At 41.7% G+C, this 144,179-nt stretch overlaps 3 protein-coding genes across 5 annotated transcripts in view; all 3 read left to right on the top strand.

Moving 5' to 3' along the window:
* Positions 1-62,314: 62,314 nt before the first annotated feature.
* FCAMR (Fc fragment of IgA and IgM receptor) lies at positions 62,315-75,338 on the top strand. Its single transcript, XM_043999982.1, has 6 exons — positions 62,315-62,368; positions 68,349-68,409; positions 68,966-69,301; positions 71,350-72,574; positions 73,629-73,744; positions 75,096-75,338. The coding sequence occupies exons 1-6, from the start codon at positions 62,330-62,332 to the stop codon at positions 75,200-75,202; spliced, it is 1,884 nt and encodes a 627-aa protein (XP_043855917.1). The 5' UTR covers positions 62,315-62,329; the 3' UTR covers positions 75,203-75,338.
* A 12,538-nt stretch (positions 75,339-87,876) lies between these two features.
* PIGR (polymeric immunoglobulin receptor) lies at positions 87,877-120,722 on the top strand. 2 transcript variants are annotated; one of them, XM_044000120.1, is made up of 11 exons: positions 87,877-87,997; positions 103,334-103,410; positions 105,341-105,685; positions 107,945-108,604; positions 109,759-110,085; positions 112,006-112,320; positions 115,128-115,230; positions 115,913-116,034; positions 117,585-117,710; positions 118,099-118,157; positions 119,333-120,722. In XM_044000120.1, exons 2-11 carry the CDS (start codon positions 103,371-103,373, stop codon positions 119,429-119,431), a joined length of 2,196 nt encoding a protein of 731 aa, XP_043856055.1. In that variant the 5' UTR covers positions 87,877-87,997; positions 103,334-103,370; the 3' UTR covers positions 119,432-120,722. The 2 variants fall into 2 exon arrangements, with proteins under 2 accessions (XP_043856055.1, XP_043856056.1); XM_044000121.1 differs by lacking the exon at positions 87,877-87,997 and adding an exon at positions 100,329-100,340.
* A 15,094-nt stretch (positions 120,723-135,816) lies between these two features.
* The window catches only part of FCMR (Fc fragment of IgM receptor), a 15,849-nt gene continuing 7,486 nt past the window's right edge, over positions 135,817-144,179 (top strand). Inside the window, exons 1-3 of one of the 2 annotated variants that reach the window (XM_043962489.1) lie at positions 135,817-135,960; positions 140,643-140,981; positions 143,120-143,458. In XM_043962489.1, coding sequence (XP_043818424.1) covers positions 135,885-135,960; positions 140,643-140,981; positions 143,120-143,458 — 754 coding nt within the window. In that variant the 5' untranslated portion in view covers positions 135,817-135,884. The remainder of the gene's footprint in view (positions 135,961-140,642; positions 140,982-143,119; positions 143,459-144,179) is intronic. The other variant, XM_043962490.1, reaches the window with a different exon arrangement.

Genomic DNA, 144,179 nt, shown 5'->3' with positions numbered 1-144,179 from the left:
AGTAAGTTTCTGAGACCAGATTTGAACTCAGGAAAATGAGTCTTTCTGACTCCAGGCCCAGCACTTTATTCCCTATTGCCCCTAATAAATTTATCTGTTTGTGTGTATATACACATGTGTGTCTATGTCTATGTCTGTGTATATACATATATGTGTATGTGTTTGTATAGGTAGATCTATAGAAAGAGTATGTGCTCTCTCTGTTTATGTGTGTGTTTGTATGTATATCTATACACACACACACAAATATATATGATAAATTGGAGGTAATCTCATATAGAAGAAACTGAGATGAAAAAAGATGGGATGGTTACTTGAAGCAGCTGAAGTCTGGAAAGTTTTTCTTTCTCCTTTAGAATGGAGGAGGGTTGAGAATTTTTACAGGCTAAAGGAAAGAAACCAGTGAAGAGTGAGAGATTGAAGTTGCAAGAGAGAGATTAGAACAATATCTTAAAGGAGGTGGGAGTATGAATGGAGGTAGAAGGGTTAACTTGGAAAGAAGGAGAGACATCTGTGGATAGAAGGAAAGGAGAAAAAATTCTGAAGTGAAGAAGAGAGAAGTTGAGGCCTTCTCAGTAAAGTAGGTGTTCATCTTTCATTTTCAAGGAGGATCAATGACATCACAGTGATGTCTTGACTTGTGCCATGAATTGGATTTAAGTGAGGCAGAGTTGTGTAAAATTGTCAGCCTTACTCTCTCTGCTTGAGTTATCAAAGTCTAGTGACAGGAGACTTTTATGGTGGAGCCAAGATGGAAGAGGAAAGGCAATGAGCTCCTGAACTCATGACACAATCGCTCCAAAAAGCATCCAAATAACACCATAGGAAAATGCCCAGAGCAGCAAAACTCACAGAAGAATGTGCTGAAATCATCTTCTAACCAAGAACAGCTTGGAAGGTCAGAAGGAGGGAGCTGCGATGCTGATACAGGAGTCGGGCCCAACCCCACAGTCACCCTGACACAGATCCAGTCCCAGGAAGGCCTCACCAGAAAAGCAGACCCCCAGAGCCCCTGAATCAGCTGAAGCACCAGTGTTGTCTAGAACTAAGCTCACAGTCTGGTGAGTGGGCTGAGCCCTGTGCAGAAGGGAGACTAAAGGGGTCTTTGCTGGTGCTAAGGCAGATCTTGGATTTTATACCCCTGCTGAGAACCAGGAGTGTCGAGTAGCAGTGGACCAGGTTGGGGAGGGGCAAAGGCTTGTCGGAAGTAACAACCACAACACACAAAGCTGATTGATTAGCAAGTTGGTCTGGGGTCATCTAAGGACCAGGGAACAGGCTGGGCGAGTGAAGAACCTGATTCTCCTTAAATCATACCACCTGGGACTTCTTAAGCTTGGGATGCTGCAGCCTGGAAACAGTGCCCCACTTTAAGGAGCTAAAAGTCTAGTAAAAGAAAGGCAAGATGAGCCAACACAGAAAGGTGAGGACTATAGAAAGTTTCTTCAGTAACAAGGAAGACCAAGGGACACCCTCAAAGGAAGATGTCAACATCAGGGCCCCTATATCTAAAGCTTCCAAGAAAAATACAAATTGGTCTCAGGCCATAGAGGTGCTCAAAAAGGACTTTGAAGATAAAGTGAGAGAGGTAGAGGAAAAAATGGAAAGGGAAATGAGGGTGATACAGGAAAGACATGAGAAAAAAGTCAACAGCTTGAAAAGTCAAATTGGCCAAATGGAAAAGGAGGTACAAAATCTCTCTGATGAAAATAATTGCCTAAGAATTAGGATTGAACAAATGGAAGCCAGTGACTTTATGAGAAACCAAGACACAATAAAGCAAATCCAAATGAATAAAAAAATAGAGGGCAATGTGAAATATCTTTTGGGGAAAACTGCTGACCTGGAAAATAGGTCCAGGAGAGATAATTTGAAAATTATTGGTCTACCTGAAAACCATGATCAAGGAAAGAGCTTAGACATCATCTTCTAAGATATTCTCAGGGAAAATTGCCCTGAAATTCTAGAAGCAGAAGCTAAAATAGAAATTGAAAGAATTCACCGATCACCTCCAGAAAGAGATCCCAAAAGGAAAACTCTTAGGATTATTATAGCCAAATTCCAGAGCTCTCAGGTCAAGGAGGAATTATTGCCAGCTGCCAAAAAGAAAGAATTCAAGTACTGTGGAGCCCCAGTCATGATAGCACAAGATCTAGCAGCTTCTACATTAAAGGACTGGAGGGCATGGAATGTGATTTTCCAGAGGGCAAAGGAAATGGGGTTACAACCAAGAATCACCTATCCAGGAAAACTCATCATAATCTTTCAGAGGAAAAAATGGGACTTTAATGAAAAAAGAGGACTTTCAGATATTTGTGATGAAAAGACCTGAACTGAATGGCAAATTTGACTTTCAAATACAAGACCCTAGAGAACTATAAAAAATTGGAGTTGGGGGACATGCCTGAGGTTGTACAGTGGGTGACTGTTTTGTGTCTGAGGCCGGGTTTTGGCTAGGATCCCCCTGGGTTCAGGGGTGATACTTTGTCTACAGTGTCACCTAGCTGCCCCATGATGATATCCTTTGGGTTAAATTGAGGGGTGAGGGGAATGCACTGGGGGAGGGGGAAGGGCAGAAGTGAACTTCTACATGAAAGAAACAGGAAAAGGCTTATGTAGTGGTGGAAGAGATGGGAGAGGAGCAGGGCAGTAAATGAATTTTACACTCATCAGAAAAGGCTCAAAGACCTTAAACTCATCAGAGTTGCCTCAAGGAGGGACTAACACACACACATACACACACACACACACACACACACAACTAGGTGGAGTAATCTATTTAATCTGGGCAGTAAATGAGCCTAACACTCATTAAAATTGGCTCAAAGACCTCAATCTCATTAGAATTGGCTCAAGGAGGGAATAGTGTACACACTCAATTGGGTGAAGTAATCTCTCTAACCCTGCAGGAAAATAGGAGGGGAAGGGGATAAAGAGAGAGGGGCAAAAGAAGGAAGGGCAGAGTGGGGGAGGGACAGACAGAAGCAAATCCCTTTTGAAGAGAGTGATAGGATGAAAGAAGATGGATAATAGAATAAATATCATGGGGAAAGGAATAGGATGGAAGGGAAACAGTTAACAATACTAATCATGAAAAAGAGAAAAGGGGGGGAAATTGTACAAAAAATATTTATAGCAACTCTTGGTGGAGGCTAAGAATTGAGAATCAAGGGAATGTCCATCAATTGAGGAATGATGGAAAAAGCTGTGTTATAGGATTGTAGTGGCATGGTCTTGTGCTACAGGAAATGACAAACAGGATGATCCCAAAAGAACCTGGAAAGACTAATGGACATTGATGTATAGTGAAGTGAGCAGAGCTGGGAGGACATTGTGCATAGTGACAGCAGTATTGTTCAATGAGCAATTGTGAATGACTTAACTACTCTCAGCAGTGCAATGATCCAAGACAATCCCAAGGAACTAATGAGGAAGCTTACTATGCACCCCTATAGAAAGAACTGATAAAAAGAACACTTGTGGATTGTACATATATAACCTAACTGTGATCTTGTGGAGAGGGGAGGAAAGGGAGGGAGGGAGGGAGGGAGAAAAATTTGGAACTCTAAATCTTATGAAAATGAATGTTGAAAACTACCCTTACATGTAACTGGAAAATAAAAAATAAATGTTTGTTGCTGAAAAAAAAAGTCTAGTGACAGGATAAAAGTCAAGAAGACTGGTAATGGACCAGGATGCAATGGATGACCCTGGCATCTTCAATGCCTGATCAAGCTCTGGGTGCTCCATTCCATCTGGTTCAGCCATCTTCATGGCCATTGGAAAAAATTGTTTTTATCTACCCATTCCATCAGGGAAAGTCTTTACATGTTTAGGGCAGACATCTTCCTAACTCATCAATGTGTCTGAGGCCTGTCAGATACCCTCAACCTGGTTTAGCTCATCTACAGAGATGGTTTACCAAGGAGTGGCCACTGCTCCTGCTATAGCTTCTTGGAGCCTCGTGTGAGATTTGGCTGAAGGAGGACCCCAAAAGTGGATGAGCAGCCCTGAAAAGGGCTCAACAAGCACTCATACAAGAGGAACTAGTCCTCCCTGAACAACCCCTATACCCCAAAGTAAATGTACTTGCCTACTAAGAGTAAGTAGTATAAATGGAGGAGTGAGGAAAAGTATAGATTAGGGGCTTGAGAAGAAACATTTTAGAATGAATAGTTGTTGTGGAAAATGTGAAAGGGATTCATGAAGAAGAATAAAAGGATTTCAGGACAGCACAAGAGCCCATTTATGATTAGACACCTCTCTTTTATTCAACGTCCATCATTTTTCATTTACAATTGGGCTCAGCTTTACAGGGTAAATTGTTTTGGGTAGTAATTAATTGGGTTGTAATCCTTTGTGTTTTGGAATAGCCTTTTCCATTCTTTTATCTGACTATCATGGCTGAAGTAATCTAGATAGATAGATAGATAGATAGATAGATAGATAGATAGATAGATAGATAGATAGATAGATAGATAGGTAGATAGATAGGTAGATAGAATAGGTATAGTAGACATACCCATGTATATATATTTCAGCCTATATATAAGATATATGTGTGTATATGTATATGTATTTGTACATGTATATATGGATATAGATATGTCTGTAAATAAATAGGTATAGATGTAGATATAGATATAGGTATTCTGGATCTTCCAATCTCCTCCAGACTGGAAGAACAACAGGAACTACCACTTAAGGGTCTGACCCCACTGGCAATTTGCACAGAAGCTTTGACCTACCTCATCTCCAACCTGGATCAGTTCTCCCCCTCTTATATAGCTTGCTGCCCCCACTCCCTTGCTCCCACAGGCTCACTGTACTAGTGCCGGACTTAGTGTGGACATCTGATTGGTGTTAGCCTTACTGTAGCCAAGAACTCCCAGAAATCAAGCAATCCACTAGTTTCAGCTTCCCCAGTAGCAGGGACAACAGACATGTACCATCACCCACTGATACCACAAATTTATAATAAATCCAATCAGTCTCATTACAGGACTTTCCTCAAGCAACTCTTGTGGGAATAGGAATGGAGGAAACCTATGCCTGCTAGCTGAGGCTAGTATTGGTTAGGGAATGGTACCTAGCAAACTTAAGGGAAACAAGAAATTCTAAGGATGCTGGTGAGACTGTTGTTGGACCCCTGGGGTCCCAGCCAGATATGAAGGCAGCTTAGGGCTGATGAATTGGGAGAAAGGAACTGAAGGTCTTGCCAAGTCAGTAGAAGTGAGAGAGTGGGAGAGGTTGATGATGCAGAGGTTGTTGTTAGGGAAGGGAATTTCATAATTCTGGGTTTTGGAAGTGCAGCAGCATCAAGGGACGATGAAGTCAAAGATGTGGGAATGATGGTGGGCAGCTAATGTGGAGTGGAGGTGGAGATCATAGATGTTGAATATCAGAGTGTTGGAAGTATTATTAGCATGAATGTTGTAGGCACTGTGGATGATGGCACAGGATTTTCCCTAAGGAACTAAGTCATCTGCAGCAGGGCAGAACTGGAATAACAACAGAAACAAAACAACAACAACAACAACAACTGACAAAGGATTGTAGACCTAGGGATGGAAGGGACCTTTGAGGTCATCTAGTCCAAAACCTTCACTTAACAGTCTGAGTAATCAGAAATTCAGAAAGGTGAAGCATCTTGTCCAAAGTCATACACAACTGGCAGAGCTAGGATTTGAACCCTCTAACGGTAGATACTATTATTATCATCTCATTTTACAAATGAGGAAACTGAAGTGAAGGGACTTGCCCAGAGTCACACAGCCAGCACTAGTTTGAGGCAGGATTTAAATTCAGGTCTTACTGACTCCATGCCCAAGTCTTCTTACTCCAAATCCAATATTCTTTCAATTTTATCACACTACCCCCCAATCTATATGGTACTTTTAGGTTTATAAAGTCCTTTATATACATTATCTCTTTGGTTCTCACAACAACTCTTTGGGAAGGAGTTATTATTCTTATTTTGCAGGTGAGAAAACTGAGGCTGAGAAAGATTAAGTGACTTATGTCAGAGTTACAGAGCTATTAAATCTGAGCCAGATCTTCTGTGTTCCAAGTTTATCCTAAGCTACCTCTCAAGAGAGTTTGGATTAATTGTCTCTATGTTTTGGTTTTGGTTTTTATAAAAGGAAATGCATATCCTTTGTGCTCTAGAGATTTCTTTTCTTCATATATGTTATCTGTGTCTCTATAATTCTGTCTCTGGCTTCTACTGTGTCTCTGTGCCTATCTTCTGTTTCTGTATTCCTCTCTAACTGCTACCATTTCCATATCTGACTGTTCTCTCTAGCCTCCATGAACTAGCTTTTGCCACCTGCATTTCCCCCTTTCCCTCAGCCCATTTTCTTGGTTTCTGTGGATGCCAAGTAGCATCCTTTAACATTTTTCTGGAATAATATAGCTGGCTTAGTAACAAGCCCCTTCCTTAAAGCTCGTGCTCTGCCTCATCCCTGATACTTTTGTTTGCTTACTATTGTGATGGGCAAAACTAAATGTGTGTGGTCACCCTACCTGTCCCCTATGTGGGGAAAGCTAACTAGGACAACAGTTTAAAAGTTCAGGTATTAAACATTTATTAAAATATATTAGGGGTTAACAAAGAGAGAACAAGTGTCTCTGAAAGAATAAGAAAACCTAAACCCTCCAGGAGAATCAGAGCTGCCAACCCCCATGAGGTTGCAACCACCAACTGACAAAACCAACTGCCTTACACATTGCTTCAAAGCTGATGGGTTGAGGGTGGTCTCATGCTTACTCAGCAGGGGGCCCCTGATAATAATATTCTCACACTATGAATACAGGAACTAATACCTAAGCTTCCTCTTGTTGCTTTTCTTTGTCCTTTATACTCAAAGAGGACCATGACATTGGGGTGCTGTCATGACTTGCAGTGAACTGGATTTAAGTGAGGCAGAGCTCTGCAAGGTCACCAACCTCACTCTTTCCTCCAGAGCCATCTGGATCCAGTGGCAAGATTTATATTAGCACAGCTGAAGATGGCCCCAGAAGTTTTAAGGCAATTGGGGTTAAGTGATTTGCCCAGGGTCACACAGCTAATAAGTATCTGAGGTGAGATTTGAACTCAGGTTCTCTTGACTCCAGGGCCAATGTTCTATTCACTATGCCACTTAACTTCCCCCACCCCTAAGCTTCTGAAATTTTTAAGATAAGATGGACCTCCTGGATGGAGTCGAGAATGAAGGAGTATAGACCAAGGCAATTCTCAACAGTAGACATTGGTATATTGAATAGATAGGTGGGATGATTTCCTTGGTTCTTTGGTACTGTTTTCCTTCTCCTAATCTGGCTTTCTAGGCTCGTATAGGATCTAGAGTTTGGAGCGACCTGAAAGATTATCTATCTCTCCCCTGCCCCTTTTATAAGGGAGGAAACTTAATCTCTTTTGCCTAATATATCTTCCTGTTTGTCCCCATCTTGCTTCTCACATACTTTCAGATTTCTTGGCCCAGGGTCCTTTGCCTGGTGCCTAGATTTCACTCCTTACTTCACCCATGAATAATCTGTTGGTGAACCCAAGGTTTCATTGGCTCCAACTACTTGCCTTGCATTTCTTGTCTTTCTATGGCCTATATTGGGCTTAAAGCACTATGTATTTTTCTTTCATAAATGTCCTTTCCTACCCACTCCCACTTCTATCTAGATGGTTAGGTGGATAGAGTACTGATCCTGGAGTCAGGAAGATTTGAATTTAAATCCTGTTATGTGACCCTAGACAAGTCACTTAACCTCATTTTGCTTGTATGGCAAAAGAACAGAAAGGGGCAGTAATTTGCCACAGTCACATAGGCCCAGCTGGGATTCCAACCATGATCTTCTGACTTCAACTTTAGTGCTTTCCATTATACCACTGAATATAGTCAGTCCTGAATGAAGCTGAGCTAGAGAGACCACAGAATTAGAAGTGATCATTGGATTTTTAGAGTTAGAAGAGGATTTATTGTTGTTTGGTCATTCATAGCATCCTACTCTTCACGATCCCATGGGTTTTCTCAGCAAAGACACTGGAATGACTTGCCATTTCTTTCTCCAGTGTGTACCAATTTTACAGATGACAATGAAGCAAACAGGGCTAAGTGACTTGCCCAGCGTCACATAGCTAATAAATATCTGAGGATGTATTTGAACTCCTCTTGCTGAGTCCAAGTCCAGTTCTCTTATCTACTGCATTCCTAGTTGTCCATAAGGGGACTTAAAAATCATCTTTTACAGCTCCCTCACTTTATAGATAAGGAAGTGGAAGCTGAGAGTAGCTAAGTGACTTAAATGCCCAAGGTCATACAGGTGGTAAGTATGCGATTTGGATCTAGGTTTTTGATTATAAATTCCATGCTTGTCTTACTATCCCCTGGCCTGAACATTCTACACATTAGGGCTCAAAGTTTGATTGCCAGAAAGGTAATGCTGGGAGCCTGGGGATGGGATTCTTATTTCCTGGGCTGGCATTAGGGCCCCACACATTCCATTCTTACACAGTGGTTAAATCTGGGTTTGGGTGGAGTTGGGGGAGGGGAACCCTCAACCACCACCCTCCTTATGTGGTTGTTTAAGCCCCAGACTGGTTTGAACTTGTCAGCTCAGAGCCCAGCAATATTCCCAACCCTGCCCAGCTCTGAGAGAAGCCAACCCAGCCCACATTCCTGAGCTGACAGTCAGCCTGAGTATTGTTCTTGAGAGAGAAGGAAGAAGGAGGCTGGCCAGAGAAGCCCTTCCCCCATTCCTTCACTCTAGGTTGGCAGCTACTTAATTTCTTCACTTGTGTGAACACTTATCATTACCCTTTTCTGTTTTCTGGCTCTTGGCAGGATTTGGGGATGGTGTACCAGGGGTAGGAGCTAAGAGCTATGGATGAGCAGTTCTGAGATTGGAGGCAGGGGAAGGTGTTAGACATCACCAGCATAGGAGTCTTGAGACTGCTCACTTCAGACTTAGATAACCATGCTTTGTGAGGTACCCAGATTTCTATCATTCAAAGAGTTGAGGGAATCTCTCATCCCACAACCAAGCAGAGGCCAAGGAGAATAAGAATCAATCAAAGGAACCTGAGATGTTTAGCCTGGAGAAATGAAAACTCTGGGAAGCCATGATAGTGGCTCTCAAATATTTGAGAACAAGAACCATTGGATGGAAGTTGCAAAGAGGCAAATTTAAATTAAGTTCAAGAACAATTTTCCTAACAATTAAAGCTGAAATGGGCTACCTCTAGTGGTAGCAGGTCCCCCATCACTAAGGGCTAGTTGACCTTTTCTTAGGAGCAGCATATTAGTGGTTAGAATTTTGATCTTTGAGTCTAGAAGACCTTTCTTTGATTTCTGCCTCAAGCACCTACTAGCTGTGTGAACCTAAATACAGGTTATCTCTCTTAACCTCAGTTTCCTCATCTGTAAAATGAGAAGGTTGGGTTTGATAACCTTTAAGAACTCTTCCAGTTCTCTGTGTAGGATTCTGTGATATTATCTTTAGGGAAAATCCTGTTCAGATGTGGCAGGACTTACTTGGCTTCCAATATCCCTTCCAACTCTAAGGCACTATAATTCTATGATGCCTTAATTTTGATCTTTATAACTAAAGCTCTGTCAAAAGGTTGGGTGGTCTAGCAGGTATATTACAGAGAAAAGAAAGGAATGTGGAAATTAGATGCTAAGCCCCTTGGAGTATCAGTGGTTTGGGGTCAGGGTGGGGTTGGGGCCAAAATACTGAGTGTGGTAGAACTGAGTTTTAATTAGCCTGTAACATGGACCTAGGCTTTCAGACATGTCAGAAAGAAATCAGTACCCAGTATAGGGCTGTGACCCAGGAACAATGGAGGCAGATAGGGTCCACCTGAAGCTCTTAAAGACTCTTGGCTCCACTTTTCCCTCCTCTCCCAACCTCAACTTAGCCTTGAGTCTGAGAAGACCTAATTTGAGAAAAGTCAGGGCCCTCTGGACTGGAGTCCCACACCTTCTCGTTGTTCACTGGATTAAGATGAAAGCTTTTCTAACCAGGGCTAGAAACTTTGAGGAAAAGGGATAGCATTTATTAAAAACCAACTCTGTGCTAAGTATTTTATAAATATTTCATTTTATCTTCACAACAACCCTCTCATTTTACAGATGAGGAAATTGAGGCAAATGAGGTTAAGTGACTTTCCCAAGGTCACACACTTATTTAATGACCAAGGCTGCATGTGCCAACTGGGTGCTTTGAGGATTAAATCAAGATGTTCTAATGTGCTTTTCTGTGCCAAAAAGTTTCTTTTTTTCTAATTCTTTCCTCTCCACCATCTACTTTCTCTTTAGCCTTCTGTCCTACCCATGCCTCCTACTCTCCCATAAAGTTTGAGTCTTCTCAGAGGTAGTAGTTCCTGAATTGTGAAATTTCAGGCATTAGCAGAGCCTTCTCAAACAACTGATGATGATGACTAACATTTTGCAGTGCATTAAGGTTTGTAAAATGCTACATATGAAATGGTATGGTGTAGGTTAAAGCTGACCAGTAAAATACCTAATTTCTTGGCTTCAGATTGTAAAAATCACACACACACACACACACACACACACACACACTTTTAATTACCAAATCTGACAGGCTTTTCTGGATCAAACACAAACTTTTCTGTTTGGTATTTAAAGCCCTTTGAAGTCCGACTCCAACCCATCTTTCAAACCTTACTACAGATTCCTCTCCTTTATATACTCTATTGTTTCTCCAAATTGGTCTTCTTGCTGTTCTTCACACATAGTATTTAATCTCTAATCACTGTCCCTTTGAATAGGTTATGCACCATACCTGGAATGCACTCACTCCTCATAAGTAATTAACATTTTTGGTTCCCTTTAAGATTTAGCTCACTTACCACCTCCATACTAGGACTTTCCTAGTATTGGCAGTTATTTTCAATTGTTAGCGCCTCCCCTTCAAAATTCTCTGTTTCTCTATCTCTCTGTCTCTGTCTGTCTCTGTCTGTCTCTGTCTGTCTCTGACTCTCTGTCTCTCCCCCCACCCCTCTGTGTGTGTGTGTGTGTGTGTGTGTGTGTGTGTGTGTGTGTTGGAGAATTAGCCTTAGAATTAGGAAGACCCAGATTTAAAGCTCTGTCTCTGACATACACTCACATCTGATCATAGACAAATCAGTTAACTTCTCAGTGGCCAAGACAACCCTTTAAGACTAGAAGAGACAGAGGAGTTGCTACTGATCAGCACTGGTGGAGGGTGTTTCTATACCAGGAGTTCCTTACGCTGATAAAAATCACATTTGGGCCAAATGCATGCATATGAGCACACAGGTATAATGGGAAGCTGCTCAGAATTACATTTGACTTAAACTATCCATTCCCTTCTTAGGAGAGATTACAGGAAAGTGTGAGAAGGGTTGAAAAGAAGAAGGTGACAGAACCATGTATAGAGTAGATTGGAGTCTGGATTGGAATCCTTTGGTTAGCCAAGCAATGGACCTGGACTCTGGGACCTCCAAATGAAGACAAAGGAGCTCTGCAAGTATTCCCTTCCAACAAGGGAAAATTTTCTTTCTTCCTTTCTTTCTTTCTTTCTTTCTTTCTTTCTTTCTTTCTTTCTTTCTTTCTTTCTTTCTTTCTTTCTTTCTTTCTTTCTTTCTTTCTTTCTTTCTTTCTTTTTGCAGGGCAATGAGCGTTAAGTGATTTGCCCAGGGTCACACAGCCAGTAAGTGTCAAGTGTCTGAGGCCGGATTTGAACTCAGGTCCTCCTGAATCCAGGGCCAGTGCTTTATCCACTGCACCACTTAGCTGCCCCCAACAAGGGAAAGTTTTGCCCAAGAAATTACTTGACTGGGACACCACCAGATGAGGACTATTGAAGAGAAAAAGGGGGCATTCGGGCCAAGAGAATTGCAGTAGCTAGGTTTGGTCTGCTGGAAGCTAGCAAGAAATAGAAGGGCAGGGGCAGCTAAGTGGCACAGTGGATAAAGCACTGGCCCTGGATTCAGGAAGACCTGAGTTCAAATTTGGCCTCAGATACTTGACACTTTCTAGCTGTGTGACCCTGGGCAAGTCACTTAACCCTCAATGCCCCACAACCCCCCCCCACACTCCAAAAAAGATATAAGGGCAACAAGCTCTACTTAGCAGAGGCCTAAGGGACCATAAAAGGGAATCTTAAAAGTGACCTAAAGAGACTCAATAGGATATATCTACTGAAGAATCATACAAGAGAGGTGCAGTCGAAAATATGACCACAAGATCCCCAATTTGGAGCTGAAAGAGACTTCAGAAGACATAAACTCCAACCCTTTCATTTTGGTGAGGTAAAGAAGTTAAGTGACTTGCCCAAAGTCACACAGCTAGTGACTGAGACTGGATTTGAATTCAGGTCTTCCTCATTTTAGGACCTGGGCTCTATATACAACACCACCTAGCTGGAACTACTATACTATAAGTACTTACATGCGTTTAAATTGACTTCCCCAATTCAATGTAAATTTCTTGACGTCCATGATTTTTGTGGTTGTCCTTTGTAGAACAGACACTTTGGATCCCCAGTGCTTGGTATAGATCCTAGTGCATGATAAATGCTTAATAAATATTGACTGATTGATTGCTTGCTTTCAAGTTCTGAAGGAACGGCAAATCTGTGAAGCTGGGAAATGATTGTTTTTTGTACTTGGGGTCAAGTTTTGGTTTGACTCTGTTACCTAAAGATATAGAATCTTCAGACTTTAATCAAGGAGTTTTATTTCAAATTTCCCTAGTGCTACTGTTTCAGGAGAGATTCTGATCAGAAGCAATGAGGGGTTCAGTATTCAAGGAAGCAATTAACTTTATAAAGAAGCAACTCAAGCAAGCAACACAAAGATACATAGCTCAGCTTCCCCATCTTCATTCTTTGTTGGGGGTGGGGGTGGTGGTGGTATTATACTCCTCAGGGTAATCATAAATGGCTGCTATCCCAATCCCATGATAGTTTACCCAAAGGACCTTCCCCCACTCCCAACTATGCATCATCTTCCTTAGTTTCTTACTGGCTGGTGCTTGTTGGGATGTGTCTTTGTCTAACTGAGCCATTTTATAATTTGTGGTCCTCTCCATTCTTTGTTTAGTCATGAACTCTTCCCCATCTAAAAAGTAATTTCTTCCTTGTTCCTATAATTTGCTTATGTTATGTCTTATGTCTAAGTCATTTGGAGTTTATTTTGCTATGTGGCGTGAGGTGTTGGCATATACCCAATTCCTGGCAAACTGCTTTCTATATTTTCCAGAAATTTTTGTGAAATTCTGAATTCTTACCCTAGTAACCAGGGTCTTTGGTTTCTCAAATACTGTTCTGTTGTTTGTTTGTTTAGTTTTTACGTGGTATACCTAATCCATTCTATTTGTCTACTTCTCTATTTTTAACCAGTTCCAAACCATTTTACTAATTATTACTTTGTAGGATAGTTTGAGATTGGTACTTAACCCCCTTCCTTGCCACTTCTTTCATTATTATCCTTGAGATTCTTGACCTTTTGTTCCTCTAGAAGAAATTATATTTAAAGAAGCATAAGCCCTATGAAAACAAAATCACATAAAATTATAGAAATTGAAGATAATCAGTTTGACTGTCAATTCTCACAAACTAAATATTCTATACTTAGAGTTAAATTGTGAATGCAAGAAGAACCGGGTCATATGGCAATCAATTTTTGTCTTGATTGCATTATTCTCAACTTTGAAAATAGATTAAATATTAAGGCTTACATTTTTCAACTAATAAATACTTTTAAAAACCCATTTGGTTTTTATTTCAAGGTATTTTTTATTTAAAAATGTATTGGGTTATTTTCTAATTCTCGATGCCTTGTCTCCAAATGCTTAGAAAGCTCTTCTGGCTCCATGATTTTGTTGTACAAAACATTTTGTGATCTAGGCAAATCTCCTCTGATCTTGATCAAATAATGAACCAATCTCTACTTTGCTGCTGCTAACACCTAATCTTTTCTTCTTTTCTGGCAGATAAGCAAGAAGTTGACTCATTGTTATTTTTGTGAACACATCAAGCAAGGACCATTGCATTTTTCCTTAAACATTTAAAAATAATATACAATAGATGAATTGTTGTTGTTTGCCCCTTATTCTTGAAGAGGACTGTGACATTGGGGGTGATGTCATGAATTGGATTTATTGCATTGAATTGGATTTAAGTGAGGGAGGGTTGTGCAAGGTCACCAAACTCACACTCTCCTCCAGAGCCATTTGGGTCCAGTGGCAAGCTATACATCAGGATGACTGGAGATGGGCCTGGATATGTTAAGAAAATTGGGTTAAATGATTTGCCCAAGGTCACAAAGCTAGTAAGTGAGGTAAGATTTGAACTCAGGTCCTCCAATTTCAAGGTTAATGCTCCATCCACTTCACCACCTAGATGCCCCGCCCCCCCCCAACTTTGTTGTCTAGACAGATCTCTGATCCTGACCAAATAATAAATCTATTGGTGCTTTGTTCCTCACAACACCTGCAAGAGCCCTTTAAGGGAGAGGGTACTTCCTTGGCTGCAGGTAGAACCTGGGAAAACCTCTTAAACAAAACTTAGGAAAAGCTACTCAATGTACAAAGTAGGTATTAGGTAAAGAACAAGTATGTCCACCATGATAAAAGAAATGCTTATAACAGAAAAGACTCATAAGTATGTGTAAAAACATAAAGCAATAATCCATCATCTTTATTACACTCTCCCAGGAAGTAAAAATAACTTTGAGTTCCCCAAATGGATATTTCTCTTTCTTTGACCTGCTTGCCTGAGGAACTTGTAAGGTTCACGTCTCTTAGTTAGTCAGGAAATGGCTTTGGTTTTCTTGAACCTTTCATCTGCAGTAGCCTGCTGGCAAGGGCTTTCACCTTGGAGAGCTGGGGTAGTGACAGATAACACTTCCATCTTGGCAGCTGGCACTGGCCCAAGAACTCCTGACCTCCTCATACTCGTGAGGTTATTGCCATTGTTGGAAATTTCCATTTTTCAGGTTCACTGTTTGGTAACCTGGGCTCAGTAAAAGAAACATTCCAGAAGAATCAGCCCGGGACTTGAGTCAGGCTCAGTATCACCTAGGTAAGCATCTGTTTTTAACCACCATGTGTATGTAATTGCTATTACTGCTGGGATGACAGGGGAGGGGAGAGAAACCCCTTTTTGTCCCCTTCTCTGCTTGTTGTAAGTCCAAGGGAGAGGCTGTCTGAATCCTAAGTGATTCAAAAGAGAGGAAGACTGGAGCTTTTCTACCCTACTGAAGATACAGGATAAATGGCCAATCGTTTTTTGGGGACAGGGCAATGAGGGTTAAGTGACTTGCCCAAGGTCACACAGCTAGCAAGTGTCAAGTGTCTGAGGCCGGATTTGAATTCAGGTCCCCCTGAATCCAGGGTCGGTGCTTTGCCCACTGCACCACCTAGCTTCCTCCTAATTGTCAATCATCTTTGACATAATCCCCTCTAGTTACAGGGCCTGAGGGACCAATCAGGAGCCACTTATTGTATGTATTCCTTAAAAAAGTGACCAGAGCACATATCTCACTGGAAGGGGCCTAAGGACATACCAGCCTCCTTAGGAAGTGCTCTGGTCTAACTACTGATATTCCTGTATTTATTATGTCCCTACTGAAGAGCTCTCTGGTTTATATCTTGCTAATATCAATCTCTGTTAGACTATAAGCTCTGCTACTAAAGAAAAAAAGGGGGCATTTCCTATAGACAGCATGATCCTCTAGAGGCAGAGTCCTATAAATGGAAAGACTGCTGAATTTAGAGTTATGGAACTGGGGTTTGAATCTTGGTTCTGTCACTTACCAGCTGTGTGACCTTGGGGAAATAATTTAACCTCTCAGTTTTAATTTTCTCATCTGTATAATGAGGGTATGGACTCAATGACTTTTGAAATCCCTTTTGTGCTTCAATCTATTTTCAGATACCATCAGTTCTCTCTCTGTAGATGGATTGCAATTTTAGTAAGTCCTTCAGATTGATATTGGATCATTGATTGCATTGCTGAAAATAACGAAGTCCTTCACAGCAGATCATCTTACACTATTGCTGTTATTTTGTACATTCACTCTGCTTCAGTTCATGTGGGTCTTTCCAGGCTTTTCTGAGAGCATGGTGCTTATCATATATTTTTTTTTGGTTTCCTATAAAGTAACTAACAAAAAGAATTATGTTTCAATATGTATTCAAATGCCATCAGTTCTCTCTCTGTAGATGGACTGCATTTTTATAAGACCTTCAGAGTTGTCTTGGACCACTGTATTGCTGAAAATAACCGAGTCATTCACAGCAGATCATTGAGATCCCTTTTGACTCCAAATCTATAAACCTATTTGTAGAAGACATTGCACTGATTACATCAAGTATCCAAATTCTATCAGGATGCTTCAATGAGATCTATACCTGTTCAAAAGAGATTGGCCTAAAAATCTACATAGATATCAATTGGATTAAGAATGTCCATTATTGGGACAGCTATGTGGCACAGTGGATAAAGCATGGGTCCTGGATTCAGGAGGACCTGAGTTCAAATCCGGCCTCAGACACTTGACACTAGCTGTGTGACCCTGGGCAAGTCACTTAACCCTCATTGCCCTACCCACCCCCCAACAAAGAAAGAAAGAAAGGAAAAGAAAAAGAAAGAAAGAAAGCAAAATTTCCAAATTTATACTCACATCTTACACTCAGACATTTCTCTAACATAAGATATATTTTGAAGTAGAGTTTACAGGAATCTCGAATGGTAAAATGTCACAATATGATAAAACATAGTTATATAACTCAGGGTAAGATAAAAGTTAACATTTTGCTTCATCAATCCTGAACAATGTTCATGTAAATTTCAGGCATGCCCTGGGAGAATGTTTCTTGCTCCCATGAAATTCCTTTGTAGCCAGGTAATTAATACTGCTGTACTTTAATCAGAGACCTCTTCACCACTCCAAAGGTTCTTAACCTTTTTGGTGTTGTGGACCCCTTTGGCAGCCTGATGCACCCTTTCTCAGAATAACATTTTTAAGTATATAAAAATGCATAAGGTTTACACAGAAAATGAATTATATTGAATTAGCTATCAATTTAATATATATTAAAAAGTTCATGAGTCTCTGTCCTTGAGAACCTATGTGCAGGCTAAGAACCCCTGTCCTTATTCCCTTCATGGCATTGGGAAACAGGCTACTCCTCTTAGGAGAAACAATTAAGGGCACCTTGCCATTGAAAGAGTCTGTTGGACCATCTAGAGAGAGGGGAGCAGGGTATTGTTTTGGAGTTTATAGAGAAAGATTGATAAGGTTTCTCTTTCATATTAGACCAGTGGTTTCATACTAGCATACTTCTTAAATGCTTTCTTAATATTTCTATAAATGGCACTGGAGGGAATTAGTAAGAGGAAGTTTTTCTGCTTCAACAATGGGCAATCCATTGAGTTAGTCCCCCAGTACCTTTATCCTGGACAGGCCCTAAAAATATCTAATAATATGGACCCACAACTGAATAGAAAGAAGGGAGTGGACAGAATTGGATCTTGGAAAAATATTGGCAGTATCAGGAATTCAGAACTGCTCCCTGTTACAAAATCCCATTTTAAAAAAATACCAACATCCTCCCAACAAAGCTCATTGACTGCAATTCATGGAACATCATAATTGCTAACCCATCTAGGATGCGAATGGCCCAAAGCTTAATGGAGGGACATAATGATGGGCATAGTGGCATATGGCAATGGGCATGATGGGCATGACTGGATTGTGTCACTGGATCGTATATCTTTCATGTCTCTCTTTGACTCTTGCCAAATTGTCTCATATCCTACTTATTTATATGTGAGTCCCACTTTCCCCAATATATCATCAATTTTTTTGATGGCAGAACTGTACTCTTTCCAACTTTTGTAAAACGAACAACTAGCATATTTGATAATTTTTTTTAATTAAGTGAAATGGAATTTCTTCTCTGAATTTCTAAAGCACTTAAAGTTTTCCCCTTTATCCAGCCACTTCTTTTAGCCTGTCTTGCTTTATTAGTTAACTTTTCCATGCAAATACACATGGCCTCCCCACCTGTGAGGAAGGGAAGCATGTCTTCCATTCCTGTTTTGGGACACTCCAAATATAATACATAGAGCAATGCATGCCTATTAAATGGATGAATAGAGGTTAGGATGAGAGGGAAATTCTACCTGGGGCAAAGAAAGAGACTTTTAAATATCTGGGGATCTAGAAGAAAGGCTCAGACTCAGAGAAAGAGTGCTTTCTGAGACGTCAGTTGAGAGAGCCTGGACCAAGTTTTAAAAAAACAAACAAACAAACCAACCTTCAATTTGGGAATCTGTGCAAATGCTCAACCTCAGTGAAAAAACCACTAGGAGAGTGCCCTAGTTTAGACTCTCAATCCACAAAGCTTTATATATAGTAAATAATTAGGAAACATTTGTTGCATCTTTTCTAAAGGCTTGGAGAGCTTAAACGGGTGGCAATGTGGTACAGTAGGAAGTATATTCTACTTAAAGTCTCAAATGAACTCATTTGGGCTCAAAAGCCAGCTCTGATATTTCTTGGCTGGGAAAGTGACTTCACTCAAGCGTCTGTTTCTTTGACAGCAAAATTTGTCTGCGTGTGTGGTGGGGGAGGGGGGCTGTATCTCTCAATTGATGTACACAGAATGTAGTCAGACATGAGGTTTTAAAGTGTAAACAAGATACATTTATGCCCCATCCCTTTGTGAAGTACAAAAACTTCTCTGATTAGATCAAGAAGAGAACAGCATGATTGGCTGAGCAAGAAGTTAGCCATACCTTTGGGGGCTCTAAATGACTGGGTCCTGAACAAGACTGAATGTCTGAGGGTTGGAGGCAACTGTGAAGGAGACTCTTGAACTTTCACCACAGGACAGTAAGAGGGAAGAGATATTATCTTCCTCCACCCCATATATCATATTATGAGAGCTATTGCAAAACTTCTTTGGGGGGGGCGGGGCAAGGAGGGCTAAGTGACTTGCCTAAGGTCACACAGCTAGTATAGTAAGCATAAAGTGTCTGAGGTCAGATTTCAGCTCAGGTCCTTCTGAATCCAGGGCCATTGTTTTATCCACTGCGCCACCTAGCTGCCCCATATTGCACAGCTTCTTAATCTGTGAGTCGAGACCCCATATGGGGTCGAGTAACTGAATGTGGGCATCATGAAAAATTTGGCAACAGTAAAAGGTTATGTGTAGCTATTTCGTATACCTATATACCCAGGGTACCATATAAATTTCTCAGAAAAAGCGGATACGAATGGAAAAAGTTTAAGAAGCCCTGAGCTATTGGACCAGTAGGAGACACTGCATATAGGAGAGAGAAGAGACTCATACTCCAGACATAGATATAGAGAGTCATCTGAGGGAGTAAGCAACTTCAAGTGGTGAAATTCCCTTGAAATTCAGAGTAAGGCTGTGGAAGGGAATAGATGATGGAATCCCAACATAGGGAATCGGAGGATACAGGAGACTTCCTGCAATACCAGGGGTTCTGTATCCTCTGTTTGTGCCTCACTACTATTGTCCCCTAAGTTCGAGCCTACTCCTCCCATGGATTCTGTATTACTTGTGGGAGAGTATGCCTAGGTTTATGGGAAGAATTTTTATGCCTACTGTTCTTACCATAAATTCCTTTGCTAAAATCTATTTGTGTCTATTGTCCAATTGTTAATGGGAAGTACACTGGTGGGGCTCATGAACTATAATTTTAGGGGTGTCTCCCCACAGAAAGGATACATCCTTACACCTGAGGTATCAGTTGTCTCTCTGGGAACCCAACCTAAAAGTGCAATATAGAAGAGTAGCTCAGTGGGAATATATACTTTCATTCTCTGCCTCACAGAGTTTTAAGAAAACACTTTGCAAACCTTAAAGAACTACAGAAATTTGAATTGCTGTTATTATTATAATAATACTCCCCTTAAGTCCTTAAGTACCTCTGAACTACTGGTGGTTCAGTGGAGAGAGCACTAGAGTTAGAATCAAAACACTGCTCCTTGATCCCCATCCCCCTCCATCTCTGCTTAGTGAAACATCTCACTAGTAACATTCACTCAGGCTGATCTTTATCAGAAAGAGGATCATTGATTTACAGCTAGAAGGAAACTTAGAAGTCATTTGGTTTAAACCTCAAATTTTACCAGATAAGGAAACTAAAACCCGGAAAAGTTCATTGATTTAACTAAGATACATTTAACTAGATACATAGGTAATGAGTAGACCCAGGATTTGAACAAGGTGGAAAGCATGTGCCAGTGGAAAGAATGATGGAATCAGCATCCAAGGACCTGAGTTCAAATTTTGGCTTTGCTCACTATTTGTGTGACTCTGGGTGAGCCATTTAACCTTCTTGGGTCTCAGATCTTCATCTGTGAAATGAGAAAATTGGATTTAATGATCTTTTAGGTCCCTTCTAGCTCAAAATCTCTGCTCCTGTGATCAAGAGCAGCCTGACTGAATGTGGCTGGTGAGATGCTTCGCTAAGCAGAACTGGAGAGGAATGGGGATGGGGTGCAGTGGGAGTTGGACTACAGTCTCCCAAAGCATCTGTGTGTGGGAGGCAAAGACAGGAGCCAGAAGCAGTGTTCATGACTCTTCCCTCCCTTCCCCATGGAAGGGGCTTTCACATTCCACTGGCTGAGACAACTCATCTCTGCTCAGCAGCAGGGGATGTGGGAACATGGGAATGAGTAAATGTGAGGGTGGAGTTGGCATCTGGGCTGGGCTGAGTTAGCTTTGGAGTCAGCTATTCTTAGAATGCATACCTGTTAGTTAGCAAGCATTGCCTGATGAATAGAGAACTCTTTACTATACTCAAGCAGAGGAATGCCTCAGAGAGTGAAACTATACTGTGGTCCCACAGCCACTATCAGAGATGGGATTTTAACATGGGGTTTCCTGATTCTAGGCCCAGCACTCTACCCACCACTCTTTCAAGTATAGGTTGAATTAGTGGAGGGGATGAACAGTGAACAATTGATGGGAGTGGAGTTGAATCATTCTAAGAAGTCTTCCCAAAGGAGGTGAGGTTTGAAGTGAAATCCAATCCAATCCAACAAGAGAAGTCAACAAGCAATTATTAAGTGCCAGACACTGTGCTAAAGCAATGAGGAAACATAGAAAGGCAAAAATGGTCCCTGCCTTCAAGAAGCTCACAGTCGAATGGGGGAGACAACATGTAGACAATGATTTACAAAAAAGTTACCTACAGAACAAACTGGAGATGAACACAGAAGGAAGGCACTAACATTAAGGGGGAACTTAGGAAAGGCTTCTTTCAGAAGGTGGAACCTAAGCTGAGACTTGATGAAGTCAGCAGGCAGAGATGAGGAGGGAGAGAATTTCAGATGTGAGGGACAGCCAGTTAAAATGCAGTCAGGATATGGAATGTCTTGTTCGAGGAACATGGAGGAAGCCAGTGTCACTGGATCCCAGAGTACATGGAAGGTAGTAAGATTACTATGGAAGAATACTGGAAAGAAGCCAGACTGTGAAGGACTTTATATTTGGATTTTATATTTGATCCTGGTGGTCATAGGGAGCCACGAGAGTTTATTGAATAGGGGAGTATCACAGAGCTATGCTTTAGGAGGATCACTTTGGTAGCTGAGGGGAGGATGAGGAGAGGTAATTTATTAAGTGCCTACCATGTGTAAGGCATTGAGTTGTGGCTACTATTCATGAGTATGGAAAAGACCTTAGAGATCTCATCCAGTTTGATTTTCTCATTTGACAAAAGAAACAGAGGAAGTGGCTTGCCCAAAGTTAAACAACTAATTAGTGGCAGAATCAGTGGGGGATTCTAGGTCTCCTCACTCCCATTTCAATGTCCTTTCTACATTCATGGAATTAAAACGTCACATTTACATAGCACTTTCTTACTGCCTCGCTTTTCCTTTCCTTTCCTTTCCTTTTTCTTCCTTTCTTTTTTTTTTTTTACATAGCACTTTCTTATCATAAACCATATAATATACCTTATATCATTTGATCCTTACAGTAACCATGTGAGGTAGGTAGTACAAATGGTAGTACTTTTGCTTTACAGATGAGGAAACTGAGGCTGAGATGGGCCAACAGAAAGAAATGTGCTTTAATAGCAAGAGCATTGGCCTTGGCAACGGGAGACCTGGGTTAGTATCCCAGCACTGGCCATTGGAAAATTGTTTCATTTCCCTCAGGTTCAGTTTTTCTCATCTCTAGAATTAGACCAATGATGCTTTCCCCCCTTTTTACCTCACAGTTGAAAGTGCTCTTCATACCTGAATTCTTGTTGTTGTTCAAAGCCACCCTGTGGGTAAATAGAGGGTGTGGAACCTGCCTGATATAGAGTGAAGAGCATTGGATTAAGAGTCTTGAATCACTGCTCCTGGTTTTTCTTGTCTGACCTTAAGGAAGTCACTCCTTCCAGGGTCTCCTTTCCTCATCTGCCATGTGAGAGGACTGGACTAGATGATTTTCCAGCCTAAAATCCCATGAAATCTATGGACCCAGGTCTCTGCCCCCAGGTCCAGAGAAGGGGATTTGGCATTTGGGTGAGGAGAAGGGCATGAGCAGAGGTGGAGAAGTTGGAACGATCAAGTTACACGTGAGCCAGTGTAATCAGATTGGCTCAGCTAGAACGAAGGGCCTGCACCAGGGACTGCTGAAAGATGGGGGAAAGGTGAGGTGTAGATCAGGGTAGCACCCTCGAAAGGGAATGGAAGGGTTAGGACAGGTTCCTTCTAGTTAGAGGTAAACAATATTTTAAAAGCAGGTAATTTGTGATGCATTGGAGGAGAAGAGTAGACTGGTAGAGAGGAGGTGGAGGCAGAGTTAATGACAGGAAAACTTGGAGTTTCCCTGTCACTCAACCTCTTAAGAGTGGGGGACCGTGGATAAAGCACCGACCCTGGATTCAGGAGGACCTGAGTTCAAATCTGGCCTTAGAAACTTGACACATACTAGCTGTGTGACTCTGGGCAAGTCACTTAACCCTCATTGTCCACCAAAAAACAAAAACCAAAACCAAAACAAAACAACAAAACCATAAGGGGCAGCTAGATGGCATAGTGGATAGAGCACTGGCCCTGGAGTCAGGAGGACCTGAGTTCATCTGGCCTCAGACACTTAATACTTACTAGCTGTGTGACCGTAGGCAAGTCACTTAACCCCAATTGCCTCACAAAAAAAAGGAAAAAAAAGAGCGGGGGACACTTCTCATCTGTTCATGATATAATTATTCATGCTCTCCAACCTCCATTTGACCCTAGTGGCTGTCACCTCTCCTAGATTCCCTTTCATATTCTCTCCAGAGAATGTCTCTAACCTTGTTTGTTCTCCTCAACCTCCTTACTCTATGCCCACCAATTCTCTCTCAGAAGGCTTTGGATTCTACTTTAATGAGAAGATTATGGTCATCTATGTCCACTCCCTCACCCCCCTTTCTCATTTCTCACTGTCTTTATCCAGCGTTTCCTTCTTTTCTCCTCCAGTCTCAGAGGAAGGGGAGTCCCTCTCATTGACATATGGCTTTGATTTCACCCCTCTGTGATGTGCAATGTTGTTCCATGGATCATAATCCTCTCTGTCTGTCTGTCTGTCTCTCTCTCTGTCTCTGTGTGTGTCTCTCTCTGTCTCTCTCTCTTTCTCTCTCTGTCTCTCTCTCTCCCCTCCCTCTTTCTCCCTTGCCATCTTATACACATCCACAAACATCCACACACGCACATACACATATCTGTTTCTCTAATCTCTGTCTGTCTCTTCTGTGTTCATCTTTTCCTAGCTCTATTTCTCCTCTCTCTCTCTCTCTCTCTCTCTCTCTCTCTCTCTCTCTCTCTCTCTCTCTCTGACACATCTTTGTCTTTTTCTCTCTCAATCTCTGTCTCTTTGTTTCTGACTCTGACTCTCTTTCTCCTCTGTCCCCATCTATCTGTCTCTCTCTGTCTCTGCCTCCATCTGTTTGTGTCTCTCCTCCCACTCCCTCCCCTCTCTCACACACACTCATCTCTAATCCCTTTCTCTCTGTCTTCCTTTTCAATCTGTCTCTCTTTTTCTGTTTCTTACTATCTCTTTATCTCTCCACAATTTCTCAGTTTTTCTCTGTCTCTCCAATATCTCCTTTTTTACCAACTGTCCCAGAACTCTATGATCAGTTTTACTCCATTCAAAAATCTCCAGCTTATCGATGCTACTAAGTGCAGCTCCAGTGCTCCTGCCTCCACGAAGCCTTCTTTGCAGCTAGAAACTATATCTTCCTCCATTGATCACCCAGCACTCTGCTCTCTTCTTTCTCACTAAGAATCATATCAGTGATACATCATCGCGTGTTTATTCTTATCTTTCCAACCCTCTTTTAGTCTCCTGTAAATGGGATTTCCCTGAGATCATGGTATTTTTGATTTACGTAGCATCACTAAGGAATTTTTGGTGTTAACATAATGTTGAGGTTTAGGTGAACTAAAAAATCTCATGGGGGTGGGGGTGAATCAGGCAGCTAGGTGGCATAGAGGATAAAGTACCAGCCCTGGATTCAGGAAGACCTGAGTTCAAATCTGGCCTCAGACACTTGACACTTACTAGCTGTGTGACCCTGGGCAAGTCACTTAACCCTCATTACCCTGCAAAAAAAATCCCACAAAACCAAAGAAAAATAACAAAAAAAAAATCTCATGGGTGGGAGTACTCCCTCCACTGGAGATGATGACAACCCCCATTTATCCAATGTGATTATTGCCTATGTAAGTCTATAAAAGATACACCCAAAGAACCTTTGCCTCAAAGGGCCAATTGCATGAGATTTTCTTTTCATTGGTGGAGACTGATTTCTTAATGCCCTGTACCTACACGAGTGGTGGACAGGGTTGGTAAGAGTGGGAGAATGGAGCGATACTGGGCTCTCCTGACTTCCAGCCTCAAGGGAGAAGATGTATAAAAACCTCTCTTCGGATCACTGAAGGGAGATAGGATCTCTAGGATGAAAGGGGCTCCAGAGGAGTTGTCTGTCATTATCACATCCCTATCTACAACTTGATATACTAGAGACTTTGAGGAATTTTCCCTTGGGAGAGATCTAGGACTTTTTTCTTCCTGGTTGAACTGAGTTAGTTCACTCTCAAAGGGAGAGCTCATAATTCTCTGGTCTGGTATGTATTCTCATATGCAGACTTCCTCTGATTTCAGTTTGGCATCTGCTTGGACAAATGGGCTCATTTTCTATTTACTATGTGTGTTCCATGTGGAAGTGGCATTTGGTGGGAATAGGAACACACTGCCTTAGATATTTTCTTTGGCAACATATCCCCACTAAGGAATTGTTTCTCCATTAAGGAAAAGTAAACAGAAGTTTAGCTTGAACCTAAAAATTACATTTCCTGGACAAACAATATTTAATAGATATAATTCTAGTCTGTTATTCCCTCTTTTGGAAAAGAGTAGAGTGGCTGACCTCTGGTCCTAATCTCCAGCTTTTTCTCTTGACAGGAATCAAAGTTCCCTTGGAGAAAGGTGGGGGGAGTTGACACTAGAGATAGCTATTGTTTCTTTTTTGCGAGCCACCTCCATGTGGATGTATATAACCTATATGGATAAAACCAAAACATCTCCCACTCATTTCTTTACACAAGGTACTAGATTTTGTTTTACTATCTTGAGGGAACCAATGTAGACCTCAGAGTATCCAACCACTCTCTCATTCTTGTTACATGAATGGCCTCCCACACTTTTCTGCTTACACATGTCCTTGACAATATTTTTATGATGCTTCTGAGGTGGTGTATTGGATAGAGTACATGCTATAGAATTAGGAAGACTTGCTTCAGACATTTATTAGCTGGTAACCCTGGGTAAGTCACTTAATCTCTCTTAGCCTTGATTTTCTCATCTGTAAAATAGGGATAATAATTGCACCCACCTGACAGGATTGTTGTGAAAATTAAATGAAATAACATATATTAAGAGTTTTGTTGTTCAGTCATTTTTCAGTCATGTCCAACTCTCTATGATCCCATTTGGGATTTCCTTGCCCAGTGTCACACAACTAGTAAGTGTCAAGTGTCTGAGGTCGGATTTGAACTCATGTTCTCCTGAATCCAGGGCCAATGCTCTATCCACTGAGCCACCTAGCTGCCCCCTCTAATTTATTTTTATAGAGGAAACTGAAACAAACAAGGTTAAGTGACTTGCCTACAATCATATAGATAGTACATATATGAAACCAGATTTGAACTCAGGAAGCTGAATCTTCAGGCCCAGCTCTTTATCCACTGCCTCAGCTAGGTGCCCTAGAAAGTATTTTACAAACCATAAATTCCTATCCCTTTTCTTCTCCTTCTCTGTCTTCTTCTTCTCCTCCTTCTTTTCCTTCTTCTCCTTCTTTTCCTTCTTCTTCTTCTTCTTCTTCTTCTTCTTCTTCCTCCTCTTCTACTTCCTCCTCTTCTACTTCTTATTATTATCATTCTTCTTCTTATTATTATTCCTCAAAAATCCTCATTGGTAATATACTGAAGCCCAATTACCCCTATCTTTCCATTTTCCTTCTGGTCACTTGAAAATTTTATTCTCTTGAGATCATAGCATTTCATGATTTATAGTCACATAGTATCACCAGGAGTAAATTGGTGTTAACATGATGGTCTTTTGCAGCAATGTAATCTTGGGGTCAAAAATTTCCTAAATGTGAGGCAATGTGGTATAGTGAGTAGATAACTGGCCTTGAATTCAGGAAGACCTAGTTTCAAGTCCCATCCATGACACATAATGGTGGTGTGATTTTGCACCAGTTACTTTATCTCTCAGTATTTTAAGCAATTCTTGGTTTTATCTACAAATGGTCTTTGGGTTTTATACCAAATTCTCAGTAGTTTGGGGTTGGGTTTGTTTATTTTTTCACTTCAACTGGTTTCCTCTATTTTATGATTCAATTATTGCTCATAATTTGCCATCTCCTATAACATTTTGCAAACGAGTTTGCATTTGCAACTGGTATTGCCCATATCTATCTGATCATTAAAGAGACTAGATGTCCAAGGCAGTTTCTGGGCTCTCTTGGCCCACTTGTTGTGGCAACAATTTTGTATCAGTTTGCATTTCTAAAAAATCCTGATGTAGTCATTTATTTTTGCCTATTTTCCTGTCTCTAGAGTTGACAGCTTCCATAAAGAGGTTGGAGGAGTTGCTGCAATCTTACATAGTATCTTCTTATCTTTGTCTTTTTTTCTGTTAGTTTTTTCTCTGAACCGCTGATGATCTGACTACACAGACAGCTGATCAGAAATGATTACTACAGCAGTGACCAGGTGTTTCCTGTCTATTAAGATACAATCAGTTTCACTGGTTGGGGCTGTCATTAAATTCTCTTTGGGTCCCAGGCTTATAATCTTCCTCTTGAAGAAAGTGTTTATGACATGCAGCCATGAGATTTCTGAATAATATACAAAACTTTGGCCTCTGTAATTTCTCCATCCTGAATCATATTTTCAAACAGCTTTTTAAAAAAAAAACCCAACTATCTTCTCCTATCCTTTTCTTCTACCAAAATCATTGAGTATCAAGGCATATATTAATATGATCTGGCAGATTTTGTCAAGTTCTCTGTGGAGTTTCTCTGATTCCCCATTCTCTGCAATAGCTAATGGCTCATAAACTCCAATTATCATAATTGTGGTCTGTCTGTTTATAATAATACAGCACTCAAGATAGCTAGTATTTATATGCTTCTTTAAGATTGGCAAAGCATTTTACAAAAGCTGTCTCATTTGAGTCTCCCAACAACACTGTAAGGCAAATGCTACTTTTGTCTCCATGTTACAGATGAATGAAGGAAGGAGGTGGGGTGGGATAAGTGTTTATATATTGCCTACTATATGCCAGGTTGTATATGAAGCTTTACAACTATATAATTTAATGAGGAAACAGAGACTGAGAGAGGTTAAATGAATTAGCCAAGGTTACCTAGCTAGTAAAGTGTCTGTGGGAGGATTTGAACTTGACTCTAAATTCAGCCCTCTATCCACTGAGCTACAATTAATACTTTGAAATAAAATAACAACAGGAAAAGACTGCCTTTCCCAGAATGCTGTGGGCCAGAAGCCTATAGCAGAAAGGACCCAAGCAGGGGCCATTGGAAGGAGAGGAAAGCTATACAGAAGAAAGAATATAGAGAGGCTGTTGCTAGGTGGACACAGAGAATTAGCTGTTACATTTGGACTAAAGTGGGAGAGACAGGAAGCAGGCAGTAATGATGAAGTGCTCAAGACAAGCTACAGAGGACAGGGCTGGAATGATGGTGCCACAAGAGGCAATGAACACATGGAAAAGATGGTAGGTGAAGATATGGAGCCTATACTTGCCACAAGACCAGTTCACTCAGGATGCTGGAACTTTCCCCTAGACTTTCCTTATTGGTGGCATCAGGTTCTGGGGAACTGAGACTACATCATTCTGGAGGGAGGGTGTTAAGGTAAGACACATTTCCTATGGCTTCACTAAGGGGATCATGAAGGGCATAAGTCCCTTCTATGTTCATTACTGCCTGAATAAGTCTTATATGTGGAAGAGATAAGAGCCCAGTCCCTTGAGTACCACAATATGTTCTTCCTGGTCCCAATTCACATGGAAGTTTGGTGAGCCTGCTTTTGTTCGTGGTAATGGAGGGGACCTTCCCCAAACTTCAGATCCCATGAAATTATCCTCTGATCACTTCCTTTCAGCATCTTCCAAGCATTGTCAGAAAGATCTTTAACTTGGCTACTGAGCTGGGAATGAGTGTACATACAAAAGATTTGAGTGAATGATCACTCTCTTTCCCCTAGTAACTTTTGAGTAACAGAGGAAGGAAGGAAATAAGCATTTATATAGTGCCAGACATTGTGCTAAGTGCTTTACAAATATTATTTCATTTGATCCTCACAACCACCATGGGAAGTAGGTGACATTATGATCCCCATTTTACAGATGAAGAAACTGAGGCAGAAAGACATCAAACAACTTGCCCGGGTATTAAAATACTTGAACAGTTAACAAGTATCTGAGGCTAGATTTGAATTCAAGTCTTTCTGAGTCCCAGTCCTGTTCTCTATCCACTGTACCATCTAGCCATTGGGAGTTTCTGGGTAAGGGAAGGGCCACAGGCCTTATCTTCCAACTGGCTGCCATGTGTCAGTAAACATTTAATGCCTCTGTTCCTGTTGTTTCTTCTTTCCTTATCTTACCTTACCAAATGAGTATGCTGAGATGGGAGGACCAAGATGACCACTGAGACCAAGAGATCCATCAGAGCTATCTGAAGTACCCACTGACAACAAGGGTCCCCAGAACCAGTGGGAGCAGCATTTGAGTCCAATGAGGAACCATTGCAGCTGTCAGGTGACTATATTACCCAGGCCTGCAGTGGACTAACCTGTCAGCTGAGAAGCTGCATCCCATAAGAAGCTAGCCCAGCTGAGCAAGGGAGTATCTGATCCATCAGGGACACCACACCCAGAAGAAAAGTTGATGGGAACTTCTAGAAAGGAGAAAAGAACTCCCCAGGCTAGAAGTCACGAGGTACCCTTCAGACCCATATGTTCCCTACAAATTGAGCCCATTCTCCCCAAGGACCAAATGTTTGCAGAAGGAAGCATGCATTCCCAATTTGGGGGATGTTTTCTAACTTCTGTCCTGGCTCTGCCTTCTTAGTAAATGTCCTGTTGGAAAAGCAAATTGATTGATATCAACCAATATCAATTTATATTGGGGAGAGCAAGCTGGAGGGGGCTTGTGAATAATAGTATGAGAAACTCCCAGGCCCTTAGGGATACCCCCAGATCCCTGAGGAGAGAAGAAAACTGTCCTTTGGGAACCTAACTTGTCCGTGCCAGTGGAGTTTTGGAGACCAAACCCAGAACATTGATTGGAAATCTTAGGGTTTTTGTTTTGTTTTGTTTTGTTTTTGCAAGAGTGGAATCTAATACCTTGAGGAGAGAGGAGAATGGTTTGGATTACATTTTGTTTTATTTTTCTGGAGGAAGAATCTGGGTGGGGATCATAGTTGTGGTTTAATTCTTGATAAGCCTTCAAGATTCTATGTAAATTTAGAGAGCTGATTTCTTGCAGTTCTGGGCCACAGGTTATATATTTATAGCAATTATGTCAACAGGTATATGGTTCAGTTCCTCCTGTAGTGTGTCACCTGGTTGATTGTTAGACAAAGAGCTCTCATCCAGAGTGCCAAAAATTAAATACATATTTCCAGTTGTGAGACTTTTAGCACCCTCTTCCTTCATTTCCCCCCTTCTGCTGTCACTGTGGAAGGTGTGAGGACCATTTTATATTTTTGTCTGTTTCATGAACCTAAAAAAATTCAATGACCCCCAAACCCCAATATTAGTTGGCTAACTCTTTGGTGATCAATTACTACACATTTAGCTAGGCTGTTGCATAGTCTGGATTTGAATCCACCCCAGCTTGGAGCACTCACTTTCTTGGACTGGATTCAAGTGCCAAGGCTTAGTTCTACACCATGACAGATAGAAATAGTATATTTATGAAAGTTTATTCACTTATTACACATTCTAATTGACATTACTATCTGAGGCAGCTAGGTGGAATAGTGGCTTGGGGAATGGACTTTAAGGCAGGGAAGACCTGATTTCAAATCCTGCCCAGGGTACCCACTAGCTATGTGGTCCACTTAACTTCTTCAGGCTCAGATTAATTATCTATAAAATGAGGATCATAATGGCACCTGACTTACAGGGTTATTGTAATGATACGAGATACTATAGCTAAAGCACTTTGCGAACCTTAAAGCATCATATAAATATTAGATATTATTATATTTTTGTAAGCTCTTTAAAAGTAGGAACTATGTTTTACTTATCTTCCTTTCCTTCCTAGCACCTAGCACAGTGCATTTTATACACAGAACAGAAAACTGACCATTTAAAAAAAATACAATTAATTTTCTTTCTGGTTTGTTAGAATCTGATTTCATAACCTATCCTTTCCCCTTTTACATTTTCAGTCTCTCTGACTCTGTCTCTGTCTCTGTTTCTGTCTCTCTCTCTCCATATATATATATATATATATATACACACATACATATACACATATATATACATATACACATATATACATATATACACATATACATATATATACATATATTCCTTTCCATTGGCCTGTAACTATGATCATGTCTCTCTGTCCTAGACAAACCTTCCCTCAATACTCTTCAAACTAATTTCCCATCTTTATATATATTTGTGTTTTGGCCCCTCTGACAGCCTGGTGTGGACCTCTCTCAGAATAATATTTTTAAATGTATAAAACTGAACTGGGAGAACATAGTGTACGGTAACAACAATATTTAAATGATGATCAGCTGTGAAAGACTAAACTGTTCTCCCTTTTTTTTCTTTACCAGGCAATAAGGGTTAAGTGACTTGCCCAGGGTCACACAGCTAGCAAGTGTCAAGTGTCTGGGGCCAGATTTGAACTCAGGTCCTCCTGAATCCAGGGCTGGTGCTTTATCCACTGCATCACCTAGTTGGCCCTGACTTAACTATTCTAATCAATAAAATGATGCGTGACAATCCTCAAGAACTTAGGATGAAAAATGCTCTCCACCTCCAGAGAGAACTGATGAGCTCTGAGAGTAGATTGAAGCCTACTTTTTTTCACTTTATTTTTCTTGATTTTGTAAAACTTCACTTGTATAATTGATATTATATTGCTTGTCTTCTCAATGGATGAGGGAGGAACTGAAAGGAGGGTGAGAATTTGGAATTCAAAATTTAAATAAATGAATGTTAAATACATAAAACAAAATATATTGAATAACATAGTAAACCAATTATATTGAAATAAAGATATAAAGATATATTTTCCCCATCCAGGTTTATAGGCACCCCTCCCCAGAATCCATCCATAGATCCCTTTGAAAGGGTCCAAGGACATCAGGTTGAGAACCTCTACTTCAACTTCTTGCCAACAACCTGTTCTCTATCCTTTCTGTTCTTTCTAAGGTCACAAATTGGCTCCTAAGTACCAAATCCAATTGCCTTCCTTGAGGCCTCAATTTCATGGACAACTCATGTATTTGACACCATTGGTGTTTAGAGCATGGACCAAGCATGTTGTCATACCTGGGGCTTTCTTTCCTTTTTCACCAACACACCTAGCCAACAGTTTAAGTACATCTACACTCAATACTCTTAAACATTCTTCCTTTGTGAAACTCTCTGAGATTAAATAGCAGCTTATTTTGAAAAGGTCCAAGGATTTTAGTAAACTTCAATTTCAATATAAATCAATAGTATGATTTAGCAGCTGGAAAGTTCTAATTCAATCTTTTTTTTTTTTTTGGTGAGGCAATTGGGGTTAAGTGACTTGCCCAGGGTCACATAGCTAGTAAATGTTAAGTGTCTGAGGCTGGATTTGAACTCAGGTCCTCCTGAATCCAGGGCTGGTGCTTTATCCACTGTGCCACCTAGCTGCCCCTTTAATTCAATCTTAAAATGAATTAAGAGAAGCATAATAGAGCTAGGAGGTTAGTACAGTGGACACAGAGATTGTTGGGCTTAGAGTCAGGAGGTCCTGAGTTCAAATCCTGCCTCAGACACATATTAGCCATATGTCCCTAGGCAAGTCACTTAACCTCTGTTTGCCTTAGTTTCCTCAGTTGCAAAATAAGAATAATAAAAGCACCAAATTCATAAGGCTGTCATGAGGATCAAATGAGATAATATTTGTAAAGTGCGTAGCACAGTATCTGGCACATAGTAGATGCTATACAAATGTTTACCTCAGGGAGCTGAGCTATCCCGCTGTATTTGGCCCTGGTTATGCCATGTATATTCAGTTCTGTACAACACATTTTAGGGTGGAATTGATAAGCTTCCATGTAAGTATTCAGAGGGTAGCCATGACAGTGAGATACCTCAAGATCATGGCAAAAAAAGGATCAGTTGAAGAAACCAGATTGTTTAACATGGTTGTTGTTGTTCAGTTGGGTTTGACTCTGTGACCCCATTTGGGGTTTTCTTGGCCAAGATGCTGGAGTGGTTTACCATTTCCTTCTCCAGCTCATTTAACAGATGAGGAAACTGAGGCAAACAGGGTAAAGTGACTTGCCCAGAGTCACACAGCTAGTGAGTGTCTAAAACCAGATTTGAACTCAGGAAGATGAATCTTCCTTACTCTAGGCTTGACACTCTATACAATATGGTGCCACATGGCTGCCCCCATTTAGCATGGAAGAGAGAAGATTTAATGGGAACAAGACTATTTAAGCATTTTAAGGGCTCTCATAAGAAAGAAAGAAAAGACTTTGGCTTGGCCCCAGAAAGCAAATTTAAGAGTGTCAGTCAGAAATTACATAGAGGAAAATTCTGGTTTGATGTAAAGAAACATCTTCCAAACAATTAGAGAGTGGGCTGCCTTGAGAGGTAGTGAGCTCAACCTCACTGGAGGGCTTCAAGCAAAGATCAGATAAGTATATGTTAGCTATATCACAGAGGTTACTCTTATTCAGATACTGGTTGGATTGTACTTCTGTGGCCTTTGGGGTCTGTTCCACTCTGAGATTCCATGATTCTGCACTTAGGTCTTATCTCCTATACTAATTGTAATATTAATAATGAGTGGTATCCACACCAACTCAAGTGACAATACTTTGTCAAGGAAGCATTGAACAAATGTCTGAATCAAGACAACTCATTTACAAAGAAGGGGTGATAGCAATGCTGAATTGGCATGTTGCTACCAAGAAACTACAGAGATCTTATTTATTTTTCCCTTTGTGGGGCAATGAGGGCTAAGCGAATTGCCCAGAGTCACATAGCTAGAAAGTATCAAGTGTCTGAGGTCAAATCTGAATTCAGGTCCTCCTGAATCCAGGGCTGGTGCTTTATCCACTTTGCCACCTAGCAGAGATCTTATTCTTAAGGAGCCCAGACTTATTGATTGATGTGCACTTAGAAAGGAAAAGATATAAACTATGTAACTTATCACTGTAGGTTGCAAACTTCTAGCACCAATCAAACATCTAGAAAGAGATGATGAAATGACTTGAATGATATGCCAGGAAAACTAGCAGATGACAAATACTTGTACTACAAATATATACCTCAGGGGCAGCTAGTTGGCACAGTGTATAAAACGCTGGCCCTGGATTCAGGAAGACCTGAGTTCAAATCCGGCCTCAGATACTTGACACTTACTAGCTGTGTGACCTGGGGCAAGTCACTTAGCCCTCATTGCCTGCAAAAAATAAATAAATAAATAAATATATATATATATATATATATATATATATATATATATATATATATATATATATATATATATAAACTCCAACGCATCCTTGAGAATTTAATTAACTAGAGCATTAGTATCGATGAAATTATCAGTTGTTATCACCCATTCATAACATTGTACCCACTAAAATGTAAAAAAACCACTTTTAATAGATATTGCCATAGCTCAAGTCAAAACTTCCAAATTGTGTGGAAAGAAAAAATTTTAAAATAGGGAGAGAGCCAGCAAAAGAAATCAAAGCCATGTGGGAAGAGCCAGATACAAGTACTCATCATCCCATTGCCAAGTCAGCATTTGTTAAGCATTTCCTATGTGCCAGGCACTTCACTAAGCACTAGGGATACAAATGCAAGGAGAGAGAAGGATAGTTCCTCCCCCCCACCCCCCACCAAAGGAGCTTCCATTCTAATGGCAAAAGATAACACACAAAAGAAAAGCTGAAAAGTGTTGGCAGGAGGTGGGGGCAGCAGGGAGTAAGGAGTGTGTGAGGAGAATGCACCTATGAAGGAGGCATAGTAGAGAAAGTCCAAAGAAAAATGAAGACATGGATGGCCTATGTCCCTTTCTTAAAGTGGAGATTCAGGGAAGAACCAGCCTTTCTAAGGAAAGGGCCTCAGGGATGGAGTATACTTCAGTGTGAAATCCAGAGGTGGAGTTATACTCTTGGCTACTGGAGTTGTCCTAAATATGTTCTAAGTGAGTCTAGAGAAGACAATCTCTGCATCTCAGAGCATTCATTCTATTAGAAAAAGTCAGTCCTCTATATGTACAAAAAATGTTTATGGCAGCCCTTTTCTGGTGCAAAGAATCTGAAATTGAGAAGATGCCCATCAGTTGGGGAATGGCTGAACAAATTGTGGGATGAGATTATGATGGAACACTAATGTGCTGTAAGAAATGATGAACAGGATGCTTTCAGAAAAACCTAGAAAGACTTACATGAGCTGATGCAAAGTGAAAAGTACTTTATGCAAAATAACAGCAATAGTGCAAGATGATCTGCTGGGAAGCACATGGTTACTTTCAGCAAGGCAATGATCCAATATGACCTTGAAGGACTAATGAAAATTGCAATCCATCTACAGAGAAAGAACTGATGGTATCTGAAAACAGATTGAAACACATTTTTTTCTTTGACAATTCCTTAATCTGAAGTTTTGTTTTTTAACTGTTTTCTCTCACAACCTAGCTAATGTTGGGATGTTTTCCATGACTACTCATGTACAACTTATATTGAATTGCTTGAGTTCTTGGAGGTGGGGGTGGGAAGGGAGGGAGGAAGAGAAGTTGGAACACAAAATTTTAAAAAATTGATGTAAAAATTTGTTTTGTGTTTTGGAAAATAAAATTCTAAACAGAAAAAAGTAAAAGAAAAGAAAACAATAAATGTACACTAACAACAACAACAACAACAACAAAACCCATGAAAAACCCCAAAGTAACAGCAATATTGCAAGATGATCAGCTGTGAATGATTTAGCTATTCTCAGCAATGCAATGATCCAAGACAACTCTGAAGGACTTATGGAAAATGCAATCCATCTCCAAAGAAAGAACTGATGTTTGAATACAGATTAAAGCATGTTTTAAAAGTTTCTTTTTCTTCTTTTTTTTTTGTCTGTTTTCTTTCACAACTTGACTAATGTGCAAATATTTTGCATGACTACACATGTATAACTTATACTGAATTTCTTACGTTCTTAAGAGTGGGGGATGGGCAAGGAGGGAAGAAGATAATTTGGAGCACAATTTAAAAAATGGATGTTAAAATTGTTTTTACATGTAATTGGGGGGAAAATACAATTCAATAAAGACTTAAAGAGAGAGAGAAAAAGAAAAAGTCAGTCCTTTTGTCTCTGCTCAATAAACCTAAAAGATTATCAGGCTAGTACCTTATCCCAGGGCTGGTTCTACTAAGTTCCATTGAACATAAAGATGAGAATTTTTAAAATACTAATAAAATAAAATCTTAATACATATCAATCAAATTAAATGTAAAAGAATAATAGCAAGATAGCAAATTTTCTCATCTGTAAAATGAGCTGGAGAAGGCAATAGCAAACCACTTCAGTATCTTTGCCAAGAAAACCACCAATGGAGTCACAAAGAGTTGGACAAAACTGAAATGACTCAAAAACAACAACAACAACAAAGTAAATGTTCCCAGGACCATTATTATCTGGGCTCCATAAAAAATGAGAATAATCTATTGAAATTTATCATAATAATTAGCTGGCATTGATATAGAATTTAAGGTTTATAAAGTGCGGTAGATGCTATTATTATCTTTATTTTACAGATGAGAAAACAGAGGCAAATATAGGGTAAGCAACTTTCCCAGGGTCACATGGCTAGTATGTGTCTGAGACTAGATTTGAACTCAGGTCTTCCTGATTCCATGCCCAATTCTTTATCCACTGTGCGACCCAACATTATCTCACATTTCTATTATATTTATGACAATCCTGTGAGTTTCTTTAGGGTAGGGACTGTGTTTTATCCATATTTGTCCTGCACAGCCCCTAACCCTGAGTGGTTTGCATGTGTTGGTCAAATTAAGTTGAATTAATTTACTCCTTCATTGTACTTTTGCTAGTTTTATATATTTTTAGTGGGGTTTTTTTTTGGTGGGGAGTTTTATATTTTTTTTATCCTTGTGTAGCCAAATGGTAGGGTAGGGGGAGGTGGTAGTGGTAAGAGATTATTCTTCCCACATTTTACAAGGGAACTCTGAGGTATAGAGAGAAAAAGTCATCTTTCTTGAAATTCCATTGTCAGTTCCTGCTGATAAGAACCTAGAACCATTAAGTTCTCTTTATTTTACCATTGTTGGATAAATAGATGGACATATTTACACTCTATTTGGAGCTCCTGAATTTCTGGTGGGTTCTTTATGGCTCTAGGTTGTCTGGAGGTAAAGTTGGGGGGGGGGCAGGATTTTTGGAAGGTGCTTTCCATCTGTTAGCATCCACTCCTTATTACTTTTTAATTTCCAAGAACCTCTCCTAGAGGGAGTCCAGTAAGGTATCTCTCTGACCACAAGAGGGGAGTACAGCCCCACAGTTGAAAAAGGTGTCTCAGATGCAGAACATGAAGAAAAAAAACAAACATTGTTCAAAGTCAAGTCATACTCTCATTTATTCCAAGGGTAGGTTTCCACCTACTGTCAGACTGAAGGAACGATTGACTTAGGATTCAATGGGCATTGTAGTACAAGTCGAAGTGCCACCACTGTCATCTTATGCATGCCCTGTAATGAGCTGGGGCCACCCCAAGTCATCTTGGACACTTAGATGAGAATTTATCCTGGGGATCAAAAGGAGATTACTGAGCAAAATAGTGCTCAGGACAGGGCTCATCTCTCCCTCTATTTTTCTAGAATCACATGCAGCTCTTTGAAATAATAAAGAGGGTTACATGATTCCAGGCTATGTGAGTACTATAATGAGTACCAGTGTGGAATGCAGTTCATTTTCCAGGTCACACCTGTCATAGTATGTTGCACACAAGGCAATTTTTAAAAAATCCTTTCTTCATATTCACAGAGAAAAGTGGAATAAGCTACCTGGGGGTAGTGAGTTCTATGTCACTAGATGCTAGATGACCAAATGGAGGCTGAATTACCATTTGTTGGAAGATGATGTAGAGGGATTCTTGTTCAGCTGCAAGTTGGATTAGAATGAATTGTAAAGGAATTGTGAAAATACTCTGCATCACCTTCCCACTAAAAAAAAAGTATTTCAGTGTACTGCCTTAGTGGGGTAGGGCTGCTGTTGGTGTTGGTGTTGTTGAGAATGAATGAAAAAAAGTAAAGTGCATAGAATTTAAAGTTGACACCATTTATATTTTTACATCATTGTGTTACTGTAACACAAGCTGTGTGATATATTATTATTATATAATTATATTTAAATCATAATATAAAATTACAAAGTATAAATATATGTAATTATAAGTATATCACATCTAATATATTATCTACAATATGCTATTGTATTAATATTGATATATTAATAATAGAGTAGTATATTAAATGATATTAACATTGTTGTAATGTATTAATATTATGATATGTTAATAAGATATAGTAGATATTTTTAATAGAATGCTCTTTTCACTCCCTCAGCCAACTCAGATGTTGGGATTCCATGAGTAGATAAGCCACAACAGGAATTCTGGTATGGAAGAAGTAGGGAACTTAGAAAGAGACCACAAGGCTGGTTTCAGAAAGGGAGTTAGTGGGGCTAGAATTGGATAGGGGGCTGCCTTTTTTCACAATAAACATTTTTATTTAAAGTTTTGAGTTCCAAATTCTATCCCTCCATCCTTCTTTCCCTTCCTCTCCTCCTTTCTCCCTGTGGTGGTAGGCAATCAGATATAAGTTATATATGTGCAATTACATAAAACATTACCGTATTAGTCATTTTGTATAAGAAAAAAATGAAAGAAAGTGAAAAATAGCATGCTTCAGTCTGTGTTCAATCAATATCAGTTCCTTCTTTGGAGGTGGATAGTATGCTTTGTCATTAGTCCTTTGGGATTGTCTTGTATCATTGTGTTGCTGAGAATAGTTGTTATTCACAGTTCTTCATCAAACAATATTGCTGTCACTGTGCACAATGTTCTGCTCTTTCTGCTCTTTTCACTATACATCAGTTCATATAAGTCTTTCCAGGTTTTTTCTGAAATCGTCCTGCTTGTCATTTCTTATAGCACAATAATATTCCCTCACCATCATATATCACAGCTTGTTTAGCTATTCCCCAATTGATGGGCATTCCTTTGATTTCCAATTCTTAGCCACCACAAAAAAAAAGCTGCTAGAAATATTTTTGTACAAATAGGTCTTTTTCTCTTTTTTGAGATATCTTTGGGGTAATTTTGTGAGATTTTAACTTTATAGGAGAAAAGTAAGACAGTGAGTATCAGGAAGCTCATATTTAAGCCATTGAAAGTATATTGAAGAAGTTGGTGAAGCCTGGATGGAGCAATTAAAAATCAGCAGGAAAAAGATGATTTCAAAAAGCTAAGTCAGAGCTGTGTGAAGAAATTGTTGCTGGATGGAGCAATCGGCTAATAGAAGGCTTTAGCTATGAAATTCCTAATCAGTTGAAGAGAACCTGGAGCTCATTGGACAAGAGATTCAATGTTATCTATTGCCATTCAGTGACATTTAGAGGTTGAGAGGAGTCAAGTCTTTTAGAAGTATCAGTTGCTCTCTCTGCTTCTCTCTCTGCTTTGAGAGGGAAAAACAGAAAAAGGAAAAACAGGTTTTGGAGATGCTTTGCTATATAAAAAGAGATGCTGAGATTTAAATAGACAGTGCAGAATCCTGATAAGTAAAAGTTGCAGGGGCCTGACCCTCAGTAATGTGCTCAGAGAGGACCAAAGTGGTAAGCTTCAAAGGGCTTAAAGGAATTGCTATCTAAATTAGGAGGTAACATTTCATCATTGAATGCCATTGAATGCCATTGAATGTCATTGAATGTCATTGAATGAGTGATTGTCAGTTGAAAGAGCTTCTAAATGTTTCATTTATCCTAGAAGAAAAGAGAAGAAAATTTGCCCAGCTGGATAAAGATGAAGAATAGAAGGGGAGCAGTTAGCAGAGAAGTGCCTTTGTTTAATGCAGATGTCCATGAATGGACCAATGACATCAAAGTTTATAGTCTAAAGTTATGAGTTACTACCCAAACTCATGGGTTTTCTTCATTCATGTATTTATTTCTCTGCCAGGCTTCTCTAAATTTATGCTCACTCTCCCCGACAGATACTGAGTGATTTGTAGGAAAGCAATGCATTTATTATTCCAGCATTTCCTTTAACATATGAATACCTGTGATAGTATTATTCCTTTTGCCATATTGGTGAACAAATTGTTTTATTTAAGATCTAAATGTGTCATCATTATGTCTGGTTTATGTAAATGGAAGTGCTCTGGCAGGGGTTCTAAATCTATAGAGATGAATGTGGGGTGGGGGGAAGTATAGTCTCCCCACAATAGTATTTCCCCCATAGTTTTGAGAGAGTTTGAATATCACCATATGGTAGTGGTCCTTCTCTGAGAATCTAAACCTTCCAGTGTGAGGGAAGGTTATAGGTGTTGAAAATTAAACATAGTTTTTGTCTGCTTGTCTCCTACCAAAAAAAATTAATAAACAGAATAGAGAAATTAATTTTATAATATCTCCTACAAAAACACAGATCTGAGAACATGTCTCCTACAGGACAAAACCAGATCAAATCAGAGAAATTATTTTCATAATTTCTCCTACAGAAAAAAGCAGATCAGAGACAAACAGGAAAAACATAACACCATCTTATTTTGTCCCAAGAAGAAATATAAGCATGATCATGCAGAGACCCTTCCAAAGAAGGGAGCTCAAAGACTCTCTCTTTCTAAAGGTTTTTAAGGTTTCTTTGCTCACTCTTTACAGAATAACTTCATTAGCATGATACCAATTAACCTAAAGCAAATACTATAACAGGTAGCTTAAAGACACAAGAAGGGTTTACCAAGGACAAGGATGCCTAGATATTTGCTAAGGAGAACAATAAGATCTATTTACTCTCTTAGGGAAAGAAAATAGTGAATGGGGACTTATTAGTTGAAGTTTAGTCAAAAGGGGCATTTTTATTTGTTTACTCTCTTGGGGAAAGAAGTTAGTAAATAGGGACTTATCTGCTAGCTATCTGGGTTCAACCTGAAGTTAGTTTGAATCCTGCCTCAGACATTAGCTGTGTGACTCTGGGCAAGTTACTTAACTTTTCTGTGTCTCAGTGTCTCCATCTTTAAAATGGGGATAATAATAGTAAGTACTTCACTAGGTCCTTGTGAGGATCAAATGAGCTAACATACGTAAAGTTCTTTGCAAACCTTAAAATGTTATATAAATGCTAGCTATTATTATATGTATAATGAGACTAGAAATGTAGCTTTAAGTCAGATAGTGAAGAGCTTTAAACATCAAATTGAAGAGTTTATATTTGATCGTAGAGGCAAGGAAGTCATTGGAGTTCATTGAGTAGAGGAGTCACATAGATTTTCACTTAAGCAAAAATCACTTTGACAGCCATGCAGATGATGGAAAAATAGTTGAGGCAGAGAGCCCAATTAAGACTGTAATGTTTGGAATGATGCCACCTGCTGGAGACTTACTGTAGGGAAGCTCTGCCCATAAGGAAAAGGCGCCTGAGGGCAAGACATGTGGCTTTTCTTTAGCGACAGGAAGTGAAGTTTTTGTGTGGGAGGAAGAGGGGGGAGGTTGGTGTTCTCGGGCTCTTTTGTGAGGACTCTGGTGGAGAGAGGAGCTAGAAATGAGCTCTTCCTTTGATAGATAGATGAATCTAGGCCTTTCTCTCTCTCTTCACCAAATTCTTATCCTCCTTAATAAATACTTAAAAGTCTAAATTCTTGCTAAAGCTTATAATTTCTTGGCGACCACTCATTAGAGATTTTATATAGTATAACTAGAATTTTAGCCCCTTACAATCTTTCCATTTCTATCTTCACAATATTTCTGTCATCCAACCCCTTCTCACTACTGACACTTCCACCACCTAAGTTCAGGCCATCATCACCCTTTATCTGGGTTATTTAAATAGTGTCTTGTAAGGGGCTAAAATTCTAGCTATACTATCTAAAATCTATAATGAGTGGTCGCCAAGAAATTATAAGATTTAGCAAGAATTTAGACTTTTAAGTATTTATTAAGGAGAATAAGAATTTGGTGAAGAGAGAAAGGCCTAGATTCATCTATCTATCAAAAGGAGAGCACATTTTTAGCTCCACTCTTCACCAGAGTCCTCACAAAAGAGCCCGAGAATGCCAGCCTTCCCCCTCTTCCTCCCACACAAAAACATCACTTCCTGTCGCCAAAGAAAAGCCACATGTCTTGCCCTCAGGTGCCTTCTTCTCATGGCGGAGCTTCCCTACAGTAAGTCTCCAACAGGTGGCATCATTCCAATCATTACAAGATTTAGCAAGTCTATACATTCTCTCTCTCTCAATTTCCTTGGTTCAATTATCCTAATAACAGATGAATCTGAAAGCTACATATTCAGCCCTCACCTCTCTCCTGAGCTTCAGTCTCTTGTTACCAATTGCCTGCTGGACATTTGCAATTTCCCAAAGACAACTGAAATTCAAGATGTCTAAAACCACCAACATCACTACAACAAGCTCCACCTCCTCTTCCTCCTCCTCCTCCTCCTCTTCTTTCTTCCCATCCTCCCCCTCCTCCCACTTCCTCTTTCTCATTGTCCTCTTCCTATGTTTGCCTCAGGGTCAAGTTGCTATCCTACTATTTAATTCATTAAAATATACTGCTTTATGCATGATAAACTGGTGAGTAAAATAATTTCTTTTGAAATTTATTAGATGTATTGGGATGCCAGCTCATCTTCTGTAGATTCACTAAAAGCATCTTCAAGACAATATCAGTAAGTGCTAAATTTTTACATCCTGTAGGTTCTACCATTTTCTTTGCATCATTTGCATTAACGGAGAAGTCCAAAATCCTTAGATATAAACTTTCTGAGAATTCTGTTGGTGACCTTATCCTGAATTATCATCACAAACCCTTCCACTTCTACGAATAAACTGTATGCCTCAATCATTTTTTGGATGATTCTTTGTAGCCATATTGTTGATTGAATTCACATGAATATCACCCAGGGAAGGTCTTTTGATTAATGACCCCATTTTGGATTTTCTTGACAAAGATACTGGAGTGGTTTTGCCATTTCCTTCTCCAGCTCATAAAAGAGGTTAAGTGACTTGCTCTGGGTCACACACCTCCTAAGTGTCTGAGGCTAGATTTTAACTTAGGTCTTCCTGACTCTAGGCCCAGTGCTCTAACCACTTTGCTATGTGAGTTCAAATCTGCCTTCAGAGACTTGTTATTTGACTCTGGGTAAGGCATTTAACCTCTGACTGCCTTATATTCCTGAAATAGGAATCATAGCAGTACCGTACAAGGTTGTTGTAAGGATCAATTAAGATAATATCTGTAAATTCTTGGCATATAGTAGGTGCTTCATAAATGCTTGGCGGGGCAGCTAGGTGGTGCAGTGGATAAAGCACCAGCCCTGGATTCAGGAGGACCTGAGTTCAAATCTGGCATCAGACACTTTACACTTACTAGCTGTGTGACCCTGGGCAAGTCACTTAATCCTCATTGCCCTGCAAAAAAATAAATAAACAAATAAACAAACAAATAGATAGATAAATACATAAATGAATGAATGAATAAATAAATAAATGAATAGATAAATAAATGAATGAATAGATAGATAGATAGATAAATGCTTGGCACATAGTAAGTATTTCATAAATTCTTGTTCTCTTCTCCCTTTTCCCCATGTGTTTTACCTGGAGAATACCAAGGAATTTGTAATTATCATCTTCATCTACTGGTTCCATTTGACCTGCAGATTTAAGGTCAATCAATGCCTTTAGTCTTTATCTTTTCTTGGCATACATTAAGAATAATAAACTTATATAGAGTCCAAATGACATTTGAGATCATGAGAGGAAGATTCCATTCCACAACTTCCAAAATAAGTTATCTAACGTGTTTTTTGGCAGAGCCAAAAAACTCACCCAAGTACATCAAGTGATTAATCCATTGTTTCAATATGACTCTTTCTTTAGATTGGAAGCCATATTCAGAGTTATTTAGGAAAAATAAAAATGAGTTTAAAACTAGGCAGGGACATGAGGAGCTTAAACTCTCTCCCTGAAAGGTGCCACATTTTATGTCAATGGTTTTTGACAGTATTGTGTTGATATATAATTTAAATAGAGAATAGACCTCCATAGGAACAGCAAACACTCTAGTGTTCTCACTGAGCTTTGAGATTTTGCATATATTTGTAGAATGTAAATAATACATGAACATAGAATGAAGTGAAAAACTTTGCAGTAATCAATAAGAGCAATAAAAATACAACTCAGTTCGTTGAATATTTGTCAAATTGCTGTTGTTCTTTATACCCCCACCCTGACTTTTTGGCACACCCCTTTGATTCCTTGGTCAATATATGGTTTTCTTGTAAATGTTTATAGATTTTTAAAGTGATATCAGCTGTATAAAATATACAAAGGCATAATTGGAGGGGGTCACCAATGTTCTCTTATTTTGGTGGTAGCTATGGGATGTCTTTCGTTGAGAAAGATGGGTTCAGAATAATGTCTGAGTCATAGCCTGTAAAGCATTTGCTGTCACTGTGAAGCATTTGAAAAGATCATTGTGCATTTGATCTGGCTCTGCTGTTTTCCAGGCTTTCAGTGAAGCTAGTTCCAGTCACCTACTTTGATATAACTATTCTGCTGTTCATTATATTTTTTGTACACAAGGTTTCTGTTGTGTTTGATCTGACTTTTGTTTTCATTGTGTTAGCCTTCTTGTATCCATACAGGATACCAGAAATTTTCCTACTACCTTATGAGTTCTCTGATTTCTTTGCTTCTCAAGCCTCGGATATAATGTTTTTGATTGATATTGAATTTTTCATTTTATTCTTTGTTCTAGTTTGACTCACTCTGTTGCCTTGAGCTTTTTAGCTTTCCTTTCAATTACTCATAAGGAGAGTCCAGAATTTCTGATAAACTGTTGTTTTCCAGATTCCATTCCACATGTTTCTTTTTTTGTTTCCGTTAAATGGGCAATGTGACACTCAAGTTTTCTACAGCCTGTATCAGCTAGTTATTGAGGTATTGCCTATTGACAGTTGATTCTAGTGGCTTTCCACACATTTTCGTCAGTTGCTTGGCCTGTTCCCATAGATAACCCCAAGCCAACTTGCTAATTAGCCAGACAGCAAAACTCTGTGTGCTGTGGTTGTTAGCTATGACAAGCCTGCACCCCTCCCTGAGCTGGGCCACCGCTACTCAAGCCTACTTCCTGGTTCCCAGCAGGGGTGAAAAACCCAAGTTCTGCCTCAGCACCAGCAGAGAGACCCCTGTAATCTGAGCCAACCGCTCAGCCCTCTCAACAGACAGTAAGCTTAGCTCCAGATGACACTGATGCTGCAGCTGATTCAGAGGCTCTGGGGGTCTCTTTCTCTGGCTTGGCCTGCCTGGGACAAATCTGTATCAGCATGACTGTGGGGTTGGGCTCCATGCCTGTCCTGGCACAGCAGCTGCCTCCTGCAGAACTTCTAAGCCATCTTTCTCCTCTCCACACATTTTCAATAGTTCTCTCAAGTCTGCTGCAGTGGCATTTGATGCATATCTTTATGAGTATTCCTTGATAGTTCTATCTTTCTTCCTAATTAACCACATATATATTATCATGTACAAATCCTGAAATGTTTTTATGCTTTCTGGAAAACATTGTGGTAAAATATGACTGGTCCTGATGACTGGAGCAATTACCATCTTTTAAAAATCACTTTGTCCTGGGGGCAGCTAGGTGGCGCAGTGGATAAAGCACCGGCCTTGGATTCAGGAGGACCTGAGTTCAAATCCGGCATCAGACACTTGACACTTACTAGCTGTGTGATCCTAGGCAAGTCACTTAACCCTCATTGCCCCACCAAAAACAAACAAACAAACAAAAACCAACAACAACAAAAAACCACTTTGTCCTGATTTAATTGGTTGGCTAGTTAGATTCACACCATCAAACTCAAAAAAGGTTAGTCAGCCCTCCAGTCTAAATATGTCTATCTCCTCTTTAAATGAGATAATATTTGTAAAGTGCTTAGCACAGTGCCTAACACATAGTAGGTGCTTAATCAATGTTTATTCCCTTCCTTTTTTTTTATTATCTTTTTTTTTTTTTTTTTTTTAGTGAGGCAATTGGGGTTAAGTGACTTGCCCAGGGTCACACAGCCAGCAAGTGTTAAGTGTCTGAGGCCAGATTTGAACTCAGGTCCTCCTGAATCCAGGGCCGGTGCTCTATCCACTGTGCCACCTAGCTGCCCCTATTCCCTTCCTTTTAATTCCCTTCCCTTTATTCCTTTCCACCTTCCTCTTAGATATCAATGGTTATTTTGGTTTTGGTTTTGGTTTTTTGTGGGGCGATGGGAGTTAAGTGACTTGCCCAGGGTCACACAGCTAGTAAGTGTCAAGTGTCTGAGGCTAGATTTGAACTCATGTAGTCCTGAATCCAGGGCCAGTACTCTATCTACTGTGCCACCTAGCTGCCCCCTCAATGGTTATTTTGGTTTGGTTTTGTTAATAGATAGGATTTCTGGAGTTTGTATTAAGTGAAGATTCTCGATGATTTCAGAGACTTCAACTTTTCCCTCTTCATATTTTAGTACCTTCTCATTCTCAGCTTTTAACTAACCCTATGTGGGAATGAGCGATGAAGTTATTTCTCATGCCTTTTCTGCATTGGTCTTCAGTACATTATTGGAGCTAAGGTTACCATTGACAAAAAGCAGTATGAAGCCATTGCCTATACCTAGTAAGATCTATTTCCAGTTTTGTTATGACATGGTACTGGCTCATAAATAAAGCATTCATTTCTTAAGTCACTTAATATGCACTTGACTCACTTGAGAAGTCTGAGCCATTTGTACTTTGAAGCATTTCCAGCAGGGGGCAGACTGTACTTCTTATTTATTCTGATGGATCTTACCCTTTAGCAGTAACAGGAGTTGATTTGCCCAGGGTCACACAGAGAGTAAGTGTCTAAGACCAGATTTGAACTCTGATCCTCCCGACTCTGGGGCCAGTGCTCTATCCACTGCACCATCTAGCTGCTCCTCTCTGACTATTTCTTAAATTCTCAGGAATAGTTTCACTGATCAGCATACTAAGCCAAATTGGACAGCATTTTAGCTTTCCTGCCAAGCCTTCACAGGTGCCTTAGCAGTCTTAAGGTACTATCTATCTATCTATCTATCTATCTATCTATCTATCTATCTATCTATCTATCTATCTATCTATCTATCTATCTACCTATCTACCTACCTATCTACCTATCTACCTACCTATCTACCTATCTATCTATCTATCTATCTATCTATCTATCTATCTATCTATCTATCTATCTATCTACCTATCTATCTACCTACCTATCTATCTATCTATCTATCTATCTATCTATCTATCTATCTATCTATCTATCTATCTATCTATCCATCCATCCATCTATTTCTTGTATGGATATAGTTATATATATATATACGGTTTCCCTCGTTAGAATATAAACTCTCTGAGGGGAGGAATTGTTTTTGCCTTTTTTGTATTCCCAGCAATTAATATAGTGCCTAGAACATAATAAATACTAATCATATGCTTGCTTTCTCCCTGCCTGGCAGGTTCCTGCTAGATACCACCCTGTCTTTCTTTTCCTGTTCCGCTGGGTTCAGCCTCTCCACGGCGTGGACAATAGCTTGGGCTTTGAAATTTTATTCTTATTCTTTTTGTCTCTTTCAATAACATTTAGATAGAAATGGTCCAGCACAAAGCAGTAATTATTCTTTCACATTCAATATTTCTATGGATTATCGCACAGGTTATCATTCTTGTTATTCTCAGAATTATTATGTCCCTACCTTCCCCTTCCACTCATCTATAATAGGGGTGACCTTGGGGCCTCGGCCACTGTCTAGGGGACAGGAAAAAGAGACACAAATATGGTGGCAAAAACATTAGCTTCAGAAGGCCTGGCTTCTATCCTGTGCCTGACAATTAGCAGCTATGGGACTAAGGGATAGTCATTCCAGAGGGACCAGGTTTCAGTCTTCTCTATAAAAGGATCCGGGCTAGATGATTTCTGAAGTTCTTTCAGCTTGAACATGTTTTGATTCTTAGCAGTCCTCTCTTCAGAGCAGCTGTGACTCTTCCTATTATCCTTATCTAGACCAGGCCTTCCCCCCCCCCTTTTTTTTTTTAGTGAGGCAATTGGGGTTAAGTGACTTGCCCAGGGTCACACAGCTAGTTAAGTGTTAAGCTAGTTAAGTGTTAAGCGTCTGAGGCCGGATTTGAACTCAGGTACTCCTGACTCCAGGGCCGGTGCTCTATCCACCTTTCCCCTTTTTCTTAACTCTAGGGGGAGCTGAAAGAACAGGAATGGAGTAAAAATTAAACTCCCAATTCTGATTTCTTATCATACCTAAGATGTTCACTAGGAGCTCAGGTTGGGCTTGACTGAAAGATTGCCAGGGGTGATGAAATTCTCACTGCTCTTCTTCCTTGCCCCTTGCCTCTCCACCAGACACAAATGATCCGAATCACAGAATCTTGGAGTTGTGAAGGCTCTCATGGATCTAATCCACAACTGACAGGAACAAACACCTAGAAAGACCAGTGAAACCCTCTTCATGAATTCTTCAGAATGGGAAGCCGTGGACAGTGGAAGCTTATCTGATCCATCCTCCTGCCTCTGGACAGGTCTGCTATTAATTAATCCAAGCACATTATAATGTATGGAAATAAAAGCAAAGGATTTGGGGACAGTGGATGGGGCTTGGAGGCCTTCACTCTCTATAGAAAACTACATGGATTCTAAAAGAGTCAGCAGATCCCTTGGTCCTGCCCTACCTACCTAGAGAAATTCCACACCTGCTCTCTCTACTTTCTACCTCTGTGGTATATTCATCCTTCACAGCACTTCTGACGAGTGGTCATCTAGTCACTTGTCATCTAGTTTTGATAGATAGATGATAGATAGACAGATGATACAGATAGATGATAGATAAACAAATAGATAGATAGAACATTTATTAAGAACTATCCAAATGGCAAGAATTGTGCTAGTACAGGGGATTGAATACAAATAAGCAATGATCTCTACCCTCAAGTAGTTTGCATTGTAATGGGGGAGTAAACACATATAGGGGTAGTGAAGAGAGAGGCAGGGAGAGGAAGGGTAATGGGGCAAGTGAGGAGAAGGAGGTGGAGCCTGGAGAGAGATGAGTTGAGAGTAAGGCAGAAGTCCTTCCCAAAATGGTGGTCCTTGAGAGAGGGCCCAAAGAAGAAGGGGCCTGTCCAAGATAGGTAATTTTTACATGTGTTCATGTTGTGGTTTGCTGTGGCTAAAGAATCAATACCCCATGGTAGTGATGTGGCAAGGGAAGAGAAGGAAGTAGGGTTCAGAAAGTGCTGATGGGAATATTGACCCAAGACCAGAAATTCTTCCTTCAAAGCGCCTTTCTGTCATTCCTTTCTTGCCATTCTCTTTATGATCACCTCTAAGACCGTATCACCTATATTATTGAAACTATCCTTAAGTAATTTCCCTGCCTTTACTAACCAGTCTTCCATTTCCTCTTGCACACTGCTGCCAGATTAATCGTCTTAAAGTACTGAAGCCATCATGCCATTCTCCTGCTCAGAAACTATTTACGATTCCCTATTACCTACAGGTTCCAATTTAAACACCTCAATTTGATATTCCTCCATAACCTGCCCCCCACATCCTTTTTCCACTATTCCTATGCTTCAAATTCCCTTTTCTATTGTGATAAAACTGGATTTTATTACATTTATTGTATTTTGTATACAATGAAAAGATAAACTTATCATATATATCATACATAAAATTTGAGCTTTGTGTTACTCTTTGAAAGGGCTAAGGGTTTAAAATAGATATCAAAGTACACCTTTATGAAGCATTGTACTGATGCCTTATTTTTTGTGTTTGTGTGGTTTCTTTGCTAGGCAATGAGGGTTAAGTGACTTGCCTAGGGTCACGTAGCTAGTAAGTATCACGTGTCTGAGGCTGGATTTGAACTCAGGTCCTCCTGAATCCAGGGCCTGTGCTTTATCCACTGCACCACTTAGCTGCCCTCTTGTACTAATGCTTTATTATGATTGTTTAAAATGCTTCTGGGGCAGTAACAGATTGAGTCTCCAGTACAAGAACCAATCATGATAGATATGAAGAGATCTGTCACCAGAAGGTGGCTGGAGCATGGATTCTTTAGTCATAGCAAACCATGATATGAACACACATAAAAAACAACTCCTCTCTTGGGCAACCACCTTCTTCTTCTATAGGAAGTGGTGGAAAAGGAGGCAGAAGGTACTAATAATCCCACTGTTTTGTCCATCCACAACATTCATTTAACTCTTGGGATGCTAAATACAAGATCTTTTTGTCCAATGACATATATAAGTTGACATGTTATTATAAGAACCGAATCACATTGAATTAGCACTCTCATGACAAATAGAACTAGAAGACAAAAGGAAGTTGCAGCTCTGTCAAAGTATAATTCTACTTCCCCTTTGAGATATGAATAAATGAATTGGCAGTGGAGATGGTTTTATTGAGCACCCAAAGGAAGTAAGAGCTGTCCTTTCATGGGACACTAGATCATCTTATCTGGAAGTTCTCCTGAGGAGCACAAGCAAAAAGAGAACTATGACTGTAGCCTTTGTGTCAACAATTATTGCAGAATGTGAGAAACTGAGAAATTTTGTGAAGAAATGGAGAAGATCCTTTAAGCCAATTCAGTGTATACTTTGATATTTGGTGACTCCACTGAGGAGGACTTTAAAAGGAATGGAAAACAGTACTGGACTACTCGGGAGTCTTTCTTTTGCCTAGAAATAACATCTACTTTCTTCAAGAAGTCAGATAATGTTGCACATGGCAAGTGGGGCAGCTAGGTGGTACCATAGTGCAGAGAGTGATAGGTGTGGAGTCAGGAAGACCTGAGTTCAAATCCAGCCTCAGATACTTCCGAGCTATGTATTGCTGGTCAAGTAATTTAACCTCTGTTTGCCTTAGTTTCCTTGACTGTAAAAGAACTGCACTACTTCCCTGGGTTGTTGTGAGAATCAAATAAGATAATAATTGTAAAGCACAGTGCCACACAGATAGTAAGTTATATACATATACATATAGACATACATACACATACACATACATATATATACTAGTATTACCACATATGTACTAATAAACACAGATAAAACAAAGCAAGTGAAATGGACTATATCTTTTGATGGATAGGAAACCACTAGTTACTGATGTAGAAGTCATCAAAATCAACCAATCAATCAATGAGTATTGATTATGTGCCTACTATGTGCTTGGCAATGGGAAAACAAGTACAAAAAATAAACAATCTCTACTCACAGGGCATGCAAACAGAAGAGACAACAAGTAGATATACAAATATATATGGCATAAAACATGAATAAATAGAAATATATACAAAGTAGTTAAATACAAGATCATTTAGGAGCTGGGGGATCAGGACAGACTTCATGCAGAAAATGGTGCTTAAGCTGATTCTTAAGATAACTCTATGAAGCAGAAGTAAGAAGGAAGTATGGTCTAGGTATATGGGCTAGCCAGTGAAAAGGCATGGAAACTGCAAATGGAGAGAGAAGGCTTTAAAAAACACAAAAAAACTTGCTCAGTGCCAGAGGAACCTAGAAAGATAAGCTGGAGCCAGACCATATAGGGCTTTACAAAGCAAATAGAAAATTTTATATGTATATTCTAAGGGTAGTATGAAGCCACTGGAGTTAAGAATCAGCTGTGTGTAATTAAACCCTAAACAAATTAAAGCAAAGGTCAGAATCTGTGCCAGATGAGAAGGTATAAAGATAACAAGAATATACTGCATGTAATTACTATAGCTTCAACCTTACCTCTAAGTTTTTGTTATGGAAAAATGGGAAATAGAAAAATATAAAGAAATTGACCTTACTTATCAACACTTCTCAAAGAAATTTCACTAACATAAAAGAAGAGACCAAAAAAGCTTAAAAACCAATCAAAAAATGCTTGATCTCCTTCCCAGGTATATATGGGCAGCCATAGACAGTACCATTTTACACAAAAACTCATCTGTAAAACACTTTGGAGGAGAACAGCAAAGGAAAAACAGTGAAGACAAATGAGAAATGAAACAGATTTGTCGGTGTCTATAATAATCTATTTTTATCATCAATTACAGTGGAACCATCCCATTTAGACTAAAAAACCCAGTAGCCAATGTCCTCTATAAGGAAGTAGAAATAACACTGTAAGAAGAAGAAATTTGGAATTTCTGAATTTTGACATTTCTGCTCGCTAGATCAGAGTCAGTGCTCACAAAGAAGGTCCATGATACACCATATCATGGTTACACCGTATCAGATATACTGAAGGGTTAGAGAAGGGAAGATACAAAATGATCAGGGTGGGGGTGGCACACATGTGCCATTATTATTACTTTGTAAGTGATTAAGCATATGCCAAATTTCTCATCTTTATAAAATAGTGAAGAGAGGGGTCTTCTCACATTTTGAAGACATCTTTGATGAAAATATGAGAAGAAAAGAGGCTGGCTTTCACAAATTTTATACAGTAAACAATATTTTGGCAAGTGTGCGATTGACCAAAAGGTACAAAGAACACAATTATTTTGCTATGCTGTTTATTGATTTTTTTAAAAAAGCATTTGACCCTGTAGAGCAACTCAGAGCAACCCCTTAGGGACTCTCTTCTGATATAGACATAACTATATTAAGATCAGAAAATATTCCTAGATAAATGCAACTCAGAGATGATTCTTTTCAAGCATCCTTTGATTATTCATGCTAAATGAGGCTCAAAAGAGGAAGATGTATGCTTGTGATAGATAGTACTGTATAGGGTTCAAATGGAAGACAAATTCTTTGTAAGTGGTGAGGTCCTCCAGAAACTCCTGGTTAAATCAATAAGCATTTATTAAGTACCTACTATGTGCCAGCCACTAGGCTAAGTGCTGAGGTTGTTTTTTGTTATTGTTTGTCCTTCATTCTTGAAGAGCACTATATCATTTGGGATATCATGATTTGCAGTGAATTGGATTTAAGTGAAGGAGGGCTGTGCAAGGTCACCAGCCTCTCTCTCTCTCTTCCAGAGTCATCTGGGTCTAGTGGCAAGATAGACATCAGGACAACTGGAGATGGCCCCAGGTGTTTTTAAGGCCATTGGGGTTAAGTGACTTGCCTGGGGTCACACAACTAGCAAGTATCTGAGGTGAGATTTGAACTCAGATCCTCCCAGCTTCAGAGACAGTGCTCTATTCACTGCAACAGCTAGCTTCCCCTAGTGCTGAGATACAAAGAAAGGCAAATATTGTGCTGGTTGTATCAAGCCCAAAGATATTTACTCAATAAAAACTAAGATGACTATTAGGTGATTGACCTAAAACACCAAATGGGAAAAAAAACCCAAATTGATGAAAAATGGTCCCTATAAGACTACAACTTTCAGCTGGTTGGTCAGTCCATTGAGTTTGTACATCATTAATATATGTGTGTATGTATGTATGTGTTTATGTATATATATATATATACATATATATACACACACATATATATATATATATACACACACACACACACACACTTGTGTGTGTGTGTGTGTGTGTGTGTGTGTAGGACAGGCACTGAAGATGAACATCAGATTAGGCCCATAATTGTAGAGGAGGAAGAGAATGATCTGAACCACATCTGGAAAAATTAACAGTATTTTCAACATTCCCAAGATGTTTCCTATTATAAAATTCAGTTTTTTAAACATTAGTGTTTCCCCAGGGATGCTTTGTGGTTGAGAGTCTTGGAATACCAGTCGTTTCCAAAGAATGAAGTCAAGCAATATGCCCAAGATTACACAGATAAGAAGTGGCAATGACAGGATTTGAATGAAAGTCCCCTGAAATGTTTCGTTCTCTTTACTACATCATTTGTCTTCCTGTGTGCCCTTAGCTGAGTTGCTTGAGACTCAGTTCTCTTCTATGTTCAATGACTTTGAAGGTCCCTTGTGATTTTAAAATCCATTCCCATGATATAAGGTTATTTTGATGAGCCAGGGTCTTTGAAAGAGAGTTGACCAGTTTGGATCATAGGCATATGTGGAGGATGGACTGGGCATTCTGGCACACTCAGTGCATAACTATGATTAGGAGAACTCTATAAATTGTGGGGGTTTTCCCAAGGTAGGAATAAAGCATCACTAATGTTAAGGGGGATCTTAACTTGATTACAAAATGAGAACTTTAGTAAGCACAACAAACACTATTAGGAATGTGACAGCATTTATGACAAGGAGACAGGCAGTCAATACCTCTGACCAATTAGGCCAAGGTGACAAAGGTAAATACATCTTTAAAGGAAATGACACAAATAAAAGTAATTTTTTTTAGTTATTCACTTAGCACAAAGGAGGGCTTTAGAGTCTTGGGCTAAGGGATTTCTCCATGGCTCTTGTCTAACTCAAAAATTTTTATCAATAGCTTGAATAAAGCCATAGAAAGTAGGTTATTGGGTTCGTGGATAACCCAGAACCAGAAGGGATAACTAATATAGTAGGTGAAAGAATCAGGTATTTAAAAATCCTTAATAAACCGGAATAATTGTCCAGAATTAATGAGCTGACATTTCATAGGGCTACATATAAACCTGCATTATTTCAAAAAATCAATGTTACAAGTACCGTACAGCTGTATAAGAAGACTTAGCTGGCTCATTGTTAAGGCCTGGGAGGACCTAGCCAACAAAAGACAGACAGACAGACGGAGAGAGAGAGGGAGAGAGAGAGGGAGAGAGACAGAGACAGAGACAGACAGACAGACAGAGACAGAAACAGACAGACAGAGACAGAGACAAAGAGACAGAGAAACAGATAGAGGGACAGACAGAAAAACAGGGAGAGAGAGAGAGAGAGAGACAAGGAAGGAAAGAAGGGATGGAGGAGAGAGGCTGGCCACAGGGGTAGAGGGTACTTGCAGTGTATTAAGTCTATGGGTGAAATGTACTTTCAAAATGAAGATGGCATGGTAGAGAAAGTTCAAAGAGTGACAGGAAGCTTAGGAGAAATATAAGAGCTATGTTCAACTATTTTAAGTGCTGCCACGTGGAAGAGGGATTGCACTTGTTCTCTTTGGCCCCTCAGAAGGCAGAACTACAAAGCTATGAGGAAGCAGATTTTGGTTTACTATAAACAAGAACTTTCTTAACAATTAAAGTTGTCCAGCAATGAAATGGGCTATCTGGGGAGGTAGAAAGGTGGATGTATTCAGAAAGAAGATGGACAAATACTGGTCAGGATGCTGTTAAAAGGGTTCCCTCATTGAGTGGGAGGTTGGACTAGATGAACTCTAAGTCTCCACCCCAATCTAAGATTTTATTATTCTTTGGAGTGAAAATATAGTTTAATAAACAGATGGTTGGGCAGCAGTTGGCCCAAATCAAAGAATAGGATTCTATAGGATTTTGAAATTAACCTTGCTAATTCTAGTTGACTTTCAGGATCATCTAGCCTACTTCTTTTCACAAGCATTTTTTCTCTCAAGAATAAAGGCAAAGGGGCAGCTAGGTGGTGCAGTGGATAGAGGACTGACCCTGGAGTCAGGAGTACCTGAGTTCAAATCTGGCCTCAGACACTTGACACTTACTAGCTGTGTGACCCTGGGCAAGTCACTTAACCCCCATTGCCCCACAAAAAAACCAAAACAAAACAAAAAAAAGAATGAAGGCAGAGATGAGAAGAGTATTTCAATTGGCCAGTTGTCATAAAGATAAACAATAGAGACAGAACATCTTGTATAATTGTTTGAGTAATATCTGGGGAAGAGTGATGAGGGACTGATGCTTTCAAGCATCATGGGAGTGAGGGGGGGAGGGATGTGCTTTATTGACGATAAAATCTAAGATTTCTGAGAAGCTGGAATTGTGCCAATCATTGTCAGGGCAAGCTCATTCCCCATATCTATTAGTCAGCTAGATGGGCTGATAGATTTGCTATAGCTTGTGCAGTACACGTCTCCTCCACCTGGTGGAGGAGAGCTAGGGAGCAACAGCTAAGCCTGTGGAATGCAGGTCAATTGACTTCTTACTTCCTTAGAACTCTTTGAATAGGAGGTAGAGAAACCTGTCTACATGGGGATAAGGATCTCTGCCAGTATCTTGACTGCTGAACTGGAGTTAATTTTTGCCAAAGGTAAGTTGAGGATTCATGAGCATGAATAAGCAGCCTTTACTGAGAAATAGGGTTCCCAGAACGAAGCCAACTTATTGTTTCAGTACACCTTCCCCCACCACATCCAGCAAATGTGTGCTGTGATCTGCTTCTATAAGAAAAGACAAGGAAATCCTGCAACCAAATCCATGTGCCCCTTTTCATCTCTGATATGGAGTTATCCAAGACTGGCTGGGGCCCTAGATGGTTGGACTCCATTGCCAGCACCACTCTACATGTGCTGTGTGACCTGGAATGCTTCACATATTATCTCTTGTGATTAGAGAGAAGCCCCTGAGATCTACCCATGTTTGTAGTGTCAGATGTCAGGATCTAACAAATGAGAATTGCACCATCAAACAAAACAGAAGATGATAAACTCTTAAGTGAGATACAAGAAAAGTACCCTGCCGGTTCACAAGAAGAAAGGATAGTTTCCAAGGAACTGATAAACTAATCTCTGATCAGGCAAGGCATGGGTCAAAAGGTGCACAATGGTTAATGATGACGTCTTCTTCCTAGATAACCAACTATTGCTTAATTTTTAAAAAAATTATTAGTTATTAAATGAATGAATGAATGATTATTAGACACACATGACTTTTATTAAATTTCTCTGACTCTTTGGCATACCCTTTACTAGACTATAAGCAGTGTGAGGACAGAAACGTTGTCTTTTCTCAATTTTTTTGGTCACCCTCGGCTCTTAAAACAGCCCTCTGCCCATGAGGATTTAATTATTTCTTTTACTAGAATTTTTATAGGCTCCTTGAATGCCTTAACAGCCTTCATAAATTTCTCTATCTTTAGCTAGACTGGTCTTTGGAAAGTAGGAAGCTTATTAGACAACGTTCATAAATTTCTATGGCCAACAAGAACTCCATCATCTGGTTGTTCAGCCTTTTGTTACAAAACCTCCAAATTTAGCTTGAATAACAAGCACAAAAATCTATCATTAGGTTTACATTCAAAGTTGTTCCAGTTTGGTAGGATGTAGGGGAAGTTTTGTGAAATTCTTCAACAACAGTAGTTCCTCAAAGTGCAGACCACACATCTTTTGGGGTCCCAAGACATTGCTAGGGGTTGGTGAGGTCAAAATTATTTTCATTAAAATGCTATTCTTCCCCTTTCCAACTATATATCTGTATGAGGCCAGATCTTCAACCAAAATATATCACAACCAATTGAATGCAGAAGCAGGAGAATCTAACTATCTTCTGAAAAAATATGTAACAGTATCACTTTTCTCACTAATTTCTTTTTCTGTCTTGGAAAAGTTACTTTTCATTAAAATTTTATTTATGTTAATATGTAGTGAGTTTATTTTGTTATTTTTAAGTGAATTAATTAATATCTTTAAATGTATCAGTTTTAATTTCTAATATATTAAATATTGATATAACCCACATAAACAGAAGATTTGGGGGTCCTTAATAATTTTTAGGAGTATAAAGGAGTTTTGAGAGCAAAAAGCTTAATACCAGAACCTTCTACTCTTAGGATTTCATCATGCAGTTCTCAGCTTCAGTTTCTTTTAGTCCTCTCTGCTGGCGAAAGACTGCCTGCCACCCCCAAAGTCGAAATCATGGTCATCTTGGAGGTCTTAAAACTCGTGAGGAAAAAGAAAGAATTTATTCCTTTGCTCACATTTGTGGATATTGCTGGATGTGGAGCAGCTTACATGTCCGTGTATTCCCTTTTGAAATCTGATGTGATTGTTGACAGATGGAACAATCCAGAACCATGGAATAATGTGAATCCTTCCCAGCCTCAAAAGCTGGTCACAATTAAGCAAAAGTGGGAACCTGTTGAGGAGCTGCAGGCTGTCAAAAACTTTGCTAAATGAAGAGTCCTACCAAGCAGAAACATCTCTGTGCACACTAGGCTACTGAAACCAGCATGCAGAAGTGCTTCTGCTACATTTTTAGGGGCTTCCTGCATTTTGGGGCAAACTGAGGATATCCATCCGCACATTCCAAAAATAAAATTTTCATATTTGCTGAAAAAAAAATATTTCATCATGGCAGGTGATGGGGATGGGTGTAAGGGAGGTGACACTGGGTTCTTAAAGACCTGGCCAATGGAGCACTGCATGTGGATAATCCTACCAAAATGGAAAAGTTTTGAGTATAAGCCAAACAATAGATTATTTGTCTGTTAACCAAGAACTAGACAAGTTAAATGTGGAGAACTTCATCTCCAGAAGGCTGGCCACAAAAGGTGAAGTTGTTTGGGCCACATTAATTCATGAACATTATCTACTAAAGATACCTGCTTTCTAAGGGCCTTCTAACTCTTTTTTTTTTTTTTTTTGGTGGGGCAATGAAAGTTAAGTGACTTGCCCTGGGTCACATGGCTAGTAAGTGTCAAGTGTCTGAGGCTGGATTTAAACTCAGGTCCTGAATTCACTGAGCCACCTAGCTTTCCCCTAGTCTAACTCAATATAGAGAATCTCATCATAAGTGGTCTATTTGATGAGAAATACTATGGCTATGCCAACCTACATTTAAAATAAAGAAAAATACAAATGACTTCTGTTTCCATATCAAAGCTGGCACTCTGGTAGAGAGAAAGGCAGAATCAAAGAATCTTTAATCCCATTTGATAAATACTAGGGGGCAGTAGGTGATACAGTAGAGAGAATGCTGGGCCTTGAGTCATAAAGACTCATCTTCCTGAGTTCAAATCTGGCCACAAACACTTACTAGCTGTGTGGCCCTGAGCAAGTCACTTAACCTTGTTTGCCTCAGTTTCTTCATCTGTGAAATGAGCTGGAGAAGAAAATGGCAAATCACTCCAGTATCTCTGACAAGAAAACCCCAAATGGGGTCATAAAGAGTCAGATATGACTGAAAAATGACTGAACAACAATTAACTATTAACCTGCATGTTGGTAATCTAAATGTGAGATCTTTCCCCAGTGATCATAGCAATCTTGACATTCTCTCTGCAAGCAAAATCAGAAGCAGAGAGATGTAAGTTCAGAAAAGAAATTTGGCTGGTTATGTATCTTGAAGGACTAGTCCATGTGATCCATTGCTTTCCATGTGATGATAAAAGGCCCAGACATTCTAACTATAAATGAAATCAGAAGCAGAGTGATTAATGGCTAAAAATGAAGGTGGGCTGATCATATAGAGTGAAGGATGTTCCACTGGCATGCATCTGATATCTAGCATTCTAGACACTGTAGGTAGCATACCACATAGAATGCTGGACTTGGAGTCAGGAAAGTCTGAATTCAAGTCCAGCCTCAAATACTTAAGAGCTGTGTGATCCTGGACAAGTCAATTAACCATCATTTGTCTCCACTTCCTCATCTATAAAATGGGGATAATAAGAGAAATTACAAAAAAGTTGGATACAACTGAAAAACAAGTAAAAACCTCACAGAATTGTTTGTTGTAGGAATCATAGGGCATAACATGTATGAAGAACTTTGCAAACTTTAAAACACTATATAAATGTTAGCTATTGTTATTATTATTATTATAGTATTATTATTATTAAATGAAATCAGAAGCAGAATTATGTATGATTAGAAAAGATGGTGGGCTTATCATATAAAGAAGGATAATCAATAGAGAGCTAACATACTCCACTGGTCATCCTGCAGTGTCAAGTGATCTAGAGGAATGGACCCAACACACTGGATCTGCACACAATCCCCTGTAGAGGATTTATACAAGGAATCTCAATGGAGAAAGAAGTCTAAATGCTATCATTCCTTTCCCACCAGGCAGAGCACTCAGATTAATGAGACCCCAACTCCATCATCATATCAAAATTTGTGAAATGTGTTTTGATGCCACAATGTCTTCTATTTGCTGACCAACACATCTTGGGGCCCCTTGCCGCTGGTATGCACTCTGGGAGAATAGATTCAGAAACAGACCTAATAAAATCAATCCATTGCATGTTTTTAAAAGTATGTGTTGTTTTCAAAGGAAAATAGAGGCATTGTCTTCCTTTTTGTGTAATCACCCAACTCTAATCATTTCTGTTTATGCAAACCAGATGTCTCTGTATCTCATTGTAGCATGCCCCCCTCTTGGATAGGAGCTCACATCCAGCTGCTTGTGCACACATTTTAATACTAGTCTCTTCCCCATCTATTTGTCCTAGATATAGCTTGTTTTTGTTGTGTTTTGTTTTTGCTATTTAACATATGCATTTTATTTTATTTTTATTAAAGTATTTTATTAATTTTCCAGTTACATATAAGGATAATTTTCAATATTTGTTTTCACAGGATTTTTAGTTCCAAATTTTCCCCCACCCTCCCTTCCTTCCCTTCTCCCCAAGATGGAAAGCAGTCTGATATAGGTTGTATATGTACAATCACATTAAACATATTTCTACATTAGTCATCTTCTGAAAGAAGAATCAGAGCACAAGGGGAAACTCTCAAAAAAGAAGGTGAAAAAACAGTCCAAAAGTAGAAACAGTATGGTTCAATCTGGATTCATAATTCACAGTTCTTTTTTTCTGGATGTTGAGGACATTTTCTATCATGAGTTCTTTGAAACTGTTTTGGATCATTGCACTGCTGAGAAGAGCCAAATCTATCCCCACTATTCATCACACAATGTTGCTGTTACTGTGTACAATGTTCTCCTGGTTCTTCTCCTCTCAGTCAGCATCAGTTCATGTAAGTCCTTCCAGGTTTCTCTGAACTCCTCCTGTTCATCATTTCTTACAGCACAGTAGTATTCCATTATATTCATATACCACAACTTGTTTAGCCATTCCCCTATTGATGGGCATTCCTTTGATTTCCAATTCTTTGCCACCACAAAGAGAGCTGCTATAAGTATATTTGTACACATAGGCCCCTTTCCTTCTTCTGTGATCTCTTTGGGATACAGACCTAGCAGTGGTACCACTGGGTCAAAGGGTATGAACAGTCCCATAGCCCTTTGTGAATAGTTCCAAAGATTGTTTTTGTTTATGTGGGTTTGCTTATGGTCTTCCCCTATTAGACTATGAGCTCCTTGAGGCAGAGACTGTCTTTTGCCTTTCTTTATATCCCCAGCACTTTTCAGGGTCCATCATGTAGTAGGTGTTTAATAAATGCTTAATAACTGACTGACAGACAAGGAAGTATGAGCAGCAGGTCAGACATGGTCAGTGGCAATTTGTCTAGAGAAGAGGCCAAGTTGTCTCCCTAGGATGGGACAATAGGTACAGTTTGACACAGATGATACTGCTGGACCTGGAGTCAGGAAGACCTGGGTTCAAAACCCGCCTCTGACACTAACTGGCTGTGTGACCCTGGGCAAGTCACTTAACCTCTCCAGGGCTCAGTTTCCTCAGTTGACTTTGTTTGGGGGTGGTGGGGCAATGAGGGTTAAGTGACTTGCCCAGGGTCACACAGCTAGTAAGTGTCAAGTGTCCGAGGCCAGATTTGAACTCAGGTCCTCCTGAATCCAGGGCTGGTGCTTTATCCACTGTGCCACCTAACTGTGTCCCAATTAACTTCTAATATCCCTTATAGTTCTAAATATGTTATTTTGTTGTTCAGTTGTTTTTCAGTTGTGTCTGACTCTTCAGGACCCCATTTGGGGTTTTCTTAACAAAGATACTGGAGTGGTTTGCCATTTCCTTCTCCAGCTCATTTTATAGATGAGGAAACTGAAGCAAACAAGGTTAAGTAACTTGCCCAGCATCATACAGCTAGGAAGTGTCCAAGGCTGGATTTGAATCCATGAAGATGAGTCTTTCTGATTCCAAGTCCGTGGCTCTCTCCACTGAACCACCTTTATGATGGACAGTCAAATGACAGGGGAATTCCTCTCCGGGATCTTAAAGTTTTCCCTCTTTCAATGCCCATATTGTTGAATCACTCTTCTGGTTGGGGAAGGGGGAGGGAGGGATCGCCTTCCTGGCCAGGAAAGCCTTAAATGCCAAACTGTGAACAGTCTCTCCCTCTGGATCAGAGAGATAGAATCTGGGTGAGTGGGAGGGAAAGACTTACTGTTCCTGGATGCATTCTAGTGGCTGCCATCACCACACCTATTAAAACTCAGTTCCATCTCAAGATTTGAGGAAGAAGGACCAGAATATATCAAGATACCTGGGTTTCCAAGGAGGTAAGAGATAGATACAGGTGTTCCTGATTCCCGACCTGAGATGGAGGAAAATGCCCTGATTCAGCCCAGAGAGCAAGGGGTAAGTGATGGCCACTCAGATGGTTTCCTTCCCAGATATTTTGGTCCACGGGCAAGAATGTTGACATACAGCAGTGTCCAGATAGTGTGGGATCATGACTTTCCCAGATCAGGCCAGCAAATCCCCTTGAGATCAGTCCTCAGGGCAGAGGTTTCAGGGGTTCAAGCCATCTCTTACTCCTATTCTTTCCCCTCACAATAACAGAGTTCTGCCAAAGGTCTTTGGGATAGAGGGATGGAGAGACAGAGGGAAGCAGAATCAGATATTCAGTGGAAAGGGTGAAAGATTTTGAATTTGAGGTTCTGGGTTCAATTCCTCACTTCCACTTAATTACTATCTCTGAGAGACTGGGCAAGTCATTAAACTGTTCTGGGGCCTCGGTTTCCTCATAAATACAATTAGATAGTGTGGTGGGCCAGATAGCTTCTGACATCTCTTCTAGCTCTAAATGTATGGTTCTAATCCCATGGATCTGGAGGGTACAAGAAGGTGCAGGTAGAGCCTCAGAATAACATCATTTGGAAAGACTTTCCAAAATGGTGTTATGGAAAGGACCTCAGTTTCTTCATATGTAAAACAGGGATAATAGTACTTATATCATCTATCTCCCAGGACAGCTAGATAGTGCTAGAACAGTGTCTTGCTCATACTTCAGTATCCCAAAGGGCCTATAATAGAAGTTGGCAACTACAGCCTTCAGTCAGGAAGACCTGAGTTGAAATTCAGCCTCAGACAATTACTAGCTGTGTGGCCCCGGGCAAGTCACTTCGCTCTGCCTCAGTTTCCTCATCTGTCAAATGAACTAGAGAAGGAATTGGCAAATCACTCCAGTATCTTTGCCAAGAAAACCTCAAATGGGATCGTGAAGAGTTGGACGTGACTGAAAGGATTGAACAACAATAGTTGAAGTTCTCTGTGGATGCAGGCTTATTTGTATCTTATATAAACCTATACCTATTTATAAATATAATATCTTCCCCATTAGAATGTAAATTACTTGAGAGCAGGGACTCTTCAATTATTCTTCATAACTGCAGAAGGGCTTAGCACAGTGCTTGGCACATAGTAAGGATGCAACTGTTCTACTCTTTAGTTACTGGTTTTAATGAGGTTTTTGTGGATGAAAATTCATCATCTTGGGGTCAACCTGAGGAAAGTGCTTTGTAGACCATAAAGCTCTAGAAATGTAAGTTATTTTCTTCTTCTCCTTCTCTTTCTCCTCTTCCTCCACTGCCTCTACTTCCTCCTTGTCATCTCTAACAAATACTAATAACTATAGGTTAGGGCACAGATTATATTACTAAAGACACTATTGGGGGAATGTGCACAGAGAGGTTGGATGAGGCCAATCCCTTTACTGTAAAGATGATTTCCTGTGCCCAGGCAGATCACCTGGGGGTGGGGGGGGCGGGGTAAGGCTCTCACATTTCCAACAATTCTTTACCTCCCAATGAAGAGCTTTAAACCTTGAGTATCTTCTTAGTCAGGGGTCCCCTTTCACCAAGAGAAACATGTTCCTGAAGGCCATTGCCACCCTATTTCTCTGGCAGAAAGTGTATCTGGAGGCATTCCCTCAGAGAGTTTTATCCTCCTGGACTCCACTCAAACCTGATAATTCTCAACAAGGGCTTTTGATCTCATAGTGCATCAAGCTTCCTCATTGCCCTGCCACAGGATCTCATTGCTCTCATTAAACTGAGAGATTGCTCCCAATTTGGACTTTGGAGAGTAAAAGGGCAATATAGTAAAGACACTCTGGCCCCAGCATGTGACAAGTCAGCCCTGATTGTCATAGAGAGATTAGCTGGGGTAACTGGCGGCTGGGGGTGTTGCACGGTGCGGAAGGATCCTCAAGGAATCCAGCCCCAGCCCTGGCCTTTGACGTCAGTGCAATAAGCAGCTAGGAAATCTGCTGAGCCAGACAGAACTCGAAGTGGAGAAGAGTGTAGGGTTGGAGGGAAATAGGTTGGCCCTCTAATGCTTCTCCGCTTCCATTTGAATATTGCTCAACCTGTCTTTGTCAGTACCCATGTATTATAAGTAGCACATAGACCGAGGGATATAAAGAACTTATGGTGAGCTTGATGACCTTCCTACACCTAGCCTCCCTCAGGGGTTCAAAGAGAAGGGTCGAGACAAGGAAGGGGTGGTGAGTTATGTCAGAGGACCACTCTTCAAAGTTGGCTTTTTTCTCTTCTCCCAATGTCCCTTCCTATTCCTCTTCTCTTCTCTTTCTTTCCTTCCTTCTTTCTCTCTTTCTCTTTTTCTTTCTCCTTGCTTCCTTCCTTTCTCTTTGTTTGTTTCTTCCTTCCTTCCTTCCTTCTTTCCTTTCTTTCTTTTTCTTTCTTGCTCTTGTTCTCTGTACTTCCTGTCTCCTTTGCTTATGCATTAGGTCCATCAAGAATACATATCCTGACCCCTAGCTTGTGATGGCCCTCAGACCTACAGAGAATGCCAACCCTGGTCTAGGCTGAAATAGACAGGTATTCTTCTAGAGGTTCTCCAGGCTTTTTTGTATTTCCCTATCACTTCTGTTTACTGCCTTTGGTTTAAATCATAAAGGGTCATTCAACATTGTGTTCCCAGTTCTCTTTAAATATTTATTGGGAGAACTAGAGTTGATTCAATTCGAAAAACATTAACTTAGAGACATAAAATCATAGTATGGAACCTTAGAAGTAATTAAGGCCAACCTCCTTATTTTATAATTGAGGAAACTGAGTCACAGAGAGGTTAAATGACTTGTCCCAGATCATCATTTTCTTATGTCTTGGAGATGAGCTTGGGGTCTTAATCTTATTTCATTGGTATCTTTTAATTTTATATTACCTTCAATTCCAAATATATCCCCAACCCCTCCCCTCCCCATAAAGAAAGAGGTGAAAAAACAGTTCCTCCAAAGCAACCAACATATCAGCTGTTTTGGAGAGTAAAGCAATACACCACACCTAGAGTGCCCCACCTCTGAAAAGAAGAGAGGGCAGTACATTTTTCCAATTCTTATCTAGTGCCAAGTTTGGTGACCTTGGATTTTTAAAAGCTGTGCTAATGAAAGGTGAACTCTGGCAAGCTCTACCCAGTTGTACTTCTACCCCCACAAGTATTTCTTGACGTCCTGCATACTCAACATAGTCCTGGACTCTGCAGGGACTCAAGGAAGTTTAAGATCGGGTCTCTACACTTAAGGACATTACAATCTCTATACATGAAAAGAACAAACAATAAAAAGAATCTGAGATGCTGGGTTTGAATGTTGTAGAAAGTCAGAGGAAGGGGATATCAATGTGGCTGGAACTAGACAGGAGATGCTGCAGGGAGAGGGTGGACATAACTCCTTCAGCATCCAAAGCCATAAGGAAGGAATCAAACGGGACCTGAACCCAGCAAATAGTGTGATATCTGCTTGGCCCAGGTCCCATTTTAACCTCATATGGCACAATGGCTAAGTAGAACTTGGTAAAGGCAAAATAGAAAGTTTCTCCCCAAGAGAATGAATTCCCCTCATCTAGGAGGAAATGGGTCTGACCTAGAGGGTTAGTGGGGGGAGAGGGGAAGTGTCTGGAAACATGAAAGAGTCAGCATATGCCTTCTGGATATAGAAACTGGGAGAGTATGGGAAGTCAGAAGTTCAGTGACAGCAGAGAGATTATTAATGATAATTAGGACACCAGAAAACAACTCAAGAAATATCTATTATATGCCTACATTGTGCTAGGTGCCTGGATGCAGACAAGGATGGAGTCCCTGCTCAAGGACCTTACACTCTGTGGGTAGGGGAGATAAAAACATGTAGACAGATAAATAACTATAAAGTATGTAGAAAGTAAATCCAAAGTAATTGTTGGGGAAAGAGGTAGGTGGCTCTAATATCTGTGGAAGGTCAACAAAGACCTTTCCTAGGATATAGAACCTGAGGTGAGCCTTGAAGGAAGGGAAGAGAAGAGGGAAGGTATAAAGTTTTATGAGGCATCTCCTATGTTCCAGGCACTGTGCTAAGTGCTTTACAAATATTATCTAATTTGAGTCTTACAACCACCCTGGGAGATAGGTGCTTTTATTGTCCTTATTTGGCAGGTGAAGAGACTAAGGAGGTTAAATGACTTGCCCAGGGTTACATAGCTAGAAAGTGTCTGAGGCTGGATTTGAACTCACGTCCAGTGGTCTATCCATTGCTCCACCTAGCTGCCAAGAGGTGGAATTGACTGAGATGGGAGAATATTATAGACAGGAGGGACATGGTGTCAGGTGATGAAATATCACAGGAAATAGCAGGTAGGTCAGTTTGGCTGTAACATAGAGTACATGAGTACATGTTTGCTGTTTGCTGTTGTTGTCCAACTCTTCATAACCCAATTTGGGATTTTCTTGGCAGAAATACTGGAGTGGTTTGCCATTTCCTTCTCCAGCTCATTTGACAGATGAGGAGACTGAGGCAAACAGGGTTAAGTGACTTATCCAGAGTCACACAGCGAGTAAGTGTTTGAGGCCAGATTTCAACTGAAGAAGAGGAATCTTCCTGGCTCCAGGCCTGGTTGGAAAGATAAACTGGATTCATGTTATGAAGGGATTTAAATGCCAAGCAGAGACATTTGCATTTTATCCTAGAGAAAATGGGAACCACTGAAGTTCTTGAGCAGAGGAATGACAGGTCAGATCTGTGCTTTAGGTAAATCAATTTGGCTGCTGTGTGAAAGAAGGACTGGAGAGGGCACAGAAGCAGGTAGAGCAATGCAGATGCATTACAATAGTGCAGGTGACCAAATGAGATAATGGTTGTAAAACACTTGGCAGTGTGACTGGCACATAGCAGGTGCTTAATAAATGCCTTGTCCCTTTCCCCTTACAGGTGAGCTGTGATGAGAGTGATGGGAGAGAAGGGGGCAGACGATGTTCTGAAAAGATAATTATCTTTCTGAGAGGGCTGTTCCCATTAGTTTCTTACTCCTATCAGTAGGTCAGTCGGCCAGTCAGTTTTTCAAGCAACATTTACTAAACACTGATTATGTGCTAAGCTGTGCTAAGCACAGGAGATTTAAAGGCAAAACACATCATTTCTACCCTTAAAAAGATCATGTTCTGGGGGCAGCTAGGTGGCTCAGTGGATAAAGCACTGGTCCTGGATTCAGGAGGACCTGAGTTCAAATCCAGACTCAGACACTTGACACTTACTAGCTGTGTGAGCCTGGGCAAATCACTTAACCTCCGTTGCTCTGCCCCCCCCCCCAAAAAAAAACCTCATGTTCTGATAGGAGAGACATGTAAATAAGTAGGTACTAACAAGGCATGTACACACAAATATATTTATGTGTGTGTATACAGAGAGACAGAGAAAGAAAGAAAGAAAGACATACAGAAAGATACAGAGACAGAGAAGGGGAGAAAGAGAAACAGATGGAGAGAAAGACATAGACAGAGGGAGAGAAGAAGAGAGGAGAAAGAGACAAAGAGATGGAAAATAGAAAATAACATATGACAGAGGGAAGGCACACTGAGGGTCGGTGGATACTTGATATGAATCTTAAGGAAAGCCAAAGACACAAAAAGGCAGAGAGAGAGAGAGAGAGAGAGAGAGAGAGAGAGAGAGAGAGAGAGTAGTTCAGGCTTGGGGAACAATTAGAGCAAAGGCATAAGGAAAGGAGGATGGGAAGGAACTTTTACCATCATCTAGCCAAGAGTTCTTGACTTTTTTTTAGCATCATGGACTCCTTGGGCAATCTGGTGAAACCTGTGGAGCCCTTTTTGGAATGACGTACAAAATATATAAAACAAAACACAGAGGATTACAAAAGAAACCAATTGTACCTGAAATACAGTTGTGAAAATGCAGTTGTTTTAATATAAGTTCACAGACTCCAAGTTAAGAACCCCTGATCTATTCCAACTCCATTATTTTATAGATGAGCAAAGCCCAAATTCATTCATCTGCCTCTTCTTGGGTCACATGTGCCCGCTCACATTTCCTTTGCAATGGTTTTTGCAGGGTACCTATCTCAGGGCAGGATGGAAAATGATTCCCTTCTTCGCCTTATGTTTGCTTCAAGGTGAGTAAAAGGGGTGACTCCTAGAATCCTAAAATATTCAGATTGACAAGCAAGCAAGCCCTGTGCTTCCATGCCCCACACTGTCTGTACCCAAAGCCAACCTGCCAAGCTCAAGAGGTTTCTGATGAGCACCCCAATTTTAGTCAACTCCTGGCATAGTCATAGCTTTTTCTCTGTCGTAAAGCCAGGTGGCTCCTAGCCTGTGGACATTAGAAGTGAACAAAGATCCAGGCTCGAGGCGGATAGGCATATCCCTCCCCTCCTGAGTGTTGTGAGCCACTGTCTTCAAAGGAGAAATTCACATTATAACCAACTTCTGTATGATCCATTTTGGAAGAGTTTTAGGCCCTTCTCTCTTCCTCTGGTTAAAATAGACCTTCACAAATTTGTTTTGACTATGCACATCTGTTACAAGAGTTCCTTTTTCTTTTCTTTTCCCCCAGTGGAGGTGTGTATGGGAGGAAGAGGAACGGCTTAAAATTGTAATTTAATTTTAAAACATTTTTATTTAAAAAAATAGAACTCATCTACTCCCCACCCCCATCTCTTCCAACAGATACTAGTGCTTTTAAAGGTCCAAGACTGGTCGGAGTCCCTGGGGGAACGGTCACTATCGAGTGCCATTACACCCCTACACCTGTCAACAAGCACCAGAGGAAATATTGGTGTCGCCTGTACCCCCCTCAGAGGGTCTGCCACACCGTCATCTCCACCAACCTCTTCATCAGTCGGCAGTACCAGGGCCGAGTGACCCTTTCGGACTTCCCCAGACAGGGCCTGTTTGTAGTGACCTTGACCCAGGTGGTACCTGAAGATGCAGGGCACTATCGCTGTGGCATCGGACCTAGAACAGATAAGCTCTTCATCAGCATGAATCTGACCGTCTCTACAGGTACAGGCTTATGCTTCCTAGTGAAAACAGGCAGAATTCAGTGGGGAAAGCGCTGGGGTTAGAAACAGCAATTAGACTCAAATGCTGATACTACCTCTGTGAGTGTGCCCGAGGCACTTCATCCCTGTGAGCCCTACTTTCCTCGTTCACAAAATGAGGAGATCGGCCTGTAAACTCTCTATGGTCCCTTCCAGCTCTGCTTCTGTGATATAGAGCGCAGTTAATTCCATTGCAACAATACCATAAATATGACAGACATTCTTCTTGAAATGTGGCCTATAAAAGCTTAAATTAGGCGAGTGGGCAGAGAAGAGATTCTATTGGTCAGGAAATCCTCCTCCTTTTCAGAATCTCCCCTCCTCTTACCTGGGGAATTCTCCTGGGTTTCTCCAGCAACTGTGTTCTGATTGGCCAGATTCTCTGCTCTTTAACAATTAGAATATGGAGATGTTCCCCAGGAACAGGGAGGAGGGGGCCCAACACCTCCACGAGCCACGTGACAGCAACGTATGACTTTACACCTCTTTTGTTTACAAAGTATTAACCAGGGTGGGTGGGATGACGTTGTATGGGCTGTACCTGCAGAAAGGAGGGAAGGCTTAAGAAGGAGTGAAGAGGGGCAGCTAGGTGGCGCAGTGGATAGAGCACTGGCCCTGGAGTCAGGAGTACCTGGGTTCAAATTCCGCCTCAGACACTTAACACTTACTAGCTGTGTGACCCTGGGCAAGTCACTTAATCCCCATTGCCCCGCAAAAAAAAAAAAAAGGAGTGAAGAGGGGTGTGAGGTGTCCTTAAGACCCCCGGTTAAGGTGAGGCAGTGGCATCTGGGGGATAGTGAGTGCCTAAAGTGGGTGTGTAGTGAAGCAGGAAGGATCTAAGTGGTGTATTAGGTGAGGCTTCTGAGAATACAATGCCAGGAAAAAATTAGTCCTTCCAGATGAACTTGTAGGCTTCTTTTGACCAGACAATGGGAGCTCTATAACCCAATACGTTTCTTTTTTTTGGTCTCCTCTGGCAATGCTCCCCTCCAGTAAACTGACTCAGCTGAGGTGCTTGGCATATCTATTTTTCTGTTCTTTTAAAATTTTTAATTATCCACTTCTCTGATATATATGTATATAGATACAGAGAGAGATATATCCATATATCCACATACATGTACACACACACACACACACACACACACATACACACACACACACTATGCCTGACGTGGAATGGGAGATCAGGTCTTCCTGACTTCAAATCCAGTGCTTTCTCCATTTTATGCTGCCTTCTCTCAGATTGGCATCATGGAATCTGAGATTCAGCAGTGGCAATTTAGTCCAACCCATACACCAAAGACAGCTATAGGTGGTACAGGGCAGAGCACTGGACTCACCATGACACTATAAGTAAACATCATAGTCTTCACAGATCAGGAAACCAAGACTCAGTGACTGGTCCATGGTCACACACCAGTAAACGTCAGAACCTGGGCACAAGCTCAGGTGTTTGAACTCCAAGCCCAACTTTCTTTTCCCTACACCCCAGTTTCCTCTTGAGTCTCTCGGTTATTCATAATGTGAGTAGTAGTTTTCTTTCATCTAGAGCTTTCTTTCCAACAGCTAAAAGCTGCTGACCTAAGGAAATGGGAATTTTGAAGGAGTGGTTGGGGGAAGAAAGGGGGATAGTGTTGAAGAGAAGGGTGTTTCTTGGACAGGGAGGCCTGAACTGTTGGCTCTGGGAAGCCAGAGAATAGTATATGGGCAGTGCATAATTGGGAATAAAGGGAACCCTGGAAAATGGGACCAAGGAATAGAAAGAGGAGATGGCTGCCCACTTCCTACTTTTGTCTTGGTCTGCCCTCAACTAGAGATAGTATTGCTGTTTCCTTAGATTTGTATTTTAACCAACATGCCTTTTTATGTAAGTAATCCTTAGCTTGATTGTGACCAGTTTAACAACTTCCAGACAAATTAATGTAGCGTCTTTACAAATGCAAATACAAACATTGTCATTAATTAACCTATGTTCTTTCCCAACATTTAAAACCAACCATTCTTTAGATTCTGCTATGCTCACAATTCCCCCAAGCATCATCCCCATGACAGCTCTGGCTACCAGAGGCCAGATGATGGAAACTCTTGGTACATCAACTTCATTTATAGGTAGACAGGAACTTAACACAACCCTACTTGCAGAGGGATGGGAGACAAGAACCAGCAGAAAAGATACCACTCCAGCTGAAGTCACCCAGGCACCAAGAACTACTGGAGCAACAACTACAGTTACAGGTGGATGGGACCTTGACACAACCCTACTTGCAGAGGGATGGGAGACAAGAACCAGCAGAAGAGACACCACTGCAACAGACATCACCCGGGCACCAGAAAGAACCAGAGAAACAGCCCCAGTTATAGGTGGGCAGGTTCCAAAAACTATCAAAACAACAGCTTCAGCTCCAGGCAGTCAGGTCTTTGATGTAACCCTGGTTATAAAAGGACAGGGGGTAGGAATTTGCAGAGGAGACATAACTGCAACCAGAGTCACCAAGGCCTCAGGGACTATTGCAACAATCACCTCAGCTGTGGGTACACAAAGTCCAGGAACTCTTGAAGAAACAACTCCAGCTGCTGGCAGACAGGACCTTGACACAAGTCTGGTGGCAAAAGGACAGGGGGCAGAAATTAGTAGAGATCTAACCCTGACTCGAGTCACTCAGCAACCAGCACAAGCTTCAAGCAAAAGTATACAGGCTCCAGGAGTAGTTAGATTAACAATGTCAAGTACTGCTGACTGGCTTCTGGAAACCACAAGAGCTGCAGATCCAGTTCTAGGACAGATTTCCGGAGCCAAAGTAACATCAAACTTAAGGGAAGGAGATTTGGTCTTGGGAACTAGGGCTGTGACAAAGACAATTGTAGGAACCGTTAAAGAAAGGCGATCGACCATCAGGACCACAAATAGGCTAACTAAGGAAACTGTGAACACTAGGATGCCTCAGATTACCACCAGAAACATCCCGGGAACCGTCAGATCTTTAACAATGGCCAAAGATGTTCTCAGAGAAGTAACTCCAGGTACAGATCAGTACACTCAGGGGATCATCAGAGCTACAACCCCAGATGAAGATGTAGGTGCTTGGTTCTCAAGAACCATTAGAAAACGGAAAACTTCAGCTTTAGGAGGAACAACTACTATTGGTAGAGAGAGTCATTCCGAGGAACCACTGCGAAGAATCCCAGGAGCAACGCTCCTGATTCCTCCCAGCAACAAGCCCTTCCTGGATAAGTAAGAGCCTATACCTGTCTTTCCTCCAGAGGTACCACTCTGGTCACTCTGGCACCTTAGGGCAGTTTTCTGGGTCCTTCTTCATCTTTGCCCACTTATCCTAAAATTGGACTTAGAATTGATGAGAAGTCCACTGGATTTATTATCCTTTTCTTCTCCCCTTTTCTCAGTCCACTAACTTAGAGATAAGGACAACAGAAATGACAATGTTTCACCTCTGTCACTTCCTCCCCCCACCCCTTCAGATGCCTCAGTTGAGAGATTATCTGTGCCAGAAAACTTCCTTCTTTTTCCTTCTTTCCTACTTTCTTTTCTTCTTTCTTTCTTTTTTCCTTCCTTCCTTTCTTTTTTTCTTTCTTTTTTTCCTTGCTTTCCCTCTCTTTCTCCCTCCTTTTTTCTGCCTTCTTTTCTTCCTACCTTCCTTTCCTTCAACCTTCCTTCCCTTCTTCCTTCCTTCTTTCCTTCCCTCATACATTCCTTCCTTTCTTTCCTTCCTCCCTTCCTTTCTCATAGTTTAATTAGAGAGTTGGATCATAAAATGAGAGAGCCAAAGGGGACCAGTGAAAATATTTAATCCAAAGCCCTTATTTTGGAGTTATAGACAGAGACCCAGAGAGGTATAGTATGTTGCCCAAGGTCACACACTTAGTAATTTTATGTCTGAGAAAGGACAAGAACATATCTTGAGTTCCTAATCCAGTAATGTTTCTGATACATAACACAACTTTTCTTCCAGGCTGTGGCTGGACCACCTTGTGTCCATAGAGGTCCTCACACAGCATGGTATGGGAGAAAGAGCCCTAGGCTGTCTCTTGAGAAGCCTGAGTTACTCTAGTCCTGGCTCTGTGACTTAAAGCTATGTGACCTTAGGCAATTGACTTTACCCCTCAGTGCCTTAGTTTCTTCCTTTGTAAAATGAAGGAGTTGGGCTAGATTGTCTACAAGATCTTTTCCACCTCTAAGTTCTAGGATGCTCTGATTATAAGCAAGGTCCTTCTTGGATTCTCCCCATTTCCTACCCTTCCTCAGCCCTTCCTCCTCCTTTCTTCCCCAGTTCATCTCTAGATCAGAGGCGTGTCTCCCAGATCTTGATCATTTTATCTACAGTGTTGCTCCCATTTGTTCTCCTGGTTCTGCTGCTCCTGCTAAGGAAGCTTCGAAAGAGGATCTGTAAGTCAGTGGGTTCCAGGGTGTGGGGAATGGCAATTCTTTATATCCTTTTTTGATGCTACAAGGGGTGCAGTTATGTCTAGTGGTAGGGTAATAGACTGGGTGGATGAGTTAGGGTAGGAGACCAGAGATCTAGACAAAGCACTGCCCTTATACTTTCTGTATGCCTCTAGACAAGTTACTTCCCTATCCGGGTCTCAGTTTATCTATATAATGAGCACAATCATCCCAGTCCCTGCTTCTCAGGACTAACAATGCTAAAGATGAAGATCTTTGGAAGATCATAAGAATCTTAAGATTTAGAGCTTGAAGGAAATTTAGAAATCATCTACTCCGAGTTCCTCATTTTACAGGTGAGGAAACTGGAAATAAGAGGGGAATTTGCTTTCCAAGGTTATACAGGTAAGAGGTCACAGAGCTGGGATTCGGACTTCAGCCTGCCAACTCTATTGGCAAGTTTGTGCTCACAAAAATGACTTGAAGGTCCTTCCCCCTACTTCTTTGCAGAGTTGGAGGGGGTGGTCTATGAGTGTGAAACACTGTACAGATTGTCAGACATTTCCAGGGTAATGATAGATTTGCTCATTTTTTTTCTCTTATTTTTCTTTTAAAAAAGGATTTATTTGTTATAAGGGATGGCTCCTCTGGGAGAAGGATATGGGGGTAATTTAGGCAATGTAAAAACAAAATTCATCTATAACATTTTTTAAAAGGTGTCCTGGGGCAGCTAGGTGGCACAGTGGATAGAGCACTGGCCCTGGAGTCAGGAGTACCTGAGTTCAAATCCGGCCTCAGACACTTAACACTTACTAGCTGTGTGACCCTGGGCAAGTCACTTAACCCCAATTGCCTCACTTAAAAAAAAAAAAAGGTGTCCTAAAGGAATTGCTAACTGGAAGCTGGCATGCCCTCCAAGTCACCCACACACACACACACATTCCCAAGTATATGCCTAATAGAGGAAGAGGGACAGAAAGAGAAGTCTCGCCAAGAGATGAATCAGCCAAAGACTATACATTCTGTGTGCTTGGCCTGAAATTGTTATAAACTAGGTCTCTGCCAGTCCAGGGTCCAGAGCTAAGTGTTAGTGAGCAAAGGGTTATATAGTGACTTGGGCTGGGACTGAGGCTGGTGGGAGGGGCCTAGGGTGAGGGAGGGGGGTGTCCTGAGTCCACATGCTATAGATTCCATAGTCCTAACCCTCCGCTCAAGCATTCCTTGCTGTGGGGGCCCAAACGGTTGCTTGGCGAATGATTCTTTGAGAACAAAGTATATCTTTAGGGGAAGAGATATAAGGAGAAGGAACTTTCCCATCCCAGTCACCCTCATAAAGTTTTCTGTGTCTATGCAGCTCTCCAGACACAGAAGATGCCCAGGCTTTCCCTAATCCAGCTGACCAACTTTCAAGATTTTCCTGAGAAGCTGAGCCGGGAAACACTACAGCCCCGGGAAGCCTAACTCCTCCACAGTCGTCCCTGTGGAAGGTGATTGGGGATCGACCCTCCTATCTGTGCCAGTCTGAGACTCTCAGAGGGAGACCTGGGACTCTCACTGTCTCCAGGGAACACAAGGACCAGGAGCTCCTGGCTGTGGATTCTACACCACCTCTTCCCTATAGTTAGGAGAGGAGGACGAAAGAGCCAGGTGAGGTCACGAGGGCTTAATTATTTTTAAATGTAGGAGGATGTTAAAAGGAAGGATGCTTCTTAGTCATTCTCCAGGATGGAAGAACAGATGAAGAGATTTGGAATTCCAGTGCGACTCCAGGAAGGACTTTCAGATTAAGAAGAATTACTGATTCCTGGGAGAAGTTACGAGGAATCTCCATCCCCAAAAAGACTTAACAATTGCGATATCTTCTTCCTCCAAATCCCCCAATTACTTTGTAATTCTCATGTGTTTTTTTTTTACTTCCAAATTTGTACTGTAGTTATTTGTATGTGTACTTTGCCTATCACTCCCAAAAGATAGATTAGAAATTCCTTCAGGCTGTCTTCTTCATCTTTGTATCACCCATAGTGCCCCAAGTATACAGTAGGTTCTCAATAAATGCATTTGTTGAATTGCATTGAATTGACTAGATCAATCTGGTATAGGATGAATTATCTCTGGGTATTCTAACTCACTGATTTCCTCCTTTTCTCGACTCCTCCAATAGTACGTGATGAAATGATCTCTGAGTATTCCAATCTTCACTGATTTCCCCCCTTTTCTCAACTTCTTCAATAGTCCTCAAACTTATGTCAGTAAAAATTTTTGAGCCTACTCCCCCATATGGGTATAATTATTTATTTCCAAATTAATGTGCATACTTCTATACTAGTAATTATGTGCATTCTAAAATTTACCAAAAAATTAAAAATTTAAAAGTATGAGATGAAGATGAATCAATATTTAGTCCTAGAGTCAATAGGGAGTTCCTAAAATTTATTAAGGGAGGAAGGAGAAATGTGTGGCATGATCAGACCTGCACTTTAGGAAAATCACTTTGACAGTTGTGCCTCATCTGGTCTGAGAATGGAAGAAGCTTGGGGGAGGGGAGAGCAGCTAAGCCAATAGCCCCAGTTGGGAGGTGATGACTGTCTGAAAAAGGGTAGTAATGGAGTGAGTTGAGAAAAGAAATAGATGGAACAGATGTATCTTACACAATACCTTTTACATAATAATTGTTCAATAAATGCTGTTGATTGGCTAATTCATTGATGGATGCAATGCCTGGAGGCAGGGAGATGGAATCAATGCTCCCAGGAGGGTGCTTCCCTGACCCCAGGTGGATTTCTGCCCTTTTGCCTGGGAGTCCCTAAATCTGACCCCAGAGGTAAATTGAGGTAGGATCTGGATAAAGGAAAAGGATTCCCTTTTCTTTAGCTTCCCCTTCCCCTCTCCTTCTTTTCCCTAGCCTCATCACTTCAGTGATTATTGGGCAGACAAAGCCCACTGATCTTCAGCCATGGTAGTCCAGGCTTAATTGGAGTCCCTGAGCTAAGTAAACTGAGCTCAGTGGTCCATCAAGCCAGCCTGGATATTTTGTCCTGGTCATAATTTTCTGGGATTTTCCTAAAAAGAAAAATCCCTGATTGAGTTGATTGGGAGGCAGGGGGATTTTTGTGGGAGAATCTCAGGATGCAAAGATTCCCCCTTCACAATGAGCCTGTTGTCCACTAATAAAGCTTTAACATCAGGGACAAATTAAGGGAGCTGGAAATAGCTCTTGTAGGTCAAAAAAGAAGGCATTAAAAAGGAAAGTATGTCTGGATTCTGTACACAGTTGTCTGACATCATGTCTGATAGAGAAACATTGCCTTCCCCTCGATCCTGCTGTAGTCATGGATCCCAGTCTGCTTTTTCTTCTTTTCTGATATATTGGTAAGTTGTTGAGAGTTCATGTAGATAAGCTGTCCTAGGGCAAGATTTCTTACCCTTTTTATGTTCTGGGCCCCTGGGATAGTCTCTTGAAGCTTACAGACTTCTCATAATAATGTTTTTTTAATATATAAAATATATGCATAGGACTAAACATGTGCTAAGTATTTTTTTTAAATATAAGACATGTCAGTAAAGTGCCATGCACATGATTAATACTCAGTCCATTGCTTTGGGATGTCATGTTTTTTCCCATCTAAGTTCAAGGATCCCCAAGGATCTCTCTCCTAGAACTGGAGGTTCATGGGGAAAGGAAGACTTCTTTCTAGTAGCCAGGGATCTAAAGACAAACGCTCCTAGGGCACTTGGTCCTGTTGGCGACCTTACATCTTCATCCACAACAGGAAATCTGGATTAAGTCCCTTTTCTATGTGGCACTGAAGCAGACACTATGCCAAGAGAATGAAGGGAGGCATAAACACACAGTCCAAAGTCAATAAAGGACAGTCATTTCATCCTGCCTGGTGGAAGCGGTGGATTGAGAGAACTGAAATGGCAAGTAACAAATAATAAGCCAGATACATTATCAAGGCACCTCATGCCTCTCCAGAATGATTTCACAAACATTCTTATTTCATTTGATGCACATAATGGGTTTTCAAGGTACAAAGGAGAAAGAGCAGGTGTTATCACTCTCATTTAACAGATAAAGAAACAGATTCCTAGGAAGGCTAAGTCACAGTTTAATTAGTGCCAGAACTGAAACTAGAACCTGGAACACCTGATTCCTACCTAGTCGGGTGTTCTTTGATACTGCACTGCTAGTGGCCCTGAACTCCTCTCTTCTGCCTCTGTCAAATGCCACCCACACTTCAAAGTCCTGTTCAAATCCAACCCTATCTCTCTGCCATCTCCAGCCCAAAGTGACTTCTTACCTTCCTTGGAACTCCCATGGCTTTTCTTTTCTTATCATTCATCTGACTCTTGCCACCCCTTGCCTAGTATTTATTCCAAGCTGTTTAGCCGAATGTGTCTTGTATAGAAGATCAAAACTAAGGGACTGTTCTACTGAGGAATAGATAAACAAATTAGAGTATATTAATTTCATGGAACAGGTGCCATAAGAAATGATGGAAGGAAACTGGAGAGACAATCTCTTAAATATTGCAGTGAGGTGAGTAGAACCAGAAGAATGATTTATAGAGCAACAATAGAAAAATAGAGAAAAACACCTTGGACAGACTTAAGAACTCCAGTCAATGCAATGAGCAACCACGGGTCCAGGGGACTGAAGATGGAGCCCACACTCTTGCCAGAGAGTCCATGGGCTCTGCTATAAGCTAACTGTGTCACCTTGAGTTTTTCCTTTCTTTAGGCTTCATTTTCCTCATTTATATAGGAAAAAAATGTAGTAGGAAAAAAATAATATCTAAGGTCCCTTTCAGCTCTGTCACATGACTATTTTAAGTGACTTGCCTAAGGTTAAGTAGTAAATTATTTGGGAAGCTGGGACTCAAAACTAGGTCTGTTCATAATCATTTCCTTAAACTAAGTTCTCTGTCCCAGATACTCCAACCATACAATCCCCCATACTACCATTTACTCCCTCACCAATTGGCCCCCATCCAAAAAAAAAAAAAAGAAGATTTAATTATTTAAATTTCTGTTCTGTTAACTTGCCAAAGTCTCTGATGTGGGGAAGACCATTGTATCAAATGTGCATCCCAATCCAATTTGCCTCTTCTCTTTCTGCATACTTCTGTACCTTCTCTGCCTTTGCAATATCTGCCTCAGCCAAAGAGAATTAACATGCAACTGTGCTATAAAACCACTGCATGTCCAAGTAGAATTGAATTTTAGGGATTGTTCATTCTTCTTAATTCTCTTTAGTAGCTATGATAAATGCATATAACTTAGAAATAAGTGCACAGTAGCTAGGTGACACAGTAGATAAAGCATTGGCCCTGGATTCAGGAGGACCTGAGTTCAAATAAGGCCTCAGACACTTGACACTTACTAGCTGTGTGAACCTGGGCAAGTCACTTAACCCTCATTGCCCCAAGCAAAAAAAAAACAAAAAAACTGCACAGTGTCTGGCACGTAGTATTTGCTTAATAAATTATCTATCTATAAATCTATGTATATGTATCCCTCCATCTCTATCTTTCTATCCTACTTCCTAATAATTAGGCAGTATCTAAAAGTAGGATGAGCTGTCAAGAGAGGTACTGGGCTACCCTTCTTTTTGTGTAACACAGAGAACAAGAGAACTTTGAGGGTGAGAAGGCAACTGAGGCATGGTGGAAAAGATGGGAGAGCCAGAAGTAGTCAGAAGAGAGTAAGAAGGGCCAAGACCAACCATGCTTCATCCTCTCCTTTCTCTTCTTCTGTACCTTCCTTCTCTCCTTTTTCCAGCTCTCTCTCCCTTTTTAAATGATTTTTTTTTTTGCAGGGCAATGGGGTTTAAGTGACTTGCCCAGGGTCACACAGCTAGTAAGTGTCTGAGGCTGGGTTTGAACTCAGGCCCTCCTGAATCCAAGGCTAGTGCCTTATCCATTGCACCACCTAGCTGCCCCCTCTCTCTCCCTTTTTAAAAAAATAATAAACATTTTTATTTAAAGTTTTGAGCTCCAAATTCTATCCCTCTTTCTCTATCTCTCCTCCCCCGTCCCTGAAGGTGGTAAGCAATCAGATGTGGGTTATACATGTGCAATTATGTAAAACATTACCATATTAGTCATTTTGTATAAGAAAACTTGAATGAAAGAAAGTGAAAAATAGCATGCTTCAGTCTGTGTTCAAGTTCTTTCTTTGGAGGTGGATAGTAAGCTTCATCATTAGTCTTTTGGGATTGTCTTGGATCATTGTATTGCTGAGAGTAGTTAAGTCATTCATAGTTCTTCATCAAACAATACTTCCAGCTCTCTTTTATGGGTTATTTCCTGCCACTGGGGTGTAAGTTCCTTGAGAGTGTTTGCTTATATTTGTATTCCCAGTACTTAGCCCAGTGCCTGAAAAAGAATATGTTCTGAATACATGCTTGTTGAGTTTACCCAATGATTCTATTCTACAGATGGAAGAAACCGAGATGGGGGGAGAGGGGTGGGTGTAAATTCTGGAATAAAGTCCAGAGCTTCTTTGGTCTCTATCTTTTTCTCAGCTGACCCAAGTGACCCAGATTGACATAGTGATATCCTCCCTTCCAGATGAACACAATTTTTCTCTTAGGGGCAGGAGAATGATGCCATGTTCCACCCTGGGACTTGGAGCCAGGTGGGATGGAGCTAGCCACCAGTCCGACATGGCCATGCAGTAGTTGCATAGGCACTAGGGTTGATGAGTGACTGAGCTTGGACCAGAATGTCTCTCTTGATCTCCCGACCCCAATTGGGAATTTTATCTGGGTTGCAATCACTGAATGTATTATGACCTGCTTACTCATACCTCAGGAACCTTTCTTCCCTTTTGCATATATTTAATTTCTGCCTGGGCATAAATGCTCTTGTCAGGGAGCAAAGTGTCAAACAAAGGTCTCTCTTTTCCCCTGGTGTTGCAATCCCAAGACTTCCTGCCTGGACAACTCTGAGAGTTTCAAGAGAGAAAACCATCCAGACTCACAAGAAATCTTTCCTGGATTTACCTTGGCTCTCTTTTCATTGGGAGAATGGCCTGGGGTCCAGAGACTGCTCCCATATGCCTATAGTCACTTGGGGGGGGGGATGGAAAAATCATACTGTGATCTTTGATTCAAGTCAAGAGAATAGGGTGCCCCGCACATATCATGCTGATAATAGTAATAGGGTTTATGATGCACTTTAAGGTTTGCAAAAGGCTTTGCATGGCTTATCTTATTCCATCCTCATAACAACTTTGGAAGTTGAAACTATTTACATATTCATTTTACAAATGAGGAAACTGAGACTGATCCTTGGGAAGTGAATGCTGTTATTATCCCCTTTTACAGATGAAGAAATTTAGGCTGAGTGCTTCGGTGACTTGCTAAGGGTCACAAAGGTGGTAAACATCCAAAGAAGAATTTGAACTGAGGCCTCCCTAATGGCAAGTCCAGTGCTCTACCCCCAGGGCAATAGTGGCTTGTCTTAGGCTAGTACCCAGAAAAATCTGGGCTCCCTGCTAGCCTTCTGTGGGAACATAGGCTGGTGGTCTAAACCAGAAGGAATCACAAAGGGGAGTGGAAGGGAGGGGGGCTTCTTTTTCAGCACCTATGAATCTGAGGTTTCAGACAAGGCTGAGAGCAGGAACAAGGAAACACTTCAAGTCCTTGGTAAGACCCCAAAGACTTGTGGGACCGGGCTGGGCACTTGTCATCTGACACCCCTTCTGTTTACTTTGGGTGTCAATTGTAAAGTGGCTTCCTTTTTCCCTTCAAAGATTAAGGATGAAGTGGGGGAAGGGGAAGAAGGACAGGTGTGGGGGTTGGGTTTAGGGACTTTGGTCAGGGTGGGCCAAATGCTGCTGGGGACACCGCTGTACCACTTGAAATCAAGAAGAAAGCTTTTTCTGACCCTAATGAATGGGTCCAGAAATGAATAGGAGTATGGTACTCCCTACCTACTGCCAGCCCATTGATTCTACTTTGGGACAATCCTAACTGTGACTTACACATATAACAGCCACATAATAAGCATTTGTGGATTGAACCGAACTAAATTGAATTAGCAAATTTTCTCTTATATTTGGCAGCTAAGTGGTACAGTAGATAGAGTTCTGGGCCTGTGTCAGGATGACCTGAGTTCAAATCCATCCTCAGACACTTACTAGCTGTGTAGCCTTGGTCAAGTCACTTAACCCTGTTTGCCTCGGTTTCCTCATCTGTAAAATGAGCTGGAGAAGCAAATGGCGACCACTCCAGTAACTCTGTGAAGAAAACCCCAAATGGGGTCACAAAGAGTCAGACACAATTGAAACTACTGAGTAACAACAACAACAACAACAAATGTGTCTGCAACCTCTACCCAATGGCCCTAGTTTCACATTAAGGACTTTTAAATACTGACAGTTATCGTGCTCCTCACCACAAACCATCTTTTCTCGTTTCTATAGATATATCCAGGTTCTGTAAGGAGAGATCCTGATCCTTCCATGGGGATTTGCATCCTCTGGACATCTAATCACCATCCTCTGGATACGTTCTGAACACGATGCTTCAGTTGTGGCTTACCCAGGCCATAGTAAAACAACCCAATCTATCGCCTCCTTCACCATTGAGAATGTTCTTTTATTAATGCAGCCTACAATGGATCACACAAGCCATTTGGCTGCCCCACATCTCTATTGATATGTATAGGGCTGGTAATCTTTGAAAACCTCAGGATGGTTTTTCCCATGTGCTAAGTAAGGTCTGCAAGCAGCTAGGAAGCACAGTGGATAGCATGTGGGACCTGGGGTCAGGAAGAGTCATCTTCCTGAGTTCAAATCTGGCCTCAGACACTTAGCTGTGTGACCCTGGGCAAGTCATTCAACACTGTTTATCTCAGTTTCCTCATATGTAAAATGTGCTAGAGAAGGAAATGACAAATCACTCCAGTGTCTTTGCCAAGAAAACCCCAAATGGGGTAACAAAGAGTTGGACACAACTGAACAACAACAAAAATGCAAGGTCTAAGCAGATGTCCCTAATCCTATACCTCTGTGGTTAATTTTTGCCTGAAATCTAGGACTTTATATATTTATCCCCTCCTACGATTTATATAGTTCACACCATAAGATTAAAGATTTAGATTTGGGGGGCAGTTAGGTGGTGCAGTGGATAAAGCACTGGCCCTGGATTCAGGAGTACCTGAGTTCAAATCCGGCCTCAGACACTTGACACTTACTAGCTGTGTGACCCTGGGCAACTCACTTAACTCCCATAGTCTTGCAAAAAAATAAATCAGAGATTTAGATCTGGAAGGGACCTTGGATATCATCTGGTCTAATGCCCAAATTTTACAGATGAGGAAACTGAGAGCCAGAGAAGTTCAGTGACTTTTCTCAAGATCACACAGAAATGCCAAAAGGCAGAGCTGTGATTCAAAGCCAGGCTCCCTGACTTTGGCTGCAGAGGTCCTTTTGATCCCTCTCAATTTGGCTCATGCTTCTAGCTTGTCAAAGTCTTTAAGAATTCTCAATCTGTCATCCATATGTTTGCAATATTATTTTTACTACCTACCCCACAAGGCTGTTGTCAGGAAGACATTTACCTTGTAAATGGGGCAAAGAGAAATTGAAACCCAAGCCTATAACTATTATTTCAGATGTAGAAGAAAGAAATTACATAACAAGACTGGAGGGCAGTTAGAACTCCTTAAGATAGGTCTCTGGGGGGTGCAGCTAGTTGGTGCAGTGGATAGAGCACCAGCCCTGGATTCAAGAGGACCTGAGTTCAAATCCAGCCTCAGAAACTTGACACTTACTAGCTGTGTGATACTGGGCAAGTCACTTAACCCTCATTGCCCTGTCAAAAAAAACCCCAAAAAACAAAAACTCTCTCAGCAATACAAGGATCCAAGACAATCCCAAAGGGCTAATGATGAAGTATACTATCGACCTCCAGAGAAAGAACTGATATTGATTGAACACAGACTTAAAAAAAAAAAAGAGTACTTGTGGATTGTACATATATAACCTATATCAGATTGGCTACTGTCTTGTGAAGGGGGGAGGGAAGGGAGGAGGGGAGAAAAATTTGGAACTAAAAGTCTTATGGAAACAAATGTTGAAAACTATCTTTACATGTAACTGGGAAAAAAACAATGCAAAACTGGCCTCAGACACTTACCCTGGGCAAGTCACTTCACCCTGTTTGCCTCAGTTTCCTCATCTGTAAAATGAGCAGGAGAAGGAAATAGCAAAGCACTCCAGTATCTCTGCCAAGAAAACCCCAAATGGGGTCATGAAGAGTCAGGCTTAACTGAAAAAATGTCTGAACCATATAGGTCTCCAACTCCTTTCAATTTAGCTTTTTCAATCTTCCTGCCGGGTGGGGTGGCCTGGAGTTTGGGTAAATGCCTGGAGGTAGAGGAGCAGCCTCATCTTCTCTTCCCTTTCTCCCCCACAGAGGTAGCCTAGCTCATGCATCCCGAGAAGCCCTCCTCCCTCTGTGCCATACAATAACCCCTCTCACTGCCTTTAGTGACTCCTATTAACCTTTAAGACTGTCCTTTGTGTTGGCGCTTGAACCAGATTTCACCTAGATAGAAATATTAGCCAAGGAGAAATTACATCATATCCTGGAAATAATGATCATAATTAATCATTTCCATTTTATATGGTCTTTCAGTTTTATAAAATGGGCAAGTCACTTAACCTCTATTTGCCTCTATTCCTCTTCCATAAAATGGGGATACACTAGAGAAATAAATGGCAAACCACTCCAGGATCCTCACCAGGAAAATTCCATGGGTAAAGTCCATGGGATCTTGTAGAATTGGACATGACTGAATGACTCAACAACAACAAAAACAAGGGGAAAGGACTGGACCACTAAGGAGAGATGTAACATGTTGCGTTCTCCTTCCTGCATCTGCCCCACATCATGGAAAAAAGGAGGAAATTACCCAACCTCCAGAATATCAGATCAGATTTGGAGATTCCCAGATGGCCCCCTCTAAGCCAAGTTAATGAGAGCCAGATGGTCCCTGTGCTTTCTGATTAGGAAGTTTAGTTACAAAGTGAATAGAGCACCAGGCCTGGAGTCAGGAAGGCCTGAATTCATATCTGGCCTCAGACACTTACTAGCTGCAGGACCTTAGACAAGTCACTTAACCTCTGGCTGCCTCAGTTTCCTGAGCTATAAAATACAGATGATAATAGCAGTTATTTCCCAGGGTTTCTGTGAGGATAAAATGAGATGTTATTTAGAAAGTGCCTTAAAGTACTATGAAATTCTAGGTATAGTTATTGTCATTATTGTTATTATTATTATTATTAGTTGGGTTTCCAAATGAAATCCACATACTTGGGAGTGGGAGAACAAGCCCCTTGCAGGCTTCCCTCACCCGTGCTCTTGCCCTTGCCCTTGCCTAAATGAACCAAGGACATTTGCTATATAAATTCCCTGTACTTGTTTGTGGGAAAAAATATGATGCCTCCCACAAGCAACATCAGCTGGGGAATTCATAGATCTGGGTACCAATCCCAACTCTTCTGGTAACTTTCTCTTTCTTGACAAGTCCCTGAGTCTCAAATTACTATAAAATAAGGCACGTGATTAGATGGAAGGTCCGTTCCAAGCCCATGATTGATGATTTTACAATAAATAACTCCCAAACATTAGTAGGAGTCTTGTCAATACATGTATACATACATATATACTAGCTAGCTAGCTAGTTAATCTAATCTAATCTATTTAATCTATCTAACCTCTATGTATCTATGAACACACATATACATCATATATCATATATAATCATGTATGGTATATGATGTCTATATAATATATGTATACGTATAGACACCCATATACATATATACACATATTATATATCACATACAATCAGTTTCTTCATCTGTCAAATGAGATGGAGAAGGAAATGGCAAACCACTCCAGTATCTCTGCCAAGAAAACCCCAAACGGGGTCATGAAGAATCATACATGACTGAAAAACCACTGAACAACAAAAAACTCCAACATGTATGTATGTAAATATGTAAATATGTGTATATGTCTATCTATAAATGTAGATATAGATGTATAGTTGTTTACACACACACACACACACACACACACACACACACACACACAGAAATCCACTATTATTATTAAAAACCCAAAGCCGGGACTTGCTCCTAAATTCAACCAATTAACATTTCTTCTTTATTATAGGAGAAACCTCAGAGGAAGAAAAAAATGTGAGAGGAAGACAAAAATGCCCCTGGGGCACTTGCATTCTTTTAAAAAGACAACATTTACTCGAGTATCATTAAATACAAACAAAGTCAATACAAAGTAGCTGTTGGGGTGGGGGGGGGAGTAGAGGTGAGGATCAGCTGAGATTCTACAAGCAAAGTCCCTTGTACACTTGAAAGTCTTAGATAATGTCAGTTATTACAAGTATTATTCTGATAACACAGGATACCTTCAGTGTGTTACAATCATAGATATAGACCTAGACGAGTCCTCAAAAGCCAACCAGTCCAACTCTCTCATTCTACAAAGAAGGGAACTGAAGTCCAGGGAAGATGAGTAATTTGTCCAATGTCATACAGGTGATGAGTGTCCAAGGTGAGATTCGAACCCTCATCCTCTGACTCCAGAATCGAGGGTACTTTTGATACTTATGAGATCAATTTAGAAAGCACCTGCATATGGGATTTGAGAGACTCGGCCTCTGTAACTGGTTTTGCCACTTACCAGCCATGTAACCTTAGACAAATCACTTAATTTCTGCATGGATCAGTTTCTTTATCTGTCAAATGAGATAGTGTTAGATAGTGCCCAGACTCTGGTCTTCCTTCTCTGAACTCGTAGAGAACTTATTTATACCATTTGAAAGATCTGAGGGGAATCTTTGTGAATATTGGGGACGGGGTGGATTTATGATGAGAAATTGTAAAGTGCTATTTAAAGTACTATGTAATATATAATATTACATATAGAAAACAGTGCTTTGTAAACTCGAAAGTGCTATATAATATAATATAATGTGATGTGATGTGATGTGATATACTATACCATGCCATACCTTACTATACCTACTATACTGTAGTACTATGCATACTATTACTATACTACTATACATACTATACTATACTATACCATGCCATACCATACCTTACTATACATACTATACTGTAGTACTATGCATACTATACTATACCATACCATATCATACCATGCCATACCATACCATACCATACCATACCATACCATACCATACTATACTATACTATACTATAGTACTATGCATACTATACTATACTACTATACATACTATACCATACCATACCATACCATACCATACCATACCATACCATACCATACCATACCATACCATACCTTACTATACATACTATACTGTAGTACTATGCATACTATACTATACTACTATACATACTATACTATACCATACCATACCATACCATACCATACCATACCATACCATACCATACCATACCATACCATACCATACCATACCATACCATACTATACTATACTATACTATACTATACTATACTATACTATACTATACTATACTATACTATACTATACTACTATACATACTATACTATACCATACCATACCATACCATACCATGCCATACCATACTATACTATACTATATATACAGTGCTTTGCCAACTTTAAAGTGCTATGTAAATGTCATCTGTTATATAGTTGATAGTCCTCCTTTTACAGATAATAAATCTGAGGCCCAGAGAGGGGCAGGACCCTGTCTCAGGCAGTGAATAGCAAAGCCTAGGTTCTCTGACCACCATTCTGCTATGGGTTCTGCTAGGCCATCTTGCCTTCCATCCACATGAAGAAACTCATCTCCAGGGAGGGGAAGCTGCACTGCTCCGGGCACACCAGCGGCTGTGGTTGGGCCCAAAATAGGGCCCAGGGCTCTGACTGCCTGGTTGTTCCCTCCAACTTCACTTCTCCTTTCTTTCTTCCCCTTCTAGGGCTCAGTCTCTGGGTCAGTATTGGGGTGGGGAGACTCTGAGTCAGCCTTGCCTGGGTGGGCTGGGTGGGCTTGGGGTGGTGGTGGTGGTAAAGAGTGTGTGTGTGTGTGTGTGTGTGTGTGTGTGTGTGTGTTACTGGATGGACATGGGTATCCCTCCCTGTGTGGGGCCAGGAAAAGGTGAGCCTAAGGACCATTTTGGGGTCACTTACATCAGGATGAGTTCAAGTTATCTGGAAAACTCCCTAGAAGAATGGAGTGATGAGGTAAGCATGAGGGCTGGGGAACACCATCCCTAGGCCTTCAGGTTGGCCTTAGCTTAGCTCTGGGGAGGGTCCCAGAGGCCAGCAGAGACTCTTGAGTTAGCTGTGAACCTTCTACACTTTGGGGATGGAGGGGGGGTAGTACATGGGACCCGATCTCACGACTAGTGATCTGACATAGGAGCACAAATTTGCTTTAAAGCTCGATGATGAAACTGGGCCCCAGAGATGTTAAGGGACTTCACTAAGGTTATACAGGTAGTAAACAGAGGTAGGATTTGAACCCAGGTCCTGTGACTTGAGTTGATTTCTTTCCACTAGCTGTAGGTCTGGAGTGACCTTCCTTCAGAATTAGATGGGGGGGTGGCGGTGCTTATTGCTACTGACTTCAGGGGTAGTCACTGGATCTGGGTGGGTTGAGGCTAGGAAATGCAGGCCTGGTAGAAAACCCGGGTACAGCAGAAAGAATACCACAGCAGGAACCGCTAGTCTGTGCTTGAGTCTTTGTTCTCCTGGTTGTCTATGTGACCTTGTGCAAGTCATTTCCTTTCCCTGAGTTTCACATTCGTTATCAGTAAATAGAGGGCAACAGAGCCGATGAACTCTAAGGTCCTTTCCAGGTCTGGTGCTTTGATTCCACTTGCAATGCCTTCCTCATAGTGGTATTGTGAGGAGAGGGCTTTGTACTTGGCAAAGTACTGTGGAAATGTAAATTACCTTCAATTATTATTACTCTCTGAGTGACCCTGGCTGAGTCCCATAACCTAAGCCTCAGTTTTGCTTTCTATAAAATAAAGATAATGACATTTCTATTATCCACCTTGCGGGATTCTTATAGAAAAGTGCTTTGCAAGGATAATCATTCTTATTATCCTTTTCATTTTCAAGCAACCCGGTGGTTAGCTTGGCTCTTTGCCTGTGTGCGGCAACTCTGTGTATAGAACTCAGAGTCAATCTGATTCCCAATCCTCAGGACTTCCCCAAAGCTAAGAGGGAGTGAACGAATGGGACCAGTTGGAGAAGCCAAAAGGAAAAAGATCCAGGGAATTGGTGGGAGTCACGTGCTGTCGGCTGGCCAGTGTGTGTGCCCATGGGAGGGTGTCTCTTTAAGAGCCCAAGACAGGTGTGGGTCCAGACTTCATACGGTTTCAGTTTTGGCAGCATCCAGTGCTTTGCTGGCAGCCTCCGGGGAGGCAGGGACAACACCTTTGGAGTGCAGGGAGCTGGAATGGCAACGGGGCAGTAGCCCTGAAGGTGAAAACAGAGAAGAAAAGAGACAAGAGTGAGTTCAACTTCTCTGGGACCTCCTAGAACAGGGCACCAGCCATACCAGGACACCCAGGGCTTAAGGGACTAAGAGACTGATGGGTCCAGTGGAAGGGACTGGGCAGTGTCAGCTCCCAAAGAGTGGGAGTGGGTTGGGGGGGGGTCTGGGTGAGGATGGCCCAAGTGGTAGAGATATGTGAGGGCAATGTTCAGTATCCCCCCTCCACCCCAATCCTCTGTCCCATAGTGGAGGAAGAGGAGGAAGACAGCAGGCAGCAGGGGGGAATAGGTGCTCAGCACTCCTCTATTTCAGAAGACTCTGTATCCGATTTTGGTGGTTAGCAAGGTACATTGGTGACATATGATGCTCCCTCCCCAAGAGCCCAGCGTAGTGCATACTATTCCCCCCACCTTTACTGCATCTATGACATCCTACCCTAATAGAAACCCCAACCTTGTGCTATCATTCCTTATAGCCATAAGGACGCAAGCATGTCAATGTAAGGAAAAGAATCAGTAATTGTAGTCTCCAAGTCAAAAGACCTGGATCGGAGTTTCCAGGCTGTAACTTGCGTGTGACCTGGGACAAGTGGCTTTATTCCTCTGAGCCTTGGGTTCTTTATCGGTAAAATGGGAATAATAATATTTACACTACCTATCCCGTAAGGTGTTGTGATGATCAAACAATGGTAATGTTTGTTGAGTGCTTTGTCAACCTGAAAGCACAATGTGAGCATAAGCTATCATCGGATGGAGATAGAATATAGCGGCAAGAATGCTCGACTTGGAGTCTAAAGAGCTGAGTTCAAATTCCACTTCTTTGCTGTTGTTGTTCAGCCCTTTTTCAGTCCTTTGTGACCCCCTTTGGGCTTTTCTTGGCAGAGATACTGGAGCGGTTTTGCCATTTCCTTCTCCAGCCCATTTTACAGATGAGGAAACTGAGGCAAAACAGAGTTAAATGACTTGCCCAGGATCACATACATAGCTAACAGGTATCTGAGTTACTTACTAGTCATGTGATGTTGGTGTAACCCTCTTTCATCATTTGCACAATGGAGGGAATAATACCTGCATTCTCAGACTCATAGAAGTGTGAGGATCGGATGAGACAATAGTGTAATACCTGTTATACCTTCAAGCACTTAAGCTCTTGAACAGTGGTCTGATGGAGTGAGTGCTCTCAAGTGAGAGGGCTTGGGTTCATATCCGGCCTCTGATACCTGCTACCTGTGTGACCTTGGGTAAGTTATTTGACCTTCCTAGGCCTCAGTTTCTTTATTTGTAAATGAGAAGTTTGAACTAGATGACCTCTGAGGTCCCCTCTCACTCTGCCACTCCCCTACAGGTGGACATATTCAGGTCTGGGGAGTGACTGGCCTCCGGTCACACTGCAAGGAGAAACAGTCCTATTTTCTAACAGGCCACTGGCATTTCTAGACCTTCTGACGGCTTTTGGGGTCTCTGGGCTTTACAATTTAGGAGTTTTGTGGGGTTTTGCTTTGAATCTTCCTGAGGGTCAGAGGCATCCCCTCTATAGAGGAAGATAGCATTTACTACTTGCCTCCCAGAGAGGGTGGGATCCTTGAGGATAGAGACTTTTACTTTGGCCTTTGCATCCTCGCTGACCAGCACAATGCTTGACACATAGTAAATCCTTTTTTAAAATGTGTGTTGAACTAGCTGTGTGACCCTGGGCAAGTCACTTAACCCCAATTGCCTCACCAAAAAAACCCAAAGCAAAACAAAACAAAAAAATGTGTGTTAAGTTGAATTAAATTGAAATGATTGACTGCATCATACCCTTCCCTGCCAAAATAGGGCACAGAGGGTAAATACCATGCCACATGTGGGTACCCTTGGGGTCCCAGGAAGGATTAAGGACCAGTCACATTCAACACCATTGCTGCCACACGTGAAGAATCAAGGCATCAAGTGGGAGGGAGGACCAGCAAGAGCCAACCCAACCTGAGCCTTTGGGTCTCTCTCTGTGGCTCATTGTGAGCAAAGGAGAAAGAAGTGGGTGAGCTGGATAGAAGGACTCACATCCCAACAGCTCTGAGGTTCCAGAAAGTAAAAAGACAGAACCAAGGGAAGGAAGAGGCAAGAAAGAAGGCTCAATCCCCAGGTTCGGTTGGAGCTGGCCAGTCCCCTCCTTGCTTCTGGTTGGTTTTCAGAGCCAAGACTGTCTCTAGCTGGGGCTGAGTGCACAAACCTCTTACAAGTCACCCTTATCCCTTGGCAAGGGAAGTTCTGGGTTCCCCCTACCCTGGAGAGGGACTTCTCGCAGGCATGTCTAGAGGCCCCTGTCAGGGAAGGAGGGAGGATATCTAGGTCAAATATGGCTAGGAGTTCTCTCCTCTGTCCTCCTTTCTTCCTCCTCCTCCTCCCTGGAAATAAAGTACAGTGGAAAGAGCAGTGGCCAAAGATCTGGGATCTAATATTAGCCCCTCAACCTCCCTCCCACCCTGCACTAGCTGTGTGTGACCTGGACTGTGTCACTTCACATCCATCTGTAAAGTGGCCATGATAATCCCTTATCTGCTTTAAGACAGGGGCTGAACCAGCTGTTCACTTCAGCACTTTGAACTATTTAGTGGCAGAGCTGCTCTTTCCACTATGCCATGGCGTCTCTTAAGGGTAAAAGTAGGCTGAATCTCTGGCTCACTGCCATTGAGGAAATGTAGCTCTGCTAGGGTGTACCATTAGTAAACCAAAACTAAGGTGGGGGCAATTGGGGATTGTCCCTAGGGCACCAACTTTTGAGAGGGGCACTTCCTCCTCCTTGCAGGTCTTCGGGTCCATTGTTCCTATGCTTTTGTGGTTGCACCTGCTGCTGCCTCAAAACTTCCAGGACCTGCCTTTTCCTACCATTGTGGCCACTGCTTACCACCTCCCCATGTCTTCCTCCTCCTAAGATTTTGAGGGTCAAGATTGTTAACTGTGCCATGGAAATCTGAGTCTGGTTTTCTGGGGAATGGGTTACCCCATCTTCTGTCACAAGAGCACCTGACCAGAGATGTATCATGTAGCTTCTGGACCTGGAGACCTTTGTAATAGTGACAGAGGAGCGTTCCACCTAAGTTGGGCTCCCAAGGCCTTCTTGGACTTGGGGTGACTACCCTCCAACCCATATTTAAGTGAAATCGTGCCATGTGTCCAGAATTCCTAATTGTAGATCTGACCATTGAGAAGCTTATGAATGCTTAGGGTGGCGGTAAATCAAATCAAGTTATCCAACAAGCAGCCCCCTATAATGTCCTTTTTCTTCTTGGAGTGCTGATCTGAGGGAGCCAGATGCCGAGTCTCTCTCACTTCACAGACAAGATTTTCTCTGAATCAGAAGCATGAAATTAGCAACACCCTCTACCTAGTCCAATCCACATAGGAAAAGAATCTCCATCATGACACACCCTCCAGACAGGGCCCATAGCTCTAATTACTCAGGAGTTTTTCCTGACATCAAGCCTGAAACCTGAATCTTTGTCCACTGATTGCTCCTGGAGTCATGCACCGAGGCTAATCCCTTTTCCATATGCCATCCCTTTGGGTGATTTGACAGCCACTATGTCCCCCATCAATGTCCTCTCCTCTGAGGTAAGAACCATCAATTCCTTCTACTCATTGTCATCTGACTAGCCTCAAGGCACTTCAATCTGGTTAGATCCTTCTGGATTTCCTCCAGCTTATCAATGTCCCCATTAAATGATGGCGCCCAAAACTGAACAAAAATATCCCAGATAACATCTGATAAGGAGAGCATGGGTAACAGCATTCCTGTCACCTCCTTATTATTGAAAGTGGTGCCTCTCTTAATTCAGCTCAAGAACACATTAACTAGGAACAGCTAGGTAGCACAGTGGATAAAATACCGGTCCTGAATTCAGGAGGAGCTGAGTTCAAATTTGGCCTCAGACACTTAACACTTACTAGCTGAGTGACCCTGGGCAACTCACTTAACCCTCATTGCCCCATAAAAACAAAACAAAACAAAACAAAAACACATTAACTGTCACTGCTTCCTATTGAGCTTGCAGTCCACTAAGAGCCCTGGATTTTTTTACAGAACAACTGTAAATCAGGTCTCTCCTATCCTGGACATTTGAAGCTGATTTTTAAAAAACTCAAATGTAAGACTTTCCATTTGTCCCTTTTGAATTTTGCCTAATTCAATTCAGCCCACAGTGCGATAGAACACCAGCCCTGGATTCAGGAGGTCCTGAGTTCAAATCTGGCCTCAGACACTTGACATTTACTAGCTGTGTGACCCTAGGCAAGTCACTTAATCCCAATTGCCTCACCAAAAAAAAAAAAAAATCAAAACCAAAAACAATTCAGCCCAATCTCTAGCCTGTCAACATCTTTTTAGAACTTGAATTTGTCATCCAGTGTCTTACCTATCTCTCCTAGCCTTGGGTCACCTTCACATGGGATAAAATGCCTTAATCTAAGTCATTGATTACACAGGTTCTTCCTTGAGAAGCCACTGAGCTAGAGTACGATGAGCTCTAGACTAATGGACAATAAGCCTGAGTTCTAGTCCCACTTTTGCTACTCAAATTAAAATATCAGAGCTGGAGAAGACCTTAGAGGTTGTCTAGGTTTTACAGAGAAAGAAACTGGGGTCCGGAGAAGTAAAATGAATTATCAAGCCAGGTCTTCTGACTCCAAATTTAGCACATTTTCCTTTGAACCACATTGCTGCTTAAAAGACCTTGGACAAGTCATTTAACTTCTGTGGACTTCAGTCTTTTCCTCTTTATAAACCAATCAGCCAACAAACATTTATTAAACACCTACATGGCACATTGGATAAAATGTTGAGCCTCGAGTCAGAAAGATTTGCAACCAAATCCAACTATAAACACTTAGTATCTATGGGATCCTAGGCAAGCAATTTAACCTCTGCCGGCCTCAGTTTCCCCAACTATAAACTGGAGATTATGACAGCACCTGTATCCCAAGGTTGTTGTGAGGATCAAATGATATAGTATTTGTAAAGCATTCAGTATAGTGCCTGGCACACAGGTACTACATAAACGCTTATTTCCTTCTCTCTTCTGCTAGGCACTGAGGATATAAGTACAAACAATAATAGTAGTAGGCATTTTAGAAATTGAAGAATGAGCCCCTGTGGTCTCAGGTCTCCCACTGCATCCGGGGCCATCTCCAGTCATCCTAACCTATGTCTTGCCACTGGACTCTAATGACTCTGGAGGAGAGATTGAGGCTGATGACTTTGCAAAGCCCTGGCTCAGTTAAATACAATTCACTTGCAGGTCACTTCATCACCTCCTGATGCCATTGGTCCTTTTCGAGAACGAAGGACGAACAACAATTCTATAATGCCTCCCCTTTGAGAGCCCCAATTTTCCCCCTAACCCTCCCCAGACACACATGCCTTTCTTCCTCAGTTCACCCTGGTCAAAGCCAGGACTGGGAAAGCAGAGGCACTTACTCAATCTTTGTGGAGTAGTGGGGGAGGAGACTGCTCAAAAACAGCCTTTTGTTCCCCTTTTAGTAATCTAACAGGGAGGAGGGAAAGTTGGGCTTGTGCTACAAAGGCACCACAAACATCCTTCTGACTGCTTAAGAAGCTCATGGTAGCCAAGAGGAGGAGCTGCTTGAGCCCCTACCTCTGTCACTAAATTGCTGTGCAATCATAGGTGAACCGCTTTCCCTCCCTGGGAAAACAGTTTAACCATCTGAAAAACGAGGCGATTGAGCCAGACCTTCCCCAAGGTTGCTTCTGCTATTCTCTACTGGTTTTCTAGGGGCAGCTAGGTGGTGGATAAAGCACTGGTCCTGGAGTCAAGAGGACCTGAGTTCAAGTCTCGCCTCAGACACTTACTAGTTGTGTGACTCTGGCCAAGTCATTTAACCCCAGTTTCCTTAAACATCCAGAGCCATCTCTAATTGTCCTGGTGTATGTCTTGTCACTGGACCCAGATGGCTCTGGAGGAGAGAATGAGGTTGATGACTTTGTAGAGCCCTCTGTCACTTAAATCCAATTCTGGGCAAGTCATGACATCACTCTGATGTCATGGTCTTTGAGAATGAAAGTAAAACAACAGCTGGTTTTCTAAGTACTTCCTGGGAAGGGCTCATTCTTCCTCTGGGAGGTTAAATTCTTTATGAAAAAAGCAGCATGGGACAGTGGGGAGATGACTGAGTCAGAATTAGAACCCCATCATCAGATTCTCAATCTTTTCCCCCCTCACTGTTCCCTTCTTAGACAAATTATGTGAATAAAATAAGTCAAAGCATGGAAAATATTTTGTAACCATAAAGTACTTTATATATAATCAATTGATCAGTAAGTATTTATTAAGCACCTACTGTAGTCAGCACTGAACTAAGCATTAGGAGTATAGATAGAAAGAATTAAACAATCCCTACTCTCAAAAAGCTTTCTCTCTCTCTCTTTCCATAATATATGTAATAAATATGTATATGTAGTATATACACATAAACACATATGCATGTATACAGACATACATACTTATTTTATTGTTTTTTCAATTGTTTAAATTATTTCCAACTCTTCGTGACCCCATTTGAGGTTTTCTTGGCAAAGATACTGGGGCAGTTTGCCATTTCCTTCCCCAGCTCATTTTACAAATGAGGAAACTGAGGCAAACAGGGTTAAGTGACTTGCCCAGGGTCACACAGCTGGTTAAATATCTGAGGCCCCATTTAAACTCAGGAAGATGAGTCTTCCAGACTCTAAGCCTAACACTCTATCCACTGTGCTACCTAGCTGCCCTAATATACACACATATACATGTAACTATATATACATCTGCTTAATGTATATATATATATATATATATAAAATCATATAGTAAATGTAATTTTGCATACTAAAAACAGCTGGTGGCACAGTAGTAGATAAAGGTCCAGATGTGGAGTCAAAAAGACCTGTGTTCAAGTCCAGTCTCAGATACTTACTAGTTGAATGACCTTGGGCAAGTCACTTAACCTCTGCCTCATCTGTAAAATGGGGATGGGATAATAGCATCTACCTTGTAGTAATAAATGAGATGATATTTGTAAAGCACTTAGCACAGTCCCTGGCACTCTGCTATAAAATGAGCTATAAAAATATTGATTACCTTCGTTCTCTTCCTCTTTTCCCTGGAGGTATGGAAAGGTGATCAGACATAAGGGCAGAAACTCTCACCAGTAATTCAGATTAAACTCCACCATAACTTTAACTCTTAGAGAGTAATGTAGGGCCATCAAGAAGTCAAGGGAGTTTCCCAGGGTCACACAGTGGATATAGTAGAAAAGTGCTACTTTGTCAGCAAAAAAACCTGAGACTAAGTCCCAGCTTGGCCACATTCAAGGGGTACACTCTTGGGCCTCTGTATTATTATTTTTTAAAGTTTGTGTGGAAATCCACGGGGCTCCTTTTGCTCCTCTGCCTTTTTGTTCCTATGATAGGCTTGGTTCTGGCTCATTGAGGAGCTGTTCTTGCCTCATTTCACCTCACCTCACCTCCCTCTTGTGGAGAACCTCCTCCTCCCCCTGTCCTCTATTTACCAGAATCCTATTGAGATTCCAGAAATAGGTTCATGTAAACTCTTACACAAATTACCTTAATGTCCCTCATGTAGCTCCTGGGTTCAGGGGCAACTGGTCCCAGGTTGTAGGACACTCCTGGTTTCTAACCTTCCTCCCCATCATAAATGAGTAAGAAAGCCTTTGTCAGACCTGGAGTACTGTTCCAGAGCCAAGAAAATGATCCCCCAAACTCACAGAGTCTGAGATTTCCAAGCACAGAACAGAGACAGCCTCCCCCCACCCCCTGCCAACCCCCAACCCCTAACCAAGAGGAATCCTTGTTTCAAGTCCCCGAACTAGATTATAGGAATCGGAGCAAGGAGGATAACCAATCTAAAACTGGAAGAGCCTTCAGGGACCATCTAGTCCGACCCCATGATTTTACATATAAGGAAACTTACCCAAGGACACAAGCAGAATTGGAACCTACCCACTTCTTCTAACTCCTAAGCCAGGGTATTTCTATTCTAACCCAACCATCTTAAGAGATCAGCTAGCCCACGGCTTCTTAGCCTTTTTTTTTTTTTTTGGTCATGGATCCCATTAGCAGTTTAGTAAAACCTATGAACCCCTTCTCAAGCTAATGTTTTAAACACACAAAATGAGATACCTGGGATTACAAAGGAAATCAATTCTATTGAATTAATTATCAAAATATTGATTTATTTGTGTGTTTGTTTCTTTGCTTATTTATTTATCTTTCACAGACTGGATCTCCCTAACTCATTGGGGCTTACTCATGGCCCTGATCCCACTGCTGACTGGCAGAAAAGCTTTGAGCTGCTCCATTTTTAACCCGGGCCAATTTGACCCTCTTTAGGCAGCTTGGTGCCTTCTCCCCTTCCCCGACAATATCAGGGGCTCACCATAATGGTGGCAGACAATTTGGACACCCTATTAGCTTTAGCCTTATCCACAGGGCTGCCCAGTAGCAAGAGATGGTTGTTGTTTAATTGTTTTTAGCCCAGCCCAACTCTCTGATTCCATTGGGGCTTTCTTGACAAAGATACTGGGGTGGTTTGTCATTTCCTTCTCTGGCTCATTTTACAGATGAGGAAACTGAGGCAGTGTTAAGTGACTTGCCCAGGGTCACCCAGCTAGTAAATGTCTGAGATGGGATTTGAATTCAGGTCTTCATCCTTCCAGGCTCAGCACTCTATCCACTGTGCCACCCAGTGGCCCAGCAAGATATTACAGATATGCAACATGCCTCGCACAAAATATTTTTCAAAATAAGTTTAAATGTCCTAACTTAAGAACCCCTGGTTTTTATTTATTGATATTTGGGGTAACTTACATTGAGTTTTTCCAGTTGTTATCATATTCATAATCTCTCAAAGTGTGGTGAATGCTTTGATTTAGGTAAGTTGGGGAGGGTGGGAATTTTGACCTCTATTTGGCAGATAAAGAAACTGAGGGTTCAGTAACCTGCCTGGAATCACATGGCAATGGTAAAGCAGGTATCCCAACTCCCCATTCTTAGGTGTTTTTTTTTTTAATTAAACATTCCTCCCCCTCCTTCCTGCCCTTGACATACCTGTCCTACCTTTCCCATCCTCCCTCTTACTGCAGCAATTAAGCAGCATACCTCCTCATTTGACAGTAAGCAACCCCCAGAGGCCCTAAGCTTAGAAACATGGAGAGGTAGTGTGGTATAATGAGAAGTGTAGTGGATTGGGAGTTAGTGGTCCTGGATTTGAATCCTAACTCTGCCACTTACCTGTGTGACCTTCAGCAAGTCATTTAACCTTAGAACTCAATTTCCTTATCTATAAAATGAAGGGGTTGGATGGACTAGATAACCACTCAGAGAACCCTTCCACCTTTAGATCTATGATCCAGTAAAGTACCACAGACATTCTAGTAACTGAAGGGGACATAGGGAGTGGTGGTGGTAGTGTGGGGTGTGTGTGTGGGGGGGAGGGAGAGAGAGAGAGAGAGAGAGAGAGAGAGAGAGAGAGAGAGAGAGAGAGAGAGAGAGAGAATTTATAGTCCAAGAGGACAGGCCAACCACCCTCCCTTCTCTAGCTTTTCCTACTCCCTGTCCTCAGCTTCCCCAAGCCATATCCCCAGATGTCTCAGCTTGCAGAATCTTGTGGCCAGGGAGATCTCTGAGTGAAGATGGAGAATGCTTCCTGGGACTTATTGTCCTGAAATGGAAAGTCCCACCTGGACACAAGTGTGAATGGAGTCAGTGTCTGGGCCATGACTTTGTGTATTTGGGGGAGTGTGACAAAGAGTTCTCTTCGGGAGTGAAGTTGGGCCCTTCTCCAGCGGGGGCTGGGTTCCTTCTCTCCTGAGCCTAGGGTAATGTGGCCCCCTGCTGATGTTTCATTCCAGCTGACCTAGTCAGATTGGTCCATATACAAATATTTATCGGGTGCCTCCAAGGTACCACACACTGTGTTAGGGGCCAGGGGTTCAAAAACAAAGGCAAAACCAGGTCCTGTCCTTAAGACACCTATAGGGGAGATGTGATGCTTGCACCAAGACTCTGTGTCCCCAGAAAAGATGCACACAGAGTCACCTCAATGTTTTGTGCAAGGAGAGTCGGACTATGGGCTTCTAATCCCAGTGCCTGGCACATTGAAAGCACTTAAGGAATGCTTGTTGATTTGATGGCTCCTTACTGTGCAAGCCCAAGAGAAGTTCCTAAATCTCTGCATCTCCCTCCTCACTCCACTCCTGTCCTGCCACAGTCACCCAGTATTCCAGTCCCTGCCTTGCTGGAACATTGGGAGGAAGATTTAAGAAGTGGAGGGCATGGGGAAAATCCTGTCAGGTTTGCAATCTATAAAGTATTCTGGTTCACTCTTCGACTGCAATAATGCCTTCACTGGGCTGTTCCTAGGTTACTCTGTAATCAGCTCTCCCTCTCCCCAGCTCTTCAGCAAAACCATTATAGCACTATTTTCCCAGCTCCCGTAGTACATGTCCCGGCTCCAAACTGGGCGAAGAAAGGCGGTGAGGCCTTGGATTTCCACCAGGTCGGGAAAAGGGAAAGAGCAGGACCTGGCCCAGATGTTCTAGATAGAAAATTGTCTCATTCCCAGAATCTCCAGGATTGGTTAAATTTCACCCCACCCACTTCTCCCTTGTTGTGCAGGTTTATTTCCCTAGCCCTCCAAGTCAAGGAGTTAATCATTGCCCTAGTGCAAAGTGAAATCAATTAACTGGTGCAATTATTGTCCAAAAGAGCCACTCCACACACCCATTTGTTCTTCCCCCTCTCCTTTTCAAGAGAAAGGAGGTCTTTATCTCAACAAGGAAATAAAGTGTTTCCTTGATGGGAAATCCCCAAAGAGAAAAAAAATTAAGATGAGAAACAATTCTATTTGCTGATGGCCAGTCTTAGCTCTCAGGAGGGCAGGGAAGGGCTCTTCATATTAAGGAGGGAGCCAGTAGGCAATGCCAATGGAACTATTTATTCTGTCCAGTTTGGGGCCAGCCCTTCCGCTCCCTGTTTTACCAATACCTTGCCAATCTCTTTATCTTTATAGGACACCAAATACTAAAGGTAAGCCTGATCTCCTTCCTTCTTTACAACACTCACTTCCCACCCTCCCCCCCAAAAAAACACACTTTTTTTCCTTAACAAGCTAGCTCCCAATGCTGAATCCAGGCAAAGGCCATGGAAATACCTGTTTCCTTTCTTCTTCAGGCTGGGATCTGAAGCTAAAGGGCAGGGAGCAGACCTGAATTCTTATTCTCCCCCCATGTAGTAAAGGGTCATCAGTCATCAGTCATCAGCCCCATGTACCTGGACCCTTGAACCAACCAAGGAAGAGAATCTCATAGATGTAGAGCAGGAAGGGACCTTAGAAGTCAACTAGGTCAATCTGATCATTTTACAGATGAGGAAACCGAGGCTCAGAAATGTCAAATGACTTTGGAGCTGGGATTCAAGTCCAGGTCTCCTGGTTCAAAATCCAGAAGACTTTCCACTATGCCATTGCTGGAGGAAGCAGCACAGTGGTTAAAGTACTGGACCTGGAGTCAGCATGACCTGAGTTTACATCTGGCCTCAGACAGTTACTAGCTGTGTGACCTTAGTCATCACCTCTGCCTGTCTCAGTTTCCTCAACTGCCAGATGGGGATAGTAAGAGTGCCTATATCCCAGAGATATTGTGAGCATCAAATGAAATAATAAAGGAAGGAAGGGTACAAACATTTATGTAGCACCTACTATGCTCCAGGCACTGTTATTCCCTTCCCTTTATGCTGCCTCTATAGATCTAGCCTGTGGCAAAATCCATGTATATTCCATCTTATTCTGAGACCTGGCTTCTTTTCCTAGCTCCATGCATGCCCTGTTACCCTCAGTAAGTAACTGAACCCCTCTGGGCCTCAGCTTTATCTGTAAAATTAGTTAACAGTCAAGAGGACAGGAACCACCACTTCCTAGTGGTGTGATCTTTTGCAAGTCACTTAATCTCTTTGAGTCTCAATTCCCTTATCTGTAAAATAGGGATGCCGATCCTTGCTTTATCTTATAGGGCTGTTGAAAGGAAGTTGATTTATTAAGTCCAAAGTGATACATAAAGGTAAAGTTTCCACTGTCTCCCATCAAAGTCCTACTTGGATGATGGTACTGTGTACGTGACTCTGAGTTCTTGCAAAATGGATCCTCAGAGCACCAGCTTGGCACTATCTTACCAGTCTAGGAAATCTCTGAGTACTAGCCTAGTGATGGATAGTTTATCCATTGTCTAAAGACTAGCTTAGCAAAGACTAATCAATCTTATCCCCAGTTTGGTACCCAGTGATAATCATTTTTAGCCACAATAAGTTTTCAAAATATTACCCACCTGGGGCAGCTAGGTGGTGCAGTGGATAAAGCGTCGGCCCTGGAGTAAGGAGTACCTGAGTTCAAATCCGGCCTCAGACGCTTGACACTTACTAGCTTTGTGACCCTGGGCAGGTCACTTAACCCCAATTGCCTCACACACACACACACACACACAATCTATCTATCTATCTATCTATCTATCTATCTATCTATCTATCTATCTATCTATTACCCACCAAAGTCACAGGGGGGTTGTGAACTGCACTGTCATAAGTACCTATACCCATGGGTTCATAGAATTCTAGATCTGGAAGGGACCTTAGAAGCCATTTAGCTCAACCCCTTCATTTTATGGATGAGGAAACTAAAGCCCAGCAAAATTCTGAATCGCCCAAAGTCACACAGGTTGGTGTTGTTTGTTGTTGTTCAGTCGTTAGTTGTCTCTGACTCTTTGTGATCCTGTTTGAGGTTTTCTTGACAAAGATACCGGAGTGGTTTGCCATTTCCTTCTCCAGATCATTTTACAGATGAGGAAACCAAAGGAAACAGGATTAAGTGACTTGCCCAGGGTCACACAGCTAAGTGTCTGAGGCCAGATTTGAACTCAGGAAGATGAGTCTTCCAGACTTCAGGCCCACTGCTCTATCCACTGTGCCACCTAGCTGCTTCATTAATGAATTAATTAGGTGTTCTCTAAGGTAGCTTCCTACCATGAAATTCTATGTTTCAGTGATTCCTTCCCCAAAATGGCTTTAAGAGAAATAAGTCAAAATCAATTCTAGAATGTGATTAGCCTTGGACTAGGTACTGTGGAGTCAGAGAAGGGAAGACATTTCTTTAGAGGCTGCATTACTTCCAGAGATCTATGTTTTGATTCAATGTGGGTAGCCCCTCCACCAACATATATAAATGTCTTCTCTCTTCCTGACTCTGGAGTTGGCATGGCAAAATGGAAAGAGTGTAGGTTATGGAGGCAAGGGGGCTGGGTTAAAATCTTACCTCTGTCACTTGCCCCAGTTCAATGCCATTCTCAAAGCATATGTTAAGTGCCTATTATGTGCTAGCCAGGGCAGCTAGGTGGTACAGTGCATAGGGCACTGGGACTGGAGGCGGGGAGACCTGAGTGAAATCTAGCCTCAGATTTTGTGTGTGACCCAATACAAGTCACTTAACACTATTTGCTCAGTGTCCTCATTTGTAAAATGAACTGGAGAAGGAAATGGCAAACCACTCCAGTATCTTTACCAAGAAAACCCCAAATAGGGTCACAAAGAGTAGGATATGAGTGAACATCAAAAATCTGGATAATTAAATAGTAACCCAACACTTTTTATATAAAGAGATTTGAAACCTCCACAAAAATGGTGCTACAGAAATCTGAAGAATTATTTGTAGCCATCAATAAATATTTATCAAACACCTACAATATGTCAGGCACTGTGCTAAGTTCTGTGCAAAGAAGAAAAAGAAAGCTAGTCCCTTCCCTCAAAGAGCTCACAATCTAATGAGGGAAGACCATACACAAAAAGAAGTTAAAAGGGGGATGGTCAGGGAATTAGAGATGCAGTCATCTCTGGGAGCCCTCCTTGAAGGGAGGTTCTGGGAGGAAATAAGTATGTCACCACAGATACACTCCTGCCATCTTCTCAAGCCCTCATTCTCTATAGCAAAGACCTCTGGAACCAAGGGCATTTCCTATTCATGCACAATTGTCTTCCAGGTTCTCAGATCAGAAGTAAAATCTCATAGCAGCTGCAATGGCTTTCTTCCTTGCCTGTCTGCTTGCTCTTCTCTCTGGTGAGTATGGAAAGACCAATTCCCACCCCTGTATCCAAGACACATTTTCCTTCCAACCTTGAAATGGGACACTTCCCCAAGCACACAAGTCAAAAACCCTGCACCTATCATTGATCTGTCATACCAAAGAAACACAGAGAAGCCACTTTTATCCTTCCCTTATGCCATAACTGCCATACCTGGTATAGACATTGCATACATAAGAGGACACTAAGGTTTTGGGGGGAGAGGGGAGTGTTATGGGGTAGGAATGATGGTGGGACTTCAGAGGAGGTTGCTCAGGTAGAGAATAGGGACCAGAAACACCCGGTTCCAAAGCCACTGGATCTAGTGAAGAGTGCTAGCTGGGAGTCAGGAGACTAGGCTTTCTGGTAGTCAATCAACCAATCAATCAACAGTAATATTTTTTGGGGGGACAGGGCAATGAGGGTTAAGTGACTTGCCCAGGGTCACACAGCTAGGGGGGTGGCTAGGTGGCACAGTGGATAAAGCACCGGCCCTGGATTCAGGAGGACCTGAGTTCAAATCCGGCCTCAGACACTTGACACTTACTGGCTGTATGACCCTGGGAAAGTCACTTAACCCCCATTGCCCTGCAAAAAAAACAAAAAACAAAAAACAAACAAACAAACAAAAAAACCCACAGCTAGTAAGTGTCAAGTGGCTGAGGTCGGATTTGAACTCAGGTCCTCCTTATTCCAGGGCCAGTGCTCTATCCACTGCACCACCTAGCTGCCCCCCAACAGTAATTTTTTTAAAGCACTTATTCCATACCAGCCACCATGTTAGGTACTGCTAACATAAAGACAGAAAATGAACCAGTCTCATATCTCAAGAAAGTTATAGTCTATCAGAGGAGTTATCATGTAGATACATAAGTATGGATGGTATAAGTACAAAGTAGCTAAATCAAGGCAGTTTGGGAGAGAGGGCATGAGTACTTGGCAAGGGCAGGAAAGATTTCATGGAGGCTAATGGGGAAATGTATTTTGGATAACTTCATAAGTAAAAAGGGTATATTATTTCTTGTCTTCTCAATAGGTAAGGGAGGGGAAAAAGAGAGAGAGAGAGAGAGACAGAGAGAGAGAGACAGAGAGAGACAGAGAGAGACAGAGAATTTGGAGCTGAAAATAAAAATTAAATAAAATACAAAATGCAAAGAAAGTGGGCAGCTAGGTGGCACAGTAGATAGAGCACTGGCCCTGGAGTCAGGAGTACCTGATTTCAAATCCGGCCTTAGACACTTAACACTTACTAGCTGTGTGACCCTGGGCAAGTCACTTAACCCCAATTGTCTCACTAAAAAAAAATAATGCAAAGAAAGGTTTCATATAGCAGGTGGTACTTGAACTGAGTTTTGAAAAGAGTGAGGAATTCTATGAGGCAAGGGTCCCAATTCTACCATCTTTGTAATCCTGGGTAAGTTATTTGTTCTCTGTGGTTCTCAGTTTTCTGATCTGTGGAATGAGGATAACCTGCCTTACCTAGTAGACAATGATTTTCTAAGGATGAAATGAAATAATAGAGAATGGGGGCAGCTAGGTGGCACAGTGGATAAAGCACCAGCCCTGGATTCAGGAGGACCTGAGTTCAAATCTGGCTTCAGACACTTGACAAGTACTAGCTGTATGACCCTGGGCAAGTAACTTAACTCCCATTGCCCGGGGGGGGGGGGGAAGAATGGAGTGCTTGGAAAGTTAAAACATGAACACATCCAAAGGGTATTGGTATTATTTTTGTCAATTGTTATTAGTGAATCATTTTGCATGGACATAAGTTGGTAGAAGTAGTGAATTATCTAACTGTGCAAAATTAGAGCTTGCTTCTTATTCACCAGAAGAGAGGTTGACTTGATGCCTGGTGGTGGCCACCACACTTAGACTTCACTTTTCACAGTTCTCAACATATTCCTCTCCCTTTTCCCCCACAGTGGCTTCTACGAAGAGTCCCATCTTTGGCCCCAAACAGGTGACCGGTGAGGAAGGCGGGTCTGTCTCCATCCAGTGCTTCTACCCACCCACCTCAGTTAATCGGCATGACCGCAAATACTTCTGTCTTCAGAATTTAAGGGGTTCCTGTGAAACCGTGGTCTCCTCAAATGATTTCGTCTCAGAGAGATATACTGGGAGAGCCAACCTCACCAATTTCCCAGGAAATGGTTCCTTTTTAATACAGATTTCACAGCTGGTGAAGGAAGACACTGGGCTCTACAAGTGTGGTGTGGGCATAAGTAGGCGGGGTCTGTCCTTTGACATCACCTTGAAGGTGGGGCAGGGTAAGCATCAAGACTTCTTCTGCCTCTGGGGCACAGGTCCTGGGTGGGTGGGTGGGGGCAATTTAAGCTGCAGTAAGACAGATTTAGGTAATGAACAAGTGAAAACTTCAATAGAACAAGGTATGTAAGACACTGTCATGGATGCCTTCCCCAGGACAGCTGTGAAATCTTCTAAGAGATCTCTAAAAAGAAGAGATAGGGGTGGGTCAGGGATAATCCTGCCTGGACACAGAGGGATGGACAAGATAGCTCTTCTAGTTTCCTTTCAAGCCCATGCGATTACTGTATAGTCTCTTGGTCTAAAAGAATTTGGTACAATATACCTCTTCTTGCTTCTTCTTCATTGGATTTCCCAAAGCCTCTGTGACTAGGAACAACAGAGATACATGGGCCTTGTTCTTGTTTTAGAGAGGCATCATGGAATAATGAGGACATCCATGCCACTTGAGTCAAAGGATTGGGATCTGATGCTGTGCAGATCTTAACCTGTTGGAGCCTTGGTGACCTCATCTGTAAAGAGGGAATGAGAATATCTATATCACCTACTTCACAGAAACGTTGTGAACTAAGAGCCTTATAAATCTGAAACCACAATAACAATGTGAATTTCCATTCTAGTTGTCTGTGGCACTTTGAAGAAGGCACTAACGTCTTGCTATTTAAGTTTCCCTTTGGTTTAAGGTCTCATGTACCCAGAAGACCACTGTAGATTTCACCTGTCACATATTAGCATGTATTGGTTCCCTCATAGCTATCAGGGAGGTGAATTATAGGATAAAGCAGAGGACAATTGGGATTGGAATGGCAAGAGGGAAGACTGAAATGGGGTCTGTCTGGAACTTGGAGCACTGCTACAAAAAGCAGGCCAAGATGGAATGCTCAAATGAAGTGTCTTGGACAGGCTGAGGATTTATAAGGCGTCTGAGGAGGTGAGGGATCTGGAAGAGGATTTACAGGTGACTCTAAGACAAACTTTACATATTTTGGAATCTGGCTTGGGACCTGCCCTTTCTGCAAACAGTTTTCTAGGCTGGCCCTGGTGACAGTATGATCTAGAGTAGGTTATGTTATTCTTTCCAGCTGTATATTAACTGAATTTATGGGCAACATGAAGCTGAGAGGGATGGTTAACTTGTTGATTGATAGGAGGGTTCCTGAGCTCCACTCCTCACTCCCAATCTCAACAAACTTGAATAGTGGCTAAATCTGATAAAACGAAATTTAATACTCACAAACATAAATATCCTTTGCGTGGACTCAAAGTTCAATTGTACAAGTACTTAGAGTACAGTGGAAAGAATATTACAACCGGAATCAGAAGGGTCGAATTAGAACCTCAATTCTACCAGTTACTAGCAAGGTGACTTCGGCAAATCACTTTGGCTTTTATGACTCTCAAGCTCTTTATCTGTAAAATGAGGGGGTTGAACTAGTTGGCCTAGTAGGACCTTTCTGCTCTAAATATTGGGATTCCATTTATCAGTGGTAAGAATCTGGGTAACCTTTGAAACAGCAGTTTTTACAAAGTGGTAGGTTCAGAAACAAGACCACTACAGGTTGAGGGATGAATGAATGGGGAGAAAGTTGAATTAATAAGTGAAAGTGACTTTTTGTAGGAGATATATAAAGCAATTGCTTGAGGAGATGGAAAGATCAGGTGAAAGCTTTTTAAGGATAGGTTAAGACCTCAGTATGGGCAGTCAGATGGTACAGTGGATAATAGTGCCAAGTATGAAGTTAGGAAGACTCATCTTCCTGAGTTCACATCTGGCTTAGAAACTTACTATGTGACCCTGAGCAAGTCACTTAACCCTATTTGCCTCAGTCTCCTCATTTGTAAAATGAACAAAAGAACGAAATGGCAAAGCACTCCAATATCTTTGCCAAGACAACCCCCAAATGGGGTCACAAAGAGTGGACATGACTGAAAAAACAACAGAACAACAACTGAACTGAAACCCTCAGTGTGTTTGTTTGGTTTTTTGAGGAGGCAGTACAGAAAAAAAGCAGCAGATAGTGAGAAACTGGAGTTCCCAATCATTGGAGATCCCAAACTATAGGTGTATTGGGAATGTGGTAGAGGGGAGTAATGTTTTGGCCAAGAATTAGACTAGATGACCTCTGAAATTCTTTCCAACTCTCAAATTCCATGATTCTTTGGGGAGGCAGGGTGGGGGAAGGACTCAATGCCAGGATTTTGTTGGGCAATTATGTTCTTCTCTTATTCCTTCCTGGACCCCTACCCACTCTGTCCTGCAGGTCTAAATCTCCCTAACAACACTGAGGTTGTCATCACTGAAGTGGGTAAAACAGTATCCATCAACTGCCCTTTCCAGACCCAGAATGCACAGGACAGGAAATTCTTATGCAAGAAGGATGGTGAGAGCTGTGCACTGGTCATTGATTCTCAGGAAAAAGTGGGCCCTGACTATACAGGAAGAGCCCGCTTCAGGATCAGTGGCACTGGCAGCAAGGTCTTTGTGGTCATCATCAGCCAGATCAAGAGGCGAGATGTTGGAAGGTATATCTGTGGGGTCGGAGAAGACAGTGCCACTGGAATCCAGAAGAATGTTGACTTAAAGTTGCTGGAGCCTGAACCTGAACTGGTCTATGCTGAGCAAAGGGGGTCAGTTACCTTGAACTGTGACCTGGGAAGCACTGTGGCAAGCATACCTAAGTTTCTGTGCCGGATGAGGGCAGACAAGACTTGTGACTTGGTCATCAACAGCAAGGGATTTACAAATAATGCCACTCTTGGAAGGATCCTGCTTACCCCTAAAACTGAGCCTGGATCCTTCAGCATCATGATCATGCAAGTAAGGAAAGAAGATTCAGGTCTATATCACTGTGGTGCCCAGAAAGACGGTCAACCATCTGAAGATGGGCCAGTTCAAGCTCTACAGATCTTTGTCTCTGAAGGTGAGACATGGGAGAGTTGAGGCAGAGGGGGAAGAGGCTGTACAAGTGTTCATTCTCCTCAACCTTCCATGCACCAGTGTCTAGAATTTCCAGGGCCCAAGACATAGAAGTCTTGGTTCCTGTCTTCAGGGAGCTTCCAGTCAAGAGTCTCTCCCTCTTTTTGGCTACTATCCCCACTTAGTATTCTCTTCACAAATAACTGGAAAAGGGAGAGGCCAAGAGAAGATTTCAGTCTATTTTGCTCCTCCTTTATAGTAGGGGTAAAAGATTTGGAAACAAAGGAGGAAAGCCGGTGATTGAAACAGACCTTCATTTGATTTGAAACAGGTGATTTCAGTTCTCCCTGTTCCCAATGGCAGAAAACATCAAAAGGGTGAATCTGAGAATCCTAAAACCATAGCAGAGCCCAATGGAGCCCATCCTATTTCTTCTCTTCTTACTCCATAAATTAGACTGTATCTTTTCACTCTTGTACACATGTGTGCAGGGTGGGAGTGATGCGGAAGAATGAGAATGTGGGTGGAGGTAAAGAAAGTAGCCTTATCTTATTTCTATGCTTTAGGGAAGCTGACTATCTCTCTGGATTAGTTTGAATGTCTTTCACCCCTCTCAGTCAAGGTTCTTCCTTCTGAATAATAACAATATTTTATAGGAAACCAGAGGATGAGACGTTTTATTTTGATGTGACTTTTAAATGCCTCTGAATCTGGGGATGGGATGAGGGAGGAGAAGGAAAAAGTCCAGGTTATTTGTTAAGATGCTGGGCACTGGGGCAGCTAGGTGGTGCAGTGGATAAAGCACTAACCCTGGATTCAGGAGGACCTGAGTTCAAATCCAGTCTCGGATACTTGCCACTTACTAGCTGTGTGACCCTGGGAAAATTACTTAATCCTCATTGCCTTTAAAAAAAAAAGATGCTGGGCACTGGCTTCTCCCAACATTTTGGGAAACTTTCATTTTATCCTCTGCTAAGTGGGGTCAGCAGTGGTTGTTTAAATTCTCATTCTACTTGGAGGTTGGTGGGGGGAAAAGAATGCAGACAGAGGGAAGACACCAGCAATAAGTCAGCTAAAATCATGGGTAGAAAAGTTCTGGGGCTGTGCAAGATTATGACCATGCTGAGAATCCTCTAGCCAACCTGTCTGTGCTTTCAGAGACCACCGTCCCCAAGAGTTCTTTGGTGTTGAAAGGTCCATCTGGTGGCTCAGTGTCAATAACCTGCCACTACAATCCCAAAGAGAACAACACCCTGAAGTACTTGTGCATCTGGAAGGGAAGCAGCCAGTGCACTAAGCTGGTAGACAATTTGGGAGTGGTGGCTGAGAACTATGGGGGAAGAGTGGCCCTGTTTGACCACCCAGAGAATGGCACCTTCACTGTTATACTCAACCAGCTGACCTCTGAAGATGAAGGCTACTACTGGTGTCTCAGCAATGGGAACCACAACAGGAAATCTGCTGTGAAGATTGATGTCACTGACGGTAGGAGTTGGGTCAAGGGCAAAGAGAAAAATAATATGGAGTCTTATCCAGGGACCATCCCATAGTTGAAGAGCTCCAGGCAGTAATGCTCAGAATCACATCACCCTGGCTATTTCTCCTTCCATATATATTTCAACCAGTTTCCCTACCCTTCCACCCCAATCAAAAATCCAGATTAAGATTTCTTCCCTTCAGTTCCATGGCAGAAAATAATCCTGGGTAGGGGAAGGGGGTGGAGCAGGAAAGTTTCCAGGGAATATCACTATATAAGACACAATCTTCTTCCACACTTTGAGGCTCAACACCCAAGTATCCCCCTAACCCATCAGAGAACATCCTTCTCTATTCCTTCTACAAAAACCTTCTCCCAGTCCCTGTTAATGCACGTGTCTTCCTTTTGTTGATAATATACAATATATCCTGTAGACATCTTGTCTCTATTTAGTTGTCTATATACTATCTCCACTATTAGACTATGAGCTCCTTGAGAGCAGGACCTGGTTTTTGCCTTTCTACGTATCTCTAGTGTTTGGCATAGTGCCTAGTACATAGACAATACTTAATAGGTGTTTGTTGACTGGCTGATTGGCAGTTGAAGTCATGTTTTTTACTCAAACAGACCAACCAGTTTTCTGTACTAACTAAAAAGAACTGAAAGGGAGTGAAAACACATTGATGTCAATGCATCCATCCCATATGACCCAGTCCTATGGATGTCCAGGAAGTCACCATCAGTAGTGATAAAATACTTGAATATCGTTATTATTTACATATTGTGTTCAATGCAGTGAGAGGCAACACAAAGTAATGCCAGGACTTTTAAACCTGGTAAAGGACCATATGTCTTCCATTAGAGGATCAGTCTTCTTGAGTGCAGAGAAGGTCATCTCTAGAAAGTTGACCATAGCAATTAATAAAAAAAAAAACATTTATTAAGGTTTAGAGGGGTCCTATTTTAATTGTCAGCTAAAGAAGTACCCACACTGATGATGCAAATATCCTTAAAATACCAGTCATTTTATTTAAACATCTATTATATGCGATATAATTCTCCCCTGACTCCATGACTCATTATGGTTTAGAGGTGATCCTGGAGTTTGTTTCACAGGCTGTTCCAAGAGAGCACCTTCAAATACACCAATCATGACTAGGCTCAGTGTTTGCACATATGACTTGGTTCAATTTTTTCAGAGACCATTGGTTACATCTACAATCCCTGTTGCTGCGGGTATCTTCTTGCTTTTGAGAGAAGGGACTCAGTCTGACCAGACTGCCTCAATAATAAATAGTATATTTATCTGAATAATAATGATTCTGTCACTTACTAGCTATGTGATCTTTTTTTAATAAATAAAAGTATTTTATTATTTTCCAGTTACATATAAGGATAGTTTTCAACATTTGTTTTCATAGGATTTTTAGTTCCAAATTTTTCTCCCACCCTTTCTTCCCTCCCTCCTCTCCAAGATGGAAAGCAATCTGATATAGGTTATATATGTGCAACCACATTAAACATATTTCTGCATTAGTCATCTTGTGAAAGAAGAATCTGAGCACAAGGGAAAAACCTCAAAAAAGAAGTAAAAAGACAGCCCAAATTAGAAACAGTATGGTTCAATCTGCATTCAGAATCCACTAGCAGTGTGATCTTATGTAAGTTGTTTAACTCCTAGGAATCTCAGTTTCCTCTAAGAAAACTAGAAAGGTAGAAAGAGGCCAGATTTGGAAGGGCTTTAATCAGAAAATTTTCTACTTTGATCCTGAAGAAGCACTGGAATTTATTGAGTAGGAAGGTGACATGGCCAGACCCGCTCTTTAGCTTATCACAGTCATGCCTTAGACACTTTTGCATGGACCTCCCTTCTGATGCCCTTCCTCTCACCACCCCATCATCACCTTTGCCTTCTCCTTTATTCCTAGGTCAGCCACTTTTTATAGAACCAAAGACAGTCACAGCCTCGCTGGGGCAGTCTCTCAACATCTCCTGCCACTTCCCCTGCAAGTTTAATTCCTATGAGAAATACTGGTGCAAATGGAGCAACCAAGGATGTGAGACCCTGCCCACCCAGGAGGAGGGCAGCAGCCAGGCCTTTGTGGACTGCAATCAAAACAGCAAGATTGTTTCTCTCGCCCTGAATCCTGTCAAGAGGGCTCATGAAGGGTGGTATTGGTGTGGGGTGAAGCAGGGCCAGCATTACGGACAGACGGCGGCAGTCTATGTGTCTGTGGAAGAGGGTAAGCCTTGTGTCTAGAATCTACACATCCAGACAATACATCCCGAGTTCTAGTCTGGGGCCCACCCTTTACTATTTGCCCCCCCCCTTCTCTGTCTCTTTCTCTGTCTTTCTCTCTCCTCTCTCCCTCTCTGTGTCTTTCTCCTCTCTTCTCTCTTCTCTGTCTCTCTATGTCTCTTTCTGTCTCTCTCTGTTTCTCCTCTCTTCTCTCTCTCTATCCCTCTCTGTCTCTCTGACTCTCTCTTATATCTCTATTTTTCTGTCTCTGTCTCTTTGTCTCTGTCTCCCTCTGTCTCTGTCTGTGTCTCTCTGTCTGTCTCTTTCTCCCCCTCTCTTCTCTGTCTCTCTGTCTCTCTCTGTCTTTCTCTCTCTGTTTCTCCTCTCAATCTCTCTTTGTGTCTTTCTCTCTCCTCTCTCTGTCTCTCTCTTCTCTTCTCTGACTCTCTGTTTGTCTCTGTCTCTCTCTGTTTCTCCTCTCTTCTCTCTCTGTGTATTTCTCTCTATCTCTGTCTTTCTCTCTCATCTCTCTCTCTCTCTCTCTGTGTCTCTTCTCTCTGTCTCTGTCTCTCTCTCTGTCTCTCTCTCTGTCTCTCTCTCTCTCTCTCTCTCTCTCTCCTCTCCTCTCCTTTCCTCTCCTCTCCTCTCTCTCCTGTCTTTCTCTCATCTAGCTCTATTTTTCTGTCTTCTCTCTGTTTGTCTCTGTCTCTTTCTCTCTCCATCTCTGTCTCTGTCTCCCTCCTCTCTCTGTCTCTGTCTCTCTGTCTGTCTCTGTCTCTCTCTTTGTCTGGCTGTCTGTCTCTGTCTTTCTGTATGTCTGTCTCTGTCTCTGTCTGTCTCTGTCTTTCTGTCTCTCTCTCTGTCTCTCTTTCTCTCTGTCTCTCTCTGTCTTTCATGCTCGATGTCCAACATCTCTCTCACTCATTTGCTCACTCATTCATCCATTCATTTAACATTCATGATGCACCAATTATATTCAAGGTACTTTGAGAGGTGTTTGACTATTAGTGTAACAAGAGGAGTACCAGATATAGAGTCAGAAGCCATGGGTTCAGATCCTACTCTTGGAACTTATTATCTGGGTGCCATTGGGCAGGTCGCTTTTACTATCTAGACTTCCATCTTTTCATCTGTAGGATGAGGAGGTTGGGACTAGAGGACCTTTAAGGATGCATACAGACCTTAATCTATGACCCCACAAAACTTTTTTATCAACAGTGTGAGATGAAAGTGAAAGTTTCCCATGGGAGCATGGGGGTGGGGGTGGAATATGCCCTTTGAAGTCTGGTATCTCAGGTATGTCAGCTGGTAGATGACCTTGAAATCACCCCATGGAGAGGAAAGTTAGACCTGGCTGACCCCATCCTGGGCTCTCTAACCACCTCTTAGGTGCTCCTTGGGAGTTGTTCTAAGATTGTGCTTATTGCCAAACTACCACCAGAGGGCAGCATTTACAGACCTATTCACCCCCTCCCACAGATGGCTTCTAGAACCTTGTAGCTGGGAAGGAATCTTTTGATTCTTTGAAGAAACTGGCCTCAACACGTGCATAGGAAAATGCTTTAAGGGGTCTTGAGCCTTAACAGGCAAAGACAGGTTCAAACAAGCTAGAGGGCACTTTTTATTCCTCTTTGGCTAGATCTCTCCCTTCTCCTCCACCAGAGTGGCCCCATGATAGTCCTTTGTGGAAAAAGTGCAGTATTTGGAGTCATGAGTCCTGGGTTCAAATCCAGAATCTGTCACTTACTCTAGTTGAGAAATTTACCTGTGCAACTTTCGGGCAAGTCACTGAATCTCTCTGGGTCCCAATTTCCTCATCTTTAAGATGAGTGGTTGGACTAAATGAATTCTGAGGGCCCTTTGAAGTCTAGGTCTGTGATCCCACAATCCCTCTGCTCCATCTCTCACTATCAACCCTGAAAAGTATTGACTGACATAACTCAAGGACCCAGAATAGGTTCCCTGATCCCAGAGACCCAGATAGATCTCTTCCCAAACTTTGATATAAATCCTTCAAGAGCAATCCACAATTGTGATCGATTGAGAAGAGAGCACTGCTGATTATATGACCTTCAATTCCATGACCACCCAACACTCCTGGTACCATGTGTCAAGAAGAGTGCTGGGTACTCTGGGTATGGAAAGGTGAACATAACTCATTCAAGAAACTTGAGCTACCTGCATGAGCCCAAATAAACATGGTCCAAGGTGGAATGTGATGAGAAGCAAAAGAGGGATCTCCAGGATACAGGAGGTTCTGAGAAAATTAGAGAAGGAAAGAGATCACTTTCAGTTAGAGGGAAATCAGGGAAGGTTTGCAAGGGGAAGTGACACCTAAGCTGGACTTTGAAGGAAGAGGAATTTAACAAGTGAAGATGAAGGAGGAGTGTGTTCTAGATAGAAAGAATGACTTGATGGATTAACTGAGAAGCTAGGAGTGCAAGGTCAGATGGGGAATGATTAACAATCTGATTTGGCAGGAGCATAGTGGAGTGCCTAAATTGAAGCAGAAGAAAATAATATGGCATAGGGGAGATGGAACTCAACTTGGAGAGTCTTAAATGCCAGATTATGGAATTTGTATTTTATTCTGTAGGTAATTAATTAGGAGCCACTAAAGGTGGCCCTAACATTTATTAGCCTTGTTCCCTATCAGTAAAATGAGGAGGTTTGATCCTAAATGATCTCTCAGGTCTCTTCTAGCTCTGATAGTCTTGAATCTATGATCTTCCTTTGGGGTTCTCTTAAAACTGAGAGTGGCCATTTCTTTTCTTCTGTATAATCTATAACCTATGACCAACTCTGCCTCAGCCTCCAGGAATGCCATCCGGCCAGTCAATGCTGTGTTAAATGAAGATGCTGTGAATCCTGAAGTCAGAGGCAAAGTGCCTGAAGTGCCTACAGATCCGGGGAGGTCAGCAAGTTCCTCTTTTTACTAGGGGCAGGTTACTCTGGGTCAGATCACAGGCAGGGTGACATGGAGAGACCATGCCCTCTTGAGGAATTCTTCAGCTTCCTGGCTTGAATATGCAAAAGGTTGAAGCTATCCCCATGGTCTTGTTCCTTGCTTAGAAGGTCCTTTTCTGAAATCAAAGAAGTCTTAATTATGTCCCACTTGGTACCCCACCACTAATTGGGAAATTTTTTATAATTTGAATCATTTAATTTCTTAGGAGAAGGAAAAAATTCAGAATTTAGAGATAGGACAACCACCATTCAAGTCAAGCCATCAGAGGAAGTGGGGATCAGAGTTAAAATCAGAGTTCTGGAGTATTGGCTGGATGGCTAAGGAAATTTGGGAGTCTAGATTGAATTTCCAGCTATGCCGTTACCTATGGGGGTGAACTTCACCTCTCTGGGCTGTGGTAGTCTCTGGAAAATGAAGGAGTTGGATGAGGGGATCCCTGAAAACCTATATAGCACTTATGATCTATTTAACATACCCTCAAAGTCTTAACACACATTGGGAGATAGAAGAAGTCTGACCTCCAACCTGCCTTCCAGGCAGCTTAGAACACCTCCTATTTCCATCATTCCATCCTCCCTATTGCCAGCCCTCCCCCCACAAATTTGTCTCTCTGCTTTTTTCATTCCAGCACCGAGGAACACAGTGGAGGCTCCACAGTTCTGGTCTCCACCCTGGTGCCTGTGGCGCTGGTGTTAATCGTGGGTGCAGTGGCATTGGGAGTAATCAGAGCCCGGCGTTGGAGGTTCAGTGGTGAGTTCACCATGTCAGTCCCCGATACCCCAAACACACAAACTCATTTGCACTAGAGAGTATAAAGGATTCAGCAAAGGTAGAAAAAGATGGACAAATTTCACTTTCTCTCTTTTGCCGAGTTTTATTAATGAGCACAGGTATCTACCATGGACAGTTCAAATAACTGAAATTGAAAGGTCTAGGTAAAGAACTTTGAGATAAGAGACTCAGAAGTTGAGGTTCTGCTATACTACCTGCATAACCCAGAGGCAAGACACTTAACTGGTTATGGCCTCAGTTTGCCCCATATGCCAAATGAGCATAATGACACCGTGGTCCAAAGAGTTATTCTGGGGATCAAAGCAAATAATGGATGCAAATATACTTCTTAGAGTTATAAAGAACTATAAGTGCCAGGCATCATTGACTTTTTTTTGGTGAGGAAATTGGGGTTAAGTGACTTGCCCAGGGTCACACAGCTAGTAAGTGTTAAGTGTCTGAGGTCAGATTTGAAGACTCTTACTAATTAATTGATTTAGATTGTTAATTTATTTATTAGGTGTTGACACTATTTATCTGAAAGAGGGCAGCCCTCCTAGGAATCATAGAGATCTGGGATCAAGTTCTGCCTCAGACACATACATACTAACTGTGTGATCCTTGGCAAATCTCATAACCACTAAGGGACTCAAGTTAGTCTCAAATCCTGAAGAGTTACCAGTCTATGCAGGCAAAGAGTGCTTCCACTGGGAATTCTCACTGCTTAACCAATCAGTGTGCAAGGATTTATACCCTGTTCCAGGCATGTTGCTAAGTGCTGGTCCTACAAATATAAAACTAAAAACAGTTCTTGCCATCCAGGAAGTAGCAGGTACATATGTCAATATTCACCTATAAATACAAAGTCCATTTGGAGGGGGTGGTGCCATCATCTGGGAGGATGGGGTATTCTTCTAATAGGAGATGGCATTTGAGGTGGGGTTTGGAGAAAGCTAGAGATTCTGAGTTGGAAGTGAAGAAGGAGAGCATTTCAAGGAGGGAACACAGCCTGTGCAAAGGCCCAGAGGTGAGAAATGGGACATGAATTTGTAAAGAAGGGCAAAAAGATCAGTTTAGCAAAAAGGTCACAGGTCAGGACCACTCCTCCTAAAAAGAAATCCCTGCTTACAGAGGGGACAGAGGTACAATTATCACACAATTTTGTTCCACTTTGGGATACAGTCAGACCCATCCCAGTTCTGGCTGTGGCATAGAGTTTCCAGAGTTTAATCTTATTTTGAATCTCCAAGAGTTTTTAAAGCAGCTAGGTGACCCAGTGGATAGAGTGCTGGACATAGAATCAGGAAGGCCTGAGTACAAATCTGACTTCAGACACTTATTAGCTGTGTGACATTGAGCAAGTCACTCTATTTGCCTCAGTTTCCCCAACTGTAAAATGAGGATAATAACACTTACTCCCCACCCCAGGGTTGTTGTAAGGATATTTGTTAAGTGCTTTGGAAACCTTATCTATTATTATTTCCCCTTCTCCTCTGCATCCCCAAACTTAATTCCTTTTCCTTGGACAGATCGAATTTCAGTTGGAAGCTATAGAGCTGACCTCAGTATGTCAGACCTTGAGAACCCCAGGAAGTCTGGATCCAATGACAACATGGGAGCTTCGATTCAGGAGACTACTCTAGGAGGGGAAGATGGTATGACTTTTTACCCAAGAGAAACTTCAGGAGTGTGCATTATTTCTCTCTGGGGAGGACAGAGCCTGGATGGGGAGTGTGGGGAAAAGTGGGTATGAGCTCACCTGGTAGCATGGATTCTTGAAACAGAGGACCTGGGTTTTGAATACTAATTCTTTCACTGAGTACTTGTGTGACCACTGACAAGTACTTAATCTCACCGGGCTCCACCCTGCCCTAGCTCTAGATGGGATGTTTCCCTAACTGTAGAATCATAGAATTGAACTGGGTGCTCTAAGCTAATTATTTCCGGTTCTAAAATAAGGCAGGAATATTAGGAAGAGAAGATAAAATGAATGATGGGTGGTTTCTCTGGGAATTCCTAAACAGTTCTCTACTCTTCCCACAGAATTCATCACTCAGACTGAGAATCCTGAGGAGATCCAAGAACCTAAGCAAGCCAAAAGGGTAAGGAGGGAGTCTGTAGACTTCACTATAATAAGATGAGAGTTGGCACTAGGTATTGCCAGTTCTACCTGTTGGGGCTTTTAGACACCAGTATGGAGAGAGTGAAAACCTCTTCACAGAATATTACAGTCTTAAGTCTTATCTTGCTTCTGGGAGGTGATGAAGTGATGGTGGGTGTGTGTGTGTGTGTGTGTGTGTGTGTGTGTGTGTGTGTGTGTATGCGTGTGTGTCTGGGAGGGAGGGAGGGAGAGAGAGGAGAGGAAGGAAAGGGAGGGGTGCTGCGTGGGCTGCATTTAAGGCTAACTCTTCCTTTTTGAGTAGGAGGTAGGAAAAGACTGTGAAAATGCAGTCAAGCGATCAGGTGTTGTATTTTTCCCCTGGGTATTGGTCCAGAGTGCTTACCCCATTTAAGGGTGTTACTCAACACATCTTTAAGCATGGGTAGGCTAGGCAGTGGCCAATAAAGTGTGATTTGAGGGACGGTGCTACAATGCCTGAAATTATGAATGAATGAAAATACTTTTATTAGGAAGTTACTAAGATCCAAGCACAATACTCAGCAGTGGGGATATGAGTATGAAAGTAAAACAGTTCCTGCCCTCAAGGAACTTACATTTGAATAAGAGAGACAATACAAAATCTTACCAATACTGTTACATTCCCTTGGGTTGGTATTGTTCTGTGTGTATGTGTGTGTGTTTGTGTGTGTATGTACTTGTACATGCTCATGCGTACATATCTGTCTATCCATACCCACCCAGGCTGAGGCCAGAAGGCAAGCTCTGGTTGTACCATTTTTTTTTTCTCTGCCCCCATCCTGTAACAGGGATGGTAGGCTGTTCTGCTCCACAGGTCAAAAGAGGGTAGTGAGACCAGGGCAGGTATTTTTAGGGGTTTCTATCTTCTGATCCTCAGGACAACCCCACCCCTCTTGTTCTCTATTCCTTCCCCCTCCCCCTCCCCCTCCCTGCAAGGTTAGGGTAGAGGAGTGGGCAGGATAAGAACCGAATAGGGTCTAACATGGAGGTCAGGGCTCTACAAGGCAGTGAATGGTTGTGCCTCTGAGTACTTCAGAAGCATGGGCGATGGCTTCAGCACCCTCCACTCAGCTCTCCCCTTCACTCTCCTCTCCCCACTGACAGAAAAAGAGCTGAAACCTGTTGTTTCTCTCCTAGTCTTCCAAGGAAGAGGCAGATATGGCCTACACCACTTTCCTGCTGCAGTCCAACAACATGGCCAATGAAATTTCCTTGGATGGCCCCAGTGATGCTTAGCCAGATTCCTCTGTCTGCATCTGGTCTCCCACCACTGCCCTCCCTCTCTGGCTCAATCACCTCCAGGATCACCTAGACCCTATCAGCAACCCAGCACCCCCTCTGCTCCATGTGGTCTATACATCTGCCTTCTTCACCTTCCCCTGACTTGGTTGACTCCCTGACCAGGGTTTGTGGCTTGGAAATTGAGCCTAGGCTCAATTTTCCTTCCTCAACTTTTTTTCCCTCAGAAGGTAGGGGATTCAACAATTCATCAGCTTAATTTCCATTGAATCCCACCCATGGCAGTGTAGGGAAGGGAGAGAATTAAGACCTTGAAGGAATTGTTCTGATTTTAAAGGTCCAGGAGTGAAATCATTTCTCTAGGTCTCTATTCAGAAAAGAGCAGTGGGATCTAAGATCCTCCCATCACACCATCATTCCACACTCAGCTGATTAAAGGGACTTTTTCCTTCCTCTTGTGGAAATTTTGATCAATTCCCTAGAAGAAAGTTGCTTGTCACATGTCCAGCCCTCACCCAACTCATGTTTCTGTTGGGATTCAGAGAAATCTTGAATATTAGGGCTAGAAAGAACCTTCGGGATAGTGCAGCCCACCTGCCACATTTTACAGAAAGGGAAACTGAGCTCCAGTGAGAGGAAATTTCTTTCCTAAGGGACACAAAGCTGAGCTGGGACTAGAAGCTCCAGTTCTTTGCACTATCATTGCTGGAAAGGAGATGGTAAGGGGAGGGGAGGCAGATTTGACACTTTAGAAAGAGGGGAGGAAAAAGTGAGAACAGAAGCCTTGGAAATGCTTAATGGGCTTTCCAATAGGATCCTATCTCTCCTGGATGTGGGACTAAGAGAAGGCTAATCACCCTACAGATTAAGAAGGTGGGGAAGGGCCAATGAATAGGATGGGAAAGGGGATGATTTTCAATAAATGGCTTTGGGATTTTTCTTTGAGCTCTCTAACCCAAGGCTGGAGAAGAAAATGGCAAACCACTCTAGGATCTTTGCCAAAAAACAAACCAACCAACCAACCTCCAAATGGAGTCCCAAAGAGTGGAAATAACCGAAACAACTGAATAATAACAACAACCTAAGGCAGCACCCATGGGTAGCAACCTGATGATTCACTAATTCAAGTTACTGATTAAATATGATTGTCATTGTTCCAACTGCACTTAAGTTGGGTTCCTTCTCAAGATACTTTGTCAGTCAGTAAAAAAGTGTTTGGGTGATTAGGTGGCTGAGTGGATAGAGCGCTGGGGTTGGAAGCAGGAAGACTCATCTTCCTGAATTGAAATTTGACCTCAGATACTTTCTAGCTGAGTGACCCTGGGCAAATCACTTCACCGCTTTCCTTCAGTTTCCTTATCTGTAAAATGAGCTGGAGAAAGAAATGACAAATCACTGCAGGATCTTTGCCGAGAAAATCCCAAATGGAATCACAGAGTCATGACTTTTCAACAAAGTGCCTACTGTGTGCCGGGTACTATACTAAGCATCAGGGACACAAAAAGAAGCAAAAAAAATAGATCTCTGATTTCTCACATTGACACTCTCATGTACCACTCCTTCTAGATGAGCCCTTACACCATCCTCACCACCCTCACAAATTCCCTTGCTATCGCTCACCTGCCTTTCAGCGTTGATTTGATGAAGAGCCTTATAAGATTTCCAAGGCCCAAGGCCAAGAAAGGAGAAGGCAATTGTAATCCTATCAAAACATGGCTTGGACCACCATCCACTTTGAGCTCATAAGACTCTGATTTGGAGTCCAATTAAATTGAAACCAGGTTGAATTTCTTGAACCGAATGCTTCAGGATCCCTAAGTCAGTCAAAGTCCTTTAAATTATCAAAACTATTTTTCCTCGTGGACTCGGTTTTCCTATGAGATAAGTAGGGGAGAGGTGTTATTTTATCCTCATTCTACAAGAGGAACTAAAGTCACAGGCAGATTGGGCAATTTGCCTACAATTTCACAAGAAGATAATGATAGAGTCTGATGTTCTTTCCACTTCATTGGGGTGTGCAAATACCATGTCTTTCATGTTGTTATTTGTCCTTCATTCTTGAAAAGGATCATGATGGATGTCATGACTTGCACTGAATTGGATTAAAGTGAGAAAGGGCTGTATAAAGTCACCAGATTCACTTTCTCCTCGGGAGATATTTGAGTCCAGTGGAAAGATATGTTATCAGAATGCCTAAAGATGGCCCTGAATGTTTAAGGCAATTGGGGTTAAATGACTTACCCAAGGTCACACAGGTAGTAAGTGTCTGAAGTCATATTTGAATTCGGGTCCTCTCAACTTCAGGGCCAGTGATCTATCCACCCTGCTACCTATCTGCCCCTCTTTCACCTTAACCAACGGCTCTTGTGTGAGCAGGCAGCAAGTAGATAGATTGCTAGACCTGGTGTCCAGAAGATCTGAATTCAAGTGCTGCTTCATACACTTGCTAGGAGTGTGACCCTGGTCAAGTTACTTAAACCTTATCTTAGTTTACTTATCTGTAAATTGGGGGATAATATCATCTACCTCACAGGGTTGTTATAAGGATCAAATGAGATAATATTGGTAAAGCACTTAGTAGTAGCTCAGAGTCTGACACATAATAAGTGCCTTCTAAAATGGTAGATATTATTCTTATGAAAGAAAAAGTGTTGAGTAGGTCTGGGACCATCTTCAGCCTCAGTAGCCCCAGCAGCCCAATTCAATTCAACAAGCATTTGTTATCTTCCCCCTGTGGATAAGACACAGTGCATAGAGATAGGGGCTGGACCTTCAATTGACTGGTCTAGGACATCCCTTCTACCAGGGCAGATTGGCACCTCTGCAACTTGCAGTCTTAGAGACTTTCCTAGAGCAGTGAGAGGTTGCCCAGTCAATATGGTCGCATAGCCAGTATATGCTAGAAACAGGACTTGAACCCAGATCTTCTTGGCTTCAAGACTGGCTCTCTATCCACCCCTCTATGCTGCTACTCAGGTACTGGGTTTACAAAGACTAAAACAGATAGTCCCTGCTTTCAAGAACCTGGTGCTTGGACCACTTTTTCTACATGTTTTACTTATGGTCTGGGTTTACAATCTACCAAGAGGAATACAACCATTATACAGATAAGAATGATAAAAGGTAGATTATGATGACAAGTGGTCTTTTCTGGTCCTTTCTCCCCTCCCATTGAACCCAATTGATACTGTCATCCCTTCTAAGGTTACCTTTCACCTACCCTATAATTGTATATCCTATGTCCTAATTCATATATTTTCTCTCTCTCTCTCTCTCTCTCTCTCTCTCTCTCTCTCTCTCTCTCTCTCTCTCTCTCTCACACACACACACACACACACACACACACACACACACACACACACACACACACACACACCCTTAGAACATAAGCTCCTTGAGGACAGGAACTGTTTTGCCTTTTTCATTGTATCCCCAGTGAGTAGCACAAAGCCTGGCACATGATAAGTGCTTAGTAAATGAACATTAATTGACTGATAAGGACAAAAGAAAGGTCCAGATTTGCAAGAAACTTGAAGAATTGAGGATGCCTTAAACTGACAGGGATTAGGGTAGTAAGGTGGAAGATGAGTGGGTTAGGAGTCTAATTGACTGAAGCTGGGGGGGGTCAAATAATTGAATTGAGGAGCTGTGGGATATGACCCTGCCCCCTGGAGTTTTGAGGTCCTGGTATTGGGGTGAGCAGTGATCATGCTTTGTGCCAGAACCAACCCCTTGTAACATTATGAAATAGGTGAAATTTGGTTGGTGGTTTCTGCCAGCGTGGGATGAATTCCTCAGAATAAGCCAGGAGCTTCTCAATACCAGGGCACATAGAAAAATGCTGAGAAGTGGCTTGGGTCTTGGCTGCTTCCTTATCTGAAAAGTACAAAGAGGACAGGCTTCCCTATGGGCTCTGAACAGGTAGCTGACTCCCTATAAAGAATCCCAGGTAAGGGACAGCTAGGTAGCACAATAGATAAAGCACCAGCCCTGGATTCAGGAGGACCTGAGTTCAAATTTGACCTCTGAGACTTGACAATTACTAGTTGCGTGATCCTGGAAAAGTCACTTAACCCTTGTTACCCCACAAAAAAAAAAAAAAAAAAAAAAAGAATCCCAGGTAGCGTTTAGAGTCTGCAGGGTCCAGATCATAAGTGGAATGTGTCTCCACTAGAGTAATTGGTTTCAGCATTGGATTCTTTTCAAAATCTATTTTTTTCTGAGTTAGAATATACCAGAAGAGGGGCAGCTAGGTGGGGCAGTGGATAGAGCACTGGTCCTAGAGTCAGGAGTACCTGAGTTCAAATTCGGCCTCAGACACTTAACACTTACTACCTGTGTGACCTTGGGCAAGTCACTTAACCCCAATTGCCTCACTAAAAACAACAAAACAAACAAAACAAAGAAACAAACAAAAAAGAATATGCCAGGAGAATGGAGGGCTTTGAGTCCATGTCATAAAAAGATCAATGGAAGCAATTGAGCAGGTCTAGCCTGGAAAAGAGACTTATACAGGCATGAGAGCTGTCTTCAAGTGTCCGAAAGGCTGACACATAACACAGGGATTAGGCTTGTTCTACATTGGCCTCAGAAGGCAAAACCAGCAACAAAGGATGGAAGAGGCAGATTTAGGATGGATATCAGGAGGAAACTTCCCAATCACAGGAGCTGTGCAGAAGTGGGAGGAGCTGCTTCAGGAAGTGGTGGGCTCCCCTCTTTAGATGTCTTCGAGGAGAAGCTGTAAAGCCACTTGGTTATGTTCGAGTGGGGGTCGTTGTGGTATGGGTTGGACTTGATGGCTGACGGGGTCCCTTGGAATTCTCAAGTTCTGTTATTTGGGGATCCAATCTGAGTTTTCTCATCTAAATGTGTGATCACTGGTTCACAGTTGCTGACCAGGCTGATCATTTAACTAACAAACATGTTTGACGTACGGGATAGACTTCACACTTGCCCACTAACTCTGAGCCCCAGGCCTTGGGCACTGCTCCTGTGAAATGCTTATTGTTCCAAGCATCCACCCCATGTTCCTGTTCTTTGCCACATACCAAACAAGGCCAGATCTTCTATTTGGGGATCAGGGCAGGAGTGGAGATGGAAAAAAAAAAAACCAAACCCTCTGCTCCACTCTCTCATTGTGACCACTGGGGGATAACTTTTTTCAACCACAGAAACCCATGAAGACTATGCACTAAAATTCATAGGCCATAGATTTCAAGTTGGAAGGGACATAATCTGGCCCAGCTCCCTTCACTTTATAGATGAGGAAACAGAGACTTAGCCTGCTCAAGACGGTACGAGTAAGGAAGTAGTGAAGCCAGGATTCAAAACAAGTTCTTCTGAAGCCAAGTGTAATTCTCCTCTAGTACCATGGTACCACATAGAGGAAAGGAAAGAAATACACATTTATTAAGTATCTATTATATGCTAGTCTCTATGCTAAGTGCTTCAAAAATATGATCTTGGGGCAACTAGATGGCACAGTGGATAGAGCACTGGCCCTGGAGTCAGGAGGTCCTGAGTTCAAATTCGGCCTCAGACACTTGACACTTACTAGCTGTGTGACCCTAGGCAAGTCACTTAACCCCAATTGCCTCACCAAAAAAAAAAAAAAAAAAAAGATCTCATTTGATCCTCACAACAGTCCTGGGAGATAGGTGCTATTATTATCCCCATTTTACAGTTAAGGAAACTGAGGTAGACTGAGGTTTATAACTTGCCCAGAGTCACACAGCTAGTAGGTGTTTGAGGTTTTATTTCAATTTGTGTCTTCCTGACTCCAGGTACAATGCTTTATCATTTAGTGGAGGGAATAACTCAACTGACAAAATCATGGATTGTTGGGAGTGTTCAAGTAAGTATTGAAGCCATGTGCCATAATAGAGTGCTAAACTTGAAGTCGGAAAGACCTGGCTTCAAATCCTACCCCAGACACTTCCTATTTGGATGATGTGAGCCTGATCAAGTCACAATTTCTTTGCTTCAGCTTCCTAAACTGTAAAGTAGGGATAAAAATACCTTGCAGGGTTGTCTGATGACGACAATGATGGTGGCGAGGATGACAATGACTGAGAAGATGTATTCACGAGGAGGAGAGGCAGTCTGGTGTAATATAGAGAGCACCAGTCTTGGAGTCAGGAAGACTTTGATTCATGTCCTTCCTTGGGCATCCTTGGGCAAATCACTTAACCTTTTCCTTTCCCAGTTCACTCTTAAAGACCACAAGTTGCAGCTGAATTGATGATCTCCATCTAGGGGGAGTTTCCATTCCAAGAGTTCCCTATACCTACAGAAAAATTGTGGATTATTCACAAGAAAAGAAGTAATTGACAGAAGTGCTCCCCTGGATCCATAGTTAATCAAAACCATATTTTACAGATGAATACCAGGCAAATTGAATGGTTCTGTGGCTTCCTAGTATGACTAGATTTCTTTTTATTTATTTCTTTTTTTTTGCAGGGCAATGAGGGTTAAGTGACTTGCCCAGGGTCACACAGCTAGTAAGTGTCAAGTGTCTGATGCTGGATTTGAACTCAGGTCCTCCTGAATCCAAGACTGGTGCTTTATCCACTGTGTTGCCTAGCTGCCCCCCACCCCCAACTAGATTTTTTTTCTTTTTCTTTTTTTGCGGGGCAATGGGGGGTTAAGTGACTTGCCCAGGGTCACACAGCTAGTGAGTATCAAGTGTCTGAGGCCGGATTTGAACTCAGGTACTCCTGAATTCAGGTCTGGTGCTTTATCCACTGTGCCACCTAGCTGCCCCCAACTAGATTTCTAAGCAATTCTTGTCTCCCTCTCAGCGGTCAAATTCAGATGGGCTCTCTTTTCCCCAAGCAATTTCTGCCAGCATTGGGATCCATTCAGCTCAGGCCCCCTGGATATATTCCATTTGTTTATTGCTAAACCTGCCAAGCCTCAGCTTCCTCTATCTGGTTGGTCTGGTTAGTGCTCTATCCTTATATTCCTAGTGACTTTTGACTCATTAGATCATCTTACAGTAGAAGAGAAATAGGAAGTGATCATTTTTTAAAATTTTATTACTATCTTTTGGTTTTATATTATCTTCATTTCCCAATACACCTTTCCCTTTACCCCCCACCTCAGAGTCATCCCTTATAACAAAGAAAGAAAAGGCATTGGGACAAAACCAATCAATACATTGACCAAGTCCACAAAGACATAAGTGGGTATATGGGGGGCAGCTAGGTGGCACAGTGGATAGAGCATCAACCCTGGATTCAGGAGTACCTGAGTTCAAATCTGACTGTGTGACCCTGGGCAAGTCACTTAATCCTCATTGCCCCGCAAAAAAAAAAAAAAAAGAAAGAAAAAAGAAAAAGAAAAAAATAAGTAGGTGTGGGGGATGGGGAGGGGGTGTTTTTCTTCAAGTATACAATTTTCCCTCCATTCAAAAAGAATAATTCCTGGGCAGCTAGGTGGCTCAGTGGATAAAGCACCAGCCCTGGATTCGGGAGGACCTGAATTCAAATCCAGCCTCAGACACTTGACACTTACTAGCTGTGTGACCCTGGGCAAGTCACTTAACCCCCATTGCCCCGCCCCCCCAAAAAAATCCCATAAATTTTGGGGCAGCTAGGTGGCCCAGTGAATAGAGCACCAGCCCTGGAGTCAGGAGGACCTGACTGGCCTCAGATACTTGACACTTACTAGCTGTGTGACCTTGGGAAAGTCACTTAACCCCAATTGCTTCACTTAAAAAAAAAAAAAAAAGAATAATTCCCTCCAAAGTACATGAAGATATACTCCATTCATTAAATCTTCTGGGCTAGCTCCACCCTGGAACCCTCCCCCACATGCCCTGCCCTCTAGGGATACCCTCAACCTCATGACAAGCTCAGCTGGACTTTCCATTCACGAGCTAAAAGTAGGCCTGGAAATTCCCCCAAAAGGCTTCTTTGTAGCTCATGGCCTTTTACTTTCCATCTGGGTAGGTTCTGGGGTTAAACTGCATCTATTAATGGCACATCAGGGTCAAAGGTCAAGGGAGCACTCTCCCCTTTCTGACTACCCTTTGTGCTCCACAGAGTAGGCTTAATCCTATGTGTGGACTAATTCAGTTGTCTCTCTAGTGTGGTTTCAGCTGATAGTAGTAACTACTCCTATTTTGAAAGGTCTTTAAGGCTTACAAAGATCCTTACTCATACAAATCTTGTGATATAATAAATGCTCATTGGATTGGGTTAAGATGCTAGATCAAGGACCATTCTCCCTGTTTTACTAGTAAGACTAAGACAAAAAAAAATGACTTTCTCAGTCATACATAGCAAAGAAATATGGGGGAAATGGAATTGGAGATGGGGGCTCTTAGGTGTTTCCACCTCCCCCATAGTGAACCCCATGAAAGCTACTTCCAGATTCATGAGATGCTAAGGTCAAACATCCACTCAAAACCAATGGCTCCAGGGTCCTCTCCATGTTTTCCCTTTTTAGGTCTTTATGTATCAGCTGCCATTTTAGGGAGAATAGTCACGATTTGCATAAAAGAGAGAGTTTTGCAGTCCCCAGAAGAATGGGACACTTGACACTAACTGTGTGACCCTGGGCAAGTCACTTAACCCTCATTGCCCAGCAAGGGAGAAAAAAAAAGAATGTGGAGGTCAGTTGAATGTAAGGATCAGAAAAGCAGGCGGAGGCCAGCTTGTAAGGTGCTTTAGATTCCAACCAGAGTATTTTATAAGTGATGGTAGAGTGAGTTTATTGAGTGAGGGGGTGTGACATAATTAGGCCTGAGCTTTAAAAAGATCACTTTGGCAGCTGAATGGAGGATGGACTAGATAGGGAAGAGGAGACTTGAGGCAAGGTGCCCAGCCAGAAAGTTAGTGCTAATAGTCAGAAAAGATGAGGAGCTTGATTCAGTGAAAAGACTGTTGGGGGCAGCTAGGTGGAGCAGTGGATAAAGCACTGGTCCTGGATTCAGGAGTACCTGAGTTCAAATCCGGCCTCAGACCCTGGAAAAGTCACTTAACCCCCATGGCCCTGCAAAAGAAAAAAAAAAGTTGTCTTTACATGTAACTGGGAAAAATTAAATATTTTGGGGGCAGCTAGGTAGTGCAGTGGATAAAGCACCAGCCCTGGATTTAGGAGTATCTGAGTTCAAATTTTACCTCAGACACTTGACACTTAATTAGCTGTGTGACCCTGGGCAAGTCACTTAACCCTCATTGCCCTGCAAGAAAAAAGAAAAAAGAAAAAAGAAAAGACTGCTGAACAGTGAAAAGTGAAGTCACAGGATTTGAGTGTTCAAATCATACACAGGACATAACACATTATTTTGTCTATCAGTGGTAACTTTACTCAAATCTCTCTTCCAGAAACTAGATATAGATATAGAAATATATAAACACATGTATATACATGTACATATATGTACATGTGTGTTGTGTGTACATATACAGAGATGTGTATGTATTCACACAGCTCTCTGGGGATGTGGTGAACCTCTAAGAAGCTCAAATATTAAGCTAGTTCTCCTAGCTTCAAGGTCAATGAAGTTTCAATGATATGGTACTGCCCATCCTCACGATGGGCCATCTGGCCCACCCCCTTCATTTTACAGGTGAGTAAACTGAGGCTCAGGCAGGCTAAATGTCTTGCATTAATAAGATCAAGGTCACGTAGCTTATAAAAGAGCAGAGCTAGGATTCAAACCCAGGTCTTCTGACTCCAAACGGTAGCCACGTTTAACCCCTTGGGGACAGGGCAGTGCCTAGGTCTGACCCTGACCAAAATATTTGACATGCCCTCACCTCTAGATCTAGGATCTCTAAGCCTAGTTCTCTGCAGAGTGGAGGGCACTGGAGCCTAGATGATTACTGGGAAAGGGCGTCTCTTAAATGTAGCTCCCACAGTCTCTTTCACTGGCTACTGAGAGGAAAACAACTACAGAGACTGGGGGGCCTAGGGTGCTGCTTCCTCTTCTGTGGTGAGGGGCAATGGGGTGGAGAAGGGGAGGCTTAGGCAGGCACTTCCTTTGCACCTGCTCTGGCCCCTCCCCCTCCCCTAGAAAATCATCAAGCCTCTACTACAGATGTTTTATTTACTTATGCCAAGGGGGGTGGGCAGGAAGGAACAGCTGGCAAACACCTATCAATGGTCCGGCCAAGGAGAAAGCCAGAACGCTTGGACCCAACTCTACCCCTGCCTCCTTGGGCCCAAGTCATTCATCCTCTAACCAAAAGGATGATTCCTGCTTTTTCACAGGATTTCCACATCAGAGATAGCCTGGTACAATGGCTACTGACTTAGATTTCAAGAAGCTGACTTCAAATCCTGACTCTGACACCTCCTAACTGTGTAATCACTCTCTGAACCTCCTCACAGTCTGTTTCCTCATTTGTCAATGATGATGCTAAAACTTAAGCTACTTTCCTCCATCTGCCAGTCGGTCACCTGGCATTTACTAAGAGCTGTGCCCTAGGGAGCTGCTGGCTCAGTGCCAGAGAGAGCAACAGGCCTGTTCAAATCCAGCCTCAGACACTTATTGTATGACCTTGGACAAATCACTTACCCTCTGTTTGCCTCAGTTCTCCTGACTGTAAAATGGAATAATAACAACACCTACCTCTCAGGGTTGTTGTAAGGATCAGATGAGATCATATTTGTAAAAAAAAACAAAAAAAAACCCCAACCACTTAGCACAACGCCTAACCTGTAAAATGGAGACATAGGAGATTTACAGATGCTTATTCCCTCCTCTTCCCTGGGTATGTAAAAAAGGGGCAAAAATACAATCCGTGCTCTTAAAGAGCTCACGGTCTAATGGGTGAGACATGAAAACAACTGTATACAAACAACATAAATACAGGATAATTGGAGATAATTTTGTAGGGAGGGCATTAAAATTAAGGAGTCTGGAAAAGGCTTCTTGCAGAAGGTGCAATTTTAGCTGAGGTTCGAAGGACACCAGGGGAGCCAGAAGAACAGCCGAGATGAGGAAGGAAAGGGTTGTTGTGAAGAAGGTGCTTTGTAAAACTAAAGTGCTCTATAAATGCAGGCTATTATTATCCTCAGAAGAAGCCTGTCAACTTGGGGGAGCTATTATTACCCTGATTTTAAACTTGAGCAAACCAGGCCCCAAGCAGGCTCAATGACTTAGGCTGAAGTCACCCAGAATGGTGGGGCAGAGCCATGTTTATAACTGTGAAAGCCTATTTGGAAGCTCCAATTGAAAAGATTAAGAAATTCACATTTTTCTCAAATCCTTTCCAGAAAAGCTCAAGAATAAGAAAATGGCTGAAAGGAAGTTCTCCAACTCAGAACAAGAAATTTCTCTTGTCTAGTTAAGATTATTGACCTCTCTAATCCCCAACAAGAATGAGACGTCTAGGAATATGACAGCTCTTACTGGTTTTTTTGAGAACTGGTTGTTAAAATCCCATCGTGTCCATTTACACCCCAGAAATTGGCAAATGCTCCAAATGATGGTTTGATTTAATGCTTTGTTAGTTGTCTTCACTTAAGAAAGTGATGGGAAAAATTTCAATAATAAAGACTAAACGTTAGAATGTATCTTGCACACACTTTGGGAGGGGAGGAGAGGAGAGCCAGTTGTTAACTATTTACAGCAAACTCAGGCAGTCTCTTCTTTCTCCATTCTGAAGGGATTTGGGGTTTTGAACCCTGGGAGGAGGTCTTTTTTAATTACTCTGGGAGAACCCTTGAGAAAATTGGTTACAGAAGGAATTAAATAATTTTAGGAGAAGATTAATCGACTATCATCCTGGTAGGTGGAATAGAACATTAACCCCCAATTACATTTGATCATCCTGTGGGATCTTCCTTGTTCAAGGTTCCTATAAATGATATTTCTTACCACCCTGTGTTAGAGAAATGTCTGAGGGAACGGGGTGGAACTCTGTCAGCTTGGCTATTTCTCACTAAGCTGGAATATGTTGGATTTCAAATAACAATAAATTAATAGAAATTGTGTCTGGCAAGGCAGAGTACAATGTCAATATTTTTCTTTGATCTCAAATCTCTTGACTCTCGATCCATAATATGGCCATCTCTTCCTGCTTCCCCACTCCTCACTCATTTGTTCATTAATTACTTGTTCCCAAACCCTCCACGTCGCACCTTTTGTGCTTTGAAGCAACTCTTTCTGAGGTGCTTCTAGCCCAAAAGAGAGTATGACTGTCTGACTGGTGCCAATAGCCATACTCTGAGATAGAGAAGATCGATGCTGGACAGCAGCCACGCTCCTTGCCAGATGTGTGGATAGGTTGTGGGGAAGAATAATTGTGAGAAGACTTCACAGGAAGCCATAAGACATTAGAGTTGAGAGGAGCCTCGGAGATCACAGAGTCAAACCCTATGGTTTTATAGATAATAGAAGTCACTCGCTGAAGATCACATAATTAGTCAGTAGGAGAGCCGAGCAAACATTCATTAAGTGCCAACCATGTTCCAGGCATTCTGTTTGGTGTTGGGGATACAAAGACAGGAATGAAACAACCCCCTGCCCTCAAGGTGCTTACGTTCCCTCAGGGAAGACAACTTTACACATATGAGTATATGCCAAATATATAATTAGGACAAGTCAATGAGTGTCTTACTACATTCCAGGCTTACTATGTTCCAAAAAGTTGGATATGACTGAATGACTGACCAACAAAATGTTCCAGGCACTGAGCTAAGTACTGAAGATACAAAGAAAGGCAAAACAAACAAACAAACAAAAAACCACATGGTGGGGGGAGGGACATAAGGTAACTTCAATGAATAGGCATTAACACCCACTGGGTGGGAAGAGATCAGAAAAGCCACTAGGTAGCCAGTAAGCCAAGCTTTTAAAATTTATTTATTTTATTTTTTATTTTATTTCATTTTTTGCAGGGCAATGAGGGTCCAGTGACTTGCACAGAGTCACACAGCTAGTAAGTGTCAAATGTCTGAGGTTGGATTTGAACTCAGGTCCTCCTGAATCCAGGGCCAGTGCTTTGTCCACTGTGCCACCTAGCTGCCCCCCAGTAAGCCAAGCTTTAAAGACAATTAGAGACTCTAATTGGCAGACATGAAGACAGAGAACATTCCAGGCACAGGGGGCAGTATTTGTAAACATGCTCCTCTAACAGAGCTCAGAAATGAAAGATAATGTGTGAGAAGTATACCGCAAGAAGGCCAGTTTCTTTAGACCATAATGCATGTGAAGAGGAGCAATATAATGTACTTGAAGACAGCTATCACATCCCTGCTTAGCCTCCTCTTCTGCAGGCTACTCATTTACAGTTCCTTCAATGAATGCCCTTTTGCCATGACCATAAGACCCTTCAAAAACTGTGGTTGTCATCTTTTGGATGCTCTCTGGTTTATTCATGTTCTTTATTTAAAAAATTACACCTAGGGGCAGCTAGGTGGCACAGTGTATAGAGCACGGACTCTGGATCAGGAGGACCTGAGTTCAAATCCGCCCTCAGACACTTAATACTTACTAGCTGTGTGACCCTAGGCAAGTCACTTAACCCCAATTGCCTTACCAAAACCAAAACAAAACAAAAAAAATTACACCTAGAACTGAATAGATATGTTCTGACCAGGTCAGAGTATAGCAGGACTGTCACCCCCTCTCCACCCAATCCTCTGTGCTTTTCTACAGGAAGATCACATTAGTTTTCTCAGCACTCCATTGAATGATAATGAGCTAAATCTTGTGGATCTTTAACCATAGGATAGCCTTAGTAATTGGAAAATGGGGCTGGGGAGACCATGAGCTCTCTTGTTGTGGAAAAATCTTTGTTGTGCAATAGAGATAGAAGAATGGAGTAGCACAAAATGAGATGGAATAGGATAAAAAAAAACATTTATTCGCTTCTATGTAAGTTATTAAATATTACAAGTTAGTGCTATACTAAGTGCCGGAGATAAAAATAGAAAAGGAGTAAGTGGCCTCACTCCTTACTGATGCTAACCTCTCTGTTTATTCAAATGATCCCATTCTATGCATCTCCTCCAACAGATTGCTCCCTCTGTCATCCCCAGTTTTTCACTTATTTTCAACCTCTCTGTGTCTATTGGCTCACTCCTGACTGCCCACAAACATGCCCATGTCCTCTCTATCCCCCCCAAACCCCTCACTTGGTCCTTCCATCCTTGCTCACTATTGTCTCCTATCTCTTCTGCCCTTTGTAGCTAGGCTTGAAAAGGGCATCTACAATAGCTTCCTCCAACCCCATACAATCTGGCTTCCAACCCTATCATTCCATCCAAACTACTTTCTCTGAAGTTACCAATGGTTTCGTAGGTACCACATCCAATGGTGTTTTCTCAATCTTCATCCTCCTTGACATCTATGCTGCCTTTGACCCTGTGGATCACTCTCTACTCCTTGATACTCTCTTTTCTTTACATTTTTGAGAAACCACTCTCTCCTGTTTCCCATCCAATCTATCCTACTACTCCTTCTCTGTCCTCTTTGCTGGATCCTCCTCCAGATCAACCCCTCTAACCAGAAGTGTCCTTCAGGTTAGTGTTCTGGTCCTTCTCTCTTCTCCCTCTATACTATTTCTCTTGGCAATCTCATAAGCTCCCATGGACTTAATTACCATCTCTCTGCTATGATTTTTTTCCTTTTTTATTTTTCTTTGTTTTTCTTTTTTTCTTTTCTTTTCTTTTCTTTTTTTTTTTGTGGGCAATGGGGGTTGACTTGCCCAGGGTCACACAGCTAGTAAGTGTCAAGTGTCTGAGGCCGGATTTGAACTCAGGTACTCCTGAATCCAGGGCTGGTGCTTTATTCACTGTGCCACCTAGCTGCCCCCTCTCTGCTATGATTTTCAAACCAACCTTTCCTGCCCCAATCTCCCTGCTAACCTTTAATCTTTCATCTCCAACTACCTTTCAGACATTTTAAAACTAGATGTCCAGTAGACATTGTAAACTCAATACATCCAGAATGGAAGTCACTATTTCCCCCTCTAATCTTCCCGTGCTCCCACCTTCCCTATTACTGTCAAGAACACCACCATTTTCTCAGTCTCCCAAGCTCACAACCTAAGGGTTATCCTGGATTCCTCCCTATCATTCTCCCCCTACTCTGCCTAATCTGTTGCCAAAGTCTGTTGATTTCATCTTTGAAACATCTCTTGAGTATGCCCCCTTCTCTCCTCTGACACTGCCACCATTCTGGTCCAGGCCCTCATCACTTCACATCTAGAGTAGTGTAAGAACCTTCTTGTGTGTCTGCCAGCCTCAAGTCTCTCCCTACTCCAATCCATCCTCCATTAGCCACTAAAGTGATTTTCCTAAAAGTCAGGTCCAGACATGTCTCATTCTTACTCAATAAACTCCAGTGGCTAATTACCACCTCCAGGATTAAATATTCAAATATGAAATGCTCTGTTTTGGCATTCAAAGCACTTTATAACCCAGCCCCCTCTCACCTGTCTAGTCTTCTTACATTTTACTCCATGACAGGTACTCTTTGACCCAGTGACACTGGCCTCCTGACCATTCAACAGATAAGACACTCCATCTCTCAGCTCCAGGCATCTTCTCTGGCTCCCCCCCTACATCTGGAATGCCATCCCTTCTCAGCTCTGTCTAATGATTGCCCTGTCTTCCTTTAAGTTCCAACTAAAATCCCATCTTTTACTGGAAGTTTTCCTACCCCCTCTTAATTCTAGTGCCTTCTTTCTCTTAATAATTTCCTATTCATCTTGTATAGAGCTACTTTTTATATGCTTGTTTGCATTTGTGTCTTCCATTAGATTATAAACTCCTTGAGAGTAGGAATAATCTTGCCTCTTTTTGTATTGCCAGCACTTAGCATGGTTCCTGGAAAATTAGTAGGCACTTAATAAATGTTTATTGATTGATTGATTAAAAATTGAGACAATCCTTTCTGTCAAAGAACTCACATTCTAATTATGGGCAACCACAATAAGAATGGAAAGGCTTGGTAGCAAAGAGAATAGTGAGTCCACAGGTCAGAGTGGAGTAGGGCTCTGGGATAACTCTAGCAGAGATAAGGTTACGGAGGTCAGAATCCAGCTGGGTGTAGGTAGCCTGTGCCTAGCAGGAACTGGGCATTGGAGCAATGAGTATAGATTGAAAGACAGAAGATTTGCCTAGAATAGAGGCCAGGCATAGAACACATGACCACTAGCCTGCCCAGTCTCTAAAAAACTATAAAACACACTACATTACTCAGGGTAAAGGTACCAAAGACCAGTAAAGAAAGATTATTACTATCGACTACTACTTGTAATGAACTGGTTCTATGCTCCTCAGCCTCATTCTCAAACCTCATTCAACCCCATGTGTGATTTCCTCTGTGGTCAGCTGATATTTTCCTTTCAGCGAGGGGGAGTTTGTAAACAAGATTATCTACTATTTCCGGGTTTCTGACTTTTGCTCTTCATCAAGACCAGAAACATCAGTCTTAGAGAGTGAAAGGTTCCTGGGAAGGCTGAGAGTCCCTCTTCCCCTCTAGCCCATGTGGGGCTGGAATGAGATCTTTTCCTGCAAGGAAGTCATGGACATCTTTCTCTGGCTACTTTTCTTCTTGCCAAGTAAGTGCTTCAGGGAAGGACCAGATCTTGGTTTTCTCCAGCACCAGAGGTGCCTTCCTGCTTCCTTTTCAGACAACTTGTGGGTAATGTCAGGAAAACCTGAGCTCAGATCCTGGCTCAGACACTTGCTAGCTGAGTAGCAATTCATTTAACTCTCTGTCTGCCTCAGTTTCCTCATCTATGAAAGGATGGAACTGGACCTGATTCCAGTCCTAAATCTGTGCCTCTGAGATGTCCTTTTCTCCACTCTGACCAGAATTCAATCTTCCTCATGAGATATTATTGGCTAAAAATTTAAGAGGTTACCTCAACCTGGCCGATTGCCATTTTGATTGAGGGCTCTTGGTGATTGAAAAGATTTCAAGACCTAAAGGGGGGGGGCAGCTAGGTGGCACAGTGGATAAAGCACGGGCCCTGGATTCAGGAGGACCTGAGTTCAAAGCCGACCTCAGACACCTGACACTTACTAGCTGTGTGACCCTGGGCAAGTCACTTAACCCTCACTGCCCCACCAAAAAAAAAAAAAAATTTGAATGCCCAGGGTCACACAGCTAGTAAGTGTCAGGTGTCTGAGGTCGGCTTTGAACTCGGGTCCTCCTGAATCCAGGGCCCATGCTTTTATCTACTGCGCCATGTAGCTGCCCTGACCTAAAGGAATTTAATGATGGGGGTAGGGATTTGGAAATAGGAGACCCCTGGCATTCTTCAAAATAGAATAGATGACCTCTGAGACTCATTCCAGCATTAAACCTCTGATCTTATGCTTCTATTCCATATAATTTTCTATTTTGCATGGGGAAAACTAGAGTGGATTGAAAGGAAGGAGGACCATTTGATCTCAGCTTCAGGGTTAAATGGTTTCTAAATTTATGTTTATAAGCATTTATTCTCTCTCCCATCCACAGTCCTACCCCAAATTAAACAATATTTAAAATTCAAACAAACAAAAAACCCTCACAACAAATTTCCTGGACAAATAGGCCAGCAAAATGAATTCCAACATTGGTCATGTCCAAAAACTAATTTCATTCTGGATTTTAAGTCAATCTCTTCTCTGGCAGGAGGTGGGTGGTATGTTTCATCTTCAGTCCTATGGACTAATGGCTTATCATTGTATTCAAATTCCAAAGTATTTAAAAATATTTTTTCTTTTGTATAAATTGTTCTCTTAGTTCTGTTCACTTCTCTCTAAATCAAATCATAGAGATCTTCCCAGTTTCCTCTGAAATTGTCCATTTTATCATTTCTTATGGCACAATATTATTTCATTATAGTCACATACTATAATTTGTTTAGCCATTCTTCAATAGATCGACATCCCCTTAATTTCCAATTTGGGCCTATTAAAAATTGGGGGGGTATGCAGCTGGTGGTTCAGTAGATAAAGCACCGGCCCTGGATTCAGGACAACCTGAGTTCGAATCTGGTCTCAGATACTTGACATTTACTAGCTGTGTGACCCTGGGCAAGTCACTTAACCCTCAATGCCCCACAAAAAAAAAAAATTGGGGCCATTAGCTGATAGTTCCCTTTTCTCCTTATCTCACTGACTGATTGACTGACAAATCTAATGGTCTTTTCTCAGTCCTCATCCTTGACCTCTCTGCAGCCTTTGACACTGTGGATCACCCTTATCTCCATGATAATCTCTCTCCAGGTTTTTATGACACTACTCTCTCCAGGTTCTCTTCCTACCTATCTGATTGCCCCTTTCAGTCTACTTTTACTGGATCTTTATCCAGGTCATGTCTGCTAATCTTAGGTGCCCCCCAGTGCTCTGTCCAGGGCCCTTTTTTTTTTTTCTCCTTTCCCTACTATTTCATTTGGTGATCTCCTCAGCACCCATGGATTTTATTACCAATTCTATGCTGATTATTCTGCAATCTACTTATCCAGCCCTAACCTCTAGGCTGACCTCCAGTTTCTTATCTCCAACTGCCTATTTGGCATCCTGAACTAAATGTCCTGTAGACATATTAAACTCAATGTGTCCAAAACTGGACTTGACATCTTTTCCTTTCAAACCCTTCCTTCTTCCAAACCTCCCTATTATTATCAAGGCTACCATCATCCTCCCAATCACCTAGCTTCACAGTGTAAGGGTTATCTCTGACTTCTCATTCTCTCTCACCCCCTAAATCCAATCTGTTGCAAAGGACAGTTGATATTACCTTTGTAATATCTGTTGATATGTCCATCTCTCCTCTGATCCTAAAATCACCCTGGTTCAGATACATCAGACTTGGACTATTGCAATAGTTCGCTGGTTGATCTCTCTGCCAAAAGTCTTTCTCCACTCGCCCATCTTCCATTCAGCTGGCAAAGTGATCTTTCTACAATTTTCCAACTTCAGACATCTTCACTGGCTGTTTCCCATTTCTGGATGTTCTCTATCTTCATCACTACCTCTGGCTTTCTTTTAATCTGAGTTAAAATCCCATCTTTTCCAAGAAGAGTTTCCTGATCCGTCTTAATTCTAGTTCTTTATCTTTGTCGATCATTTCTAGTTTATCCTGTATATACCTAATTTGTTCATAATCGTTGTGGATTGTCTCTTCTCTCCTTTTCCCTCCCCCCTTCATTAGACTGTGAGCTCCTTGAAAGCAGGGACTATCTTTTACCTTTCTTTTTATCACCAGCCTAGCACATAGTAGGCATTTAATAAATATTTATTAACTGTCTATACATATTTTTGTACATATGACTCTTTTTCCTCTTTCTTTGAAGGATAATCATAATCATGGCACACCATTTAATAAGGTATTTTGGCATAATTCCAAATTTCTTCCTAGAATGATTAGCTTATTTCACAGCTATAGCAACAATTCATTAGTGTGCCTGTTTTCCCCCAACAACTCCAACATTTGCCATTCTCCTCTTTTATCAATCTGATGGATAGGTGATGGAATCTCAGAATTGCTTTAATTTATATTTAATTATTAGTGGTATGAAGAGTTTTTTAAAATATAATTTCTAATGTGGATTTCTTCTTTTGAAGGAGTATTTAACTTAGCAAATAAAGAACCATTAGTATTCAACTATGATATGTATGTGATGAATGTATGTATATATGTATAGAGCATAGCCTATTGGCCTTGGAGTCAAGAAGACCCAAGTTCAAGCCCTGCCTCTGACACATAATAGCTTTGTGACCCAGGACAAGTCAATTAAACTCTTAATTTAAAAGTTAAACTGTAGTATGAACAGTCACACAAATGTGCCTTCCTCCCCAAATCCCTATAATAAAAGTTATTTTTTTCTTTGCCAATTGGGTGGGTGAAGAGTATGAGGTAGTACTCAAAGTTGGTTTGATTTGCATTTCTTCTGTTATTAGTTATTTAGAGCATTTCTTCCCATATTGTTGTTGATAGCTTTGATTTCTTTATTTGAGAATTGTCTGCTCATATCCTTTGAGCATTAATTTATTGGGAAATGGCTCTTCTCATATTTTTAATCAATTCTTTATGTAACTTGGATATTAGATCTTTATTAGATATATTTTCTGTCTAATTTTCCCCCAAATTAATAGTTTTCTTTCTCTATCTAATAACTTTTCATGAGCAAAAGCTTTCTAATTTTATGTAATCAAAATTGTTTACTTTATTTTTTCTGATCATTTCTGTCCCTTGTTTAGTAGAACTTCTTATTTTGCTATGGTTGTGAATATATCTCCTTCCTTTGTCAACCAATTATTTTTATGACATGGATTTTTAAATTTAGGTCAAGTATCCATTTGGAACCTAGTTTTTGCCACATTGCTTTTCATCAATTTCCCAGTGATTTTTATCAAATGGAGAGTCCTTATGCCAGTGGTTAGTATTCCTGGCTTGGTTTTGAATGAACACTATATTATTATATTCAATTGATTCCAGTTCTTATTTAGCTTTTCATTGATCAACTTTCCTATTTCTTAAGTAGTACCAAATTATTTTAATGAGTATTGCTTTATAGTATAATTTAAAATCTGTTATTGTTAGACCCTTTTCAATCACATTTTTGTCTTTGTTTCCCCTGATATTCTTGACCTTTTGTTCTTCCAGGTAAATTCTATTATTGTTTTGTCTGATACTATTAAAAAAAAATCCCTTGGTAGTTTGATTGGTATGGCATCAAATCTATAAAATAGTTTTGCTAATGGCCTTGTTTCTATTATTTTTGTACAGTACAACAATGGACAATTAACTTCTCTCAGATTATTTATCTTCCTTTATTTCCAAAAGAAAAAAGGAAGGAAGGAAGGAAGAAAAGTATTTTGTAGTTTCATTCATATGTCTTGGTAGATGTACTCTCAGATACTTTATTTGTTCTACAGATAATTCGAATGTGATTTCTTTTTTCTATCTCTTGCTGTTGAGTTTTATTAACATTACAGAGAAAGTTTATTGATTTTTTGTGAATTCATTTTATATTCTGCTACTTTATTGTTTATTAATAATATAAGTTCATTTTTTGTTGAGTCTTGAACCCTAGAGATCATCTCATGTTCATCATCATCTTATCATTTTAAAATATGGACTTTAATGGTTATATTTGTATTTATTCCATGGCATTACATTGCTTCTTAGGAGTGGATTACAAAAGGACTATAGTCTCCCAGTAATAATGTCTGGATCCCCAAAGGGGCAGGGCTGACCCTGTGATTGAACTAATACTACCTTTACACTAATTCCCTTTCCCTGCAGTCTCAAAAACTCTGAAGCTGAAGCCCCTCGAAGAGATAAAATTGTCTGGAGAGTTGGGAGGATCCATCAACATCAGGTGTCCATTGAAGGACCCACAACTTAGGTATTATCTCTGTCGGGAGACTGAGCTTAGAATGTGCTCCACAGTAGTGTCAAACACAAAATTTGTGGCAGAGAAATATGAGAACAGAATCTCGCTGACACTGTTTCCAGAGGAGAAAGTGTTCCTGGTAGAGCTGAGGAAGCTGAAAGAAGAGGACAATGGCAGCTATGCCTGTGGGATGGGCAAGAATACAGACAGGGGGAAGACCCTGAAAGTGATTCTCACAGTCACTACTGGTAGGTGTCCTGGCTGGGTGGAGACCTTAATCTCCCAAGAAAGGGCATGGTATTTTCTTTCACACTTGGAAATGTGAGGGCAGTCAAATACTCGGAAGAGCTTCTTCATTCTTCCAGACCAGTGTTTCTAATCATCAATTCTCCAAGCTAAAGCCAGGAGCTAATGGGGAATCTGGATAATTGGGATACACAGATAATCTCCAAATGCCATTTCAGCTATCTCACGTACCTCTAGCCTGAGTTTTTCTTCTCAAGATGCCCATAAGGAGCAAAGTATATGCCTTTTGCTGCTTTTACTCGTTTTCTTGGGGAAAGGCAAGTAAATAGGGAGCTGGCCAAAGGTTAATGAAGTGGGAGAGGTTGAGGAGGAAGAGGAGGAGGAGGATATGGAGAAGAAAAGTAGAAGGAGAGAAGAGAAGGAAAAAAGAAGAGTGAGAAAAGGAATTCAAAGGAGGAAGACATATAGAAGAGGATTTACCATGGGGAGAGGAATAAGGGAGAGGAAAAGAAGGAAGGGAAGAATTTAAGAAAAGAGAAGAAAAATAGAGGAGAGGGGAAGAGGATGAGAGGGAAGAATAGGAGAAGAAAGGAATCCAGAAAATACTATAATGCAGTCTAGATAATTACCTCTTTAAAAAGTATAGTTGGGGGGCAGCTAGGTGGCGCAGTGGATAAAGCACCAGCTTTGGATTCAGGAGTACCTGAGTTCAAATCTGACCTCAGACACTTGACACTTACTAGCTGTGTGACCCTGGGCAAGTCACTTAACCCCCATAGCCCCATAAAAACAAACAAACAAAAAAGTACAGTTGATGGTATGAGGGGGAGAGGAAAAGAAGAAAACACAGCAGAAAGAAATGTAAGATAAGGAATGGCAAAGACGAGGAGAATGATATCACAAATCTGGCTCATTGCTTGAGAGTTCTACTAATTGCAGATTTCATTTCTGTCCTGTACCTCTTCTCCTATCACCCTATCTCCTCCTGTCTTCCTCAATTCTGTTAAGAGGGGTTGATGATCAGAGGGAACTGCCCCCTAATCAAGGACCCTCCCTACTTCCTATACCACCTTGTAAGAGATCCCCTTCTGGGAAGGTTCTTTCCTTATCCAGTCCCCTTTCTTCTGACCCTTTCTCTCTTCTTTGTACACTTTTTTAGTTTCAGCAGGCTTCATTCCACCCCACAGGGTACCTCCTAACTCCCTCTCCCCATCCTCTCTTTCACCTCCCATATATCCTTCCCTCCCCCCAGGCAAAAAATACAGACCTCATTTCCAGGCCCCCAGGGCTCACTATGTCCTCTTCCTACCCCACCACAGGAAGGAGACTTGGGAATGGGGGTGACTTGGAAGGATAGAGGGAGGGAGGGAAGAGGGAAAAGGGAAAAGGAGGGGATTAAAAACAAGGAAATTGGAAAAGAAGTGGGAAGAGGAAAAGGAAAAGAAATTAAGAAGAAGGGAGAAGGAAGAGAGAAAAGGAAAGAAGCAGGAAAGAAGGAAGTAGGAAAAAGGAATCGAAAGTGTGGGGTTGCATTATCCCATCTTCAAGATCTTGTAGGGGCCAGGATAAGCAGATGTATCCAATTCTGAAAGGGGCTTGTAAGAGAGATACTTACTCACCTTTCCTTCATGGAAAGCTAGCTATCTTTCCTCACCCTGATTGCAGTGACTAGATATCAACACTAGGGGGTGGTGTGGTGAGTGAATTAGGAGCTTATTTCAGAAAATAGTGTTCCTGGGGTAGCTAGGTGGCACAGTGGATAAAGCACTGGCCTTGGATTCAGGAGGACCTGAGTTCAAATCCAGCCTCAGACACTTGAAACTTACTAGCTGTGTGACCCTGGGCAAATCACTTAACCCTCATGGCCCTGCAAAAAAACAAACAAACAAACAAAAAAACAGAACTAGGGCAGACATCTCCAATGTGGAGCCTGGGTCCTTTCCTGGATCTCCCAGTCTCCTACAGGAGTCACTTGTGTGTGTTAACATTTGTATTTATTCCATGGCATTACATTGCTTCTTAGGAGTGGATTACAAAAGGACTATAGTCTCCCAGTAATAATGTCTGGATCCCCAAAGGGGCAGGGCTGACCCTGTGATTGAACTAATACTACCTTTACACTAATTCCCTTTCCCTGCAGTCTCAAAAACTCTGAAGCTGAAGCCCCTCGAAGAGATAAAATTGTCTGGAGAGTTGGAAGGATCCATCGACATCAGGTGTCCATTGAAGGACCCACAACTTAGGTATTATCTCTGTCGGGAGACTGAGCTTAGAATGTGCTCCACAGTAGTGTCAAACACAAAATTTGTGGCAGAGGAATATAAGAACAGAGTCTCACTGACACCGTTTCCAGAGGAGAAAGTGTTCCTGGTTGAGCTGAGGAAGCTGAAAGAAGAGGACAATGGCAGCTATGCCTGTGGGATGGGCCAGTATACAGACAGGGGGAAGACCAGGAAAGTGATTCTCACAGTCACTACTGGTAGGTGCCCAAGTCTCCTTCCTCTCCTCTTTCTATCCTTGCTCTCCTCCCTCCTTCCCCCTGCTTCCTCTTATCTTTTTCTTCTCTCCTTCTTCCCCCCATCTCTACACACCCTCATTCTCTTCCTTCCTCCTTTCCCCCTGGATGAACAAACCTGACCTTGGGTGGTGGACAAAAAGGAAGAAGTCTCATTTGGCATCCATAACCAGGGAGGGGGATGGAATTCAGGGAAATCAGGCTCTTCTCATAACGGGCTGTATCCTGTGGTGGGGTAGGAAGAGGACATAGTGAGCCCTGGGGGCCTGGAAATGAGGCCTGCATTTTTTGCCTGGGGGGGAGGGAAGGATATATGGGAGGTGAAAGAGAGGATGGGGAGAGGGAGTTAGGAGGTACCCTGTGGGGTGGAATGAAGCCTGCTGAAACTAAAAAAGTGTACAAAGAGGAGAGAAAGGGTCAGAAGAAAGGGAACTGGATAAGGAAAGAACCTTCCCAGAAGGGGATCTCTTACAAGGTGGTATAGGAAGTAGGGAGGGTCCTTGATTAGGGGGCAGTTCCCTCTGATCATCAACCCCCTCAACAGAATTGAGGAAGACAGGAGGGGATGGGGTGATAGGAGAAGAGGTACAGGGCAGAAATGAAATCTGTAATTAGTAGAACTCTAAAGTAACGAGCCAGATTTGTGATATCATTCTCCTTGTCTATGCCATTCCTTATCTTACAC

The sequence above is a fragment of the Dromiciops gliroides genome, chromosome 4 (genome assembly GCF_019393635.1).
Source record: "Dromiciops gliroides isolate mDroGli1 chromosome 4, mDroGli1.pri, whole genome shotgun sequence".
Classification (NCBI taxonomy): Eukaryota; Metazoa; Chordata; class Mammalia; order Microbiotheria; family Microbiotheriidae; genus Dromiciops; species Dromiciops gliroides.
Note: the sequence above shows the minus strand (reverse complement) of the source record. Positions and strands in the feature narration are given on the sequence as shown.

Coding starts and splice junctions, on each gene's coding strand:
- FCAMR (XM_043999982.1), top strand. CDS start 62,330: ATGGAGGAAAATGCCCTGATTCAGCCCAGAGAGCAAGGG. Junction 62,369..68,348: donor TTCAGCCCAGAGAGCAAGGG/GTAAGTGATGGC, acceptor TGGTTTTTGCAG/GGTACCTATCTCAGGGCAGG. Junction 68,410..68,965: donor CGCCTTATGTTTGCTTCAAG/GTGAGTAAAAGG, acceptor CTCTTCCAACAG/ATACTAGTGCTTTTAAAGGT.
- PIGR (XM_044000120.1), top strand. CDS start 103,371: ATGGCTTTCTTCCTTGCCTGTCTGCTTGCTCTTCTCTCTG. Junction 115,231..115,912: donor GTGCCTACAGATCCGGGGAG/GTCAGCAAGTTC, acceptor TTTTCATTCCAG/CACCGAGGAACACAGTGGAG. Junction 118,158..119,332: donor AACCTAAGCAAGCCAAAAGG/GTAAGGAGGGAG, acceptor TTTCTCTCCTAG/TCTTCCAAGGAAGAGGCAGA.